Source organism: Salvia splendens, chromosome 15, assembly GCF_004379255.2.
Source record: "Salvia splendens isolate huo1 chromosome 15, SspV2, whole genome shotgun sequence".
NCBI classification, from domain to species: domain Eukaryota; kingdom Viridiplantae; phylum Streptophyta; class Magnoliopsida; order Lamiales; family Lamiaceae; genus Salvia; species Salvia splendens.
Window position 1 is genome coordinate 3,781,113 of NC_056046.1, and position 116,692 is coordinate 3,897,804.

Consider the following 116,692-nt stretch of genomic DNA (forward strand, 5'->3'; position numbering starts at 1 on the left):
TTGAGATTTAATTAGCGTCACTAATGACGCCGGTACAGCGGATGATCACGGTGATCAATCGTTTGCCACAAAATAGAATAATGGATTTAAGTTGACATGTATTTGTTTAAAATATGAGGAACGTGTAGCTAGTGTGCAAATAAATTCTGTGTTATGTGGAGAAGGCTGTATTAACATTATCTAGTGAAATTTGATAACAGGTTCTGATCACACCCTCGCCCGGCGTCGACACTAGTCGTTCCAACCGATGACGCGGGTGGAAGTTGAACTTGGAACCGAGAAGGAGTCGTTCGATTGGATAAAATATGGCAAAGCGTGAAGACAATGTTCATACAACAATTGATAAGTCGAAAGGGTGAATAATAGTAAAACTTTTCAAACTATACAATATGACTCAAATGAACGAGGAACAATTGGACTTGCATGCTAAACTTCTGAAATATTTTGATGTGTTTTAAGTTGGCTATAATTTTAGACTTTTAATTATGCAAACTTGGAATTTTAATTATAATTTTAAAAAAATGGTATTTATAATTATTTGTATAGAGATTTAACCAATATATATGAATATACACAAAACGTATAGTATGCTGCAATTATGTGAATTTAGTATTTACATGACGTATACTTAAAGGTTGTCAAAAATGGCAAAAAAATTCACGACCAAGAAAATCCCATAACCTTTATTACACTTTATAGTGCGTCAAAGGTGGGTAAAAAATGACAACTTTTTTACAGCGAAGAAAAACCCGTAACCTTACTATACACGATAACACGAATAAATTTAATACAGTAAACATTTTCGCTTTTACCTAAGGAGTACTAATTTGCAACAATATATGCACAAATAGTAATAAAAGAACAAACAAATACCAGTAATAATTTTCTCTTTTAGCTAAGGAGTACTATTTCGCAACAATATATACACAAATAGTAATAAAAGAACAAACAATATGGTAGAAGTACATCATCACTAAAAACTTTCAAGTGGTGATTTATAGTATAGTAGTAGTAGGAGTGATACATTAAGTAACAACATTAAGTTCTAATTTGAAAATAATAATAATTTATATAGTTATGATTCTCATATTGACGATATTAGTTAACAAGTAGTACCACTAATTAAATGGTATGCAATAATGTATAGTTGCAGATGTGACCATATGTTAAATGTTTCAAACATGAGGTGAAAGATGGTGCTACACTACTACACATTGTTCCCTCCATCCCACTTTATGAGTCTCATTTGAGTTTGTTACGGGTTTTAAGTGATATAAAGGAAAGTGGCTGAAATAAGATAGTGGAATGTGGATCCTACTTTTATATATTAGTTTTATAATAAAATGTGAGTGGAAAAAAGTAAGTAGAATATGAGACCTATTACCGTTATGGAATATTCCAATTGAGACTTCTAATGTGGGACACTAAAAAATAGGAGTAGTAAACTGAAACTTTTAAAGTGAGACCAAAGGAGTAATATCCAGTTTAAAGTCAATTTCATAAAAGTGTAGTAAAATGAATCTATATTTTGATTCATGTGTACAGAATTCCATAGGTACAGCCAAACTGAAATAGACTTGCATTTTAATTATACCAAATATTGTTTCATAATCTATAATATTACATCAGACTCTTTATTTTAATACAGATTCTTGTAAATCGATACATGTGTGTATTTACACATATGTTGACGCATAGAAAGTGCCAGATTACTCAACAGTTAGTTTAAGCCGACGTATTCTCTTACGTCATTTCTTACGGTGGACTTCGAGCTTATTTTAAATCTTTTATTTTATTTGATAAGTAATTTTAAATTAAATGTTTTAATAGTCAAAATAAGTTAACGGTGCAGAATTTGCATACTCAAGCTAAAACAGAAATTATTGCTTTGGGAAGGAACACTACCTTAAATTGGGTAACGGAAAACTAGGCTGCACCTCCGGTGGAGAGAATCTAGGACAAATGTAATTATATTATACTCCCTTCATTCCCAAATTTTATTACTGATCGGACACAGGTTTTAAAAATATAATTGGAAGTGGGTTGAAAAAGTTGATAGGATTTGAGTCATACTTTTAAAGTATTAGTTTTATAATAAAATGTGAGTGTGAATAAGTTAGTGGAATGTGGAGTCTACTATAAAAAATAGTAAAGAGTGAAATGTGACAAAATTTGTGGGACGGATGAAATGGAAAAATGTAACAAAATTTGGGGGACGAAGGGAGTACTCCTATTGCTTTTAATTGTGGAATTTTTTTAAACACGGAGATTAAGGAATGTAGTATTACTAATATTTGGGTAATTCTTCCGTCTCATTTATAGTTGTGGAATTTTTTTAGTCATGCAAATTAAGAAACGAATGTTTAAGACTAAATAGAAAGAGAATAAAGTGATAGAAAAAAAAGTAAAATATGAATACAAATAAAGTTCATATAAATAAAAAACGATTGAATCATGTTAGCTAGAGCAATCTAAAAATTAATACGATCCAATTATCATGGAACGGAGAAGTATGTATTTATAGATGCATGTTAGTTAGTTAGACAAAGAAAATAGGAAGATAATTTTAAATTATTTAAAATTATATTTATTTAGGTATGTAAAAATGTTAAAAGATAATTACAATATATTGTTATAGGCTGAAATTTTCAAAAAAATATAGCCAAATAAGGGATAAAAATAAACATGATTTATAAGCACATTAAATATGATAATTGGACGACCTTATAAAAGTATGAAAACTTTTCGTTTAACATTTAAAATTCCAAACCTTGTTACAAAACAATTATTTATCATTTATTAATTAATTATAAAAAATGAGTTAACATGGTTCAAAGATATAGTAATAGTAGTAGAAATCAAATGTTATTTAGCAACTTCATTTTAATATTCCCCCCTTCATAAATACCTTAATAATAACTTTTCCTCATTTTGTCGGTCCATATAAAATATTCCACTTTACTACTATTCTATCTATTTTGGTAAAAAAAAATCTAATTTTCCACGTTCATCACCCCTTCAGTTTCGTCAAAGAGTTGCTCTTTTATAATTGAATAATGAAATAAAATACGAATTGCATGTACTCTCGTAGAAAGAGATATTACTACTAACTTTCAACGTCATATAATTTTGAATTCAATTCGGACACATTTTTAACCAGGAAAATTATTTCTGTAAATCTTTTCAAATAAGAATTATTACATTTGGGTCAAAGTAAAGATCGATATAAAATAAACAAATAGCACACGAGGAGTGCCATTTCATGCATGCTGAGCAACAAAAATCAAACCAAATTATATGTCAATACTTCATTCTGCAATAAAAAGAATATCTTTTAATTAAGAGGACAATACGAAGGTGTTTACTTTTGATATATGATCGATAAAATAATTTTTAATTAAATATTTGGTTAATATAATTGCGTTGGTAATGAATAATTCGACTTGCGCGTACCCTTGTAATAAATACAATTGGATATTGTTATTTACTTATTTTTTCACCAAATACTGATACTTATATTATAAGCATAGTCGTTGATCGATAAAATAAATATATCTACATTAATCATTATATCGATGTTTGACTTGTAAGCATTCTGTTAAGGACCGTCTTCATTAACGTCGATCTCCACACAAAATCAAGAAACGAGATGTCGTCGTTGTCGAGCGCCCAACGTTGGGTCGTGACTTGGACGGCAAAAAGGGGCGGTTGAGCGCGAGATCAGTCTCGTCGGCAACCTTAGGAGATGTTTCTTGTTTGCTACTCAATTGAGCCAAAAGAATGATAATTTCATATATTGATTGAATGAATATTATGGAAGACTCCACACATATTTATAATATGTGTGGATACAAAAAGATATGCTAAATCCCTATAATATCTAAACAAGGAAGATATGCTAAATCCCTATAATATCTAAACAAAATAATAATAGTAGAAATACTTGTATCAACTCCCCCACGGTTAAAATCCACCTTGTCCTCAAGGTGGGAACCACGAAGCAAAAAGGAGAGTTGAAATCAGAAGCTTCGGCGTGGCAACTACTCCTGGATCAAACACACATCAAACAACTGAACGTCTCCCTTCTTCACCTCCATAAAAAATCAACAAAGGTAGACTAATGTGGTCGTCCAAATTCAACGCTAAAATGGAAAGTTCTGCCACACAGTCATGAATGCTCAAATACGACGTGTTATATCGCAGTGGAATCAACCTTGGATCGACGTCGAGCGATGTTGAACGTTGATTCAGACTTGTAATATCACCAACATTCAAATCCTTATAGACACAAGCAATTTCGTGGAAAACAGTGTAATCACCACCTCCTTCCTTACCCCAACAATGTTGAACATCATGAGGCGACTCTCGAGCAACATTAAATGATACTATGACCTTCACTTCACCAATAGAACCATTCTCCTCTTTATCTTCTAGCAATGTTTCCTCCTTTTCACCAATCTTCTCATCATATACCCCAACGAGCACTTGCGGTTACTCATTGTCGTTCTTGACAATCCCTTTGTTCTTGACGAACTCTCCAGGGGACTCGTTGTTTGGAACATCAAGAGGAGCGCCATCATTGTGAACATCGGTAATGTCATTGGGAACATCATCACCGAATACTATCGTGGGAGTATTATCAGTTTTCTCTTCGGCTAAATTCTCATCTTGAATGTTCTCCTCAAACTCCTCCCCATCATCCGCATAACAGAGAATGCGTTGTTTATACACATGTCCCCTCACCCATTTCTCGGGAGAGTGCCAGCAGAGACCCAACCTGGACCGTTCTGACTTCTCTGCCTGGGAGACCCGTATTAGCAGCAGGCGTGGCTGCTCCGGAGTTTGACTGGTCACACGTGCGGGCTGACTGTACAGGTCCTGCGTTGGCTTTTCGGTGAAGTAGCGGGGCTGGTGGGAGGCGGGTTGGACTCGCGCTCTTACCTCCTCCCGAGGGCGAGGTCGGTCCCAGCACGTCTCCGAGCGTCGGGCCCGGTCAACGGTCGGGTAGCCGCGGTCATGCTGTTGTGCTGGTAGGTCCCAGCACGTTGGGCGGTGCCGCTGCATTGCGGTTGTCGGGTAGCAATCAAACCCTAATTGGGTCTGATGATCTCCGCGATCAGATAGGTGGCCACCCCCCTCGACGTAGCCACCGCGGTGTCGGGGCCAAGCTTCTTGCACGCGATTGCGGCACCCGATGGCCTGGTATCTCGGCCGTGGGTGACGATCAGGTGGATCTAAGTGGTGTGAGACGTAGGGTGATTCTGGATCAGGCCACGACGACAGGCGGAGTACTTCCACCCGGCTGCTCGGAGGGTCCCAACTGGTTACACGGCGAGGTTGGGCCGGCTGGTAGGGACGGAATGGCTGTGTGGCCTGAGGGAAGTCGTATTAACGACAACGATAGCCGGCGTAGTCGTATGACATGTTGACGGACTGAATCGTGGTTGCGGTAGAAATGGTGGTGATTTATTTGGGGATATGGATGAACGCAGACGGAGGATGCATAGCTCTGGATGAAAGCACCAGTTGTTAAGGACCGTCCTCCTTAGCGCCCAACGTTGGGTCGTGACTTGGACGGCAAAAAGGGGTGGTTGAGCGCGAGATCAGCCTCGTCGGCAACCTTAGGAGATGTTTCTTGTTTGCTACTCAATTGAGCCAAAAGAATGATAATTTCATATATTGATTGAATGAATATTATGGAAGACTCCACACATATTTATAATATGTGTGGATACAAAAAGGTATGCTAAATCCCTATAATATCTAAACAAAGAAGATATGCTAAATCCCTATAATATCTAAACAAAATAATAATAGTAGAAATACTCGTATCACATTCACATTTAGTCTTTCATGCTTTAGATAAAAATAAATTCAGGTATGTCGAGCTCTAGACATGAGAATAATCAATACTCATGACTCAATTATATCAAGTTCTATATGAGATTCTATATGCTTTAAAAATTGAAGAGTAAAACCAAAACTGGTCCTGAAAATAAGTCCATTTTATGATTTTGGTCATATACTTTATTTTTTGAATTTTTGCATCATGAACATTTGAACTCGGATCACAATTGGTCATACACTAACAACTCCGTCAATTTTAAATGTTTTAAACCCAATTTTGACCGATTTTTAAACGGTTTTAACCCGAATGGGATTGTTAAAACCATCAAAATCGGTTAAAATCGTTTAAAAATTGACGGAATTGTTAGTGTAGGACCAATTGTGATCCGAGTTGAAATGTTCAGAATGTAAAAATTCAAAAGATAGAGTATATGACCAAATTCATAAAATGGGCATAAATGTTTATGACCAGTTTTGGTCTTTACTCATAATAGAAATGGTTACTCAAGCTTTATAACTCACTTCTGATGAGATAATGTTCACTAGTCTAATTATAGTCTTTTAGTCTCATTGTGAAATTATGCTTAGAACTTACTTCTACAAACTACATATAGAATAAGTATTTATAATTGAATTATGTTATTTTAAACTTCAAACTAGATGGTATTCAAAAGTTTATAGCTTATGTTAAATGCAGTATTTAAGATTTTAGACAGGATGATGTTCAGAAGTCTGGCAACCAAAAGTTAGTTAAATGTGGTCTTCCGAACACTAGTACTATAGGTTTACAAAGTAATGTGATATTAAATGGTTTATTAGGCTTTAATTTGAATATATTAATGTTAAAAAAAGTGAGGTAGTAATCAAATATTGTTTAAACATATTTATAGATGATTATATTTAATTGGTGAAAATGGTTGAAATTTTGTGATTGATATAATTTAAATTGTAGCAATTTAATTTTTTTATATTTAATTAATTTACAAATATAAATGATTTTATATGCTATAACCATAAAGGTATTATCATTCCCTTTCTGAATAAAGTACATATAACTATACTAGGAATACTATTTGTCTATTTAATTAGACACAGTCACACAGCAAACCGTAGGCATATCCGAGTCCGATACTATCATTATTCTAAATATCCAATCATGTCTTAATTCTTTAAATTTTAGGGGTATTGTCCTCAAATAACAAATTTTAACTGAAAAACGAAGTTAAAATTTGGTAGCAAATTTTTTTTAAAAAATACAGTGTAATAAATTTCCCACAATTTGGAATTTGAAAGAACATTTTAAATTAAAGTAACACACAAAACAAAAACGTGTCTTGTATTAATTGTATTATTCAACTACATAATACGAGTATTAAATTTATTGTAGGGAAGAATCAAATTTGTGAAAATTTTGCTATAAAACGCAAGTTTATAATATTAGAAACCAAATTTGAAATTCGAAGAAAATATTAAATTTAGAATAAATTTTATGATTTTAGGACCCTTAAGCCATTAATTTCAATGTTTCATATTTTGTTTAATTTTGTTTGACGTAAAAGAGCTCCATTATTGTCGATGGTCGTGGAATTGAAGCCGCATCGGGAAACAAAAAACGTGGGCTCTTATTGCAGCCCAATTTATGTGCTTTACTCGCAACACATAACATGACGACGCTTTAGTTTGGATATATCTACTTGTGAACAAGATGCCATGAATCAACTCTGTTTAATTGATAAGTATTTTTTTTATTACAATTAATATATTATGATTTCAGCTACAATAACTACAAGAAATGATAAGCCATTTTTTTGCTATCATTTTTAAAAATATATTTGTATAATATTCTTCTTTATAAAATGATGGCTTGTTGTAACCCATGAGATGAGATTAAAGGTGGCGATGTTCGACTCTGAAATCTCTATTTTTTCGATAAGCTAGAAACCTCAAACCACCAAAAATGGAGAGGTAGAGTACAACACCAACAAAAGCAAGTAGACTGCTAAACCGAAAAAAAAAAAAACAAATCCCAACAAACCAGGCACAAAACTGACAGCACAGCTAGCGCGAAAACTAACAAGGCTCGGAAAAAAGAAGAAGAAAAACAACACGCAAAAAGCACGACAAGCCACTAAACTTTTTGGCTTTAGTATTTTGAACTAGATCATAGTTCATTATGCGATATTTAATCTGTCCGATCATCTTATGCAATATATTCTATTTTTTATATCCTTAAAAACCTTAATCAAAGCTAGAAATGTTTTTGAACCTATAATTGTTTGAAGGGGTTTATCGTATACTTCCTCAGTCCCCAAAGAATATGCACTTTAGATTCGGTACAAGTTTTAATGTAAAATTGATGAAGTAAGAGAGAGGTAGAGACAAAAAGTAATTAAAGTATTGTTAGTGGAGAATGAGTCTCACCTCATTAGAGAGAAAAGACTTTCCAAAATTAGAAAATGCATATTCTTTTGGGACGGAAGGAATATTTTACATTGTTATATTTCATTTGATAGTTGTGATATATCATATAATAATACTATATAGGTGTGGTTCTTGAAAAAATCTGTCAATAATTGCGAGGGTTGGAAATTCAAGAAGTAACAGTTTAACATGAAGGCATGTATAAATAAATAATTTTACAAGTGTTGTTATAGCTAAATACACTGAATTACAAAGATTTCGAGGGTGGGAATAATGGAGATTTATTAGTTGGAATTAGCACGCTAATGAAATATACTTATAACTGGGGATTCCAGCTAAAGAGCACTAATAAATTCCTCCAACGACCTAATAGTTTTGCACTTTTGATTCATGCATCCAATATTTAGATTTCAAGATGCTACTCAATGCAGAATCACAACAGAAAGTTTTCATTAGGGTCTCTACAATTATTTTCAAGTTGAATTATTGAAATTGATTTTATTTGCTAGTTGATTGTTTTCTAAATTATTTTATTGGGAAGTTGATGATTTTTAAATTATTTTATTGGGAGGCTGATATTCATGTTGTAATTCAATTTCGAATATTAACATGCAATATATCAAGAACCGCTGATATTTAAAATTTACCTATATTATAAATTGTTTAAAAGCATGTACCACGTGTATTTCTTAGTTAAATCCCAACAATTTCACTCCAACATTGAGTCGTTATAGGATACTCAATGTTGGAAGATGATCACCTATTCCTTTATTCCAAACAATATTCATATTTATGTTTTTAAATAATCATCAAATATCGATTAATAAAACTGATAAATTCAATAATTGATATAGATTTGGTATATAATTTTTAAAAATTAGGTTAAATTCGATAAATAATCCTAGATAAAATTACAAAGACAAGTTTTTAAAAAGAAAGTTAACGGGCCCAATTAAAACAGAGCGATTCGACTTTATATTTTATTTTTTTTAAGCATATGGATGCAATTCACAAAACTCACAAGGAACTTACATATATGCATTTAATTATACTACTATTTTGGATCATTTTTAGCTCAGTGAATTGGCGCTATAAGTAGACAAATAGCTAGATTTAGATAGGTTGGCATATATTTTTGTATCTACTGTTGTTATGACCTACAAATATTAGAGGAGATAAAGAGAGTGGACAGCACTATTATTTTAGATGAGGAAACTGTTATTTACTCCCTACCACTCAAATATTCTTTTATTTTTTAGTAGTGTGTTCAGAATTAGCGTTTGAAGAATGGCGACTACATAAAGCACATTTTTTGACCCATTGCCACAAATTGCATATGTTATGTGGAATAATGATATTGGAATCTATTTGGTCGTGACAAATTAATTACTATAAAGGAAAAAAAAAATGCTACAGTATGTCGTCACATGCTTATGCTGCGCCTGATAAAATTTGTGGATTTTTAGTTTATCTAAGACAATTGATTTGTACGATATAAGTGTGTTAGTCCATATTTCCTTCATCCATAAGCAAAATCCCACTTTTCAAAACCTACAATAGATGGTGCTAATAATGGTACCTTACTTTTAAGTTTAAACTAATCAATTAATCATACTATTATCATAATTCTATTTCTAACACATAAATTAAATTATTTACATGAATATATTACTTTAAAAATAATATTATACAGTTTAAAATAATTAAATCGTTCAAAATATAGAAATAATAAAATTAAACATTAATAGTAAAAAATTAAGATTGCTACAATATGTAAAATCTAATTGAGGAATAGGAAAATGGAAACATAAAAACAAATATGAAAAGAGAGAAGGAAAAGGAAAATAGAAAAAGAAAAAAAGGAAAATGAAAATATAAAAAGTTTATAAATATGTGCATCAAGACGGATAGCGCGTCGCTTCAGTGCACGCACCAGAGTTACACGGGGGTGATGGTGCGTGCAACGGCGCGCTGCGGTGGGAATGTGGGATTATGGCGGGTCACTTGGTAGCAAGAAATGGGGAAGTAAACCACAAGTAGTGGATTCTGGCAACAAAATAGATTATGACATTTCATACCTTATTTTAAACATTGTCCAGTAACAATTTCCTGATTTTGTGCAAACTTTCTTGAGATTGATAATTGATATAATAGGACAAATATTGATTATCAAGAATTTAAAGATTTGTGAGGACAATAAAATAGTACTCACTCCATCCCAAGAAAGATGATCGTTACAAAATTTGTATACAATTTTATTTTATGTGTTAATGGAGAAAAAAAAGTAGTAGAAATAAAAATATTTCCAAGTTTCATTCAGGACAAGTCTCCTTGAGGCATCCACCGTAATACAATCCCCAAAAACTACTACTACTTGCATAGTTGTATGTAACTTATGTGTTGCATCAATAAAAACTTTCATTTGAAAAATCCTTAATTTTTCTTCACTATAGAAAATCCTTGATTTAAATCATTTTATTCATATAAAAGGAACTTATGTGTTACATCAATAAAAACTCTCATTTGAAAAATCCTTAATTCTTTCTTCAATGTAGAAAAATCCTCATATATAGTACACTATTTATGGACTCTGCATGACATAACTTTTCATAGTTTGACACTGAGTTGACATTTTTTGTTATTATTATTTTGTCATTTGTTGACATTTTCTAACGATCCAGATTATAGTTTGGAGTTTGTACAATATTTATGATTTGCATTTTATCACTACCTCTTTATTGGACTAGCACTATAGAAATATTATGTCATCGAGATACAATAATACTAGTATATTTTTCCTTAGTAGTATAATTATAGCAGTGAAGTCATGAATTCCAAAAACTATTATACAGTTACTATTAAGTTTATTATGTCTTCACAAAATATCTCATAAAGTGATGGATCCAAATTCCAATGACTATAGTAAGAAAATCCCCACAACTCCATTTGTGAAAGTTGTACTATATAGAAGATTTTGATGGACATTTCTATATTAGTTGAGAGCCCATTATTTGTCTCACACCATGGACACAATGGACCATGTGAAGCACTTTAACTGGAGTATATCATTTCTTACATTCTACATTTGCCTACTTCATAATTTTCTATATATACACAGTAGTACATTTTAAATTAGCATGTATAATATGGATATAAAATGTAAAAAATTATTGATAATATTTCAAAAAAATGCATATAAAAGTAAATTATTGATATATACTTAAAAAAATAAATTCACAGATGCGTCTTTTTAGCTGGTTTTGATATTTTAGTCTCTTTAACAAAAACAAGTCTGGGAATTTGAGGTTTTAAATGCGCTTTAATTTCCTTAGATGAATAATTGGTTGAAGAACAACTAATTATTGCATGTAAAGACTAAAGACAACACAAAGTTTGGTCTTCGATAGTGTGTGTGTCTCGTGGTTTTCGATTGTTCGTTAAATACTCGATGACATGATTCGGTAATTATTTTCACCTTATTATATAACTCAAGTGTTATCAATCACTTCGTGTAGATTTTTATTTCTTACCTAATTGTAATGTAAAACAATAAAGTTTACCTTTGATTGACTCACGCAAGGCATCACAGGAATTGAATATTTTTTTAGTAAAGTTTAATATTCTAAGTGATGAGCAACAGTCCTGAAAGAGAGTAAAAAAAATTAAAATCAAGTAACTGTTAATATAACATAGCTCAAAACAAATGACGAAGCAAATACTATTGTTTAAGGGTGACATTTTAAAATTACCTAATAAGGTTTTGAGTAATTTCCTTTTTATGGCAAAAATTAACACATCTAATAAATACTGTATGAAACATTTGGTTTCCGTCACGAGTTTTTATATAGTGTTATTTTGTTAGTTAATAAGGAGAAAGTAAAGTAAGAGATATGAAAAAAGTAAAGATTAAGTGTTTCTATTTTAGGAAAAACATTTTATTTTTAATAAAATAACTAAAAAAGGAAAGTGTTTTATTTTTAATGTGACAATAAGAGTATTATTTTACTCTCTTTTTAACTATCTAGTGTACTTTCTTTGTTCTCATATTTTATCGCTTTATTTTTCTATGTTTACCTAACCCACTAAACACACATTTCTTAATTTTCGTAAACAAAATAAAAGTTTTTATTCTGGTCCAATTTGTATAGAAATTTTAATAACTGGTAATTTATTCCATTAAAACTAATAATTATAGTTATAGTATAAAAAAACCCAAAAAACTTAAAATGTTTGGATGAGTGTACTAGCAATAAGAAAAAATAGTCGCATCTCATCATTGTCATCTACGAAATTAGACATAACAGATGGCAAAGCTCAAGAAGGAGTGGCCATTGTCGGGCGTCTTATTGCTATATACAAGTACATTTATTGCCCCACCTCACCAATAATAAAATACTAGAGTAGTAATGTTGCAAATAAATTAATTTGCCAAAATTGTAAATAACTGTAGTCTATAATTGAAACTGCATTCATACTTTGGGAACAAAATTTCCTATTTCACTTAATTATTGATTTTGTATCAATTATATCTGCGTTAACTTTTTTGGCATATGAATGCTGATATATATAGATTAATTAAAGAGTGATGATAAATTAACAAAGATTGTATATACTCCATTTTAGGTATTTACATTTACAATAAACTTATAATGATTAATTAATTTAAGATATTACATTATTACCCTTTTATGATCATTTAGGAAAATTAAGCATTCCATAATCAACTACTATACGTTTTAGGAAATGATTTATCACACCTCTTAATCAATGCATTATTTCTTCTTCCATTAACAAGAATGACTATTTCTTATACAAAATAAATTATCATTGAATGGTTCAATGAGCAATTGTAGTAAGATGTTATGAGAGCAGGATAGGGCACATGAAGTTTAATTTTTAAACTTATAACTTAAAAAAATGACTATAGTGTTACTTAATTTCCATTATCTAAAGAAATAATAATAGTATTTTGCATTCAATTAATTTGACTATTAAATAATTCTTCAAATTCTAATTTATAAAAACAACTACATGCATGTATTCTTAATTTCTTAGTGTTATCATCAAATGCATGTATTCTTAATTTCTTAGTGTTATCATCAAATGAAATCATCATAGTTATTCATATCCACGTGTTTTACTATTATAAAGTTCAAGTTATAAAAATGAGTACTTGCATATATACTTAAGTTCTTAATGTTATCATTCAAAGAAATAATATATGGAGCATCTAGTTATTTTGTTCTTAAATACTAGTAATTCATAAAATTTTACGTTATAAAATTGACCATATGCATACATACTTATCCTAGTATTATCAACCCACAATTTAATCATAGTCATCACATAGAATTATTTTATTATTAAATTATTTTTATATTTTTATAAAAATGTCTATATGCATATATACTTATTTTCTTAGTGTTACTATCAAACGAAATAATCATAGTCATTCACACAGAATTATTTATTAGTATTAGATAATTTTTAAAATACAAAGTTATAAAAACGAACGCATGCATGTATACTGTTATCATCAAACGAAATAATGTTAGTACTTCACATCTAATTATTTTGTTAATAAATAAGTAATTCTTAAAATTCCAAGTTATAAAAACAACTTCGTGCGTATATACTTAATTTTTTAGTGATTTTTCCAACGAAATAATAATAGTACTTCGCATCCAATTATATTTTTAATTTTTTAAGTTATAAAAATGATTGTATGCATATATACTTAATTTATTAATGTTATCATCAAACGAAATAACCATGGTCATTCACATCCTATTATTTTATTGTTAAATAATTTTTAAAATTTTAAATAATCGTAATTATTTGCATCTAATTATTTTATTATAAATTTCTAAATTCTAAGCTAAATCATTTTTAAAAAATTAATAATCATAATTATTCGAATCAATTTATAATTTTTGTATTAATCATAAATTTCTATAAGAAATAAACTTTAAATTTCTATAAGAAATTAATTTAAGATTATAAAATAATTATATTTGCAATCTATTTTATTGTTGTTTGAGTGCAAAGAACACAAAGCAGATGGAATAAAATGACTATGCTAACTATATAATGCAACACTATCAAAATCGGCTATCAAAATTTGGATTACCTCAATTTATGATATTTACCAAAATAAATTGGAGTACGTTTATTTTGTAGTGATCATCCATGTTTCTATAAATACTCCATGTAATATGATAGTAATTTGAATTTACAAATATAACAAAAGGGCAGTTTAGTGAAGATATAATGATTAATAAATTAAACCGGTTAAAAATATAGGGGTATATTGTATATACAATCTTTGTTAATATATTTTATTCTTAAAATACTATGATATATGTAACATAATTATTACTACAAAAGAAAATGATAAATGTCACTTTAAACTCCAAACGATTGCACTATAAGTTATAACATGATTTTTTTTAATGTGAACTATAAATTGTGTATGAACTGTACCATATTGTATATAAGATCATGATGTACTTAACAATTGTTTAAAAAAAATTTAAGTACCTGCAACAATGAGATTTTTTTGGCAACTTTGTTAAACATATCATGATAGTCCAACATGTCACTATAGTGTTCCTTTCGATTCGAAAAAATGATTTGTTGATACAAAATCGATAGTTTGTGGATTAAATTAGTACTCCTACTGTATAGTTAAGGATATAATTGCTATTTTTTGTAAAAATTACATGCCATGCACCGTCAAGTGATGATTACCCTATAAATATATAGTTTTCAATTCATACATATTGTAGACATAGATATGTTACATTTATTTGTCGGTTTGGAGTGGAAAACTTTGCAAAGTTTAGGTGGAAAACTTTGCAAAGTTTAGGCGCTCTATGCGAGTTATCTTTTTGTATATAACGCATGTAAATATATACTCTCCTCATCCCAAATCACTTAGAATTATTTCTTTTTATACTCATTTTAAAAAATTATAATAAATAGTTATAGTGGAGAGAGTATAAATTAAGAGATAAAATAATGTAGATGAGACCCGTCTAATTAGAATTAATTATACTACTACTATTAGTACTATTACTCTGAATTAGGAATCAATAAACTATAATGGATTTAATGAATTTTAATTAGGTGTTACTTATTTTTGTTTAGGTGAATTTGGTTTTCGATAGGGACGGTATGTAAGTTTTGTATGAATTGTTACATCAGATAAATAAAAAATTAATCTACCGTATAGTCCAAAGACAAGTACGTGAATAATTGATTGGGTTTTCAACTATTAAAAAAAACTACTCTATCTAGGAATCAGTTTATTTACTATGGGCCCAATTCGAGACCATAAATTTTAAATATTGTCTACATTCATAATTTTTCAGGCACCGCCTAGAGGAATTATACCTACATCTAAAAATAAATAAATATATTTACATATATATTTAACATTTCGATCTGTGCTAATGACTAATTATTGTTATAATCACACTAGTAACTTTTGTGTGGTCAATCGCTTCTTCACGTGACTATCTTCTCGTTGAACCCAAAATATCTACACCACTTTAAAGTGGTGAGTAATTAATTAAATATTCCAGTGTGATCATATATACTTAATTGTATAATATTAAATTCTCCTAAGTATATATACATGTCTTTGGTAATTACTACATTTTAGTAGTACTATATTTTGTGTGTGCATATGTTTTGAAAAAATTTATCTTAGACCTCTGTTTAAGAATAATCTCCATTGAGAAAATATTTTTTGCAGTCATAAAGATGTTCCTTTATATACAAATTTTGGCAGTATTTATATAATTTTTTATGATTGACGGCCTTATATATATGTATCCAATTAGAGAGGACAAAACTACTCGTAAAAAACATACTCATATTTTTGTGTTGCAAATTATACTTGAATTTAGTTCATATTTTTTCTTTAAAAACTCTTTTGTTTCTTTTAAATTTAATAATATGTAGCTATCAATGTTATAGCTGACCACTACTATTGTATATCTATTGTTATGGTAAATAGACATGTATGGTCCAAACATACAATGAATAGCTTATTATAAAGTGGGTTTTTTTCCACCATAAATGTCATCGAAGGGGATTAGAATTCGGCTTCACAAAGGGCGCATGCAGTCTGCAGCACAAAATTCAATAACCACATAATACCAAAACAAACTATTCGAAATAAATACTTCCCCTTCGTCCCATGTTACTTGAAGCATTTCTTTTCAGCACGAGATTTAAGAAAGTTGTGTTTGGTGAGTTAAATAAAATAGATGAGAGCATAAAGTAAGAGAAAGAAGAGAGAGTAAAGTGAGAGAAAGAATGAAGTAGGTATGATTAGATGTTTTGTTTTTAACCAAAAAGAGAAATGACTCAAGTAATTTGGGAAACCCAAAATGGAATATGACTCAAACTGAAGTAACTTGGGACAGAGAGAGTATAACTTTTAATAATTAGGTCTATCCGTTATTAATACTACCCTTGTCTTTTAAAAATAGAAACTATTTTCATTTTTGGGTCGTCTCTTTAAAATAGAAATTTTTGAAAATTTCTATTTTAGGAAATGGGCCCCACAATCCACTAACTCTATTTCCACTAGGGCTGGGGAAAAATACCGAAATGCCGAAATACCGGCCTTATCGTACCGAAAAAATACCGAATTTTCGGTACGATATGATACCTTACCGAAATATTTCGGTAAGGTAATTGTATGAATTTTTATATACCGCGACATTCCAAAATTCGGTATATACCGTAATTTAAGGTATATACCGTAAAATACGAATATAATAATATATAAAGTATTTTATATATTTTTAAATTATAAAATTTATTGTGAAATATAATGTAATATGAATAAAATATACTAGTATTTAATACCCCGAATATTATTTAAATTACTATAAAATATAAATAGTATTCTAAAAACTCAAATATTCAATTTTCATTGATATTGAAAGTAAGGTATACCGCAAAAGTATGGTATACCGAACTTTGGTTTGGCATACCAAAAATGAGGTACGATATCGGTATGAAAATTCTCCATACCGAAAATAAGGTATACCGAAAATTTTGGGAAGATAAAGGTACGATTTTTTCGCATATCTAATTTACGGTAAGGTATACGGTATGATGGTTTCGGTAAGGTATACCATACCTACCCACCCCTAATTTCCACTACCTTTTCTTTTCATCTATCTTACTTTACTCATTTTTCTCCCCCTATCTCTTACTTTATAAATTGCTCCCGTTTTTTCTGATTTTTTTTTTAATTTTTTCCCCCAAAATCATCTATAAATACACACATTCATCATCCATTTATCACATCAATTCATCTCCCATTCATCTCTCATTCTTAATTCTCATACAAACTATCAACACATTCATCCCTCATTCAAAACCTCAAATGGATTTCACCCATATTATGGCGGAAGCGGAACGCGAAGAACAAGAATACTACGAACAACATCATGCCGCTTACGAAGCATATGTCGCGGCGAATACCCCCGCTCCTCCTCCTCAACGAACCAGATCAAATCGGCGCTACATTCATCGTGACCGGGAGGGAGCCCACGAAAGGCTCGTTGCCGACTACTTTGCCGACCAGCCGCGGTTTCCGGCAGATTACTTCAGGCGCCGTTTTCGCATGTCAAAGCGCTTGTTCATGCGAATTGTCCAATATCGCCGATATCATTGTCCAATATCGCCGAGACGGGTTCTTTTTGCGCAACGTCAAGAGTCCGCACGGAAAGATATCGAAAGAGCTTTCGGGGTCCTTCAAGCCCGATTCAACATTGTGAAGTCTCCGGCTCGGCTATGGTACGTGAATAATATCGCCGACATCATGTTCACGTGTATTATCTTACACAACATGATTATAGCCGACGAAGGGCCGAGGGCGGCTAGCTTCTACGACGAGGACGAAGCCGGAAGCTCAACAGCGAGGTCTCCCCCATGCCGAGGCGAGCATACGACGGTCAGCCAAAGAATCGAGACAAGGCACACAATGTGCGATACCCGAATCCACAATCAACTACAAGAAGACCTAATCAAACACATGTGGGCGAAATTCGGCAACGCGTAGTGGTTTTTTTAATTTTTAGTATTTTAATTATGTAATTTTTAATTTTTTAGGATTTTAATTATGTCGTTTTTATTTTATTTGTCATTTGTAATATTATTTAAGTTTTTTTAATGAATTTTAGTATTATTGAAATGTTATTGTTTAATTGAATTTTAAATTAATTGTGCTCGTCCTTGCGGAAGAGCACAGCTGTGGGGTGTTGTGCTCTTGCCAGAGAGCAGGCAGAAAAAGTGAGGCCGGGCCCACAACCGTGACGCTGGCAAGAGCACGATTGTGGATGTTCTTAATGCTATCGGAGAGTAGTAAATGGATTTGGTAGATTTAGTTAGGTACAGGCATTCCAAAATATCTAGGAACATTTAATGCTATCACTGCCCAAAAATGGGCTTTTTGAACCGCCCATGGCCTGTATTTATATACTCCACACAGATGTAACCCACCACAATTTTTTAGAGGTGAATATCATATCTCCACAATTGGATTACAATTAAGTACAGTATTAATTAAATATTTCATAAAAAATAAATTTTCACGAGACATTAAAATTCAATAAAAAAAATATTCGACACAATATAACGGCCAGCTTTTATTCATGCGTGGAAAGTGAAAACATAATATATTGGGACATTTGTGGGGTAAGGAAATATAGCAAGAAAAATAATTATGTTATAAGTTTTGAGAGGTGACGAGACTGATGAACCTCCTTAGATTCAATATATCTCACTTCCAATTTAACAAAGTTGACGTTACTTAAAGTAGAATGGTGTTTGTTATGGTGGTGAGCACGCTTGATGTGTTCATATCAATATGCCACTGTCAGTGTCACCACCCTTCGTGCAACTCATGACTCATCTACCTCAGTACTCCCCACTGTAAGCCGACGACATGTGCTAAAATTAATCGAAAGTTGAATACTCGAGTATATGGTCTTGTTAGCTTTTTCTAGAAATACGAGAAAAACCCAAACGATGTGAGGCTTTAACGTCTGATTAGTACTCTCGGATTGTCGTATTGTCCCAGAAATAAAACCACTTTCTCCTAGTGTATAGAAGCACATCGATCAAACTCATTAGGAGTTCTAGGAATCTGACAAACAATGCTATTAAAGATGCTAAGTAATGCATGAAAGATGATAGATGAGCTATGGGGAATAGTGGATTTGAAAAATCTCGTCATCAAGTTACATCAGTACGTTGTGACCAATCGAAAAAACCAAAAGTCATATCATCAATTGCCATCAAATTCAAACAATTGATGATTATCTAATAAGTGAAGATGAGACTAATCAAATCTTGAAGTACAACTCATATGTGAATATCACAACACCTTCTTCGTTATCCGATTTCACAAGGAAATACTAGTTTGAATTTTGCCTCTTATTTCAAATGTCTATACTAGCTAGGTAGTTTGAATTTACTCTCTTTTATTTGTATTGCGATTTTCAATGGTATAAAATTACTAAATTTAATGTGTGATTTATTGCACGAGGAACTAACGTCCCCTCTGGCTAGTATTTAAATTTAGGTAAATTTCATTCTTTTGTGTGAGTATGATATTGGAGAATCCAAACTGATAATTAGGTGCGTTGGTATGACAAGAACATAAAGTTCTAATTCCATTTAGGTTGTGTGAAGGGGACAAGTCTTATCACTAGAGTGAAATCAATAATAAAATGAGATATGCATTTTGCGACTTATGTTTGATGCATATTTTAACTTTAATAGTGAAATCACTGAAATGGAATGAATTTTTCCAATGAATGGGAGCTCATAAAATTAACTTGGATTCGTACACACCTTCAATTAGTGCATAACTTTTTATTTGAAACCTCACATAATTAGTTTTAATTAGTAGTTGTGTTTCGTTTGATTTCAATATGATCAAACTCTAATTTTATCTTGATTAATTATGGACAACCATTAACACTTTGAACATTACGTGGCCAATTACTTATATCTTTACTATTCCAAAAACGAATTTAAATTATATCTTCCAACATTACCTTTTATCTTATCTAACTTTTAAGTGACTAATACTTTTATTTAAAGTGATGTGTTCTTAAAGAGCTGAGAAAATTGGTTAATTTAGATTCGTACACGCATCCAATTAATACATGACTATTCAATTAATTTGAAATTTCAAAGAACTACTACTTCTTTTATTCAGTTGTGTGATTTCAATTTGACTATAGTCGAACCTAATTTTGGGCTTGCCTTTTTAAAGTCTGATACTTTATGTATTACGTAGAAAATTGCTTGATTCAATCTTCTAACTGACCAATTCCTTTTATTCTAAGTGATACCCTCGATAAGAGCTCGTAAACGCATCCAATTAATGCACGAATATTCATTTTATTTGAAATGTCAAATTGTAAAAAAAAATAGTAAAAACAAACAATTTTAACATTTTTTTATTGTGTCTAATTTGAGTGAAATTGTATTCAATGTGGCATATGAATTACAAGGACGAGACCACCCATGAATTTTATAAATTATCTCAATACACTTAATAAATAATTTAATCACGTCATCAATCAGTTATATGTGTGTGCTAAATCAACAGCATATTACAAATATAAAATTAGAAATTTGTCCGGTTAAAATTCATGATTTTTCAGACAATTTGCCATGATAAATAGTATTGCTATATTTTTATAAATCAAACAATTACAAAAACATAAGGAGTAGTTATTTAACGCACGATTTTAAATAGCCATTAGGAAGAAATTACTCTGTTTGTATGTAAATTACGTTAGTTCTTTTTGAATGACTATTTAAGTCGTCACGCTTCTAAAGTAGTCATCTTTTCTTGAATGAATTTTTAATCTGATTGAATGTTAATGATACACTTATTGAACTCAAGCAAATATGATATTTTCAAAGAACGAACTTAATTATTTAAGTGAACTTTATCTGTCTATCAGCATCTCTTTATTCGGATAAAAAATATTTATTTAAATTGATCATACTAGCTATATCTTTTTGGTTAATCATGTTCTCAACTTTTAGCATTACAAAAAAAATACCTGAGTTTTGGGAAAAGATATGATTTGTGTATCGCCTTATCAAATACGATGACGCAGAATAATGAGAATTACTTTGTCATAATTTGCATTTTTCTACTTGAAAACCTTAAACCCTAAGATTCGAGCATGTGACTCATTGCAAGATTTTGATTACTTTATTTTTACGGGCAATTTGATTGGACTAAACCAAATCAATAAAGATTTGACAATTCATTATATGATAAAGCTAAGAACGCTCTTTAATCTTTATTACGCTAGTGACATAATGTCAGTTTCGTCTATTATTAGTGTGATTATTCACCCCATTTAAAATATCTAGAGTGATTAATAAAAAGTTAGAACTCTTTTTTTTTGGTTGATTGCTAATTAACAATATGATACATAAAAAGTTAGAACTCTTTTTTTTGGTTGATTGCTAATTAACAATATGATACGTAGAACATAGATCCCTTAACAAGAACGTAGAATAAAGAAAGGAAGTCGCGGAAGCAAAGTCCATCGATCAACTGAGAACTGATATTGAAATAAAGTGCGAAAAAGTGTAAAAGGAAAAAATAGATAATTTGATTTCTTAAATGAATGAAAAGAAATTAATGTCCCATTAAATACCCTACCTTGAGGAATAAAAAATTATTAATTAATTATATAGGAAAGATATGCTAACTTAATAATAGAATAATGATAAGATATGATGTAGATATGATGGATTAACCCATTACACAATAACACATGCTTGTGATAAAATGGAAGTAAACCGACTGATCAGTGTTGTATGCAAGCGAAAAGCAGGGGATTATTATGATTAATTTATAATTAATTCGTATAATTACTTTTGGACTTTTGGCTGCTATAATTAATTAAATTTGATTATCACATGACATCAATCTTATCTTAGCCGTTTGAAATTATAAGCATAAGATTGATATTTGATCTTAGTTACATTATGATATTGTTCATATTTGAAAATAAAGTTGATACAATTTTATCACTATTTTAATAAATGTAAAATGCAAAAAAATCTTTTCAAATATCCATTTCTATTTATGCATATGATGCGTGTACAACTAAACTATTCTTAAAAGTTAAAATAAATAGATTATATTTATAAAAAGAAATTCTAATTATTTATAGACAAGGCCGTTCAAAAGAGATAAGTAATGAATACTGGGCCGGGCCAAGGTAAATGGGCTTTTCTCCATTTAACATTCCGACGTCTTTTACATAATCCAGCCAAATGGGCCATTTAATACTAGTACTATTAGTCAGTTATTCGTAAAATACAACTATTAAAAATACTATTGGGCTCCTTAATAGTTTTATTTTATAGTATTTCGGATCATCAATAAAAATTAGTCATCGTTCATTTTTAATAAATTTTTCCATATCTAAGATAAACCTTATTCACTGCAAAAAATATTTTAATCATTTCTTATCTTTCTTATACTACTACAATTTATTAAATTTACAAATTAATCTAAGCATTATTAAGAGTGGATACCACTTCTCGATTGGCATAAACTAATTAAAAATGCTAATAAATATCTAATTTACTAAGTTTTTCATACTTATTCACTACTAAATTATTTCAATCAAGATATGATCAATTGCTAACTAATTAAGAGATTCAATGGTTAAAATAATGACAAGTGTATTATATTTTAAATTTAAATAATTAGTAAATAAATTTAAAGAGTATTAATGTCAATTCTCTCTTATCAAAATCTATCTCAAAATTTTAAATTTGCATAATTCTCTCGATTTAAATTAATTTTTCATAAAAATATCAAATTAAAGATAATTTTATAAGGATTCCAATGAGATCTCAATTACATATATTCCAACCATGTTCGGGTGATGAAATTTGATAATTTATATTTCAATGCAAATTTTATCAACAAAGGCAAAAATGAATCTCAATAGAGTGTACGTAACTTTGTGTGAATTTGGTCTATATTTAGCGAAATTATTTGACTCCTTTCTGTTAGACCGTTCGAAATTTTCTAAAGGCTGTCGAGAACTTCATGGCGGGAAGCGATTCACAGAAGCCTCTCCTAACTTTGATTCGCGATTTCACCTCAGAAAAATCTCAAGGAGGTAGAACTCGAAGGATTTCACTTTCTGCATTTACATTTGTTTGCCTTTTACTATTCTCGTTTTGCTGATTTTCTCACGATTTTGGGGAACAATTTTCCAGAGCGAAGAATTGTGAATCAGAAGAAACGAATCGAAGAACTAAGATCTGAGCTGGATGCAGCAAACGCGGAGCTGGTAGAGGCGAAGCGTGACAGAGAGAACACGGATCAAGAGCTCAAAGGCCATGAAGTAGAACTATCCATGAACGAGGCTTCGCTTCAAGCGTTAGAGGTATAGATTATCCCATTTTTTTAGTGATTTTTATACTATGTTTTTCCCCAGTCTTTAGGTATGTTATTGTCATATTTAGGTGGAGATGTCATTGTAGATGAATATTTTTGTATCTTCTATATAGTTCTCATGTTTTCCCCTCAATCTGATTGCTAGACTGGAAAATGAATTTACTGGAACTCATTTCTGCAGCCGCGATGATCTGTATTTTTTTTATTTGACCTAAGTATAATTGTTGCAATCTGTTTTAGTCGAGGAATGCTCTCGTTAACTCTGATGTATCAGCACTTGGTGGAAAATTGGCGGAACTCAAGGTGTATTTTACTTTTTTTGCTTGTGTGCCAACGTTAGTTCATTTCATATGCATTTCATACATCGCCTGATATTTCCTGTTCCATGTGTTGATTAAATCTGGTGTTATGAATTGCGCTATTGCTTCAATGACGTGAAGAGTGAAGAGAACTCCCTGTGGTACGATATGTATATGTTTTAGTTACATACTATTGTTTACTCACATCCTTGCAAAGGTTTATTTACATATTTTTTGTAGCTTATAGTACCATGTATAAGAGCTGTTTCATTACAATTATATTACCTATATACTTGATTTACTGTTGAACATGTACCTCTTCTTTTGACAGGGATGGTTTTATTGCAAGAATGCTTGAGCTAAATGCAGCGATAAGGTATCCCTATGTCACTTTGTTAATCCATATTTTGAATTAATTTCTTTCATGAATGATTTTTAAACTACTATGTATCTTCACCCATTGATTAACTTTTCATCTTAAAATGGATGATTGTGTGGGATTTTGCTTCTTGTGGCCAGTTTTATTCTGCAATGCATGTCATGCAACATGCTATTAGGACACAAATCAATCGGTTGGTGTTACATATTATCAAAATGAGGCAGCAGGAAACCTTGTTTCTGATTTCTACCCTTGATCCACAGTAGGCTATTCTTGCACTTATTGCTATTTCTAATATGTGTCATAGGAAATTTCAAGAGTTTATAGTTTCCTCTTCTAATGTGGATAAATCTGCTCAGGCTACTCCTACCGGAGGTATGTGTCATATATACTGGAAATTATATTTATATGAAGTGAAATTCCATTATATATGATTTGTTGAATAAAAAGTTTAGAAGAATATTAAATCAAATTTACTAAAGTTAGTAATTGATGAATGGATGATGGTGACTCCTGGATATTGATTGCATCAGTAATAGAGTTGATTCCTATTTTCAGAGCTTCAAACACTTGTTTATCATCATCGTTTTAGTGGTATTATGTAATTATGGTATCACTCAGAAGCAGGACCCTTAATCACACACAAGCAAGATGGCGAACAAGCCAGATTGGCTCTTAAGAATGAACTTGCGCAAATGGTGTTGCATACTGACCAGGAGGAACAACAGTACAAAACTGAAAAAGAGATTTGCAGCATGGTAGATCTTTTGATATCACCAATTCTGATGCCTAATTAGAAATTGAGAAATATCCCTCTGAACAAAATAATGGTGTTTGTGCAGCTCCAAGAAGAGCTTAGTAATTTGAAAAGAAAAGCAATGCTTCTGGAGTCAGTTATGAAAGAAAGCATGGAGCTGCAGGAGTTGAGCAAATATCCTTTAAGTTGTCTGTTGTTTATTGACATGGTTGGTGATCACCGAATCAGAATACGGAACCAGACCCTGTGGCCTATGTCCTGCGTTAATCAAAGCCTTTTAACACATTAACAGAGTCAACTAATGGGGTTAGTAGATTCAACCAACTCAGGTTTAATCTAGTCAAGTTTGGAAATTCTTACAGAGGAAACAAAGATTAATCTCTTCGCTTCTAGAAATACAACGCAAAAATTGATGCATAATTTGTAGTCTGTGATTTTAAGTCACTGGTATTTTGTTCAAGATAGCGTATATAAGTTGTTGCTGTCATTTTAGTTTAATAAATGGATTCCTAAGGTGTATCAAACCGTACATAGCGTGTCTTATCCCAGCACTTTTTTACACTGTAGTCCAATCTTCTGGCTTGTTGCTCTACCTGAAACATTGTTTAGTCGACACTCGTAAGAAAGATTTAGTTCCTTCTATCTTGAAAAATTACATAGCCTGTTATTAGTTACTGATTGCTCTAATATTTTAACTCATCGTAATTATAATCTTCTGGGTAATTTTGCAAAAGGATAGGACACGTTTATCCATTTACCCTTGTTCTTCCTTGACCGGAAACAAGCAGACTTCAGAACTGGAAGAAAACTGTGCTGCTTTTGGGGATGAGCTACAAAAGAGATTTTTATGCCCACGATGTAATGAAGATAATTCAGCGGAACTTGGTGCAATTATTCAGCCCAGTGAGGAAACATAACATCTTGTAAGTACTTTGAAACTTCACAAACTTAGTTTTCTTAATATACTCCAGTTATGTAATTGCAAAGAGTCAAATCAATTGCGTGAGGGCATAGACACCTAAAATTATATGGAATAATGTAAATTGCACTGTTGATGATCAGTATTCTTGCATGCATCTGAACTGAGTTTTGATATGAATGCTTTGATTGAGGTGGCTCCCCACATAATGAATATATCAACTGTATAAAAGTATCAGTTATGTTTCCTATCTTAACTTTGACATCAGACAATATCTAGAGATTTCTTTCAAAACTGCACATAGTTTTTGCTATTTTTTCTCAACCACGTGCTCTGATTTGAGTTTGTGTTTTGTGGGGTGGTCTGGGTGTAAATGAGGCTTTTCAGTATAAACACATCCAAAAAAAAGAAATAAAAAAATCACTGCATCTTAGTGAATCAAATAGTAGTAGTCTGTCTACTTGCTTTCAAAGCTTTCACGTCCTTCTCAATTAATGAGAGCAATGTGGGTGCTGTTGCCTCTTCACTGTCCATTTCATTTACCTGTAGCAACACATAAAAAGGTTCAGGACAGATCTCTTTTTTTTTTTAATTAGGATTTGTAAGTAAATTTATATTTTTCGGGTGCATGCAAATGGTTGGATTAGGAGACTTAACAGTTGTGCTTGGAGTTTTGGCACGGAAGGTTGTGGGAACTGGGACTGCAGGAGACCTTGTCTTTGTGTTTGCAGATTTCATGATCTGAGTAGTGAAAAGAGCTGATACAGGCCGATGGTCGGAAAACTTAATTTCACTGCGGAAATAGGAAAGTTGCTTCACTCCTTTACCATACCACAGAATCCTGTCACACCTGCATTTAGCAACCACACTGCCTTTTAGGAATTTAGGATCATATGTAAAATAATTTGTTTCTATGACCTGGTAATTGTCTACAAGACTACAGCTATCATCTAACAATTGATGTGATAAAAGTTTACCATGCTGGAGTTCTTTGCTTTTCTCCTGCTCTACTTGGAAGTCCACCCGAATACCTGTTGCAATTGTAGGAAGAGTACTTGTAAGTGGGAGCAAACTCTATGTTTCCCTCTCTCCAACCTTGGAATACGCCGCCACGTTCTAACTCCCTCCTCAACTGATCAAACTGCTGCAGTGATCTCCAGTCTTGCTCTTTTATTAGCTGCCTTGCTAGGTTATCTTCTAAATATAATCTGTAGTTGAGATCTCCAAACCAGAATATCCTACTGCTCTACGAAAGTAAAATCCTATTAAACATACAATCAAATCCCGTCTCTGGATAAACTGAAACAGTTGAGGTTATTAATTTTCCACTTTCAATATTCTATTGAAGGTATACTTACTCATGTCCTAAAATGGTTAAAGGGTGAAGCTTGTCTCCATCCTCGGGTAGGCGCTGGAAGCAAGTTCGCTTGAAGATCTCTGCCACCTGGTAATTCCTTCTCCCTTCATCACCTTTCTTCTCTCCAGAGGCCAAATGTGCAGTTATGAAGCAAAAACTAGCCCCCCCTATAGACATGCTGACCGAAACTGACCCTTTGTTTCCCATAAAGCCCATTATACCACACGCAACGGAACAGACTTTAACGCCTGAGACATCGCAGCGGTTGAGCAGTTCCCTTGTCATCCACACACTAATAAAGACTCCAACCATCTTCTTGCTGGCCATCAATCTATACCTATCACCGTCTTTAGCAGGAAACGGTGTTGTTTGTGGGCTGTCTCTGTTAGAGATGGGGGGTACATCATCACTGGTAGTGATGGGATGCACCATTGGTTGTAGCCATGGACATGAACCTCCATATTTGTTATTGAGCGTGTCTCCTATTAGTTGATTCCAGTTCGTAGCCTCCGTTGGATCCTCCGCTCCGATCACTGTCGCCGCCTTCAACGGCACAATTTCTTGGAGTCTGCTAGTGATCAAACAGTTTAGCTTTGGGGAAATAGAAAAATGAAACTTAGGCTACATTTTTTGGACAGTTAAGACTCTAGACATACCCTAGAACATAGATGTCAACTGCATCATTTCTGATATTCAGCCATTCATCCAAATGCACAGCCAAACTCCCCACCGGTGACCTTCCCGCCACATTCCAAGTACCCACAAAAACTCTGAAAATAAATAAGACCCCAAATTTTAAATAGATAAAAAAAATCATATCTTGATCAAGATTTGTGTTGGTTCAAGAACCAACCTCAGTTCATCGTTTGCAGGGCATGGATCTGCCTCGGTTGAATAAACCGCAGAGTTGTCAGTAGAATCTTCCTCGTCTTCACCACCATCTGCAGCTAATTAGTTAGACATATGCCATAGAAGAACTATTGCATTCATAGATATGTAAATATATATACTATGCCTGAAAATTCGTCAAGCCGAAATTGATCGGTTTTCTTCTGTTTCCTCAAAAACCAACGGCGAAACCTTTTAGACTTCCAGCTTCGACGCTTTCTTTCCATGTAGGCGAGAAGAATAAACTGCCCATGCCCCGGTCACAAAGCAATGATGTGGTCAAAATTGGTTACGAAATTTCTCATGATTTTCATGATAGAAAGTACTAGTACATTTGCCCACGAAATTCTGGATTTTGGTTGGAGTTATTATTGTATTTATCGCCGGCAGCATGAGGCTACTGATGAGACAAAAAGAATCCTTCTTCGAGTTGGGGTTGTATCGGTAGTCACAAGGGGAGAGAGAGAGAGAGAGAGAGAGAGAGAGGTCAAATGTGCTTGTTTGATGAATGGAGTCTATAGCCAAATTAGGACCTCACATGGCTCAATCAGAGTTTGATTATTGGGGGTGCTCATCACGTACTACCCGTGTAATGTGCTTTGAGGGAGATATACCGTTGATCATATATCTAGGTGTTTGGGTTACACGCTTTTGAAAATCTAATACTAATAATTTATACTCGTAGAAATTAACTTTGTAGGCCATTTGGTTTAAATAGCAATTGTTTTATTAGGAAGAGCTTTAGATAGGGATATGCTATTCGAACCGTTCAATCTTCTAGGTTTTATTATATTTTTTGATAGTGAGGACATACATCCCACGACCAAGACCAAACATTTTTAGTAAACCTTGATATCTGACTCTTTCTTACCAATGCCAAGTTCAAAAAATGAATGGATTGGAATTTTAACTTAGTTATTATGGTATGAAAGGGAAATTCGCATGTGATAGCCAACAACGCAATACACATCACTTTCAAAAGATTGGTGAATTTTGAATTCATGAAGCTTATATATTATATTGTACTCCTAATTAAAGCGTGCACACATACACTACATAGGATAAGAGCAATCAATTACTTTTATTCGAGCACACCCTATATAACTAATCTTAGTCAGAGGGAAATAGATTAGTCATCGTAGATTCGTAGCATTTTATGATGGTAAAAACAAAATGAACTAGGTTTTAAGTTTTTAACCTATAAATTTTGTGTGTATGATAGCATGTATTAATGCGCCATTAATTATTTGAAGTCACTATGAAGAATTTTTCAGAATTCGATGACTTATCTATGTGCTGGCGTTTTAATCTAGTGGCGAGATTATTCGCATCTTTGATAGAATAATTTGGACATAAATTTTAAAGTTCACGCTATCAACCCAACTACCAAATGACGAAATTAAGATTTAAGCATCTGTTTCATCTGAAAAATTGTGATATTTCGAATTCAAATTAGTCTCAATTGTCAAAAGTGGGTGATGTGATTCTAAAAATAGAAGTGCGCTAGACGTAAATCCAATAATAGAACTACATTATGAATAAAGCTTAAAAGTCAAATGATTAGCCATGGTTGAGACATGTCTCGTGTATTTTTCGTAATTTCGATGGACCACCTTTTCTAAATAGACTCAATTTAATATTCAAATTTATTGTGTATGTACACATAATTAGAGTTTTTTCATAACATCGTTATACAATACTTATATTCGAATGTTTGTTTTTAATATGAACTTGAAATGACCCAGCAGATCCATTTGGATCGCGTGTGTGAAGAAAGCTCCATTTTAAGACTAAAGTACTTATTAAAATATCTGAGATCCGAGATATGCGTCGGATATCATGGCTAGGGCAGATAAATTAAAACCTACTAGTTTATTTATTAATCGATTAAGAACAATTAACACCCCCACCCCCAAAAAAACACCTACTTCCTTTTTGTTCTCCTCGTCAAAATAAACCAACTATTCAATTGCTTGGCCATGTAGAATCTGGCGGTTTTAAGAATAGAATGAAAATGAATCTGGTAGGAACGAGATGACTTTTTTTTAGGCGAAAAGATTTGGCTGTTGAATTATTCAGCCTGGTTTCCAAGCAGTTGACTTTTGGATTAATAATGATTAGCCGTAAGTGTTAAATACGTGTTTCAATTAATATGATTTTTGGTTGACACACTAATTATCCAATTCCATCACAAATTATTGCTAGCGTTGTAATGCAGTCGTGCACAAGTTGGCTCATTTACTAATTCATCTTTCAGTGTGTGTATACATATGTCCATAGTATAGGGCGTATAGGCGTAAGCATTACCTTATACTATTTGATTAGTACTCCCTCTGTCCGCGAATATGAGTCCCGTTTTTCCATTTTAGTCCGTCTGCGAATAGGAGTCCCGGTTTACTTTTACCATAAATGGTAATAGGGTCTCACCTTCCACTAACTCATTCCACTCACATTTCATTTAAAATTAATATATACAAGTGGGACCCCTATTCCACTAATTTTTTTTCATTCACTTTTCTTAACATTTCTTAAAACCCGTGCCGCCCATAAATGGGACTCCTAATGGCGGACGGAGGGAGTATTTGCTATTTCCAGAACCCATTTTATTTAAGCCAAATTGTGGATAAAAGAACTAAAATAGGTTTGTACATGTGCTATTTACTGAACCCATTCTAATTAACCCAAACTATAGACAAATGGACTCAAATAGGTATGTACACATGTATGTAGGCATGGACTGAAATAGGTACCTCTGTTTGTGTTTATCTGGTGGTAGAATAGTTAATGATCGATAACAAATGTTTCGAGTCCAAGTTTACTATGACTCAATTTTTATATGTTTTTTATTAAGAGAAGAAGAAAGAAATAGCCAGGTGTATACATTTTTAAAAAAACAACCACCAGTTTAACCTCACTAGATTCAGGTCAGCTCTAAAAGGTTTCTTGACCTTTTCCTATATCAGCAGATATTTAGTACAAAGATTAATACTCTTTATCTTAATGAAATATTTAATTAGCTCTTCAACGAAAAATATCTCTATTGAGAATATACTTTACTTGTGGGTTGCGAAGGCTAGTAACCTTTTTAGGACCAAATATATACGCATCCATGATTCCATGAATCTGATAGAACGTATAAAGCTGCAACCAGATTTATATACAACTTTTCCATTTCATTCTATTAGGAGTAATATGTTATGTACAAATAGTAGTAATACTATTATGGTTATGGAACATATATACGAAAAACCAAATAATAGGGGAACGATAACAATTTGCCTATTTCACAGTTGTTATGCTTCAAATGATGCACATCTTGTTAGTTTTGATAGTCTAATTGGTAGATGGGGCTACATGAGATATTTATGTTGCAGAAATTCCACGACCTCATTTTTGTTAGTTAAAATAGGAGTATTATTAATGAGAAAGTGAAAGAAAATGAAAATCAGCTGGTGGCATTAAGTTTTAGCAGTATATGTCATACATCTTATTTGAGCATATTATAATTTGCAGCTATTGCATGGACATATACCTTATTCTTTATCTATTTGCTTTGTGTCGAATCAAAATTAGAACATGCCGACTCAAAATTGCTTTTGAGTTAAATTTATTATCTTACAAATGAAACATAACAAAAAAACATTCAGAAACATTGAAACCACTTTGAGTTAAAAGCGATTTTGATTCGGCATTTGATGCACGATCTGTTCGTCTACACTTGAATAGTGGAGGATAAAATTCTATTCAGAAATAAAGATAAAAATCTTTTCTAATCTTCGAAAAGAAAGTCCTGATATAAAGTGGGTTAATTGATATTAGTATGTATGTATATAGTTCAAGCTTTTATAGCAAGCTATGTTTTGAGATTATACCCTAGGTTCCCACCTAAGATTTCAACTAACCAAATATATTGATCTTTTGGATGGAGTTTTTTTACCCTGAAAAAGTAAAAATCAAAATCTCTCGAGCAAGTTCAAACCATTTTTTTATCTCTTACCTTTTTAAATATTTAACTTGTGAGAAATTTGCAGGCTACACGACGTACTTTTCATAATTACAACTAGGGAAATGGAAATTACAACGAAAATAAAAAACAAATAAAAATATAAGTAGAGTTGAAAGAATGTTCTTTTTATAAGACAAAATGCCTCAGCAAGTGCTTTTAGATTGCCGTATCATCCCCAAAGATAAAATAATTTCGGTGGGCATAGTAGCTTTGTATTCTTCCACTCCAAAGTCCAAAACTAAACCTTATTTATAGACTCCGGGGAAGACTTCAAAAACTTACAACTAAGGCACCAAGTGATTGATTTCTAATAAAAGTAAGGCCAAATACCTCAATAATAAGAAAGTCCAAAGACCTTGGTCTTAATTCACGGCTGTTTCCAAAAGCTCACAAACACTCAAATCTAAGCTCATTCAAAACTCTAACAATTGTCCATTTTGAGACCTTACTCCAGAAAGAATAATAAGCATGAGCTCGAAAAAAAGCTCTATTCTAAAAAAAATATGTTCATTACTACTTTCAAAATATGATGAATCAATATACACGAGAAGCAATAACATTAGCACATCCCACAATTTGGGTACCCTTAGCATCACATATCAAATGCTGCCTAAACATAGCAATGAAATTCTCCACTCTCTGCTTCAATTCCTCCTCCGATAGCTCATCATATTCATCCAACTTTCCTTCAATCTCATTCTCAACTTCAACTTCCGGCGGTGGCGGTGGCGGCGCCTCCTCTGTCTCCGCCACAACGCATTTCTCAGTCGGAAGCAACAGTTGCTTGCGCTGCCTATGCCTAGTCTTCTTACTCCTCTTGACCTCCGCTTCATCACCTCCATTTTTGCATTGGATTTGGCTGGATTCTGTGTTTTGCGATTTGGAAGTGAAGAGAATGGCTAAGAGCAAGAGATTCAAGGCAAGAAACGCCCACACTCGCCAATGCATGAACACAGACACCATAAATGCTCGCTCAATGCAAGCCATGAACGCCGCTGTCCCGGCCGCGAAGCTCACCGCCCTCAGCCGATCTTCGCCGCCGTCCCCCGCCGCCATTTTTTCACACTTAGACATAGCTTGGTGTGTCATGTTGAAAAAAGAGAGGGGTGAAGAGGGGGTTTTATAGAGAAAGGGAGACATCAAATGGAATGATAATGTGATTGTTTTTTTGCTTGTGTTTTATGGAGTAGTTTTTTGGCCTGAAGGAGCTGTAATGATCAGATGAGAGAGAGAGAGAGAGAGAGAGAGGGACAAGAAGACATTGTTTGTAGTGAAGTTGAAGCACAAGTGACACAACCTTATGATTATTGCTTTTCAATTTCAAACAAAGATTTTTCGAAAAGTTTGTAGTTGAGGCGTGCACCGACTATTTAAATGTGTTGAAGTACTAGAATTCTTGTGTGACACTCTGAAATCCTTCTAGTTTAATGATAGTACACTGCAATTCTTTGTTTAGTCATTTGTTGAAATTTTTATATAAAAGGAAAAAAAAGTAATACTGAAGAAAGAAATGTTTGGCAATGACACAGTGTTGAGTGTTGCTATATTGTTTCAAGACAAGAATGAATTTTGGGTGAATTAAAAAGCTGCCTTATCTGAAAATATAAAACAAAAAGTGAAATTCTTGGCTTGGTGGAGGACATGAATGCACGCCGATGCTACTAATCGACCCCACATTTCAACCCAATTCTTATCAGTATTTTTTCATTAGCTTTACTTTTCCCCTTTTTTATCTTTTTAGACAACTTTATGCATGTGTTTGTATATATGTATGATGCCAATTTCAAGTCAAGCATCTTCAACCCCTCGTCAAGATGCATATTAACATATTACATGGTTAACATGTGATGATGAAAATAAAAATCATTTAGACAAATTTCAATAATGACTCAAATCTCCTGATTAATAGTAGCAGTTTTAGCTCTATACTAAAAAAAACTATCCATCAAAAAACACCATTTCACTATTGAACTCACTTTGATGCTGAAAAATTTGAAACATAACAAATATTTGACAGTTTTTCATATATACTGTACAGGTTATACAGCACTACTATGAAACTGTTTTGAGTTTTTATAGTGCTCAAGATTACGGTTTAGAAGGAGAATAAACATTACTGCTCAAGAGTGAAAAAACTACATACGATTTGTTCGACCATTAGAAAAAGGCCAAGAACATAATGAATTGGTAACAGCATCATCGAATCAGAAAGATCTGACTACAATAAACAGAAATCACAACTATATGAGTTATATATAGCAAAACAGATCATAAATATGGATATATCTCATACCTGCATCTCTCTTGAGTTGAAGCTTGTGTGACTGTCATGAACACACAAATGTAAAACCACTTAACTTTATCCTTCATGGCTTAGTTGCTTCGGAGTTCTTCAAAATTCAACGATCCTAAAACTGTTCCCAGACTAAGGGTAAGCTGCACAATATGGAAACTACTTCAGAATAAGTTCATCTAAAGTGAAAAACATGACAGATCAGCAAGAGGTTTTGCTCAGGAGTTCTAATCAATTTAACTGATTTATGATAGGAAATCTTACTAGTTCAATACAAGAGATAATCTATTAGTAGGCGTCTATGTCCTAAAATTTTTACAACCTAAAATTCTCCTATTTCAACAATGGGAATGGGCTCTTATTATCAGTTGAATTCATACCTTTTAGTTAATCAAATCTCAAACTAATCAACACATTGCGTGAGCTAAAACGCTATTACTTAAAACAATTACTAACCTGATGAGGCCTGCACCAGTTGCCAGATTTTTACAAGATCCAGTCATGACAAGCTTGATCTATCAAGAACTTTCTCAGGGTGAATCGTGGATTTCTTCCGCCATCTCCTGTTGAATGTATATATGCATGGTTTATTGCCATCACCATAGCTAAGATTCGATGCTCTTTCTGCAGCACCATCTTCCACATCACATTCAATTCTTGATGCACTAGACAACTCGGAAGTTGCAGCAAGGTCATCCGGTTTCACTAGCACATCAACCAACTCTGTGTTTTCTGAAAGAGCTTCATTGTTAATAATTTCTTTTGAGACCTCTGAAACATCAACACTCTCAATTTTAGCATCACCTTCTGGCAGGTCTTCGCCAGATTTCGCACACTTTTTCATCTTGCGTGTACCCAGACAAGAAAATTCTGCAGATCCTGAACGAGGTTTCTTGACCTGCAATCCACATGCAGCAATAACGTCATCCCAGAACTTGAGTTTTCTTTTCCTAACACTTCGACGGACTATAGACGCAGCTTCACCATTTCCATATCGGTTGTTTTCATCTAATACAGAAGTACGCTCGACAGCATTTACACTCTCTACATTGGTGCCATTTTCACTTTGATTCAGTTTCTCTACATCAGGAAAGGTTTCTTCCACTAAGTTTGTTTCATTTGCACAAGTTCTCTCTGAACCACCATTCCCGAATTGATCAGACTCCGTTATCTGGTCCAAACAAGCAATTACATTCTGTTTAGCAGAACCCCGACTCCCTTGGGCGAGTGCACTCCAGTCAGACAATAAATTATTTTTACCAATGGTGCTAATAAATTCTGGTTCAGGGTTCAAGGTAGAAGTCAAGAGCTCATAACCTTCACTTCTGACCCTTGTTGTTAAACTGTACTCTTCTGCATTTTCTTGACTCCCTCTCTTAAGAACCACTTTTTTCTTCTTCAACTTATCTAGTTGATCCTGTCCCTGGTTCAGTTCCTCTCTAAGGTCCAAAATGATGCCTTCTGCTTCATTTAGCTGACACTCAAGCTCCTCGAATCTGTTCTTTTGTTTCAGTGATGTGATCTCTGCTTCTTTGGTCTGTAACAAAATTCAAGCTGATTCCTATTATGCTACATCACAACTCAGAATCTTCAAACAAAACTCAACAACATGGTCCTTATGCATATCAATAATCATTTCAATCAGCAAGAAGCCATCATGTAATGTGTTCTCAAGCTGAAATCAACAGATTTTGGAACAAAATGAATGTGTCTCACAACCTTACAATTTTTGTGTTATGTAAATGCATACACGAAACAAATCTATTCCACAAGCTAGATGCATGTTATATTAGATTGCTTTTGTCATAATCTAAAGTAGTTTTCGATCTTGACGCAATAGCAATAATGAACACAAGTAAAACCATTAAATATCAGAAATCCTATAAAATCCTAAATTTTCAATAACTCAAAGTCTGCGATTTAAGTTAGATTATTAGGAATTTTCACACGTCCAGAAAAAAGGAATTTCTAGAAGAAGATTATTGACTAAAATTACGAACACATACATTCGCACATCGCTATATCAAATTCTCAATCACACACCAAAATCATTTCCAGCTTAGGGAATTCAGATCAACCTATTCCTCAAGTATATATGAAATGCAACAAAATGCACAATCGATGTGCGTGTGTTTTTCTATAACTACCTTTGTGTCTATCATTTGCTTCAATCGGAGGAGCATGTTCGCAGCCTCTTCCTTAACTGACACCATTTCCTGCTCCGTCCGCCGCGCTCTCAGCTCCGCCGCCATCACGCGCGCTGCCGCCTCCTTCGCCGTGTTGAGTATCATTTCTGCATACGCTTTTTTAATCGCTTCCATTTCCTGCATCAAAACAAGCGAATAAAACAGCTGGTAGCGCTAAAGCCGCGAAGAAGCTCGTTGATATCAGGCGCTCACCTCCATTTCCGCCATCGTTTGAGATCGGCGAACTTCTGCGAAGAGGAATTTTGGCGTCAACAGCAAGTGTACTCGTTGGCGTGGTTGTTGACGATAATACCCCTCTCGCGATTGATTTATTATGCATAGGGGTTTCCCGATGTACTCCACGCGATGTCGTTTTCACTATTAGGCGCGAATAATTTAGGCGGAAAGGCGCGAATGGCATTTCTGGTATTTTGAAATTTGGAATTGGGCTTTGGCCCGCTTTCATTAAATAGGCTTGATCATTATACGGCCTCAATGGAATTAATCACGCAAAATTATTTAAACTATCAAATAGTAAACATTATATTTATGAGTATAAATAAGTAAATCATAGTAGATTTCATTATTTCAAGTATTTCCTGTATTATATACTACTAAACTCGGCTCGATGATGGGAATGTTAATATAATATTAGATTAATATATACTATTTGTCACATTCTATTTGTCTGATGAGGGTCTATTATTATTAAGTCTTTGTCGTGAATATTCAAATACGGAAGCAGAAACTAAAATAATTGTTGGAAGAGAGTGGTTGGCTTTTGATTAGTATTATAGCATCCTCATCCTCTCTTACTAAAGAGCACGGATGTAGGTCCGGACCCACTTTTATTACTTTTTCACTCTCTCCTCTTAGGTAATAGCACAACACCCACATCCATGCTCTTCCACAAGGACATGTTTAATGGTCCTACCATTCTATTATTCAATTTAAATAAAAACATTTCCACAATATTAAAATGCATTAAAAATATCCGGAATACTATTCCAAATTACAAAAAAAATAAAAATTACATAATTAAAATACTAAAAATTTAAAATTACATAATTAAAATCCTAAAAAATAAAAAATACATAATTAAAGGCTAAAAAATACCCCGTGGAAGGCTATTCCTCTGGCCGCTGCCGCCGCTCCCTCCCGATCTGGGTTCGGGTGCCCACCCGTATCGCCTATCGGAGGCATCTTGGTCGTCCACCGGGTAAGGCCAGTAGTCACCCGAAAATTGTGAACCTTGGGTTTAAGGAGGGGCCGAAAATTGCATTTCCGGACTAAGAAATGGTTGTGAGCCGAACCACTCGTGGTTCCAACCGCGGGAGTCGGAGGGGTGATCGCCGGAGCCGAACATTTTTTTTTTGTAAGTAAGAGTGAAAGACTGAGAATTGATAAGAGAAGATGAGAGAATTTAGATGAGAATTGTGTAGTGCAGTGTGAAATCTTTTGTGTGGAAGTGGGGGTATTTATAGATGAAAATGTGAATTTTGGGGGGGAAAATTTAAAAATAAATTAAAAGGGGTGAGAAAACGGATATAATTTTTTGGGAAGTGGGAAAATATTTTTTTATTTAAAATTGATTTTTGAAATTAAATTCAATTTTTTTTAAAAAAAATAAGAAAAATCAAAAATGCCAACGGCTTTGCCATTGGTCAATCAGAACGCGCCACGTCAGCCTGCTCAGCGGCACGGACGTGCTCGATGCATCGAACAGCGCCGTGCCAGTGGCTGGGGCGCGGCACGGGCGCCGCTGCTGATGCTGATGCCGTTATATTCAAGAGCAAAATATTAATATATCAGCCATCATTTATTAATAATTATGATGACCTACTATATTCCCGGAAATTAGGTGGGTTGACTCAATGAACCAAAAAAATCCTCATAAATAGGTTTTCAAACTTTATTTATTGTACAAAATTTTGTTTAAAATAGTTATAGGAAAAGATAATCATCAAGAAAAAATATGAATGACATAATTTATTGACTTAATAAATTACTGATAAATCACTTATAAACATGTGTTAAACCATACATTAGCATCAGTCCTAGGTATATGTCTGGCATGCTTGCCACATAATATAAAATTTACGCTAAAGTTTGTATGTTGAATATCATAACTCAATACGGAAAGAAAAAAAGTAGCTCTATTAGTTATAGTTTCACATGTCACACACGTTTATAAAGTGTATTTATAAGAAAAAGTTCATTATTACCATAATTTTAAAAAGGCGTCTACCAAAAATATCAACCACTACAAAGCCATTTCGTAGCCAACCATTTTGCTACTACATGTCACAATTTAATTGGTAAAATATTAAAAATAATGAACAACAAATGTAGTCGGCGCTGGTAATTTTTAGGGCTGGCAAATCGTGCGGATTGGGTCGTTATCGGGTCAACCTGATAATGACCCAACCCAATAAGGCCTAACCTGAACCCGACCTGTTAAGGAAACTGTAAATCCGAACACGAACCCGACCTGCTACCTTCAAATCCGAACACGACCCGCACCCGACACGAACCCGTTATCGACACGATATAATATGGGTTGACACGACACGATAACAACCTGAACATGATATTACACGATTAAAACCTAATATTACACGATTAAACTTTAATTTTTAACCTAATTTACACAATTAAAATTCGTTTTATACTATTTAAACCTAATTTATAAGAAATTAAAACATTAAAGTAATATATATTTTTTTAAATAATAATAAAAATAATAATATTATTTCTTAATGGGTTACCCGTATCCGACCCGCATCCGACCCGAACCCAACCCGAAATTATCGGGTTCTTAATGGGTCAACCCGATAAGTACACGGATCCAATAAGACTTGACCACAACCCAATAATTTCGTGCGGATTCGTGTCGGATTATCGTGTCGTGTCGAAAATTGCCAGCCCTAGTAATTTTATCATGACTCACTGCTAATAGTTTAGTAATAAGAGCAATGTGCTACTAACATTATAACAAAGGATTTGCAACACACAAATCTGCGTCTAAAATATTACTCCCTCCGTAAGTAAACAATAGTGTATTTACTCCATTTTTGTATGCTCAAAAAAATTAATCTACTTTTATTTTGAGTAAGTTTTCATCTCTTATGAGATGACTTTCATTTTTCACTAATAACCAATTTTTTTTTACTTTATTGATTTCGTAGTATTAAAATTCGTGTCGTCCCTAAAATTCATATTTTTACGAGACGATGAGAGAAATATCAAAGAATGGACAAAAGCTAATCAAGTTTAGGGATGGATGCATGTGATAGATACTATAATAAATTAGCATCGCATCCTAATTTCTAGGAATTTCAGTTTCATGCGTGCCATCATCTGTCACTAATTTTCTTTTCGGGTTGTCTATTAATATCTTCACACTTAAGTACTTAATAGTAATTTTTTTTAATTAACTCCACATTCTAGTAACTAACTTAACTCATACTCTCTTCGTTCCATTCAAGATGATCACATTTTTGAGTGGAACGAGATTTTAAGAATTGTTGTTAGGTGGAATAAAGTAAAAAGGAAAAAAAAGTAGTTGAATATTTTAATGAGAAAAGATGAAATATGAGGTTATTTCTAAAATTGGAAAGTGGTCATCTTAACTGAGACCAAGTTAGTATGGAAGTGGTAGAGAGTAAATTAGACGATAAAGTTTGAATAAAGTTCGTATGGAAGTGGTAGAGAGTAAATTAGACGATAAAGTTTGAATAACAGCTGTCGTAGGGTTTGACCTGCGGGCATCCCAGTCAAAGACGAATATTTTCGTTGAAAATTCAACACAGGCACCCGAAAAGATCTTAAAAGTAAAAAACACTTAATTATCCCTTCCAGCAAACCCAGAAGAAACCACACACACAAAACACACACTATCTTTCTAGAGAGAGAAACTATGCCTCCCCATTAGCCGCGCCATTTCCCCCCTTTCTCTCTCTCAGACATGAATATTCATCTCCTCCGAATCGGATCGCAGCTCCTCTCCCTCTCGCTGCTACTGGCCTCTCTCTCCTCCGCCGAAGATGACTTCAACTGCCTGCGCGAAGTCCGCAGCTCGTTGACTGACCCCGACGACAGACTGTCCTGGAATTTCTCCAACACCACCGCCGGCGCCGTCTGCAGCTTCGCTGGCGTCAAGTGCTGGAACGACCAGGAGAACAGGGTGATAAGTTTGGAGCTCGCGGATTTCAATCTCGCCGGAAATATTCCCGATTCGTTTCGCCTCTGCCACAACCTTCAAACCCTGAATCTCGCTGGTAATTCGCTCTCCGGCTCGATCCCTGGCCAAATCTGCACTTGGCTGCCTTATTTGACTACTCTCGATTTGTCGCGTAATAATTTGACCGGTGAGATACCGAGTGATCTCTCTAAATGCTCGTATTTGAACAATTTGGTGTTGGATGATAACCATCTGTACGGTGCTATTCCTTACCAATTGTCTAGTTTGGGGCGATTGCAGAAGTTCTCTGTTGTCAATAATCAATTAACTGGACCTGTGCCGTCGTTCAACTATAAATTTGAGCTTGATTATGACGGAAATAAGGGGCTCTGCGGCGGGCCGTTGGGGAAATGCGGCGGATTGAGCAAGAGGAATTTGGCGATTATCATTGCTGCAGGGGTTTTTGGGGCGGCAGCGTCGTTGGTGCTGGGATTTGGGCTGTGGTGGTGGTATTTTGTGAGATCGAGTAAGAGGAGTAAGAAAGGGTATGGTGTTGGTAGAAGGGATGATGATTGGGCTGAGGTTTTGAGGGCTCATAAGCTTACACAAGTGACATTGTTTCAAAAGCCTCTAGTTAAGGTTAAGCTGGTGGATTTGTTGGCTGCAACGAACAATTTTAGCAGGGAGAGCGTTATAGTTTCGAGTAGGACTGGCACGACGTATAAGGCTGTGTTGCCGGATGGTTCAGCTCTTGCGATCAAGCGGCTGATTGAGTGTAAGATTGGGGAGAGGCAGTTTGGGATGGAGATGAATAGGTTGGGGCAGTTGAGGCATCCGAATTTGGTGCCCCTTTTGGGGTTTTGCACGGTGGAGGATGAGAAGCTCTTGGTGTACAAGCATTTGTCCAACGGGACTCTTGGATCGATGCTGACTGGCAATGCGAGCAACTTGGATTGGACGACTAGATTTAGGATTGCCTTGGGTGCTGCAAGAGGGCTTGCTTGGCTTCACCATGGCTGCCACCCTCCGATCCTCCACCAGAACATCAGCTCAAATGTGGTTATGCTTGATGAGGATTTTGATGCTCGGATAATGGACTTTGGGCTGGCAAGACTCCTGAACTCAACCGAGCCTCATGAGAGTAGCTTTGTGTATGGGGATTTAGGAGAGATTGGATATGTTGCTCCGGAGTATTCAACAACAATGGTTGCTTCCCTTAAAGGAGACACATACAGTTTTGGAGTTGTGCTTCTGGAATTGGCAACTGGAAGGAAGCCTCTTGATGATGGTACCCTTGAGGATGCGCCTAAGGGCAGTGTAGTCGACTGGGTGAAGCATCTTGCTAGTTCTGGCCGGATTAAAGATGCCATAGATAAGCAGTTATGTGGGAAGGGCCATGACGAGGAGATAGTGCGTTTCTTGAATATCGCTTATAACTGTGTTGTTTCTCAGCCCAAGAACCGGTCGTCTATGTTCCAAGTTTATGAGTCGTTGAAGGGCATGGCGGAGGAACATGGTTTCTCAGAGCATTTCGATGAATTTCCTCTGTTGTTCACGAAGCAAGAGCCAACTAGTCCCCTTTGAATCAAGGGTTCTGATGCAGGTTCCTGCAAATTATGAGAAGCAAATTGTTTGATATTATCCATCATGAATTGCTTTTCATATCTATGTATCTATATTATATATAGCTCATCTGCATATATTTGAAGCTTTGCATTTTGAAATATGTTATATCTAGAGCTTCTATTTATGGCTCAGTGTGTGTGTTTGTAGATATAGATTTGGCCTTCTGCTTCTGCTACGAAGTCTTTTGAAAATTTGATACAGTTCTTATGCATTTTTCATGTATTTAGTATGGAAATGGGAGATTAATCATGTTACAATTTATGTAGCTGATTGGGAGAATCTATAATGTCATTACCTTACATGCAGGAACTAAGATCGTATTTTATTTTATATTATCTCGTATTATACTATTATTTAGTATGTACAATTAATTCTGCTGTCGATTTCTATTGCTTTCTTCTCATTATGATATTTGATTTGATCATTTTCTTGTATTCCATCTGCTAGTTTTTGTTTTTAGCGATTTATGTTAGATTCTGGTGACATTTATTGTATTCCAAAAAATATCTCATAACTACTGTATTCGTAATCTATTAATGTTTTTATAAAATGGTTAATTACTCGAACTTATACTTATACTCCTTGTATTTTCTGATTTTTTCCACTAAAACAAAAACTCAATACCGATATGGTAATTTAAAAACTTGCCAAACAAAATGACGTCATTTTAGTTGCATTTATTAGTCAATCCCAACAGATTTTCGTAGATTTTGATTTATTGAATCAAATCACAATAATCTATAGTCTCATTTTTTTATGGGTCCCTGCAACAGCAACATTATTACTGTAAAGAAAAATAAAAATAAAATTTCATTTTCCTTTTCTTTTTCATTTACCCTTTTCCTAGTATCCAAGTTTATCTCTTGCATTTCCTAAAAAAAAAGTCACTCCTACTATATCTCTCACATTCCGAAATTCTGATAATTGTAATTAAAAAGTTTTAGGTTAAGGAGAATTTCACGTCCGCCTCTATAGCCATCTTTTGGTAATAGTCTAGATATAGTAATTTTCATCAGTGAAAAAATGATTTTACATAGTCATCATTTTTTACTCCACTTTTTACTAAGAGAGGCAGAGGAAATATTAAATTAAAATAATGGAGTAAAAGAAACTGATTCCTCCCATGCAAGACAAATGAGGAGCCCACCGCAGTTTGAATCTCATTCACTTTGGACTTCTTAAAATAACCAAAAATCAAACCTAAAAATAAAGAAGATAAAAAAAGGAATTAAACAAAAAAGTATAGCTGTGAAGAAAAAGAGAATATGCAGCTACCTCTTTTTATTTTGCATTTTGAGTGTTGCAGATATTCATATCAAAGTACAAAAAGTTTGAACTTAATACATCATTAATATTATTTTATGGAGTACATTTCATATGTAATTCTCAAAACAACCAAACTAGATGTAGGTACTGGAATATATAACTCGTTACCACAATAATTGTCATACAAATAACATGACCACCAGAACTGAATGGATGTTTGGAGAATGTAAATCCAATAGCATATGTTAGTTTTATTAGTATTTGAGTCACAAAAGTATTATTGGATGTGAGTTTGAATTCAAATAATTCACATGTTTCACTGAAACATAGTCTCACAAAGTATTATTGGATGTGAGTTGAATTCAAATAATTCACATGTTTAACTGAAACATAGTCTCACACTATTAAGAGACTCCATATACTATGAATCATGATTTCATAATATATAAAAAAACAATTTTGCAATTGAAATGTAAAAAATAATACTTCATCTATTCACAATCAATAGTTTTGCATTTTCACTTTGGTCCATTCATAAAAATTAGTTTTCTTATATTCTTGGTAAGTTTTTTTCTCTATTGAGCTTTGCTTCATTCTTCACTAATAATATTTTAATTATTTTTTCTCTCTATTGCGCATATTTTACCAGTTTTGCATTAAAATTCGTGAAATTCAATATTAAAATTATTAATAGCGAACTGATGGTACGGAGTAGAATGAAATAGAATGGTTACCTAAATTTCAGGCACTAAAAAACATATTAGCAACATTTGAGGGGCAAATATTTAGAAAGAAGGGCCCCTTTAATTGAGCCCGTGGCGACAACCTTTATTAGGGGACACTACCAAATATCTCAAAACAAATGTTATAGACAATACCATCATTATCTGCATGAGCATGCTACCTCAAAACATGTCCAAAAGAAAATTTTAACTATTATTCTATTTTAATTGTCCCAACACACGTTCTAGAACAATTAATTGTACAAACGAGCCCTTAATTCTCATGACATAAATTCACAAACAAATTGGATTTCCTCGACTCGACTGCTTAGGCCTGTGTTGAGCATAACTAATACGAGATTGAAACACGACACAGAACGCCTTGCCCCGCGTGATCTTTTGACATGCAAAGTAAGTATCAAGAATCTCTGTCTGAGGAGATAAGCAAAATATAGTGATTGAGACAGCCTGCAAAAAGCTATGCCCTCTTTTTACCAGAAATAGAAGCCATCATCATCATCATACATGGATCCAACATTTCTCATCACAACAAATATGTATGAACTTATGTAACATTTTCATCCCACTTCATAATTCACAGAAATGGAACTCCAAATTCACCTTTCTTCTTCATGTTGGAGGTAGTCTAGTAGTCCCAACTCTTCTGCAAAAGAAACAAGAACACCAACATAAATATTTGAGATTCTTGAAAAAAATATCTATGCCTTGATAGAATGAACATATATACCTGTTGTGAATGGGATCAGGGCCATTGGGGACTCTTCTCTTGCTGACAAAATTGAGGTGGAGACTTGTCTTTTTTGGAGTTTGCATTGGGATACTAATAATAGTCCTAAAACTGAAGTGGGATAAGCTCACAACAAGAAGCAGAAGAAAGCAGAGAAAGCAAACTGACAAAGCTAATTTTCTTGCACAACCCATGTCCTAACTAGAAAATCTGCAAATCTCTACACGTTTAGGGCATGGCTGTGGCCGAGGACGAGGATGAGGACGTAGACCGGGTTTTAAAGGAATGGGAGAGTGTGGAAAATGGTTATGTTTTGTTGGGAGGGGAAGAGAGTTTTGGGTTTTGTGTAGGTTTGGAGAGTGAGATTTTCTTACAAGAAGAAGATCAAGTTAAGAGGGAATTTGTGTTTTTTGGTTACTAAGGTTAATAGATGTGCACTGTTAAAAGTTGGGGTTGCTTTGTGGTGATTGGTCCACACATAACTTGCCCTTTATTTTTGGCGTGTTCAAATTTTTATGGGACCTCTCTCTCTCTTGCATCTATTTCTAATTTCTTGATCAACCTCACTCTAAGAATGGGAACTTTGAGTTTTGTGCCACATCTCTTGGTTAATTTGTTAATTAATTAGGACGAATTAGTAAACTATGTGTTTCTCTTTTAAGTATTGGTAGTGGTATGATGAAATCCTGGAATTATTTATTGGCATTGAGATGTAATTAATATATATGTGTGGGAGTGGATAAATAGAATTTCCCCTTTTATGTAACACGGTTCAATGTAACGTGTATCTAGGTCTAGGAACGATATCATATTAGATTATAATTGTATAATTTTTTTTAATACAATTTACAATAAAAGTGCATACAAACAAAGTAGCAATTCCTAATCCTAGTCATAATAGGAATCAGGTCGAGTCTCAATATATATTGTACGAAAACTCAAATTGTTGTCACCGTGATCTTATTCAATTTTCTTTCAGACACCATGCTCCTACATATGATTGCAAAAAGCAAATTAGTATGTTTAAAACATTAATATTTTGAGTTGAAAACTAACATCATCAAAAGCATTAAGATGTATCAGTTTAAATTTAGATAACATATTTTTGTATCAAACTCAAGGTGAATAAAGCAATGAATGCAGAATCTAGTTTGCTGGATTATGATGGGACTTATTTAAGCATTCAACTTACTAAATAAAGAAGTGTCATATCTAATCAACATATATTCTTCGCTAAATTTCATGAGAATTGTTCTACATTCAGTAGGGACAAAATTCACCCCAGCCATAAATTCATCAAAAATAAAATAAGGCATCTAGTACAACAGATATGTAAGTATTTTATTAACTAAAATGATGAAGAACTCACATGCAGAGGTGAATACAAATCGAGTCGTGAAACAGAAGTTTGAATTGAAATTTGAACCAGCTTTTTCTATGTTATTCCTGTCACACTGTCTCCTTCCATGTTACAAACTTAGCCGAATAAATGCAGGTAGAAATATGTCACATTCATAATGTTTATACAACAAAATATTTATGCATACCGTTATTTTACAAGCCTTCAATTTCGAAATAGGAGAAATGCAAGAGTCAATATTCGCTACAAGACATCATAGAATTCGACATGAAGATCCGTTAATCACACTGGAAACCCTAATTAAACGGTTGAGGATCTACCCAAAAACGAAAACTGAATCATGTGTAAGAACTAGTAAGGGGGACTAAACAAATTATAACAAAGAAGTTTGTAATTTCTAGGCACGACGATTGGCTAGCGTATGCAATGCTAGAGGTTGGCGTTCACTACTTGATTAACACCGATTTTAGGTTAAAATATAGTGTAGCTGAAACCAGACCGGTTAACTCGATATGCCGGTTTTGATTTAGCCCATCGTGGTTGATTATGGTTCAAAAGCTAGAAACGTTGGCCCAATTCCAAACCGAACATGCATGTCCAAAAACAAGGGTCGCTCTCTGTGGTCCTAAAAAAGCAAAATCTACAACTTCAATCTTTCCTTTTGATTCAAAAGATCCAAAAGCAATTTGGAACATTGTTTGGAGCAAAGATTTTGGAATCAAGGATCATCAAATTTTAGATATGGATTGATTTTGAGTAAATATTAGTACTTCTTTTTAGTCTCATTATTTTTGACATATTTCTTTCGGACACAATATTTAAGAAGTTAAAAAATTATGCAGGAAACCTTAAAAAGAATGTGTGACATGAATAATGAAACAGGTAGAGATACTCATTACAGCAATATGATGTAACTTACTGAGTTAAGATGTGAATAGTCACTCACATCCAATAAACAAATTTGCTTTTCTTTTCTTACAACAAATATTTTCTTTTCCTTTTTAACTAAAAGAGGTAACTGTACCTACACTCTGTGTGGTCCTTAAAAGCAACATCTAAAACTTCAAGTGTTGATTCTTATTCAAATGAAAGATCCAAAAGCAAGTGCAAATGAACGGTGTTTCGAGCAAATATATTCATCGTATTTAGCCATATTATTCATCACATATTAACAGATTAGGGTGCAGTACCAATTCAAATATATCCTTTTACAAAGATGAGAGGAAAAAGAGAGAATCGAGTCAAGCATGATACGATGAAATAAGAGATCAAGAATATGCACCTTTCGACCGTGGTGGTTGCATATTCGACACATCTTCAGGCATCATAAACCTGCTTTCTTTTGTTCACTTAGAGTTAAGGAGTCCCTGTGATCACACTCAAAGTATCATACAGTTACTAACAACAAAAAGTAGCCAAGGGGGGTAAGGATGGCACGAAGTTTTATCAGAAATATGGTCCAAATCCGCGTTCAAACAAAATAGATGTCCCTCTTTTCTACTCTTGCTTTACGACATTTGTCCTAAGCTCTGGAACCTCGGATCATGACTTGAGCATGCATCCAAGAATAGTGTACCGTCTCAACAAAATAACACAGTTTCAACACCAAAAGGAATCGTCAGAATTCAAGGCAAAAACTACATGAAGCTTTGCTCTATGCAACTCACATAGTTGGCTCAAAACATCTTGTCGACATGTAAAAACTCAAATTACAAGACGAGCATAGATAGTGCCAACGTACGTAACTTCATCCCATGAAGTGTAACAGCTGGATTTCGGCCATATTTGATCTACGAGTTTAGAATGGATACACAAACTTCAACAGCCAAACAGGAAATTCTATATGAAAGCATCAAAAGCACAAAATGGAAAATGAAGACAAAGGGTACGAACTATAGTTGAGAACTCAGTAAATTTTGCACAAACTAGAACATAGAATGACCAACAAAATGCTACTACAATATTTTTAATAGATGCCGAATTCAGGAATATATACAAGCACAATGGCACCAAAGGCAAGTAACTATACCTAGATTTCAGCCAATGAAACGTGCTTAACTGGTTACAACCATTGACAATGTCAAGATTAAAGAACCATCATATCTTCAGCTAAACTTGCCTAGATCCGAGCGCATTGATCTCTTCACATTTTGTTACAAAGATGAAAAAGAGTTCTGACAGACAAGTCCAACTATAAATGACATGAATAGTTGGCCAAGCAGAGGCAGCTTATTATTGGTGATTTACCTGGAAGCATAAGCTGCACTTGCATTGCAAGTTGACTAATCAGGTGTAACGTGATCGAGCTCATCAGAAAACATACAAATTTCTAATCAAGCAACCGTTTCCATTTCAGACCGTTTGTGTGATATATGACAGTCACTTCTCTGATTTACTCTTCTTTTGTGCCCACTGTGGTCCGTATATTGCTAAATGTGTCCGGCCAAACCGCCGATCAGCTATCTGCATTCATTAAACAAAAAAACTAAACTTGCTATAACATAGAACTTTGAAATTAGAGGTAGGGTTTGATGAAGTATAGTTTTGAATCTAGGTATATAAGTTTAAGTTACCTTTACCAAGCTCGCACATGAATCCAGCATGTCAGTTCTCAATGGATACTCAACTACCTGGAGAAATGACGCGAAACAGATCATGCTTTAGGAGATAAGAATGAAGTCTAGCAAAAGATTCACGTGCACTTACTACAAATGTATTCTCCCCAACAACTGAGGAATTAGAAATCTGGTCCATCAGAACTGCGTAATCAACAAGCATGTATGGAGGAGTAACACTTATATAATCAAATTCCGCTTCCTTCCCTACAGCAATCAGATACCGATATATAAGAATCCTCTACAAGAATGACGGTAGAAAAATCAAGCAAAATATATGAATCTGCAACTTGATTATGAAGTATAATTTGATGATGCTTGATGAGTATACCATATACGACATAGATCCTTTATACTGTTATAAAGGAGATTCAAAGAAACAGACAGTACTCCAGAGAACCAACATTCTTCAATCAAGTCTTACTTACATCACACATAGATCACTTGATACGTTTTGGATATTTTATAAACCTCTCTCAACAATTGTCTTGCTGAACATTGTATGACCATATTTTAAGATGTTGGTCATTAGTTATATGTATAAACTTGAAGACACATAGTTATATTAAGACTTTAAAAAGTGCAAGGATTAAAAAAGTGAAAGGATATGGGATATAGTCACCAAGATATCGTTGTGCATTTTCCAAGAATGTTTCAACACGGGCAGTATGTATAACTGAAGCCTCGAGAAATCCAGTTGATTCTAAGTTAGGCTGCAGTACATCTGAGATAACCCAAGGATCCATCTCCACAAAGTGGGCCTAAAAATCATGAATCGGGCCAGGAAGTATTTAAGGGAATATGAGCAAGGAGTGTATGAAACTCAAGCTGTATCCCGAGCACTAAAAAAGTTCCAAATAGAAACAAAAATTGTACTATATAAGTAATGTACCTCAGAGCATCCTCTGCTGATTGCTTCAATGCCAACAGATCCCGTGCCACTGTACAAGTCTAACCAACGCCCGGGCCTCAGAGATTGAGGCGAGCCACCTGCTGCCTATTTTATAACAGTTTGATGAGTAGTTTCATAATTTCATTGCAACAACATACTATGTTAAGCAATTCAAAAATCAGTCACATACGTCAAACTAGATTAAAAACTAAGAAAAACATTCCACCTGTAAAATCGAAAAAGCTGCTCCCTTTACAACTTCCATCATAGGCCGCACATCCATACTCTTTGGTGAGAGCAACTTTTTCCTCCGAGCCGTTCCCCCGAGTACCTAAACAACCGTTTATATGAAATTCTTCTTCTTATTTGTATCCAGCAACTACTCCAACCTTGTAGTCAGATAATTAAATAGTCCGGGTTGCAAGAAGTTGGAACATTTGAATTTATGTTGGAAATTTACATAAGTAACTACACTAGTAAAAATCGACTCATTGTCAGCCTAGAAATCGAACCTGTGATACTGTGTCTGCAGAACTAGATATAAGTTCAAATTTGTCTAATTAAATGAAACTAGCTATAATTCCAATTCAAAATCCATAGTTTGACACTTTTTTTTATCTTGGTAAATTTAGTGATAATTTTACAATGAGATTGAACCTGGAAAAGAGTCCTAAACCTGAAGCAATTTGTGAGTCTCTCGTGGTGGCTTTGGCTCCTGCACCGGTGTATTGCTTTTCTTTTCCAAATTCCCTTGCTCTCCTCTCCTCTTCATCTGTAACACAAAAGTAACAAATCTAAGAATACAACTTTCTCTCAAAGAAAATCCTTCTTATCACACACATATACAACTAAGAAACACAGTGCATCCTTTATCATTATCATTATCAATTTATCATTCTCCTTCTCCTCTCTCTCTCTCTCTCTCTCTCTCACACACACACACACAGTCAAGAACTCAAGATAATGATAATCCTACTTATCACGCACACAGCTAAGAAACACAATTCATCCATCATCACACCACCACACACACGCGCGCGCACTCTCTCTCTCACGTACACACGCAACTAAGGAACAAAATCCATCCATGACAATTCTACTAGTCTCCTTCCAGTTCTTTCTCCCACACACACACGCAACTAGGGAAACACAATTCTACCCAAATCAATTCTCCTTATCACGCACACACACGCACAAACACAAAGATAATCAAGAAAAAAATTGTAACCTTTCGAGATTGTTTAGGCAAGAACTCATCTGGATTAAGCCCGTACTTCTCAAGGAACTCCCTTTTCTTGTCATTACAAACAATTTCGCTCCTGGGTTCTGAAATATAACCAAATGGGACTTTAAATATCTGCTTGTTTTTCATTTCCTTTCATAAAACCGAAACATAAGCAGAAAAACCGAGTGTTGCGGGAATTTGCTGCGACTTACTGTTAGAAAAGGTAATAACAAACGGATGGCGGGCGCAGCGGCGTGTGGGATTTGAAGGCATGCTGAAGGAATAGGGATTGCTTTGGAGAAAATCACTTCTTGTTAGTTGCAATGATGTTGGCAAAATCGCCATTTTCGTCTGTGTGCTATTTGCTTCGCAGCTTCTGATGACTGATGAAGTGATAATAATTAAGCAAGATTTTTCCTCAAAATAATTAACAAAATGTTTGAACGTTGGAAGTAATGAAACGCATTTGGGCCTTTTCCATTCGAGTTTTTCAGGTTTGGGCTTTTTCATTCAGGTCATTTTTTTGGGCTTTGATCAAACTTCATATATCTATGTTCCTTATGCGTAATATGTACTTCTACGTTTGCATAGATTTGGAATTATGATTTTTTAATGCGAAAATAGGCTTTTTTTTTCTATCACGGAGAGGTGGGGTTGCACAGGGCAAACCGATCTCCTTTTTGACTACGACCATCAAAAAAATCTACTATTACTACTACTTATCTTCCTCCGTCCCAATTTAGGAGTGCAAATTCTTAATAAATTATTGGAGTGTTTAATAATTGAAGTGGGGTAGTGGTTGTTGGAGTGTGTAATAATTGAAGTGAGGTAGTGGAAAGTGGGACCCTTTTGACTTTTTGTATTTTTATGATTTTGTTTTGCTTTATTTTATGAAAGTAATGACATTTGAGTGTAAATTTCATCAACAATGAGGTTATAGTTTATGTCCAAATATGGTACTCCCTCCGTTACACGGTAATAGAGTCATTTCATTTTCTGCACTCGTTTTGGAAAAATGATAATAAATAGTTAAAGTGAAGAGAGAGTAAAGTAAGAGAAATAATAATGTACAGAAGATTCTTATCTATAATATTCTCTCTCTTACTTTACTTTTTCTCCACTTTAACTATTTATAATTATTTTTTCCAAACGAGTGCGCAAAATGAAATGTCTCTATTATTATGGAACGGAGGGAGTAAATTCTAAATGAAACTCTTAAATTGGGACGGACGGAAATGACAAAACATGACTCTTAAACTGAGACGGATGGAGTAGTTTTTTGAGCTGTCATCAACCATGACTTACTACCTTTAGTAGTTCTGATCTAGTAGTAAGTTTTGTTTTCTGGATCGATCACTACACAAAGAGTTTCATCGTAAAGGAAAAACAAAAACAAGATAACAAATACTCCATCCGTCCCACTATAGGAGTCCCGGTTGAGTTCGACACTGGTTTTAAGAAATGTAAAGGAAAGTAGGTAAAAAAAGATAGTGGAATGTGAGTCATACTTTTTTATATTAGTTTTATAATAAAATGTTAAGTGGAAAAATGTTAGTGGAATGTGTGGCCTAATATCATTTATGAAATATTTCAACTGGGACTCCTAAAGTGAGACACCCAAAAATAGCAAACCGGGACTCCTAAAGTGGGACGAAGGGAGTACTCTGGATGATACTAATCAAGTCCATAATCCAATATGATATTGAGGAATGCTTGATCAATCATGTAATTGTGTATCGCAACAGCCATATGTATGGGTTTGGATTAGTTTAGTTACAATGACTTAATGATCCTATTATATCTTAGATGTATACTACTCCAATATGTAAAATAAATTCACCCGCTTTGCTAGACATATTGTTTAGGTAATAACATATCAATACAATAAGATAATGAAATGTCACACATCAAAGATAATGAATACGAGATTAGAATAGTAGCTACTCATCATGTCAATGACTTGGGTTAGTTTAGAACTATTCAAAACAACATACAAATGGAATCAACTTGCTACATAGTTATGAAATCATTTAACCCACATTTACCTTTATGTACCTTTAGTTCATATTAGATCTTATCTTCAAATTATTTATCTCTATTACTCCTATCTCTCGCAGCCACCTACCACTTATACCATAACTACTTCCAACAACACAAACACCGACGCAAAAATAAATTGTTAACAATATTTAGAATCCAACATTAAAATCCTAGCTATGTCATCAATTAAAATCACACACACATCCCATCTCTAATCAACTACACCGTTTAATGTTTGGATCCAAACATTAAAATCCTAGCTCTACCATCAGTTAAAATTCCACGTACATCCCCATCTTTAATCAACACAAGAAATGCTACCTAATTCTAATTTCTTAAATATATAAAAAAAGTTCTCATTCCATCCAAAGAACACTGCTCAATTCGTCATTTTTTAGTCCCATAATAATGTGCTAATTTCTTCTTATAGAAACTGACATTTAAAAATAAATCACACTCTTTTTCATTTAAAAGGTTGATTTTCTTATAGATCTAAAATGAGAAAAAATATAACCCTAAATGTAGATGAAAAATTGTAAATACAAAAAGACACGTGCAGACACATAGAGTGCCATCTATCTCTGTATATTTAACAAATAATTCAAACATCGTGGAAGCCCATCTCACCACTTAAACGCGTTTACATTAGTCAATTTCTTCATTATTTTATTTAGTCCCAAACTTTATTTTACACCTAAAATATCAACTCTTTATTTTAACAAAGTAGTAGTAGTATATTTCTGTTTTACAATTGTGGATTGCTACTGAATCATATATTATACTACTACTAAAATTTGAAATTGAAATATTGATGAGTATATCAAATCATATTACGGTTGCAATATCAACCATTCGTGTTGCCAAAATTTGAAAGTTGTGGCTATTATTATTATTACTATTATTTTTATTATTATTACTATTGTTTTTATTACTATTATTATTGTTGTTGTTGTGGTTGTTTGTTCTCAATTTTTATGTCGAAGTGTTATTTCTAATACATTAGTAAATTACAATTATGGTAGCATTTATTGAATATGTGAGACATTAATAATACGTGGGCAACATTCCAATGCTTTGAAGTTTGGTGACCGAATACATAAATACTAGAATAATGACAAACGAGATGCAAAAATAACTACATTTTGATTGTTAATATTTGAAGTAGTGAGAACAATAAACAAACTATGCTAAAAAATATATAACGAAACTATACAGCTAGTACATTATGGTTGTCCACACAATTATTTAAAATAAACTTAATTACATGAATTAATAAGTAAAATTAATGCTCAATTTATTATATTTAGAATAATTTATTAATAGTTTAAATTTTTTTTTAAAACTAAAAAAGCTTATGAACGAAACAATACTAATGTAATTATTGAGCATCACTTCATAAATATCAACATAATCATCCTAACATGTTGACAATTATCATAGTTCAAACATCATTTTCAAATATGATCATCTTACCCAACAAATTATCATTTCGAAATACCTACGCCATCTTTTAAAATCGTTGAAAGATGATTAATTAATAAAAACAGATCCAGACAGCTGATACTTAACAACATCAACATTGCTTTAATTTTCTCATTAGTCAAGATGAAACTTCAAATATATATATACTAAACCTATATAATAATACCAAATTAAAATTCCGGAGAAGCCCTAGAAAAATTACCAAAACTAGGGTCTATTTTCTAAGTTATTTCATCATATTTTTGTGTTATATATGATAATCATAAGGATATATTGTAATGTGAAAATATGTAATATCACTGTATTTATACGCTTGTCATAGGTAGTCAAAAAGTAAATATACGTTCATACTAATACTTTTGGAAAGTGCTTTTTTTGAGGCGTTTGAATTCAGTGTGACTTTTTTATAACTTGTGCTACTCCATAAAAAATATTCTTGAACGCAGTTTCTAATACATTCAGATTTATTCGAATATACTAACATTTATATACTGAATATGATTTCAAAAATCCCACGCCAAAAAAAAAGAATGAAAAATGTCGAAATTATAATTTGGTTTAATCTCATATCTATACATGGTATATCTATATTTCCTAACACGATTTACATGAAAAATTATTCACCCCATTCGATTGTTAATTTGTTATCCCTTTGTCCTTATTTAAACATTAATAATTACCATTTGAATCATAATTCGTTTTGTCAATTTATTAACTTTTAAAATTATAATAGTACAATTAATAAAATCTGACGTGAAACAAAACTATAGTAGGATAAATAAAATTTTATATAAGCACTATAATGACAATATTTTATTGTCAAATTATATTTGACTCTACCATCTTAATTTCAATTTTAAACACTATAAGATAATTTCATTGAAAATTTAGCTTCTACAGTCAAATTTTGGAATTGACCAAAACTTAACAAAAAATTATGATTCGAAAATTATCTATTTTTAAATAATCTAGAAATTGGATTTCGCATTATTACCATATAAGTATAACCCATTATACAACCATAGATTTCGAATTTAAACATAAATAAAATCTTATTGAGACAATTCCATCATCCTATAATATTCGTATAAGCTATTACTATATACGATCAAAATCTTGATTCACAGTCCAAATATAAGTTGAAATCCCACCAAAAAAAAGCAAATCTTGCTGCGTTCCAACCATCACCAGACCGAATCACTGCGTATTATTTTACAAGTCAACAGAGACAACTCTCCTACGCTTTCATTGACTAATATCTAGTCCGTTTATACACAGTATTTTAATCTCTATTTATCTCTGAGTAATTCTGATTAATGGAACAACGGCGGTGTTAACTGCTAATCCACGCTACTAATTTTTTTGTTTGGTGAGTTTTTTCCTAAATCGGCTATGAACTGTAGCTAATCACCCCCAAATACCCTATATATACACCAAAATACTCCAATTTTGAGCTTTGAAGAAGAGCAGTATTCAGGTTTATTCGCGATCCGTTTGTGAAATCGAGAGGATGGGCGTGTGTGGGTCGAAGCCGAAAGGATGTGTGGGGATGAAGGGGAAGTTGAATTTGCAGAAGAAGCGGAAGAAGCAGAGAGCGGGAAGAGTTAAGAAGGCGCATTCTGCGAATAATCGGCATCGCGTCGAGCCCTCAAATCAGAAGGATGTTTCTTTCACCAATCCCTCTTTTCAAGGTGCCGATTTGATTACCTAATTTGTGTTTGATTTGTTTCTGCTTGGGGCATTGGGAAATCCCAAATTTTGAATTTTGTTGAATACTTGCTGTTTTTGTGTGTAAATTTCTATTTTGTTCTTTTTTTCCAGCTGAGAAGTGATTAATTTTGAGATTTAGTTGTTTTGGAATTGATGCTACTAGGATTGATTTTTTTTTTCATGGTTGTTTAATTTTGTGATTAATGTGATTTAATAGGAAGTAGTGAGGCATGGTTCGATCCTGATGGATTGATTGATTCGGATGGAGAAGATGAATTTTATAGCGTTCAAGACGGTTAGTTTTTAAGTTTTTAACCATTTTTGCCTTTGATTTTATAAATTTGGGCCAAATGCAGTTATGTTTTAGCTGATGTTTATGACTTGAGATGTTGCAGATGCATCCCAAGCTGGATCGCTGTCTAATGTGGTTACTCCGAGGATATCCAACCAAGTGATTGATTCGCAGCTTACTTCCGATGATGTGAGGAATCCGGAGGATGAGAGTGGTGGGAGGGGTGAGGCCGGGGGGATGCATAGCTGTGGGTTCCTATCGAATGCCTTGCTCCCTTGTCTCGCTTGTGATGAGTCCTTGGACGGGAAGAAGAAGGTAGACGAGTCTGTGGAAGGGAAGAAGAAACTGCAGAGTGTGGTAGGATCGAGCACGAAGAAGAAGATGTCTTTCACCCAATCTTTTAAATGGAAAGAAGGGCATGAAAACGCGGTTTTATGTAAGTGCCTTATCGTTTTCTTATTATCTGTTGAGAGATTACTGTTTTGAGAGCTAGAGCATGACCATTGTCACTATGTTAAATGTCTACTTTCTAGCTTCGTTTGGCCCGAGAGTATGATTGTTTTTGGTGTGTATGTTGTAATCTATGAATTGACTTAATAGTTAGTGTAAGACTTGATAGTGTTTGTCTATCGTGATCAATCATTTCCGATCTCTATCTCAGCGATGGGAAAGCCCGTTATACAAAGACCAATAGCTGGCTCACAGATTATGTGTTCGCCATTAGAGAAGAAAATAGCAGAGTCTTGGTCAAGAATTGAGCCAAATACCTTTAAAGTCCGTGGACGAAACTACATCAGGTGGAATGCTTTTTCCTTTACCCCATTTTCATTCTGTGTTGGAAATCAACTGATTAGGTAATCTGAATCACCATTTTTTCGTGTTTGGCAGGGACAAAAAGAAAGAACCTGCTGCAAATTATGCTGCATATATTCCTTTTGGAGTGGATGTCTTTTTATCTTCTCAGAAAATTGATCATGTCGCTCGATTTGTAGAACTCCCTTCTGTTGACTCGCACGGAGAAGTCCCCACTCTTCTCGTTGTTAACCTTCAGGTATATATATCTATCATTTGTCACTGTAACTATATATAAACAGCTTGATAATTCATGTTTTCCTAACTTTGTGCATCCTATTACTCGATCAGATTCCACTTTACCCTGCAACGCTTTTCCAAAACGAATACGACGGGGCAGGGATGAATTTTGTTATCTATTGCAAACTTGCAGACAAGTACGCAGAAGATCTCCCACTTCATTTTCGAGAAAATCTCAAGGTAAGGAGGAGGCATCTCTTACTCTCATGCCTGCAACTATGACTTTGCATGCTGCCAACCTTAATTTTTACGGGCCACAAACTTACGTTATGCAAGCAAAAGACTGAATCTGCTTTCCATTCTTGAAACTTACGTTATGCAAGCAAAAGACTGAATCTGCTTTCCATTCTTGTTGAGCAGAAAATAATCGCCAATGAGACCGAGAGGATTAAGGGTTTTGCATTAGACACGAAAGCACCATACAGGGAAAGATTAAAGATTCTGGGCCGAGTGATGAATGTTGATGACCTTCAGTTAAACTCAGCGGAGAGAAAACTTATGCATGCTTACAACGAGAAGCCAGTCCTTTCGCGTCCTCAACACGAGTTTTACTTGGTAAAGTCTTTATCTTTTTGCGTTCTTTCATACCTCAATGCATATGTATAACTACAAGAATCAGGAGGTTTTGTACTAGTATAAACCTCATCACAGCAACAGATATCAATTTTAAGGATAGCTTGTTAAGTTACTCGACTCGAGTTGAAGATCCTAATTTCTAATTTTTATTTGAATTCCCCACGATTTTCCATTGGTCAAAGTATGTGTTGGATCAAGTCCTATCTCTAATTCTAATAGTATATCGTAGGACTTGATTAACGATTCAAATATAATTTCAGACTACTCAAGGGGTTCAATTCAAGCTACATGTGTGTTCTAGTGTTTCTCTAGCCACGAGAGATCTGACCATGTTCAATCTTTGCAGGGAGAAAACTACTTAGAGATCGATTTGGATATCCACAGATTCAGCTACATTGCTCGGAGAGGATTTGAAACGTTTCAGGACAGACTCAAGCACTGTGTATTCGACTTTGGTCTGACAATTCAGGTTAGACACTAGAATGAATCCATCCTAAACAGACCTAAACCCTAAAAAAACGTGCAGTTTCTCACCTTTACGTGCAACATGTGATGCAGGGAAACAAACCAGAGGATCTACCGGAGTGCATGCTGTGCTGTCTACGGTTGAAGGAAATTGACTACGCAAACTACTGCCAACTTAGCTTCTGACGAGGTAACATGTACCTCAGTACATGGATATCTAACCTACGAGGCCTGGAAATCTATTCTTCGACGTGTTCTGCTGATGTCTGCATTTCAAGATGTTGGTGGTGCTGATACATGAGCAAGTGTACAGATATATATTGTATTGTATTGAATTACAATATAATTTTGTTCAAATTACACCCTCCTGAATTCTAGGGTTGGGTATTCATGTTGTAATTCTAGTAATCTCATTCATATTCATATGTTGAGCTTTTTATCACATTGTCTTGTTGTAATTCCCATAAATAAGAAAGACAAAGGACCGTCGGTCCTATATTTTTTTGTCGTTCTATCTCGTATTTTATTTCATCAATGTACACTTCGATCCAATTTATCATTGGATCGAGGTAACAATTCCATTTATTTACAAATATTTACATTGTGCATTGATGAACACAATGTACCATTCTTACATCAAAATCCACAACCTAGATGTCTACCGGTATGTTCATATCAACAACAAATCGCCAAAATAAATCAAAATAAAAGGGGAAAAATGCATCTATGTCATGGATGTGTAGACCCAAAATGACAATAGGCGTCTAGGAGGTCGAGGAGCGAACGCACCGGCCAAAAATCGACAGAAAACCGCAGGTGTGGTGCTTACGTTTCGACTTAGAAGGCGGTAGTGGGGTCGACATCATAGAGTCGTGCTTGTAAGCACCAAAATTGTTACTTCGATCTGATTTATCCTTGGATCGAAGAAACATTTCCAGCGGTTGCGCCGCAGGCTTTATTTCAACGTCGTAATCCCATATTCTGCTACCTGAAGATCCTTGTCTTCGGAACGAATATGAAGATCTGGGTAACGTGTTCATGACAATGCGTGTATTGTTGTAATTTTTTTTAGAAGTTTTTTGTATCCATACTTATTATTGATTCTCATTACCATCCCTCTTTCGTAACGAACATAACGGCCATCTATCTTGGTTGGGTTGATCTTATCCTTATTTTGTTTCAAATGCTTCTCTTTCATACTTGTGTTTAGTTACATTTAGTATTTTTTTTATTATGATTTTTTTTTCCCTCAAACACCATCACGGCGGGGGGTTAAGGCGGACCCCCAACCTGTATATATCAAAAATCACCAAAAGAACATACATCAGACGAGCCCAAAAGTGACTCGGTCCGCACGAGAGATACAAAACACAAGAGCTAACAAAGCTACTATGATATCCCCACAGACCGGGTACTAACCATCTAACTAAAGAGAGAATAAACATAACAAAGCTATACATCATAAAAAGGACAAGGATGATGGCCAAAAGCGGGCCAAATCCAAAGGAAATCAAAAAACCATAAATCAAAATCACGAACCAAGTGAAGTAGTCATCCATCTCGATATCTGAATCTGAAGTTCGGATAGCCCAACTGGTCCATCCTGACGAGCGACTTCAAATACCGAGGCGCTGAATCCGCATCAAAGAAGGTGATGGCAGGGGTCTGGACCCCCTACCTGCCAAAAAGTCTGCTGGTTGGTTGCCCTCTCGAAAGATGTGAGAGAACATGAACTGTATCTGTGCGAGCAAAGTACGAATGCGAGCCATGTGGTGTCTCACATCCGCTGCTCCTCCGCGTCCTGAAGTGAACACCGCGACCACTGCTGCCGCATCCATCTCGACCCAGACATGCGAGGAGAACTGCATAGCCAGTGTCAGCCCGTGAAGAAGAGCTAAAAGCTCCACCTCGAAGGCCGACCCAGCTGCGAGAGGCGTACAAAAGGCCCCCAAGAGAGAACCGTCTGAGCCCCGAACCACTCCCCCACCGCCTGCCTGTCCCGTCGAGCTAGTAAAGGCCCCGTCGGTGTTCAGCTTCACCCAAGGATCGTCGGGTGGATGCCAAAGCACTTGCAGGGACCTCAGAACTCGCCGACGAGGAGGAGCCAAAGGCATGAAGTCAACGGCCGGGTGTATTATGATAGTGTCATATTAGTTTAGTGAATTATTGAATATAGGTTGATGGTATTGAATGGTTTAAAATCGGATTGGTAATGAACCTACGAAACTATTAGTTCATGGTTCAATCGATTTGACCGGTCAGACCACTACTTAAGTTGGAAAAACCTAGGAAATGGTTACCTGAATTGAGCCGAACAATGCACCTATTACGACCGAACCAATTGGCCATCTGGTCCGATCCGTACAGTCTTTAAAACACCGGATTTATTGAAATGAGACATAAATAATGATTGTATATTTTGTGTGTACTTTTTATTCTTTAGTTTAACATTATATATGTGTGCACTTCTATTCTTTATTTTGGTTGGTTGGTTCTGACTTGAACTTGGAAATAAATCATGTTTGCCTATAAGAGCATCCACAACCGTGCTCTTGCCAGCGGCACGGTTGTGGGCCCGGGCGGTACTATTCATGCCTGCTCTCTGGCAAGAGCACAACACCCACAACTGTGCTCTTCCGCAAGGACGAGCACAATTAATATAAAATTCAATTACACAAAAACATTTTCATAATACTAAAATTCATTAAAAAAACCACAATAAAAATAACAAATTACAAATAAAATAAAAAGACATAATTAAAATCCTAAAAATTAAAAATTACATAATTAAAATACTAAAAATTAAAAATTACATAATTAAACTCCTAAAAATTAAAAATTACATAATTATTGGCTAATATAACCCGAGGAAGACTACGCATCCGGCGGCACCAACCCCAATTGTTTTTGGAGACCCAATATCATGGACTCGTGCGTTTGAAGTTGCGTGGGGGTCATAGTTGACCTATCGGCCATATTGAGTTGGGCCAAAAGGGCCCACAACGAGTTGTTCGGGGGTGGAGGTGGAACATAGGGTGCGGGTTCGGGAGCAGGGGCAGATGGAGTCGCGGCGCGACGTCGTTCGGCCGCCGCCTTCTTCCTACCTTGCGGTCGGCGTCGGGAACCGCTTGGTTGGCCATCGGGCTACCCAAGTTAGCTTCGGCGAGTTGGCTAGCCACTTCTTCGCCGGCGTCGGATAGGGATGCCGACCGTGAGCGTTTGGAGGAGCCGCTAGAGGAGGATGTTATGCCTCCCTTATACTTCGGGTGCGTCCGCGTCTCCTGCCAAACGTTAAGATATTTGAACGACTTACCGTTCATGGATTGGTAGGTGCTCAGCGAGGCGGTGATGATGTTGACCTCGCTTCGGCCGCTCCCGGCATTCCGGGACTCCTGGATGAAATAGCCGTTGAACTTGTCAATTTCTTCGTTGGCTCGGCCGATGCAGTTGCGCACCATACTCTCGTTGCGCTCGATCGTTCCCGGCGGCCGGTGTGCATTGTACCGGCTAGAGACGCGCCACCAAAAGTGATCGCCGGATTGGTTCGTTCCAACCACCGCATCTTCGGAGATTTCCAAGTACGCCTTGAACAATCTTTCCATCTCCGCCGGTGATACGGTGTGCGGACACCGGCGCGAGATGGAGGATTCGGCATTTGGGAAGGGGCGCGAGGCCTAGGCTCCGGTGTCCACCCGTAGCGCCCATCGGAGGCACCTTGATCGTCGATTGGGTATGGCCGGTAGCCACTCGGAACGCCCGAATCTTGGGTGAGAGGAGGGGCCGAATATTCCGTTTCCGGACTATGAAACGGTTGCGAACCGAACCATTCGGGGTTCCAACCGTGAGAGCCGCTTGGGTTGTCGTCGTTACCGGACATAGTGGTGTTGTAGGGTGTGAGAGGAAGATGAAAATGGATATGAGAGATTGATGATGAGAATTGTGTAGTGAAAGTGTGAATTTTTTGGAGTGAAATTGGGGGTATTTATAGATGAAAGTGTGTATTTTTGGGGTAAAAAAAATAAAAAAAAAATTAAAAAGTGGGGAAAAACGGTTATAAATGGATATAATTTTTTGGGGAAGTGAAATTTTTTTTTTTTTTTTTATCGATTTTTTTAATAAAAATCCGATTTTTTTTTAAAAAAAAAATAAAAAAATGTTTGAAACCAACGGCTATGCCGTTGGCGAATGGGGGACCGCCACGTGTGCGTCCGCTGGCACGGACGTGCTCGATACATCGAGCAGCGCCGTGCCAGCGGCGCGGTTGCAGCGGTGGCGGTCCTTCGCCTTGCCGCTGGCACGGACGGCGGTGGCGCCAACCGCCACCGCTGCGGATGCTCTAAAACTATTAGAATCTCGTTTCCCGCTATTAAAATTATTATTTTAATATAAAAATAATACTATAATATAATGAATTTTGACGTATATAACTAAAAGGTAAAGTTGAAAAAAATATAAAACTGATTGAGACTTTATCAACCATAATAATTAATTATTAAATAATAAAACTAAAATTAAATGTTAAACAATGATTACATAACCTAAAAATCAATTTAAAACGGACAAAATTGAAGTTGAAGGAAAAATTTGGAATTAAAATTTATATACATCTTTAATTAAATATTATTAACTAGTGATTCATTAGCCGATATTAACCGGTGATTTTAGGTAACATATACCAATGTGTAAGATATAGATATGATTTTCTTTATGGAAATAAAAATTGTATGGAACCTTAGCATACTAACTAACTATAACGACTCTTATTCATTATGAAATTTAGGCATATGACATAATGGAGTTATAACTAAATGTTTAAAATATAGATTTAAATAAGTATTTAGAAAACTTGAACAAGATCATAAAACATGAATTAAGAGTGTAATATCTTACAATTAGTATAATTCTTTCGATGCAAATTGTGTTTCTCTCCACACCATTCATTTGTTCACAATATCATCTTATACACATGACATGTAACCATATACTCAAATAAATGAGAAATGTAAAACATTTGTGAATAATCATGAAGATTTCACACCAAACCATTTTTGAACAATGATCAATAATCATAGTTTTCATCAAAAATCTCAGGAAACTGCAGCCTAATCTCCATGTCACGTGCCAACATGTCTTCCACAAATGTATCTGCAGCAGCAGCAGCAGAGCCACTCTTCTCAACACAAATCTCATTTTCACTAACAACATTCCCATCTTCTTGCACCTCATTACCTGATTCCACCATCTCCATATTCTTGCACTCCAATATGTATTCCTCGTTGCACGAAAACGGAGAGGTGGGCAGCGTTGGAGCCTCACACGAGCGCGATGATCCGCCCCCAAAACGTGTGACACTCGCTGCAGAGGCAGATGCAGAGGAGGAGGCCTCACTGAGCATACAAGGGTGGGCGTTTTCTTGACTAAACGCGTTGCTATAGGTGGTGAAGTGATCGATCTTCTGAGGCTCGTTGGGTTGGATCCAACGGCCAGTTTGGGTCTGGAGGAAAGGGTTCCTATTCCGCATGATTGGGGAGCCACTGATCCTCCCATACTCACTAAAAAGCTGGGAGAAAGGCTTGTGTGTGATGGGATCGATCCCCATCTTCGTCAGCTTCTTCTTCAGCTTCGTGTTCCAGTAGTTCTTCACGTCGTTGTCTGTTCTCCCCGGAAGCCTCCTAGCTATCAGAGACCACCTAAGTAACAAACAACAACACCACACTTAAAATCTTGATGGACTATAAAACCAACACTTAAAATCAAATCAAATCAAAACAAAACAAAACAAGATTCATTTGAAGTATAGCAGATCTACCTGCTGCCAATGGTCTTGTGCATTTCAAGAATGCACTCTTCTTCTTCGGGTGTGAAGCCATCGTGTTTGAGGTCGGGGCGTAGATAGTTAGTCCATCTAAGTCTGCAGCTCTTGCCACATCTGTTTAGGCCTAATACCAAACATCATAAAAAACATCATCAAAAAAGAAAAGAAAGAATTGTGTAAGAAAAAGGGAAGATATGAACCTGCTTTCTGAGGGACTAAGGTCCAGTTGCCAATGCCGTGGCTGGCGACATAGGCGAGGATCTTGGCGTCTTCCTCGGGCGTCCACGGCCCTCGTTTGACGTTGGCCTTGTCGCAGCAAGGAGGCCTCCCCATCTGTGCAGTGAGCAAAATGGGAGAGGGACTGATGTGAATTCAAGAATGAAGTTTGTTTTTAAGGGAATATTAAAACTGCAAATTAACAAGGTGGAGAAGCATCAACTGCATGAAACTCTCTCCAATTAACAACAATTGCATGAGCTTTGTCGATTAATAAGAGTACTATTTGACATGACATGAAAATTAAACATGCAATCCCACCCTTCTCTCTCTTTCTCTCTCCCCTTTTGTGCGTGTGTCTGTGTGACTATAGATACTGAATATTGAGAATAACTTTGTACCAGATTATGGAAGATTTCCTGCATTTAACATCTTTTGGTTCAAATTGTGTCAATCAATTAATCTTCTCAAGAAATTCAATTAGTACATCATTCAATATATTGCATGATAAAAATTGCTTGTCACTACAAAAGTTTTGATGGTATTCCTTCATATATATAAGTCTAGTACATTAGTTTCTTTCTCATGTATACAAATCGCAAACTGCTTCAATTTTTTGTCTGAAAATCAGCTCAAGAACCCATTTTTACTAAGAGGAGCAGGCCTTGCAGCTCTTCCTGCAATAACCGGGGTCGTTCTTGTTTCCAACCATGTACAGCGGGTTCTTCTCGCACTCCCCTCTGAGAGCCCATGATGTGCAGTTGGGATCCTCATCAACGCACTCACTCGTTGACCTGGCCTGTGGAGTTTCAAAGGACCGGACGTGGATCCACTTGGTTGCGGACCATTTCTCACCCTCAATGACGGGGCAGCTCCCATGCAGGCTCGTGTTGTCAGTGGTGGCGTCTGGGTGGAGACTGAAGAATAACAGCGCGTCGCCTTTCCTGGGTTTCACTGTCCAGAGGAGCAACAGAAGAAAACCGAGTTACACAATGCGTACAATGGATCAACAGAGACTGACGTCAAAACTCGATCACTGCTGAAGTGGAATGAAAACAAGAAAAATCAAAGCGTTATATTCAGTTTTTCATTTCATTAGGCATGTTCTTGAGGCTCATATTCACCGGCAAGAATGTTTATTTCATAATTTTTCCGACAACGAGGTCACTGTTTATATAGAGTTTACCTGAGTAGCCTTGTTTGGCGCAATCAGACAAGTCTTCGCCCTTTTGTTGTTTATCTTTAAACTGCGTTTACAGTATATAAATGAAAAAGGCTAAGACTTAAAAAAGGGAGAAAATATGGACAAGCAACAAATTGTAGAAGTATTACTCACTTCAGAGTGAGGAAAAACTGTTTCTCCGCCCTTCGCCACATCCGATAAATACATGAGCACAGTAGCGACCCGGTGACCACCCAATTCTAGATTTGCCTTGTCGTGGAAAAAGTCGAAATGTGGCTCGTACTTTTGGCCATGCTCATAATGCAAAATCTGCATAGCCTCCCCATTTTCTGCATTACAGATTTGTGATGGCAAAGATCAAGTCTCAACGGAATGGAGAAATACAAAAAGTAAACTAAGAAAGCTGTTAAGACATTACCTACAGGGAGGAAAGTCCATGCAGCAATTTTCTCCTCAACACCGGCTATTATTGCATCCTGCACGAATCACACACAGCTTAGGAGATATTAAAACCTATATTATGCTCGAATAATTTCATCTTCCAAAGAGTGGAACTTCTGAATATAAGGAACTCTAACTAAGCTGTGATCAAATTGTTAAATGAGAAATTGACATGAATTGCTAGGCCCATGTGTGCTAGCCAGAGGACCCACAGGACATGAAGGCTGATCAAATACAAATGCAATTTACAGAAGACATCTTTTACATATGTTCAAGTTGAATCAAGGATATGAAAAATGCTGAATTTCATCATATCATGAATATGTCTATATATTATGACAGCATGAAATTAATCAGTATACATGGATTGGAAAGTCCACAAAAATGGAGATAGCATCTGCTTAAGCTAGAAGTTTCGAACTTAACAAATCATGACAACGTAGCCCAAACAGTTTCAAAGACGTGACGGGAAAGGTTTTCAAGCAACAAGTCTCTAAAACATCGATTGTCTGTCTAAGATCATGGCCCACACTAGATAATGAATGTTGAACGGTCTCATGGAGTTCATCTAAAGCATAACATGTAACAATATTTTATAGTAATACTCTCATCTAAAGGACTGGATAGCAACACAACCATTGGAACAGAGTGATTAAGGGCTTAGATTTTCATAATCAAGTAGATAATTCAACTCAATATTGCTGGTATGTGATAAAGCTGTTCAAGACTTCATCAAAGAGAAAACAATAAACGGTTTCACTCCACTAACCTGGCCCTTTTTCAAGAACATGCCAGAACTCGTCCGGACTTTGCTCTCTATACTCTTGCCAGAATCATTGTCAGCTACCATAGATTTCTCCAGCTTGTCTTTAGCCTACTCAAACAACATCCCACAAATCAATCAAAATTTTCCACCCCAAATAGTAATACTGAAAACAATTGTATCCATTCCTAAAAGTAATGGCAACATTCAATAGACAAAGATAGTAATATCTAAAGAAATATCATTCCTACATATATAGAAAAGGGTCGAATGGCTAACAAACCAGAGTAATGAAATGATCACACTCCTCATCAGTCAAAAACCCTCTGTACAAAAAAGCCCTGAGAAATACAAAATAAGACCAAATCCCATATTATCAATCATAAAAAAAACACAATTTCACACACAATCATTCGTATAAAATTATACTAGTATAAATTAAAAAGAGAACCTTGGATTCCACGAGATTTGGGTGACCCGGGTCGGATCAAAAGGCGCCGTGGAACGACCGGTTGTCATTTTCAACAATGACTCTTTTCTGATTATAAATCAATCGCAAAATTGGGGGAAACGAGTGAGAGCAAGAAAATGAAAGAAAAAAAAAAGAGGCTAAATCAGCCATGATCTACATTATGAGCAATCAAGAATTGCATACACTCTACAGAGAGATGAACATACCCATGAGAGAATTGAACAAGGAAACAGAGGGAAATTACTAGAAATAATCTTGGGTCCATCAAAAGGTTGAAGCTTGAAACGTTTCTCTAAATTTCTGAAAATTCTCAGTTAATTTGGGGCAATTTGGCAGATTCGACTTGGACTGGGGATGAGTTTCCAGTTCCAAAATGAGGCAGTGGTATTAATTGGAATTCAATAAATCTTTCATAGGGGTTCACATTTCCACCCACCGGATTACTACCCGGTATACTTTTTTTAAGTCTTTTTCTCGAAATTTCATTTTTTTTATGAATAAATAAATTAAGTAAAAATGAAACCATTGTTTACATCATACACTCGGGCAAACCCGAGAAAAATACAAGTGAAAAGCCACAATTCGGCTAGAATGAAAAAACATGGTAGAGACCAAGTGAAATTTCATTATTTATACCTCGTACTGCTGAGGAAAGAAAATAGAGTGTAAACAATTAATAAAAATTAATAAGGGTTCTAGTCCCTCCATTGCCAAACACATTTGCAGCTAACATTCTATTATAAAATTACTATTATTCACGTTTCACTAACTTTTTTTACTTTTTTTTATATAAAATCAATTTCTTAAAATCCATGCCGAATCAAAATGTATCTTGGAGTACTACATTACAAAGTTTTAAAAAAAAATAATTACTCTCAACAATTTTTTACCGGTTATCATTTTGTACTAGGCAACATTGTTCCGGTCCTCGCCCCATGGCCATGAGGTACTTATCAATTTTAGTCGCACCTAAATGCTGGTATGAGCTATGATGATATGAGTTGCTGGTATATAAGAGATGGGATCCCCTGCTGTGCAAAATGCCACAGCAAGGGATGCTATGGTGATCCAAACCATTCATTTGTAAAATGAAAAAAAATAATACAAGTAAATGAAATTAATCTATGGTGTAGATTACCACAACATCCCCTGTTGTGGCATTTTGCACAATAGGGGATCCCAGCCCGGTATATAATTGGTCCTTTATAAAAAAAATTATTTTTATTTTATCTATGTTACATTATAGGAGATCACGTTGAAGTCATACTCGAACAGGCTTTCTCTCACCGGCCTGATGTGCATGCTCGGAGCGTTGCAAGGGACCATGATCACTCATGGCCTAGAGGGTCAATGCTTGGATCTGGTCTATTGGATTCAGCAACAGATTTATCTAAAGTAATCCAAATATTATTTGAGGTTATGACACAAGTATCGGGATAGGATGATAACCAGCTTAATGTAATAACTCGTTAACTCAGTATATAAAAAATGTCAATAAATAACATAGTTGACAGTTGAGTTATCAAAGTTAACAAGTTATCATCACAGTAAACTAATTATCATTTGACTAAACCCTGTGACAGAATACGGAAAGAAATGGGAAGAAATGTGATTCAAGACGTAAGAATGGGCACAAAATTTGTAAAAGCTAAATGAGCTTATAGCAGAAAAATAAGAATTTATTGATCACTGAGAAGATCTCCCATGAAAAAGATATGTAGTTTATAGAACTGAAAAGTACTGTCAAAAACAAGTTTCACACCCAAAATAGAAAACAGATCGACTATCGACATCGACTATCGACAAATCTAATGTTCCAGAGTTGATTGATTCCTACTGTCATTTTCACAAGCTAGGTGGACAACAGTTATCAACAGGCCTTGATGACCTCAGAGGTGACATATTAGGATGGCGCGACCAAGTCATCCCTTCCGTAAATGCGTTTAAGCTCTTTGGTTGCAGCTTGATATGATGCTGAAATGAAATTTTACAGCTCAATGAGGTCAGAGGCGAAAAACCAATGCTCATCATATGTAAAAATTAAAACAGCGTTATATCCTTATCTAATTCTTGGATGAGTAAACAGATGATTCTCACCTTTCCATATATCGAAGTTTTTCTGATTGACTGCGGATCCTGTTATGTTTAGCATCACGTCAAAGAGCATTTCCTGAGGGGTGTTCTTCAGTTCTTGGACAGCTGCGTAAATTGTCTTCCCGTTCTCAAAGTAAATATGGTTGTTAGGGTGTTTGGTTTTGCAACCAGCATGACGCTCAAACTCATAAGCATTGACAGCCTGCACATCGTAAGTTGGGATACAAAGTTAGCAGAAGAGCACATTCAGCATATGACAAAGGAAAGTAAATAAAAGCATAAAAGACGTTAACCTTTGTAAGCTTGCAATCCTTGCAGCTACACATGTAACCAGTCCCTTTCACCACTCCTCTGAGATTTTTCTGCAAGGACAGATGCTCATGGTTAGTATAAAGTAACCTAGAATGGAATGGAAAAAAGAAAGATAATCTCCCTTTACCTCTCGCGACCATGAAACATATTTCACTGGAACCCCGTCAAGAATGCCAGTGGACAACAAGCTTTTAACATTTGTAGGAAAGTTATTTGACGATCCATTTTTTGTCTTCACAACCTTATTCTTGGCAGCACCATCTGGCCTGGAAGAAGATGGCGGGATATCATTTTCACTTAGCTGATCTGTATTATCTTTTTGCCCCAATCCCTCAGAAGAGTGAGCAGAGGATTGATTTAGTAAACCACCATAGCTAGTTATGAGCCTGCCAGAGCGCTCCATCTCCTCAACAATATTCTGAAAGCCTCCGTATACTATGGTAGTTTCATCACCCTTCCTAGAGTGCTCAGCCATTGATAGGATGCTCGAATTTTCTTTATGGTAGAGAGCTCCCAACGAAGAAACAGCAGCATCCTGCCGACCTTGAACAGTTATATGTGTATCCCCCTTATTAGGACCTGCAGACATGAAAGTCTCATTTAGTTTGCTGTAGAAAGGGTCCAGTGCAAATGGGTTCCCCTGGCACCTAATGTATGGAGGACAAACTGATGAATAATTGCCGTTTTCCTTTTCATAGTGCTCTCCTAGGGCATTAACATTGTAATTCCCTCTGTTTAAGGCCTGACCAATAGACAGTACATTGTTATCTATACCGTTATAGTACTGATTGAAGAGCATAAAATTTCCATCTATCTTGCTGGAGGAGCTTCCAAGTGAAACAAAGCTTTTGTCTAGCTTACTGTAAGCAGGGTTCACTGAAATAGTCCCCGCTGCAGTATTATAAGTAGGTCCAGTAAACATATTATTGTTACTCCTTTGAAATGCGCTCATCATAACATCATTCTTCTCCCCATGGATAGAGGTACTTCGCCCTAACTCAGGCCAGCAATTCTCTGGTATCCGCGCCTCATTGACTTTTACTTTCCTAGGTCCGGAGTTCATACGCAAAGAGTCATTGCCTGCATGAGACATGGTTAAATAAACCGATGAGTCATTTCCAAATAGGTTCCCTGGTTCCTTCCTTTCCATATTCAAGGAAGCAGCATTGGATGGGTTATTCTTATCAGCCACATTAGAACTCTGCACAGGCTTGGGGTTGAACAGGTTCTGGGTTAGACTTTCAGATTGAAAGTTGGAATCATCATGCCACAAAGAACTTTCCATAGCTACAGGCCCTGAAGTTCCTTTAAAAGGCTGTACTGTTTGCTTCTTTCTAGCACTTAACTCCTGCTCAAAAGAATCCATAAACCACTGATGAGGACGTTTCTGATCAAGTCTTGTTGAAGTGTCATAACAAGTCTCCCCATTAGCCACAGAACCAGAGCTATTCGGCAACCAAATGATGTTGTTCTGAAAAGAATGCCAACACCAAGTGAGACTTTTATTTACTAAACGGCAAAAAATAATAATACCAACCAACTAAGAAGAGAATATTGAATGCCAGACTTTGAAGTTTGGAAAATATTGCTCATATGGGAAAAGAAGTTTCTAATATTGTGCGGGATAATGAGTCATCAATTAAAGTAGGAGTAATAAATATTGTGCGGGCACACTATAAATATTAAAAGTCTAATCTCTAAATATGGCACACACTCCTAATCTGAAACAAATTACTAATACGCGCCAACTCCAATAAACCCTAACTCCTAACTGAAACAAATAACTCATACATAGTAATTTATCATGCATCCGCAGCAATCGCTTAAGTTGTGTGTCTTTTATGTTGGTGAGTTCTGGACGGATTTTTCCGTAGGCCTCATTAGAGTATTCCTTTTCAGTTTTATTAAATTTTTCGGGTTTATTTTTATTCTCGTCGCCTTTACTCTATCAAATTGCGGCACTGAATGGTGATTACACAAACCAATTTGAGGTAAAGGCAGCGACAACATAAAGAAACTCAAATAATTGAACATAACTGAAAAGGAATCCTTTAATGAGGCATCGAGGCCAGTGGAAAAATCCATCCAGAACTCACCAAGGCAAAAGGCACACTATAAATATTAAAACTCTAATCTCTAAAGGTGACCCACATTCCTAATCTAAAACAAATTACTAATACACGCCAACTCTAATAAACCCTAACTCCTAACTGATACGAATAACTCATAATTAATAATTCATCACCGTAGCAATCGCTATCTTAAAGGTTCGAATATTATTCATAAATGTCCAAATGGAAAGTAAACTGTGATATACTCAAAAGTCAAAAGTACATATAACTACAAAGAAATTTAATGCAAACAGGTCTTCTTGACATGAAACTGAATTAAACACAAAGGAAGAGAATTTATGATAACAGTGATTAAAGACAACACAATATCAATGTGGAATAGACACCAAAGTTATGAGGCTTATATATAATGCAGCTAATTATATATCTGTAAGTGACTAAGAAGTAAAGAAAGAAAATATCCTGAATAAAGTTCTGAAGCACATGGTAATCATTCTACAATCTTCGGGACAACATATTTGGCAGCAACATTTAGTTACATACATACATTACTTATCAGGGATATTTTCTTCAACTGAACTACATGGTTAAATATGTTAATGATAAACCTGACATATGGATCAGTTTAGGAAATTTCCCTGACGACAGACAGTATACTCAAGCTGAACACAAAATATCCTACAATGTGAATTATAAAAGGATATGCACTTGTATATACATGAAGGAAACTAAATGCATATGATACACAATTCATGATTTTTTAACATGCACATGTACTGGGTAAAGTGTAGACCCCTAAATAGACCCCTAACAGAGTGCACAACATAACTTCAAATAATAGTTCGTGCTTTTGTAGATTGATTTTCTTGATGTGGGAGATTACATCAAGGACACTTGCTTCCTCAAAGAATATTTGCTTATTTTGTAGAGTATTATGTAAAATTAAGATATGTGAAAATGATGGCATCGAGGAGCCATTATGTAAAGGCAATGAATTTCATTAAAAATTTCCAATAGAGATCGTACCTACGTATGGGGGGGAGGGGGTAAGAGATCTAATAATATAGAAAAATTCAAAATTCAGATGTAAGTAGTTTATATCTACGTAAGTAATTGTTATTCAAACCCTCAGACGCCACAGAACATTAAGCAATGTGAGAAACCCATACACTTTGTGTTCACTTTTTGAGGATACCATGCATCTATCTACTTTCATTACTTTTGTGTACACACAACATGAAAACACATGCAAAAAAATGACTTGTGCTTATTGAAGACAAGGAGATATTGGTACTCAAAGGATTCATTGTGGTTCCTTCTCTTTTAGAGTTTAGCATTTAATAACAAGTTTGTTTTATTTCAGGCAATAGCTGGAATTGTCGTCACTCAGCAGAAATGTTTCTAGGTAAGGGTAATTAAATCCCGCATTAATAGTAGTTATTTCTGATATCTATGCCTATATGCCACGTGGTGGTAATCGAGTTTGACAGCAAATTTTTGTTATGAAATTAATATGGAGACAATGCAATATGAAAAATCTTAAACCATATCTTTCTGCGTTACAGTGCAAAAAATTCCTGATAACTAATGCAATCTGATCATGTTCGTTAATCATAATCGTTGATCAATCATTCACGTATCAGTTCATTAACGCTTGCCTGACCTAATAGGCACAATGATATAATCTCTACTGGATACCAATAATCTTGGTAACCGGCATGTTGATTCGCGCCAATTAAATCTGGACACTATGAAAGGAAGTAATATAAAAGTGATGATCATGGAATCTCCCTACAACTATAACCGTTAGATTTTACTTTTTGTAGTCCTGTTACATTGCATGAAACTTCATCTCTAGGTATTATTATCACTTTTCGACACAAAAGACAGATCTACTTGTTGTTCCAATGTTAAAGTGGCAAACCTAGTTCTCATATATGAGAAGGGGCTATGCTCTGCCAACATTTCTAGATGCCAACCTCTATGAATAAGCAGAAAAAAAAAACTTATATGCTGGACTTTAAGCAGATCTACATCCATGTAAGGATATATCCACACATACACACCGGGAAGTAGATTTTATCAGTATATCAAACTACTCAAGAAGATTTCATCATCATATCAAAGCCAATCAATCGACCAAGAAACATGTTACAAAAACAAACTCTTTTAAGCATTTTCAAACTCACTTATCCGAAAATCAAGCGCACATTGATAGGTTGCATTAGCAGAGGTTCATATATCACGATTAACAACATTTAAGACAATGAATCATCTCAAACAGTACTAGAGAACAAATATTCATACAGCACAAGAACAGCCAGCAACTAACTAAAATAAACTCTACAACAATTGAACCAAATCTGAGTCAAATGAGTGAGTTTTACCATCTTGAAACCTTTTGTTTGAAATCGCAAAATCTCAGCTCACAGCAACTCCTGATCTCTTCTGTGGCTGGCTAGCAGTCCATGCAACAAAAAGACCAATGTCAACACCACATAAAAACAATTGAATGAATTAAAGATCAAAGCATTCCAGCATTCCATCAAATTAACATCTACTTAACCTAAAAAAACAAATAGAAAAACTCAGTCATAACCAACACAGTTTTCTTAAACCCTTAAAATCATCAAACATTTCACACACAGAAAAACAAAGCACACCAATAACCATTGTAACGATTCACGTGCAATGAATGAATAAAATGAGCCTGAGAATCACACAAATTTGATCAGAAATGGAGTTCATAACCCTAAAAAATGGACTAGCAGCCACAAGCAACAAGAGTATTAATGATCAATTCATTTCTGCTCTGGCGAATGTTTTACCTTCTTCTGAAACTAATGCACACTGATCGACGGCAAGATTCTCCGGCCACGCCAAGCCGGAGAAGGAAAGGAATCGTTTTTGGGATTTTTAAAACAGTATTTAATTATTAAATTAAAATTTTACAAAAAAATGCGAGAAACAAGTACACTGAATTCAGAGAAATTGAGCGAGGCTTTTAAACTGAGACGATGGATTCTCTGCGACGCGGACCACCGTGGTCACCCCCATTTTTTCCACCACGTGGCGCAAGGGCGAAATCGCGCTCACAAATTAGAAGCTGGGGAAATAATCAGCTGCGGGCGCAGCATTAATATTTCTAACCTAATTGGCCACAGATTTCGTGTAGCAAATTGTCATTAACATAAATATTTATCTATATAAGTTGATTCGATTTTTTTTCAACTCGAAAATTTGAATTTTCTCAAAGTTAAATTAGAATTAAATTGAATTATTTGAAAATTTATTAATCGACCAAAATTTAAAATAATGTGTTTTTTACCAATAAAATAAAGTGTTTCAAAAACAAAAATTTGAATAGTATTACAAATCGTGAATTAAAGACAGCTAGCCCTTTTAAATATGAGTATGAATAACGTAATATGTTCAAAATTGTGATTCACATGAGACACAAAAATATGAAAAAAAAAATTAGAAGCATAAATTTATAATTGTTGAATGTTCTGTCAAAATGGTGCGAGATGTAAGAAAATTCAACAGTTTCGAGGTTAATTTAAAAATTATTTATTGGGTTTTTTAGGAAAATAGCTATGCAATTAATATAATAAATATTTAATCTATTGATCCTGATCCTTATCTGTCCAAATTATCTCAAGAGTCAAAGCTTATCTCGAGTTATCTAGAGTCATCCCAAGTAATTTGAATCTTTTTCATTTATACTGGGAAAATATATTTTAACTCTCCTAATTTATTCTCTTCTTTTTCTATTCTTTCTATCCATAAAAAAATATCCCATCTTTTTATTCTTTTCCATCCCTTAAAAGTAGTCTTGTATTCTAAAATGGGAAGAACTCTCAATTTATTCCGCACTTTTTTTTTTTACTTTTTTTTATCTCTTGTACTTTATTCTACTTATTTTATTTTTTTATCAATTTTATTTTTATACTTAACCATTAAATACCATTTTCTTAATATTCATGTGTAAAAGAAATTACTCAAATAAAATAAGACATAGGAAAAATATACGATCGATAAATTCTCAATGGTTAGACTGCACATCAAAATTCTATAAATTTGAATTATTGAGCAACAAAATTAGCATTTCTACAAAATCTTAAAAAGTTATGGCTTTTACAAAAAATAAAATAATAAATACAAGATAAAATTATATATATTTATAGGCAATTAACACAATAATATTGTGATAACTGTATATAGTTGGGATAAGAATGTTAGTCAATCTCTAATAATCTTACTTTTATGATTACAAAAAAGATTATATAATACAAACTGCGGATAAGATCGACTTAATGAGTTCAAAACCAGACAAGGTATAGATAATATTATGCATCAAGACTTACAAAATTTTACGTATTTTTCAAATTAGTCTTTATTAGCATTATTAGTATTACTTTTGGTGTCGCTTTTTGGCTACGCAATTTTTGTGTAATAAAAGGAAATAAATACTCAACAAAAACTAAGTTTGTGATTTGTTAGCTTCTCAAATTTGTTTATCTTTCAAAAAAAAATTCCCCGATTAGTTCTTTTTAAAATTCTTTATCTTTTAGAAAAATGTATTATACAAAATATTTGATAGAGGACATAATTCACAACGGTCAAAGATAGGTGATATAGCAATTTGAGATTAATGCAATTTGAGGATTCTATAAGAGGAGTGTGATAAAATGAGCTGTATTAGTAGTAATATATATACCTAATTGAGCATTTAGAGATGTGTATGCGAGTCATGTGACATAATTTGACTTGATTCAAAGTACAATATTTGCTAGGTTATATGGTAAATGTAGGACTATTATTTTCATCTAAAAAAATAGTTATATACAATCAATCAAATACACTGCCATAAATAGGGGTGGGTAGGTACGGTATACCTTACCGAAACCACCATGCCGTATACCTTACCATAAATTCGGTATGCGAAAAAATCATACCTTTATCTTACCAAAATTTTCGGTATACCGAACTTCGGTATACCTTATTTTCGGTATGGAGAATTTTCATACCGATATCGTACCTCATTTTTGGTATGCCGTACCAAAGTTCGGTATACCATACTTTTGCTGTATACCTTACTTTCAATATCAATGAAAATTGAATATTTGAGTTTTTAGAATACTATTTTTATTTTATAGAAATTTAAATAATATACAGGTATTAAATACTAGTATATTTTATTCATATTATATTATATTTCACAATAAATTTTATAATTTAAAAATATATAAAATACTTTATATATTATTATATTCATATTTTACGGTATATACCTTAAATTACGGTATATACCGAATTTCGGTATGCCGCGGTATACCGCGGTATATAAAAATTCATACATTTACCTTACCGAAATATTTCGGTAAGGTATCATACCGTACCGAAAATCACGGTATACCGAAAATTCGATATTTTCGGTATTTTTTCGGTACGATAAGACCGGTATTTCGGCATTTCAGTATTTTTCCCCAGCCCTAGCCATAAACCAATTGGTGATGAAAAAAACCCTGCAAAATTAAGATGACTTCAACTCTCTTTTATTGGCATTTACAAATATAATCGGCTTATTTTATGTCGAATTGAAACATGCAAATATACTAGTCCAATTTTGCAAGAATTACATGTTTCCAAATCCATAAAGGAAAAAATCTTTTTGGCAGCCCAACAACCCAAGCTTGTTTTATCAGCTATAATTGAAAACTAATATAGCATTTTCATTTAAAGCCCATCTCAGCTCGGGCTGAATAGTGCAAGAGAAACCATTATTTATTTCTTACACTTTCTTAACTTCGGCCCGAAAGCTCCATCTAATTATAGCTATCTTGTTATATCCAACTCGTAAAACAAATGGGTCCCTCGGCCCGAAAGCTCTAATTATACTTGTAGGATTATCAATTTGGAGGATAGTTTGGTCATTTTGCTTTCGAGTCATGCTTTCTCACTATCTTTCTGTACAAACATTGCTTTAAACTTCACGTAGTCTTATTATGTAGTCGATAGGCTTTATAAAAACACACATGTATTATGTAAAGACAAAAAGGGCCAAAAAATAGTAGTATTTGGCATTTCTGTAAAGTTGAAAAAGATGACTCCATTCATCCTGGAAAAAGGAAATTTAAGTAGAGCAACAAAACCATCTCTCTCTCTCTCTCTAAAGATAAAAGCATGTGGAGAGAAGAATAAAAACATCTCCAGAATGATTCAGGTGAAAGAGCAGAATCCCAAAGATTAAAGCACTGCCACAAAAATTCTATTTCTAAATTGACATTGACACTTGTTCAACTCAGTTTTTAAACGGTTTCATCACCTGTCCCTTTCAATTTGTTCTTTTTATTGGAATCCACACATAAAGCAACCATCATTCCACCTCACATCACCACTACACCAATTAAATAGTGCCAAAAAAATTGCAATGAAACTAAAAGAGAGAAAAAAGTGACCAAGAATTGTGAGATGCAGACAAATTTCCCCCTTTCTCAGAAAAAAATATGCTTTGAGCTGCCTCTGTCATTCCCTGAAGCTCATCATCATCATCATCTTACCAACAGCATGCTTTCTTTAAACACAGAGAGATTATGAAAAAAGAATTGCTAAAATTAGACTAGAAATCAAGCACAAAGTTACATAATACTACAACAATTTGGAGTGTTTTTCAGAAGAATTCAAAGTCTAAGTAAGGGCCAGATGACCTTTCTGAATCAGTAGCACTCTTGTTAGACGACAGCAACGACGACTTCAACGTCTGGTTGAGCGAGGCGAGATCCAACGGCTTGGGGATCTGAGGAGGCGTCGTGCCACGGATAAGCGCCCAATTCACACTCTCGAAGAAAGGGTGCTGCTTTATCTCTGTGGCTCCTCTTTTGGACCCTAGTCTCTTTTGCGGGTCCTTTGCAAGCAGGCCTCGGATCAGATCCTTCGCAGCAAAGCTGATCGCTGAGCCTTCCGGGAACTTCAACGGCTGCCCCACGACGTTGAACAGCGTCTCCCTGTTGCCATTCCCTTTGAATGGAGTCTTCCCGTGGAGGAGCTCGTATAAGAAAATTCCAAACGTCCACCAGTCAACAGCGCTGCCATGGCCGTCTCCTCTGACGATCTCAGGGGCTAGGTACTCGTGTGTCCCGACAAAGGACATGGAACGGGCCCCAGTTGGCTCTGCCACGAGCACTGGGAGGGAGTCCGAGCTCACTGGAGGCGTTCTTGTTCGTGCTGCTTTTCCTTCACCTCTTGGTTTTGTTGATTTTGAGGTGAAAAGGCGGGGCTTGAAGCAAGACGGCTGGAAGCAAGAGGGCTCGACACAAACGGGCAGTTTGCAGGCCGGGTCAATGCAGGACGGCTGGATGCAATACGAGGAGATCATACAAGATGCGCCATCCCCAGACGTGAGAAGAGTCGGGTTCACATAGCATCTCAACGACAGATCAAAATCGGATAACATGATGTGGCCATCGTCCCGGACTAGAACGTTTTCGGGCTTCAAGTCTCGATAGACGACTCCCATCATATGAAGATACTCAAGCGCAAGCAACACTTCCGAAGCATAGAATCTATCAACAACACCAACCACATAACATAAGATAAAGCAAACAGCAACCAATAACCAGTAAACTCTACTTCAGTAATTCAATAGCATAAAGTAGCAACAGACAAACATCAAAACATCAACAAATTATGAATCTAATTCATCTTAATTGAGCTAATTAAGTGATTATCAATTCAACCAATGAGAACTGAACAGAGAGGGGCTTAAAAATCAAACCTTGCAGCTTGCTCGTCGAAATGCTTCCCCGGCTGTCGCTGGCGGAGCAAATGCAGGTCGCCGCCGCTGCAGAACTCCATGAGCAAGCACGAGAACTTGTCCGTTTCAAAATGGGAATACAGAGTAGGAAGAAAAGGGTGATCCAACAAACCAAGAATGTCCCTCTCCGTTTGAGCCCTCGCCACTTTCTTCCTACTCACAAGCATCCCTTTATCCATCACTTTCATAGCAAAGAGACACCCAGCGCTCCTCAGCTCGGCCAGATAAACGCTCCCAATATCCCCAAATCCCAATTTCTTCATCAGCCTAAAATGCCCTAATCCCAGCTCGCCATCTTTAGCCTGCACATACTGAATCGCATCCCACCTCCTGTCATTAGCCATGTGCGGCTTCGAAGGGCAGAGGCTCCTGGAGCTGGCCTCGTTGGCGTCGCCGCCGTTGACGGAGCTCAAGCTGCTGCTCATCTCGCTCTCATCGGCATTGACCAATGAATCGTTCTTGACGTCAATCTGCTTGTCGACGAAGCATACACCGTCGCTGATTTTGCTGGAGCTGGTCTCGTCGGTGCTGCTGCAGAAGTCAATGCTGGGGCTGTTGAGGATGGTTAGGTCGTGAAAACTGACCTTGAGGGAAATGGGGTCGTGCGTGGAGGTGGTCATGATTTGGGGGAAACGGAAAGTGTTTGATGAAATGAGTGAGAGACGGAGAGGGAAAGGGGCTGTATAAAGGAGAGAGAGAGAGAGAGATGGTCAAATGAGGTTTTTGGGAAATTGGGGACGCCGAGGCAGTCAAAGAGAGAGAGATGCGGGCGCCAAGAGAGAGTTAAGAGGGCATTCAAATTTGAAAAATGTGGGTTTTGGGAGTTGAGAGGCCCAATGAATTTTTGTGGGTGGATTTTTCTTGGCTGCAGAAATGGGAAATCCTCTCTCTCTCTATCTGCAGTGATACGTTGTTTAAGGAAGGAATGGAACAGCATGGAGACAAATTATATAGGGTTTGCAAACATGTGCTTACATTATACATACAAAACGGGGGTACAGTCGGAGTTGGCTACAAAGAGGAGAGAGAGAGATGGAGAGGGAGACTTAGAGCATCCGCAACGCGTCTCGTTGCTGTCTCTATCTCGTCTCGGAGCCACGAGACGTCAGCGAGACGGCGTTGCAGGGATACGTCTCTGTCTCGTCTCGACGGGTGTCTCGTCCCGGAGGGACGGCTGGCGCAACAACTCGCCACGCGCCAGCGCCACGTGGCGCGGGCTGGCGCTAGGCGTGCCAGCGAGTGGGCGTCCTCGTTGACGCAATAAATCTTTTTTTAAAAAAAATTGATTTAATTATAAAAAAATAAATAAATAATTTAAACGGTAATGTTACTGTTTTTTTACCGTTTTCAATGGTAGTTTTTTTATTTTTCTTTTTTACTCTATAAATACTCCTCTTTCATCCTTATTATACACAGAAACACACATCTATTCTTCTCAAATCATCTCTCTTTCCTCTCCAATTTTCATGTCAAAATGTCCGGCGACGGAAACGAGTGCGGCTCCGGCGGATATGACTTGAACACGTTTGGCGACTGGGGGGCATGTACAATGTCTTGGGTGTTGTCGGTTCCGGTGCGTCGACGCCGGGCACCCAAGGCTCGTCGACGTCGGCGGCGTACCAACCACCCTATTTTGTTGTTGATGCATACTCTCCTCCCTCCGCCCCGAGGTATGGGCAATCACAGGGATTATTCCAAATTAGGGAGGATTTTCCGGATGAACCCAATCCGGAAGGAGGACGAGGCGGTGGAAGCTCCAGGGGTCACGCATGGAGGAAGAGGAGGAGGCGACCGAGGAGGAAGAGGATATAAGTCGTCATCCATACAGCCGCAAGGACACGATGACTGTGTTCAACGCTTGGGTCAGCGTCTCGTACGATCCCATCATCGGGAATCAACAAACCCGCAAGTGTTTTTGGGAAAAGGTCACCGATGCCTACAATGAGAACAAGTCGTCTCGGTGCTGCCGTCGCACCATGAAGATGCTCAGCAGTCATTTTGACCGAGACGACAGAGATGTCAAAAAATTTTGCGGCATCTACAAGAATGAAGCGGCTCAATACCAAAGCGGAGCCAGTGGAGCCGACATTATGAGAGCGGCTATGCGAGTTTTTTTTTCGACAACGGCAAAGAATTCAAACTTGTCGATGTTTGGGAGGCCGTCAAAGACGTTGAAAGGTGGGTCGGCGGTGTCCAGTCCAGCACGGGCTCGAGCTCGAAACGCACGAAGCACACGGCGGGTGGCCAATACTCGTCTAGTGAGGGCGGGTCAGGCAACGCCTCACAAGAGGTTGAGGGCACGAGCACCGATGCAGGGGCTCCTCTCGTGGGCATCGTCGGCCGCAAGGGACCAAGGCGGCGAATGCGGCTAGATGGAGGAGGGGCCAAGGCTTATCAAGCCAGGCGGGCTCGAACACCCTATTGTCCATGTACTTGACCGCCATGATGGCTGACACTTCCCGCATGACGCCTCCCCAATATCAAGCCCATCTTGTCGGGATTGAGTATATGACAAGACAAATTGGTATTCCGCCTCCAGGTAGCTTGAGTGCACCGCCACAGCCTTCGAGGGATGATTCGCCGGCGGAGTAGTTCTACTCAATTTCTATAAAATTGTATTTTAAATTATGTAATTTTTATTTTTTTAGGTTTTTAATTATGTATTTTTTTTATTTTTTGAATTTTAAGTTGTAATTTTATTTCATTTTATTTAATGGAGTGTGTTTTTATTAATTGAATTTGTTGGAAATAAAAATAAAAAATGAAATTGAATGAATAGTTAAGGGATAAGATGATTAAGAGATGGATGATTGCAGGTGTTGTCTCTTAGTTAAGAGATGTGATGAAAAGTACATTGGGACCCATGAATAGTGAAGAGATGAGACGGATAAGAGACAGCGTTGCGGATGGCCTAAATAGATTTTCAATTATTAAAATTTTTGTTTTTATTTTATGATTTTGAAAGCTATTTTATTTTTGATTTTATGTGTATTTGTTTATGTGTACGTGATTGGGGTTGGATCGGTTTGGGAAATTAAATTGTCGAATGTCGAAAGAAAAATGTTGTGAATGTGCATCGATTGGTCACTTTGTTGCGATTTGTAGTATGTATTTTTTTTGTTTTTCCATGTGCCTTTCGATTCTTGTAGTCACTGTTAATTGGTCGTAAACATTGTATTGTAGTGATGCTAGCATACAAGTGATTTGTCGTATCTTAATTCGAGTATCACAGTTGTGCTACATTCATTGTTTTTTGGAGTTATGTCTCTATGCTACTCCCTTCATTTCACAAAGATGATATCACTTTGACCCGATACGGGTTTTAAAAAATGTATTGAAAAATGAGTTGAAAAAGTTAGTGGGATGTGGATCCTACTTCTATATATTAGTTTTATAATAAAATGTAAGGTATGAATGAGTTAGTGGAATATGAGGTCCGCTACAAAAAATGATAAAAAGTCAAATGAGACAAATTTTGTGGGACAGATGAAAATGGAAAAATGGGATAATATTTGTGGGACGGAGGGAGTATTTCCAATAATGTCCGCACAAATGACATATGTCTGATCTCAATATAGAATCCATTTGTAAAATTTTATTTTTTATTTTAAAAATTAAATACTATTAATAAGGTAGGAGCAAATTAAGCTACTCAAGAAAAAAAAAACGGTAAATAATATGTTTGATGATACTCAGATTTTTAATTTTAATTTAATTTCTTTAAATTAATTCTTAAAAGTTAGTTAGATGCAAGCCAAAGTTTCTAAATGTAGCAAATATATAGGTTTGTAGCTACTATGCTTAGTGAAGCATTCGTAATTATATTTAAATGCCCCTCAGAAAAGTTATACTACTACTCCTTAAACGATATTTTTAATGAAATAATAGTAGTACTCCGTATATAAAACAAGTTTTTACTGGAAAAAGTTACAGTCAAATGTACCATACCAGTATTTCAATACTAAATCTACTAATATATGGAGTATTTATTATTTTAGTAAACTACAATTAAAATAGTTGGTAAATTCAAAAACAAAAAATTCAAAATTTGATTTTCGGAATATTTATCTGGAGTATGATAAATGGCCCATCTATATATTTATTCATGTGGGACAGGCTTATAAATATCACAATTAATAGTCAACCAAATTCTATCTATATAGACATAAAACAAATTTCGGCCATTTATAGTTTGAACCAACATTTTTAAAAAAAACTCGCAAAATAATTAAAATAAATAAAAAAAAGATGCAGATGTTATATTTTCAAAAAATAATTGAATAGTTGCCTGTGCTAACAGTAACAGCTCACATATATTGATTTCATTTCATACATGAAAACGATTGATGGAGTTGTCAACAGTGTAATTCCTGTGAATCAAATTAAATTGAAAAATTAAATATTACAATGTGATCATTTCTTCAAAAAAAAAATCTACAAATACAATTTAAATTAAGGTGATATGGCTATTAAACTAAATATACTAAAACATGGAAAATCAATTTAGACGTGATTTAGAGACAAGTTAAGCAAAAAAAAAACAATCGAGACGTGTTTTACCCAGCTTCCACAAATAAATGTCATTAATGATGGCTTAAATTGGTTGTTATAGATTTAATTTTGCAGCCATTCTAAATGCAGCCATGTTAAATAAAGTGTGTAAACATAAATTTCCCTTTTTTGCTTATTTTTTATTATTAATATTTTAATTTAAATATATTATGTGGTCCCATTACTTTTATGTTAGAATTTTTATGATAGGACATCATGTATAAAATGAAAGAAGAAATGTGTATATAAAGATGCAACAATGCAGAATACTAGTAATATTTATGAATATGTTTTTAGATTAAATATATTATCTATTTTTGTTTAATGTGTTAATTATTTGTTATAAAATATAGAGTGCTAGTAAAATAATTAAAATTGCTCCGGCTATGAACTTTTTTATGATAAGCTAATCAATCAAAATAAATTAATTTAATTGTTATAGTAATAAGATTTCAACATTGCACACCGCACTAATGTTTTATGGCTGGTATTTAAATTTTCAGCCTTTCAGGGATACGATTAACAACTGTAAGATTTATAATTATTGTTGTATCAAGAATTAATACATTTATTAAACTTACTAAAGTTTCTTTATACTATATGTTGTTATAATTTGTAATCTTATAATTCCAATTTCCATGGATACGAGTACGATTAACAACTCATGTTAGGTTTTTATGGATTATTGTTTCAAGAATGGATACATTTTTCAAACTTACTAAAATTTCTTTGTACATATTGTTATAATACCAATTTCCATGGATACGATTAACAAGTTTAAGAATTTTAAGTATTGTTCTTTCAATAATGGTTACATTTATTAAGTTTACTAAATTTTCTTTATCTATATATTGCTATTTTTATATTCAATTATGTGCAATTACTATAATACGGAATTTTTTTATTTTATTTTATTTTTTCAACACACGTTAGAACATTTAAATGAAGAAAAACTAAACCCATTATAAAAATTCCATTTTTAAAATTCAAATGTTAAAGGAAGACATGAATATAATTTCACAGTGCACACTGATAAACTTATAGCCCCAATTCCATTTTGTTTAATGTATTTATTTATTTGATACATATAAAAACAAATCATAAAAGTTTAAAACAATAAAATTAAGTAAAATATTAATATTATTAGATTAGATTAATGACTATACGGGTGCGTTTCACATGAAAATTGGTGGAAAAATTATAATCTCGCTCATTTCCACCTTTTTTTTCACTTGATTGTACGATACTAGTATAACTTTCATTGGATATTTTTCTTATTTAATTTCGTAAATCTTATCATGAGGTATTGGTATGTTAATATTTTTCTTATTAAAAAATGAAATGTATGGATTTATTTAGATGATTTCAAACTTGGATATCGCAACCAGTAACCGATAGTAACATTAATAAAATCAAAACCATGCTTCACTGACACAAATATTAAAGTATGCACTTAAATATTTTTATTATAATCCTTCAACTAAACGTATAATCTTGATAATAATCGCCTTGTTACTTCATGAAGAGCTCACTAAGTTAGTAAAATTTGATATTGTCAACTTATTACAACTCATTTGGATGCACAATGAGAGTACTAAATGACCCAATTGCTTTTCTTTCTTTCTTTTTTCTCTTGATTTACTAAATCATGCACAACTGAATTAATTTTTCTTGATATATTTGGATAAAGATTACTTTTTTTTTCTTTTGTTTATGCTTATGCACAATTAAGAGTACTAAATGAGCCAATTGATGTAGCAGTAATAAATATTTATGGGCCGCGGCCCATAAATGTCCAATTTAAATAGATAGTGCAGAGGTTCAATCATTGCTGATATTCCACAATTCTCAAGAGAATTCAACGAGTTGTTAGAAATTCTGTTGTTTATGTGTATTTAAATTACCAAACTACCCTCATAATTTGCCTACGATTCTAAGCTATTGTGCTGTAGATTCATAAACTCATAAATCACCATGTTTTCACTTAAACAAGACTTCATTTGAAAGAAATGAGTGCAAGAAGTGGATAGATTTTGATAATTTAGAATGTTATCAAAGCTACACGTATTTTGATTATTCAAAATGTGATCATAGTTAAACACAAATCCTGGTCTTATTTGAGTAGTCATATCGTATATATATAGCTTTAAAAACTACTAACTACTACTCAACAAAAGCAAAATCATACGAAGATACTGCCCGAACAGAACAATCCTCATCGTTGATGGTCTCGATGCTGTAAACAACGTATACTCCACAAAATACAATCATGTTCAGGTTGGGCAAGTTATGTTATACATTTAGTGCTGTTATAGGTGGCTGTCCTAACATTACTCTTTCACCAACACCACAAACTTATAGGTAAACAATATGTCTGCTAATTTGGGATTTATTTATCAGAACACTAACCACTAGTTGTAAGATCATGACAAGGGAGAACTAATCTCTAGATTATCTGCATTTCCAAATAACCAATTCTTGAATGATACTAAAGTATATAAATGGTTCATAGCAACTTACGCACACAGATATAGAAAAGATGTTTATGGGATATGAAGATATATAGGATAATATGGCGCGAGTTAAGTTACTGTTCTATCACAACCTGATCGGCAAAAAATGATAGTATTACGTATTCTGGCATTCAGAGCTCTCCTTTTCTTCCACAGAGAAAGGCATTGGCATCCTTGACTCATGCTCACTTGCTAAAAATAACACCATAAGACTGAAATTTTGGTAGCTATGATCCAAAACTAAATGATGGGAAAAAGCGAAGCCCATAAAATACAGTGATGACGAAAGACATTGTTGTTACCTGTCACTCACTCAAACTGGTTAACTTCATAACCAAGTGACATACTTTAGCATCTTGCAGTATGCTCATTTCTGAATAAACCAAGTAGCAAGAAGAAATCAACCGAAATATGGACAAATAATTAATACAAAGAATGTTGATTTTCTCAATTTCATTACCCATGTTCTTTTTTCATTACCTGAACTTAGCCTGCCTGAGTCTTGATGATGGGGAAAGGAGGGTGTAGTGGGAGGATTTTCATTGCCCGCAAAAAGTACTACAGGACAACTAAGAATCGCACCATGGTGTGAGCTCCCATTATTCAGCATATCCACACCTTCCACTAGGACATGGCAGGTTAAGATGGCCTATTTCATGTAGCCTAGATAGAGATCAACCATAATCTTCGGTGTATGCATAGGTGGACTATGTTTACCAATAGTCAGCACATGAACAGAAACCATCTCTGAAACGATGAAACCGGTTTGCATCTCTAACAATTATTGTTCTGTTTGTGAGCTTCGAGATGTATTTTGCTGCAGAGTGGCAATCATCGCACATTCTAAGGTTCTTCATGACACGGATGGTTGCCCCTTGAGGTGTTTTCATGAGCGCATACGCTATGGATAACTTCTCGCTGTGATAACCGAGCCAATCCTCTTTCTGTTCCTCCTCCACATCGTGCAGCTCCGTAGCAATATCTGGAACATAACCCAGAGTTCTAATCTCAGCCAAAAGTTTTTTCACCTTGTCACGAATTTGAACAGACTCCACATGATTCATGTCACCAGAGACAAAGACGTGTGTATCATTTCTAATTTCTATCCAGCTCAACCCAGGCTCTTTTTTTATGTTCCTTTCTCTCATCAATTTTCTCACAGCGGAGGCTTTATCCCATCTCTTGGCTTTGGCGTGCATATTTGACATTAGGATACACGTGCCAGCATCATCTGGGCCGATCTCCAGCAGTATGTCTGCAACTTTCTTTCCTAGACCATAATTCTGATGGACGAGGCAAGCGTTGAGCAAGTTTCTCCAGGCAATGGCATCCCATCTTAGTGGACTCGATCTAATGAAATTCTCCGCCTCATCTAGCCTACGTGCCCTACCTAGGAGCCCAACAATGCAGGTATAGTGCTCTAACCCGGGTTCAATGCCATATTCTCTCATCATATGATCCAGATAATAGAAACCTTCATCAACTCGCCCCGACAAGCTACAAGCAGAGAGCACCCCGACAAAAGTTACATAACTCGGTTGTTTCCATTCACTCAACATATGTTGAAACACATCAAGGGCTTCCATGCCAAGCCCATGATACGAGTAACCATTTATCATCAAATTCCATGATATGACATCACGATCTAACAAACTCTCGAACAGCGTGCGTGCATCATCAATGAGGCCACATTTTGAAGCCATGTATATCAAAGCATTACCAACAACAATATCGTGCTTTAACCCCACCTTCTCAACGCGTGCATGTATCGAGCTGCCATACCCAAGAGCTGACAAACCAGCACACGAGTTCAAAAGCACTGCAAATGTGTATTCATTTGGTACAATGTTTTCGCGGTCCATTTCTAGAAACAGCTTAAGTGCTTCTTCAAAGCATTCATTCTGTGTATAGGCAGTTAGAGCAGCTGTCCAAGTCACCTCATTTCTTGCTCTCAATGAATCAAAAACTTTTCTCATCTGTGAAACATCACCACATTTTCCATACATATCAATTGTGGCGCTACCCACGAACAAATCATGATCCAAACCAATCTTCAACAGTCGTCCATGAACTTGCCTTCCCAATATCAAATCTTTAAGATGGCCACAAACACTGAAAACATTAACACAAGTAACACCATCCCACCTACTCCACTCCAATTCCTCAATCATCATACGCAAAACATAACACGCCTCGGTCAAGTACCCATGTGCCAAGAGTCCTTTCAACACCGAATTATAAGTGCAAAGATCCGATCTTGGTGGTGAATCAAGAACCTGCATGGCCTCTTTCAGATGAGTTGACATCGTATACAGGTAAACAAGTGCATTCTTAACATATTGATGAAATATCAATCCAGACTTCAATGCATACCCGTGACACTGCTGGCCTTCATCCAGCAATCCACAATTCGAGCACGACGAAAGAACCATCGGAAGCACATGCCTGTTTGGGTTTAGTTTATCCACATTAACCATTTTTCTCCACAGCTGCACAACTTCTTGAGCGTAGCCGTGCTGTGAATACCCGGACATCATGCTGCCCCAAGAAACGACATTCCTCTTCCGCATTTTGTCGAACAGTATGCGCGCACTCGATAAATCACCACACTTTGCATAGTGATTGATCAACGAGTTCTTCTCAATTACGTGGTTCCGTGTAATTTGATTGATAACAATGAGATGTGCGTGGATGGCTTTACCGAATTTGAGGTTTCTAGCTTCTGCCGATGCTTTTAGAAGCTTTCTCACGTCCATTGCGTATGGCGCGAAAATTGAGTTGCGGAGGAGGCAGACAACGAGAAAGAAAATGAGAAGGGGATGTGGCAGTAAGAGAGCTGAAAAACGATGTTATAACGAAGGATACGGCGGCTGCTCGGCGTCGGCGAAAGACGACTAATTTTTCCAACACAGCAGAGAGAGCTGCGAGAGAGAGATGCTATATACGTGCGTTTCAGAGTAAGTGGGTGTTGAGAAAAGAGGGAAGAAAGGGAACATCGGTGAGGGCGTAGTCAGCCCGGCGGCGGAGAACACAGTCGCGGCTGAGAAAGGGCCGAGAATGCGACGGAGAAGAGGAAAAAAAAAAGACAACAAATTTAATTTATTTTTCTTTTACTTTTATGTACTTGGTCGAATTGGACTTGGTATAATAGTTGGGCTCCACTTTTATGTATTTTGTATTTAAAAATTTATGTAATGATATTTTTTTCTTATTTTATTTAATTAATTGACCATATAAATTAATTATAATAAATTTTCAAAGTTGCGCATAATGGGGAGTTAACACTTATTCGTAATCACAATGAATAATTGAATATAGCTAAAAATGAAAATTAAGCAACTACAGCATTACATAAAACACTTTAGGGTGAAAATTTGTGGTTGGAAAAAAGTAATGAAGAAAGACACCTGCCTTAATGAGGTATAATTTCCAACCCTAAAAGCGAAGTCAATTTCCAGTCACCTAAAAGCAAAGTCGAGTTAATTATTGTGATTAGAATTGGTACAAACCAGGGCAAATCATTAAAAAACAATTTTTGTTTCTCTGTCGTAAAAGTTTTCAAACCTCAAAACTTGGCTTAGAATCAAATAATTAACTATTAAAAAAATGTTGCATAATGGATATATATATTTGAGTTCAGCATTCAGCCAAATCTACCGCTACCTTTGCAAGCAAAATGAAATCCCCAACCTTCTTTATTTCCCTTGTTTGGCTCCTCATTTCATCAGGTAATCATGCAATATAATCACTTGCTCCTTTATAGTATATTGTTATTTTGGTATTTGTGTGTAATTTATACCCTTCATTTTAATACCCCATCTCCCAAAGAAAAAAAGATTGAGCACTATTTACCTTTTTTTATTTGGACACATTGCATTAAAAACCATGAATTTCGGTGGTCGATCCCAAAACTTTAAAAATAGTCAATTATATCATAAATTTTCCATTTTATACAATTGCCACATTCATTAGATTTGGGAATGAAATTATGTATGATTCAAAAGCAAAATACTTTATTCTAGTCTTACATTATACAGTATATTTTAATATTATTAAAATCAATGACTTTTTTTGGTGATAAAAAATTATGAATTTCAATTTCCATATCCATATCATACACAATCTCCTTCAAATACAAATAAATGAGACAATTAAGAAAATGTCAATATATACTAATTAAATATTTTAGAAAGTGAGATTGACCCAAAATTTTGTTACCACTTACTTGTCCACCTGCTCAAAATTAAAACACTATAGTATGTAATATACCAAATATTAGACAATAACACCACATAATTACTTCTAATTGTTACATATATTAAAGAAAAATATTTGTTGCAGGGCATGTAAGTGCATGCACATTCTACATTAGCAACAAATGCCCATTCCCCATATGGCCCGCCACGGCCCCAAACACGGGCCACCCCGTCATCGCGGGAGGCGGCTTCCACCTCCCGCCCGCCCGGCCGAACCCACAAATTCCCCGCCCCAGGCGACTGGTCGGGCCGGATCTGGGCCCGAACCGGATGCAATTTCGACGCCGTCAACAACCAACCCGCCTGCGAAACCGGCGACTGCGCCGGCAAACTCGAGTGCGGCGGCGCCATCGGTCTCCCGCCGGCCACTCTTGTCGAGTTCACACTGCAGGCCGACAAGCGGAAGCCGATTTTCTACGACGTCAGCGTGGTGGACGGCTACAACCTCCCCGTGGCCGTCTCGACGCGGCCCTCCGACGCGAAGTGCAGCATCGGAGGGTGCGTGAGGGATGTGAAGGAGGCGTGCCCGGAGGAACTGCAGGTGAGGAACCGGAGAGGGGAGGTGGTGGCGTGCAAGAGCGCCTGCTTGGCTTTCGACGTCGACGCGTTTTGTTGCCGGAATGAGTATGGGAGTCCGGCCAAATGCAGGCCTAATGAGTATTCCAAGATATTCAAGCGCGCGTGCCCGGCGTATGTTAGCTACGCTTTCGACACGCCGTCGCCGCTCGTCAACTGCCCCTCGGATGTTTATGTTGTCACTTTTTGTCCCGGCGGTGTCGGCGCCGCCGCGGAATAGAGGGTATTGCATACATTGTTGTGGTCGAAGTTACTAATAAACTCGAACAAATAGATGTATTATGGAGTATGTAATAGGAGTATAAGACTGTATGATTTAAATTAATTTAATATTTGGAGATTATAGCTTATTAGTAAGGATAAGCGTCCTGTGCTCTTGCAATAAGATTAAAAAATCAATCAAGTAATAGCCAAATGCATTCTTACTGTCAATGGGAAAATATATATCAAATTATGCATAGAAAACGAGCATTTGAGGTCTAGTTTGAGGATGTTTTGAGAAATCTGAGAAAATTTGACATTGAGAAAATGAGATTTGGTACTTATATTAATAGTTTTAAGGCATCGCATCCAAAGGCTGAACTGATCTTATACGAAATTCAAAATCATAACAACTGACTGCACGATAAGAACATCTCTCCAATTCGAACTTTGAAGTCTTACAATACACGACAAGACAAGTCGTAAACACCGGCCAATGGAACATGTTAATTAATACTCGAGTTCTTTTCCATACTTGGCATCAGTGTAAATCAAACAATGAATATTCACTTCAATTGTTGTTTTCAAGCTTATTTTGGACTGTAATAAAATAAGCATGGAGAGTTGGAGAGATTATAGAAGAACAAAAGTGATCTATCGATCTAAAGTAAAGATTTATTAGAAGTACCTGATGGAACTGGAGAAAATAGATTTTGACGTGATTTATTGATGACAAATTATAGGAGCATTCGGTTCTATTTATAACTAGTTGTACATATTTTTTTTTTCAATTTTGAGTAAAATATAGTAGTAATAAATAGAGAACATTTTCAGTATATAATAATCTTATGTATATTATATATGGATGATACAATTAAAGTAGTGAAGAAATTACTAAGGTATTTGACAAATTTGAAAATAAATCCAATACACATGCAAATTTATGATAATATACCTACAATTCAAATTAAATATGTGTTTATTGATGGATGTACATAATATAAAATTAATAATTGCGATAAAATTTTTAATCTTCTGAAGCAAAAATATCCAAAATTAAAATTAAAATGTGTACTCTTCGTGCATTCGGTAACAACAAATTAATTAAAGATTTAAGGAGTAAGGAGTAAGGGAGAGAAAATTTATCAACATATAAATTAAATAAAAGATAAAGAAATTAAGTATACAAATATTATTTTTATTTATTCATTCCATCATATAATTAATTTATTCTCAATAATCAAGACTGATCGTTTGTGATGGTATACTGGATAAGATTCAAATATCAGGCTCGACAACATATTACTGATATTATGATTAGAGGTGGCAAAATTGTGCTACTCAGGTCATTATCAGATTGCGAACCAACCATTTAACCCAAAATCAACCGGTTAAGGAACTCCTGAATCAAACACAAACCTGACACATGTTATCTTAAAACACAAACACATTCTACATTAGCAACAAATGCCCATTCCCCATATGGCGAGCCACAGCCCCCAACACGAGTCACCCTGTCATCATGGGAGGTAGTTTCCACCTCCCTCGGCTGAACCCACAAATTCCCAACTCCCAGCGACTGGTCTGGCTGGATTTGGGTTTGAATCAACCGATTTAGGAACTAAAATCTGGACCATTAGATTTTCAAATTTGATTTTTTTTTTTGCAGTTTGCCCATTGTTATTGGCTCAAGTGTTGAGGTTTATAATTTATTATTGGGACCGTAACCTCCCATTAAAAACTTATAATCAAAGCCCACTATTCAAATGTTTCCAAATTAAATAAATGTCATTGGGCTCAGCTGCCTATATCCACCCACCCCTACTTGCAATACACAGATGCTATACTAGGAATTAGTTAAATAAACATGTAACAGTGTTTCACATATATTAGTATGTGGCTAGTTTACAAAGTTTCTTTAACCAGGAGATTCTTAATCAAATGTCACAAGATCGGTTGATGCCTAGATGTTGAACCTAATAAAAATTAGTACTATAACAAAATTTCCTACTATAGTATTTCCCAATTAAAATAGTTCAACTACTTATTTTAGGAGAAATGATCCCTAACAAATTGGGCCTAGGCCTAGCCCACTAAACAAAACCCTTTTTAAATCCCACACCACAAATTTCTCAACGCCCACCACTACTCTCGCTTGCGGCGCTCCGCCTCTCGATCTAGGGTTTTAAAACCACTCTCCTCCCTATATATTCAGCTGAGTTATCACTGCAAATCTCATCTTCTTCACATTAGGCTACAGCTCTCGATTTACGTTTCTTTTTATTTTCTCGATTTCTTAGGTTGTTTCAGGTTTTTTGATTGAATTCTACACTGGAAACCATGTGATGAGAAAATTAACTGCAACAATATGATCGGAATATTTCCCATGATTCCTAGTATTTAAGTCTCTGATGATTTCCCCCCTATTTTTCTACTACTATGTTTTTATTTTTCGAGGAGATATGATGATTACCTTATTTGGTCCGTGTTTCTGAACTAACCCTGACTGATAAACCTTTCCAAACCTCTGATCTCCTCATTTTCAATATTCTTACCGATTTATTAATTTTTGAATTTGTGTTTTATACAAAATCGTTTTTTGTGGCTCTGTGATTATCTGCCTAATTATTAGGCCATATACGCTATTCTGATAATTATCATGTGGAAGAACTTTTCTAGTATGAGAGCTGCTTGTTTCTAAAATAAAATTGATTCTTCGTTTTTATGAATCTCTTTTATTTTGCTGTGATGATTAATGAAATAAATTCACATGTCAGACTTCAGAGATTATTTATAATCAATGAGAAGACTATTTCATGATTCCTGAGCATATCTTTGTATTGTTTTTATAGTAATGGTATTTAATATTTATAATGTTTTTTCTTATCTAACTAACTATCTCTCTTTAATTGGGTTTCTGGTTCTGCTTGGTTTTGAAGAAAAGAAAAAGAGTTTGGCTCATTTGATAACAGTGGACTTTGATGACTCATTATAATATGTTAATGCTTGGACCTAATTATTCTATATGGACTTTTAATGATAAATTAGAATTTTATTCGAATTTGTAAAAGTGCAAGTAGTCTGAATCCAGGATTTTATGATCAACTTGATGCTCCTGTTTTGTTGTAAATTGTAAATGCCATCAACTTCAATTGAATTTTGAATATCCCACGTGGTCTAGAATTTTGAACTGCAATATTAAAGTTTGATTTTAAGTTTACATACTATCGAATTTATGACATTTTCCCTATAAAATTGAGTATAAAATTCAATTTAGCATATCAATCCTGAACATGAGAAATGTTAAAGCAGTGTATCAAACCTTAACATGAATAAATGTCATAATTAGCCAAGCTTGGGTTTCCACTGCTGTCATATATGTAGTTGCTTCCATCTCTCAGGCACAAGTTTGAGGCCTTGGGAGATAGCTTTTGGCAGCCAGTGGTTTAAGGCCTCCGGAGTGTGAGTAGTTGCTTTCATCTCTCAGGCACAAGTTTGAGGCCTCGGGAGATGGGCTTCTGGCAGCCAGTGGTTTAAGGCCTCCGGAGTGTGAGGGCTGCCAAGGCGACGGAATTGCTTTTTTGCTGCGATAAACGTCATAATTAATTTCTATAAATAAACAACGTTGGAACTTGGAAGCATAAATTACCTTCGTTGTTGATTTTTTCAAAAAATCGACAGGATTTATATTTTAACATTTTTTAATCATGAGTAAATTGGAGCCAAAAAATACTAACTTTATTAAATTCAACGTATTAAGAAATTTAGGTTCTTGTATAAATTATGCTCATATTGTTTACTTTATTTCAAGAGAAGATAATTAAAAAATTGAAATAAAAACACCCTTAATAGGTTTGATTGTATGTAAGTCATAAATAAAGTGAAATAGAACCTGATAAATGATTATACCATGAATTTTGGGACTAATGGTGATATTTTATTTTTCAAAGGATCGCGCTTATGCAAATTCAATAGTTTAGGAAATAATTCTGTTCACTCTTCTTTTTTCCAATTATCCTTTTATAAATGTTATTAATAATTTTAAATTGTCATATTGTTTCTTCTTATTATTTTTAGTAGGCATTTTATAATAGTATATTATTAGATGATAAAATATGAAATAAAAAACATTTTTTAAAGAATAAAAAGAAAAATCTGAAATTAATTTTACATGATTAATTCATAAGATATATTCGTATATCCTAAAATTATTTCATTTTCCCCATTTATTTATTTTTGTTGTGTTTGCATTCTACACTGAGATCATGTGATAAGAAAATTAACTGCAACAATATGATCGGAATATTTCCTATGATTCCTAGTATTTAAGTCTGGTGATTTCTCTTTACCTCATTCATTTTGTTTTATAGACTGTTTTCACTCTAAATTTTAGCCATTTTCAACTTTACAGTAATTATAATTTTAATTTTGTGTCCTTATAAAATGAATTTATTGTAATGTTTTATAATATTTTAAACAATTAGACATTTGGAAATCTCCATTTGATGAATTGGTACGAGGATTAGTTATGGATAGCTGTTTAAAAGTATTTGTACTGTTGATATATTATATTAGATAATTTGGCCCCCATATTTAAATTTGGTTATAAGTTTAATTGTCCAAACTAAGAAATTTATTTGTTTCTTAGAAATCCGCACGAAACTATATTACTATATTCGAAGAAAGTCTTGCAACTTGTCAAAGAAACACAAACATAGTGTGAACTAAGAAATGAAATTCTAAAACTTGAAACTAGTAATCAACGCATTTTCTTACATGTACACAAAGCAGGTCATTAAAAGTAGTACATATTTTAACATACTAAAAAATAAATCTATGTATAAGGAGTATAAGTCTTGAAAATTTGAAATTGTCAAGGTCGTTTTAATATTGCTCATTGCTCAACCCTCTATAAATACAATTCATGTAAATAGAAACATACAATTCATTTTAAAAGATGCATGTGTTATAGTGTGATTTATTAGAGCGGCAAGAGTCACTTCGTAGGAGAGATGACACTTGTTCATATCTGATATAGGTTTGAGCGAGTGTTTCACTTCTGCGACGTGACTTTTGTTCGCTCTCTATTATTATGCAACAATTTATTTTTCGAAGGTATTACTAGGAGTAATACTCATACATTGTTCTATGCATGTCATAATTGCTTGTGATAATGCATACAACAATTTATTTTATTATTCATAGAAAAAAGGCGAGTTGGCCAAGGCTACTAATGTTCTAATGTAAGCTATAAAATATAGTAACGTACGAATTTATGAGGTTATTACATCACTGTGGTTCCAATTGAATGTGTAAAATTAATTAAGAATACAACTGAAATTGACATCATTAATATATACAAGTAGCAATGAAGGAGATATTAACGAGGATGAGACGATATAACAAATACAGCCAGCTGTATATTCAAGTAATTTAATAAGTCAAGTGGCTTACTAAGTAGAAATCAAATAACACCTTCCCCTAATGCTGCCTTGTTTAGACTTAAGTAGATTCCTTTAAATGACACTCTTAGGCAGCCTTCTTCATCACTTACAAATGTGGGATTCATTCATCATCATGCTCTGCCCCATCCGCGCACGAGGCTCGGTCGAGTGGTTGGACGGATCGTCCCACTCGGCTAAGTGGCACATCCTCCCCCATAGTCGCCTGGTCGGGACACATTTTGGTGGAAGGAAGTGAAAGGGAGTTTTGTCGCAAGAGAGATGAGGCTCGCTATATTAATTTGATACGAAGCCCTCCTCTCTCCTCGACAAAACTCCCTCCATTTTCTTGATCTCTCTTTCTCTCATCTAAAGAGCACTCACTTGAACGTGCCTGTTTTCTCTCTGGTTAGGTATGCATGACTCTCTCCCACTCTCCATTAATTTATAATGTGAATGAATCTTTGCTTGCAATCTTGTAGAGTTTTTTTTGGTGTGGGAGTGATTTTAGTGATGATTCGATCCAGATGGTTGACTGTGACAAACAATTTTAATACCATGTATAGCATATAATGTTTCAAAAGTAGATTGAGTAGATCAGACATATTTGGTTTGTTGCCAACAAAATCTGTTATTTTTATTCCATTTCTTGTGCATTTTGAGTAGCCTTTTTTTCCCACTTATGTTAGTTGAAATTGAAATTGAGATATGTAATAAAATTTGTATCACTAAATTTTATATTAGGACTATCAACCTTATTGTACACATCATGTTTAAAAACTGAGAAAAAAAAATAGTGGACCTTGTTATCAAAAATGAAAAAAGACTAATTTTGGTGGACAGACTAAAATGGATAAACAAGGCTATTGGTAGTGAATGGAATGAGTATACTTTATTTTTCTGCGGGTATCCCTGCTCGTAAGTTGAATGTTAATACGAGCAGACTGCAATCTGCTCGGACTGACATTAGCTAGGAAGCGACTCAAGCATCATCAATCATGCCGAATTCAGTTCGACCAAAGCATCAATTACTACTACATAAACACATGTGCAGACCAGAAAATTCAAAGTTAAGTGTACAACTCTGAGTTCATGTCCAGAAAAACAGTCGAATCATAATTTCATAAATCACACTACATTAAGAAAAATGCAGCCAACATATGTTCAAGCTAAATCAAACTACAAACTGAAAGAAACAATGGCTGCAAGAGGTAAATGATTTTGATCATTGAGAATGTTATCAAACGGTATGCACATACAGACAACATACGAATAAACAAAGATGCGTACCTCTCGTTTACTCTTATATATATAGCGTACTAGTGTTTAAATGAAAGCAAAATGGTACCAGGATAATGCAATGCACGACAAGAGAAGTTCCGTACGCATCCCCTTCTTGCCACGACATCCCGTTGCTGATACAGAGACTGCAAGGACCTCAAAACTACAAGTTATCATCAAGATCAAGAATCGAGGGTCATGACAACGTGTACTATCATAAAAAGAACGGTCCCATTCTCTATTTCTTCGTGATGAATACTAATTAGAACTTAAATTTGAGCTCTGAGTAATTTTTTCCTCCTAACTGAAATATAATATGTATCCCATCTTGCCATCTACTTTTCATGACACCATAAACAAAATGGCCATCGAGAAGATTTGCTTTTTGCTATTTGCACTGCCTTGGTCGGAAATTATTATCCGACAAGAGGAAACTAGTAAGCTTTTCCAATCTCTGTGCACCGGATGTTGGTCTCAGAACTGTGACATTACCCACAACAGAACAAGGGTCCGTCCCGTTTTCGCCACTACCTGCACACCAGCCACCAGGGACAAGCATGTCTTTGCCCCGGAGCAAAAGTTCAGAGTCAATCCTGTCCAGAACCGGGTCGTCATGATGGAACTTCCTAGCAAATGGAGCGTTACTATCGATCATTCTTTGCATGTCATCGACAGTTAGGTAGTGTGGGTGCTGCTTGGGAGGGTTGTCCCAAGATATGAAGTGAAGGTCGCTGTTCACGGTTGTATTTTTGAATTGGGGCGCATTACAAACGACAGTGTGGAAGTAGCCTTCTGGTGAAGATATGAAGTTTGCGTAGTACATGAGGACCGTTCGGGGTAAGTTATCCCATCCCCATATGCAGTAGTCGATGAAAGGTCGAGAGAGTGCCATCCAAGCAGAGCCTGTAAGAAAAAAACTTCAGTCCTATACAAGAATCATTTGGAAATGAAAACATTTAAATTACAGGAAAAATCAAGATCCAGCAATGTGCCATGCTCAAATTCAATCTTATAATAACCCAATGTGTTCATTGAAATCATATTTACAGATGAATGTAGGCTGCTGATGACTAATATCTGTCAAAAATTATATGAATACTTCATTCCAATTAGTTCGCTCCATTCTTATAACCGCGGGTCTAAGAAGGCCCAGCGTGGGAATTTATGTTTAGGGGAATTTGGAGAAAACCTGTAAATCAACCTCACATTACTTCACCTCTCCAGGTACACCCCTCGTCTTTAAATTATATCAAAGCCATTCATCATAAAACTCTGAGAAGTAGCTTAAAACTTGTGCCCAACATAATGGATGACAATAGCAAGCAAGGAAAGTATGAATAAAAACAGATACAAATTAATTGTACCTTGCTGAACTCATGCTAGATATTACTTACAGAGGTCGGTCGATCCAAATTTAATTGGTAATGCAATTTGAGTAAGAGATCACTTAAGATAGTAACATTCAAAACTCAGTTACAATTTCCATATCCATATAATATTTCCTTAGTGTAATGGGCATGGAAGTAAAACATAACCTGCATCAAACTGGGAATTCAAGAAAACTGCATTTTTGGAAAGAATACTAATTCAGGCTCTTTACTTAAAGAAATACATAGCAAAACCAGAAAATGAATATCAACAGTGATCTCAAAAATCATAAATACTCAGAATCCCAACACAGAAAGATGCCTAACCTCTATATTTGGGTTTTCATGAAAAAGTAAATACACATGGCAAGACAAAAAGGTGAAGCATCTTCACCAGATCCCAAAACAAGCAAAACTTGCACACACAAAGAACAATTCAAGGACAAAATCACATAATAAAAATTAGGATTGAATGATTGCAACACACCTGTAAAGAGCTTGAAAGCAGTAGGCACACTTCTCCTCTGTGTGATCCAAAACACATCAGTCTTCTTTGTCATATAAAGCCCAGGATCAATGATCACAGGCTTCGCCCTCTGAAACCTAAATCCAACCAGAATTGTCAATAACCAACACGAAAACGAAACAAATAGATCGCGTTAGGAAGGCCACTCACTCTTTCCAGCCAATGTTACTTGTGTGATCAATGAAATTGAGATCCCTTGGCAAGAACGAAAACGTATGCAGCAGATCTAATCAACAAAACACCAGAAACAATTAAACTCCAAAACTAGCCTAATACATCCAAATTAAGCACAGTAACAGCATCTCAGCTACGGAGATTCCAACTTTATCAAACAACAAAACCTAATTAAACAAAAATCATTACCATCCTGAGTAACCAGTGGATAATCCGAGGCACTGAGATTGATAAACCAGTCCCACTCCCCACCCTTCCTCAGCAAAATCGCAGCCGCGTGCAGCGTGTTCGCCACCATCGTCGGCCCGCGGTAAGTCACCAAATTAGCCTTGGTAATCATCCGCACATTCCCAAATCTGTTGAAAATCGGGTGCGCAGAGACGTGATTGAGCAGATCAAGCCTCTCGTCAGCGGAGCTCTCGCCGTCGAGGTGCACCACATACTGATTCGTCGGGTGGTACAGCGCCTCGAGCGTCCGGCGCAGCATCGCGCCGTCGCCGGCGGAGCCGGAGATCAAGTAGGCGAAGCGCGGCGGCGGGGGAGGGAGGTCGGGGACGGGGAGGGGCTTGAGGCGCGACTCGACGAAGATGGAGGCGGCGGAGGAAGAGGAGGAGGCGGAGGAGTAGTAGCGGCGGAGGGGGAAGAAGGGGAGGCCGTCGGGGGAGGCGAGGGTGGTGAGGAAGAGGAGGAAGAGGAGGAAGAGGGAGCCGATGGCGAGGGGGAAGATCCATTTGCGCTCCATTTTGTGGGGGTGTTTGAGCTGGAGGTAGTATTTCTTGAGCTTCTTCATCTTCTTCTTCTACTGCTTCATCTTCTTCTTCTTCTTCCCATCAATTTGGGGGATGGGAAGTGTGGAGCAGATATTGGGGGGGGGGAGGGGGTTAGTGTTGGGGGAGATTGAGATTTTGAGTTGGGTGGAAGGTGGGAGGTTTGCTGTTGTGATGCTGCTTCATTTTGGTTCAACCTCCTTCACCTTTTTTTTATTTAAATATAATTAGAGATGTTTTGGAATCAAGATTAGTCGTCACCATATGTTAATGGCTATTTATTACTACACCGTCCGTAGTAATTGTCTCATATATTCTTATCCATTTGAATTAACTATCCTATTTACTTTTTTACAAATTTTAGTAAATAGATCCATATTCATTAAGGATGAAACATTGGTGGACAAACAACCTTTATTTGTCCACAGCAAAAAAAAAGTATTTTTAGACATTTTTTTTATTTTAATTGATTGTATATTTTAATTCAACTATAATTAAAATTATCGGACTGAAAATAATTAAAAATAACTACTAAATAAAAATAAAAATATTAAACTAAATAAATAAAATAATTAGTAAATTGATCTATATTCATTAAGTCTTCACTCATATTCTATAATAAGAATATTATTCTATTCATTTTTTCATTTCTTTAGTCAAAAGACTCAAAAGAAGACAATTAATCAGGTATGAAGAAAGTAATTCTTTATATTTAAAGATAGATTAGTTTTTATAGCTATTGAATTATGCAACTAAATACAAGCATATACTAAAATATAATTAGGGTCAGCATTGGGATTTCGGATCGGATTTTGTCCAATCAGATTCGAAAATCCGAAACTGCATAAAAATTTATTAAAAAATTCAAAAGTCGAATATAAAAACACTGAAAATTTGAAAATCTAATTACCGAATACCATTAGAATAGTCCAACACAAAAGTTTTGTATTTGTTGAGTTTATAGTTATAATATATTATTATATATACTACTACTATTTTTTAGATTACTTCGGATTATAAAATATCTGATTTGATCATTTGAACATTTAATCAAATTTTAAATTTCGATTTCTTCTGATTGAATATTCGGTTTGTAGTAGATATTTTGCTCACACTACTATTAATTGAAAGTTGATTGTACACTAAAAAGGGTATATATAAATTATTTGATCATATATGAAAAGGAATCTAAAATAAGCTGATTGTACATTAAGAAGGGTAAAAGTAAAATATTTGATCACTATAAGAAAACGAATCTAAAATTTGTTTACATTTATTCGACATTAGTGATTTTAACGAATCTAAAATTTGTTTACATTTATTTGACATTAGTGATTTTTCAGAGCTGCGATCTCTATATGTGAGTTGTGACTGTCAGAAATTAATAATTTAGGCTGAGTTTTGTAGTCTTTTGAAATGTATAAATAATTAAATTCTAATGCTTATCTTATTGTTTGGTTGGTACGTACCAACTACACTCTCTCTATTAAATGCCTATCTGTTTTTTGGGTTTATCTTGTAAAGAAAAATTGGGTTCACTACATATATGTGACACAAGATTCAGTTAGTAATTTTTTGTATTTTAAAGAGAATGAATTACATTCTAGAAGGTAATATCCCTTACATTGCAATAGAGTTATGTGAATGAGCTAAATTAAGATTAGTATTATTTAAATATCAAAATAAAAATTCATCAGTCTCAATAGTACTTACTACGTGTTCTGTTATTTTGGAGTGTCCTATTAATTTTTGAATATTTTCTTTTATACTCTTTTCTTAATTTTGAACACCTGAACATAAAAAAAAAAACAAAAACGTTAATTCACTATATTCGGATCAATCTTATGGGTCTTTGACTATTAACAGATTGATCCTATCGAAATGGGAGTTATTAAATTTAACTAAATTAGGGTCATGCGAATTGAATTTTTTTCAGTTTATATATTTTCAATTTTGTCTCTCTCAAATTAAATTAAGATTCCGAAATAGGTGTATTCAACTTTAGAGCATAAATATTGTCATATTAATACTATCAAATAATAGAATAGCATTATCTAATTATAGGTTTTAAATAATTGAATCACAGTCGCATGTTCATTATTAATAACACATATCCACACCCACATCCATGGCTAGTGGCTACTTCCTTTTAGCAAATTGTTTTCAAGAGGATAAATTTATAAGACCAATTAATTAAAGTAATACAATGACATATTGTGGTTTTTGGAAACTTCATTTAAAGTATACGTAATTGGAAGTAAAATTACTCAAACCCTCACACAATATAGTCTATAGTATATAGATCATAAAATTGACTTTCAATAGTACTATAATATATGATAGTTACATAAAATACTATGTCTTTCAATGTATAGTATGATAGTTTCGAATTTCATAAGTTCTATGTAATTGATGCATTACAAATGAAAATTAATAGTACCATATACTATAATGTTTATTTTAAATGGTTACTTGTCATTATAATGCTAATTCTCGACGTATTATAAACTACAACTGCCGTCAATTTATGGGAAATGTTGAATCGTGCTTGGTCAAACGACTTTGACTAATAATAAATGTTACAAGACATTTAATTTTGTGAAATTAAATGCAATGCGACGAGCTACGTTCTGAGTAGATGACCGTAGTATATTCATTTTCTCAAATCCGATTCCCGGTGAGTGAGAAATAATATATTAAAGTTGGTCACAATAAAGCCAAATTTGATGAAGTAATTTACTAAGATGAATTATTATGTGTAATAAATATCGTGAAACAAGACGGGTGACAGAGCCCAAACGCGCGCGCCGCCGCCCGCCCGCGAGCCGTGAGTCGTGCACCGTGCGCCGGGTGTCGGGTGTCGTGTGTCTTGTGTAGCATGTCCAGGTGTGTCGTGTCTCTTCAGCTCCCAATGGCTAGTGCACCAGTCAATAACCCCCGGCGGTTACAGCCAAGCCATCATGACACACATAATGATTGTTGACTCAATCAATGCCCCAGAGGGTGGACTTTGCCTATAAATAGGCATGCATCCATTGCATTCCATACAGAACATACACAAGCATTCTTGCATACACGCTCTCTCCCTCTCTGCATAATCTTCCCGTCGAAGCTCTGCCCCCGCCTTACTCCCGTTCGTCAGAGCTCTGCTGCTAGCGGCCTCCCGGTGGCAAATCTGACAAGTGGCGTCCAAATTCTCTAAAAAATGAAGGCCATCCCGTGTAGAAAGGCGTCCTCAAATTGCGAGCCAAGTAATGAACGAGTACTTAGGAGGGACAAAGTCCTTCCAAACATACTTACCCAATAAACGTCTCTCACCTCTCGGCCTAAACCAGTCATAAGCCTCATGAACGAACCCCTTTTCCCGCAAACCATGTGCTCAATCAGTGGATCATCTTTTCTTCAAGTGCTCGAAGACTTGGGCAGTTTGGGGGAAGATCATGCTTTGGCTTGGCATAGCGAGGAGATCAACGACGATTAGGAGTGTCATCAAATGGGCAGGACGACAGATTCGCGGTTCACAGATTGTCCAGATGGCGAAAAGGATTGCACTCATGGCTACAGTGGCGATCATTTGGAGGACCCGGAACAAGATTATCTTTGATGGGAAAACTTGGGACGCAACTAGGGTCATCTTTGAGATCAAAGAAGCTACCTATAGCATCTTGTACTCACACTTTCCACATGAGCAGGTTCATCTCCACCTTCCAGACAGATGATGGAATTCACAGGTTTTGGATGTTTTGGTTTTCGACGCACTTTGAGTCACTCATCAGGGTACTCTTTTTCCCCTTGGGGAGTTTTATCACATGGGTTTTTTTTGCAAGGGGTTTTAATGAGGCCCGCCCACTCTGGGTTTAGATGGGTGACTTGAACTGTGATCGCCCTTTTGGGGGGCTTGCCCCGTGTTGTTTGTTTATTGGTCTTTACCATGTTGCTTTGTATTAGCCAACTTGTGGCTATATCTCTTGTAATTCCTCGGATATGCCCAAGTATATGATGTAAATGTTTGGTTTTGGTTCTATTTGATTTATTTACTAAAAAAAACTAAATACTCCATGTCTTATAGCCAAAAATGTTTCTTACCAAAATTCGAATTTTTTCATGGTCAATACGTGTACTAAGTTCAAAAAATTAGGCAATTTTGATAGTTGCATCTCACGGTATTTGCATAATTTATGCCATAACGTAAGATTCTATTATTTCGCAAAGTTAATTTAATTTCCACCAACTAAATTCTAAGTCAATGCCTTATTAATTACCGGTCACAACACGTTAGACCGACCATGATAATTCTCATTTGTTTCTAAAGAATAGTTCTTTCATATATAAGTACTTTACATTTCAGAAGCTCTGAAAAATGGGCAAAGAAATGTATCACGAATTTCCTCTTGGAAAAATTGAGATACAAACTTACCGAGCGAAAAATTACACAGAAAATAAAGGAAAATTACATGAAAAATTACTGAACAAATTACACGGAAAACTTGTAGAAAGTGGTAAGCCGAGTCGAGGAGTCCTCTTTCCGCAAGACGAGATACGCCCCAGTAGTGCCTCTCGGTTTGACATGTCGTCCCAGATAGTTTATCCCATTTTTCTATTTCGGTTTTGTCCCATTTTAGGTAGTGAATCTCACGTTCCATCAACTCATTCATACTCATATTTTATTATAAAACTAATATATATAAAAGTAGGACGCACGTTCCACCAACTTTTTCAACTCACTTTTCATTACATTTATTAAAACACTTGTCCGGTCAAAGTGAGACAAAGTATCTGTGACGGAGGGAGTAATTGACTATTTTAATACTCTACTAGTCTGTCGCTAAAAAGTACTCCATCCGTCCCACTTTAGCAGTCCCATTGAGTTTTGCGCGAGTTTTAAGAATTGTAAAGAAAAAATCAGTGAAAAAAGATAGTGGGATGTGGAATCCATTTTTAATTGAGACTCCTAATGCGAGACGGACTAAACTAACTAGACTGTTAAAGTGGGACGAAGGGAGTAGTACATATACTTTCTAATTTTGGAATATTTAAAAAGTACATTTTCTCTATACTTCATTTTATTACAACTTATACCATTAAAATATACTCCCTCCGTCCCAGATAATTTGTCTCGCTTTTCCATAGTTTGTCCCACATAATTTACCCCATTTCACTTTTTACCATTTTTGGTAGTGGACCTCATATTCCACTAATTCATTCGTACTCGCATTTTATTATAAAACTAAGTATATAAAAGTAGGACCAACATTCCACTAACTTTTTCAACCCATTTTTTTATTACATTTCTTAAAATCCGTGTCCGATCAAAGTGAGACGAATTATCCGGGACGGAGGGAGGGAGTATGTACTACTAATAACATGGAGCTCACTTTTTTCTTTTTCAATTTACAGCACTAATTTATTTAAATTTTTGGTTACGCTGCTTTGTTTGGTGTGCCTATCAGCCTATGTGAGAATTAAAAGAGAAACGATTATTGCTGGAGAGAAAAAAATCTTCTGAAAATAGGAATTGAAAATTTGAAATACTCTCAGAAATAATTCTAAAAAGATGTAATAATTCTAAAAAGATGTAAAATAGATAATATGAATATCCACCTCGGAGTAGGATCCTCTGCAGTGGAGGAAATGCACACCATGGTGCTATGGCATAAAACGACGCCGCATTGCCTTTTGTTTACTTGGCTAATTACTAAAACTTAATTTAGTTAATAGATGCAGCTTCATTATCATATGGAGGAATTAATTATTAATTTACAACTTTGGTTTCTTTGGCTAATTATTAACACTGGATTTTTTTATTCCCTTTATTTTCTCACTCTTAATAAATTATGAGAATCATACCGTAACTATTTTTGTTAAACATTTAATTTATTTTTTCCATTATACTTTAGCCAACAATCAAGTTTGTCAAATAATAAATGTTTAATAGGTTCCGAAGAGTAAAATAAAAACATACTAATATTGTTCTTTTAATTTATTAAATTTTTAATTCAATATCTACTTTGTGAAATCTTTTCAAATAAAAAACTCTTGAGAGATTTTATGACATACTCCCTTCGTTCCAACTAAAACGAGTCAAAAATTTTAGGTACAAAGATTAAAAAATTGTATTGAAAAGTAGGAGAAGAATAAAGTAGGAAATATAAGGAGAGAGTAAAGTAGGTGACGGAATAAAGTACGAAGGACTGAATGTTTGTTTTTTGTTAAAAAAGAAAATGACTCAACTTAGTTAAGACATTCTAAAAAAGAGTACGACTCAAATTAGTTGATATATATATTATTAAGCTTCCACTTCTCTATTACAAAAAAATAGTATTGTAAAATGAATAATTGATTACCAAGTACTAGGACTACCTAAAGTACTCGCTCCGTCCACCAATAGGAATCACATTTTTCTATTTTAGTCCGTCCACGAATAAGAGACTCGGTTAACATTTATCATAAATGGTAATAAGGTCTCACATTCAAATAACTCATTCAACTCACATTTAATTTAAAACTCACATTTCATTTAAAATTAATATATACAAGTAACATTCCAACTTTATTTTCAAACTCAATTTTCTTATTATCTCTTATCATTTCCACCCACTAACATTTCCCGCTCATCCTCCGCCTCCACAACCCCGCCGCGCCGCCACCATCCTCCTCCCCTCCCACCATGTCAACAAACACCACCCCCACTTCCCAATCCTCGCATCCCCCTCCTCCTCCGCCAACCACACCAGGCGCCCCGCCGCCGCCGCCCCTCACCGGCCACGCCACAGCCCCGCCTTCCTCGACCACAGCGTGGACATGGAAGACCTCCTCCCCTCCATCCACAGCACCTCCGACGACCGCCTGCTCTTCGCCCTAATGTCCCCTTACAAGAACCGCCCCCTCTCCATCCGCTTCCTCGTCTCCCTCCTCTCCCGCGAGCCCGACTGGCGCCGCTCCCTCGCCCTCCTCGACTGGATGCACGACGAGGCCAGCTACACCCCCTCCGTCTTCGCCTACAACGTCGCCCTCCGCAACGTCCTCCGCGCCAAGCAGTGGGAGGTCGCCCACGGCCTGTTCGACGAAATGCGCCACAGAGCCCTCTCCCCCGATAGGTACACTTATTCCACCCTCATCACTCAATTCGGCAAGGAGGGCCTCTTCAACGACGCATTATCCTGGCTTCAGAAGATGGAGCACGATCGAATCACAGGGGACTTGTCCTTGTACCTCAATTTGATTGAGTTGTCTCGTATGCTCTGTGATTACTCCAAGGCGATTGCAATTTTTTCTAGGTTGAAGAAGTCAGGCATCACTCCTGATCTTGTTGCGTATAATTCAATGATCAATGTGTATGGAAATGAAAGGCGAAGCTTTTCCGTGAGGCGAGGTCTTTGATCGATGAAATGAAAGATGCGGAGGTGATGCCGGATACAGTGAGTTACTCGACGCTCTTAACAATGTACGTTGAGAATCACAAGTTTCTCGACGCTCTGTCTCTGTTCTCTGAGATGAGGGAGACGAATTGCTCGCTTGATCTCACGTCGTGTAACATAATGATCGAAGTCTATGGGCAGCTTGACATGGCGAAGGAGGCGGATATGCTGTTCTGGAGCATGAGGAAGCTCGGGATTGAGCTGAATGTGGTTAGCTACAATACTCTCTTGAGAGTGTATGGCGATGCCAAGCTTTTTGGTGAGGCGATACATTTGTTTAGGTTGATGCAGAGGAAGAGCATTGATCAGAACGTTGTGACATACAATACTATGATAACGATATATGGAAAAACAATGGAGCATGGAAAGGCTAATAATCTGATTCAAGAGATGCAGAGCAGAGGGATTGAGCCGAACACCATAACTTATTCGACCATAATCTCGATTTGGGGGAAGGCAGGGAAGCTAGACCGTGCTGCTATGCTGTTTCAGAAGCTCTGTAGCTCTGGCATCGTGGTTGATCAGGTTTTATACCAGACTATGATTGTGGCATATGAGAGGGCCGGTTTGGTCGGCCACGCTAAGCGCCTTCTCCACGAGCTGAGGCACCCAAGCAACATCCCTAGAGAGACCGCCATTCTCATCCTGGCTGGAGCCGGGCGGGTCGAGGAGGCCACTTGGGTGTTCAGGCAGGCAGCCGAGGCAGGGGAGATCAAGGATATAGCGGTGTTTGAGCGGATGATGAGCCTGTTCTCGAAATACAAGAAAGCGGATGATGAGCCTGTTCTCGAAATACAAGGAGTATGGGAATGTGGTTGAGGTGTTTGAGAGGATGAGGGAAGTTGGCTACTTCCCGGATTCCACTATGATAGCACTCGTGCTGAACGCGTATGGGAAGATGCAGGAGGTGGAGAGGGCGGAGGAGGTGTACGCAGAGATGCAGGAGGAGGGGTGCGTGTTCTCGGGTGAGGTGCATTTTCAGATGATGAGCCTGTACGGGGCGGGGAGGGAGTTCGGGAAGGTGGAGGCGTTGTTCGAGTGGCTGCTGGAGGATCCCAATGTTAACAAGAAGGACCTGCATCTTTGTGTTGCTTCCATTTATGACAGAGCGAATAGGTTGAACGATGCTGCTAGGATTATGAACCAGATGAGTGATAGGGGGATTGATTGTGTAGTGAGCTCTTGGAGGTGTTTGTAGATTTGGTTGCAGTTTTGTGATGTTTTTTGTGTTTGTAGATATTGTTTTTTACATCTACTACTTAGATTTTTGTCAATCCACATTGTCATCAATTCATTTATTAGTTTAATTAATCAATTAATTAATAAGGTATTTTTTCGGAAATAAATTCTACTATGTAAATTCGAGAATAAAAGGTAATCCACTTGACGGCAATAATTGAATGCGAATGCAATTTCTGGTATCCACTTGCAATTGCGAATTGATCCACATTCCACACTGTCCAAAATTATTCTGAAGTTTTGAACATTCTACTATACAATGTTAATTATTATAATTAGTATTTTTATTTTGAGTTCGTCGAAATCTGTAGATGCTATTATCGGTATTTAGAGGACAAAATTCACATTTTTAATAATACTAATATATACAAATTACACTTAAAAATTTTGATCTGACAAGCTCGATTCTGAAATACAATACTCGTGATTTATCATTAATTAATTAATCAGAGCATATGTATATTATTAATTAATTAGTTCCGCGAACGAGCAAACCAACTCGTGATTTAGTGCCGACACCACCGTTCATAATTCAACGGTCATTTGCTGCTCTCACATTCACAAATAATTAAAATTAAAATTAAACTCCCAAAGACTATCATTGTTGTATTCTATTATGTGAGTGTATTTTTCAACATTTATTGTCTTAATTGTTATTTATAATTACCTATGTGAGCACCGCCCACATGTTTAATAGTACTATTTTTTACTTATATAATTTTATTTTAATACATTAAAAATTAGAATGTTTTTGTAAAATAATTATGAATAGAGTTAATTAATGAAATTCGAAATTTATTCACTAAACATATTAAAAATGAAATAATCAAATAAGATACGTATTTATTAATAGAGTTAAGCTGAGAGTCAAAGTAGTAGACTGCCCCCGGTTAACTGTTAACGAGATTAATAAAAAATGTGTTAAAAAATTTAAAAATATCTATTTCCAATTCCCTTTGCTGGATATTTCCGCCATTTACATTCAATCAAAATACAGGTAAGAAACTGATCACTGCTCCTCTAAATTAAAATAAATCGAATCAAATCCGATCAATCGGTTCTGCCATGGATTTCTTCAGCAAAGCCAAATCCGTGAAGCTGAAGAGCCGCCACGAGAAATACCTAACCGCCGACCGCGACGGCGCCTCCGTCTTCCAGGATCGGTCGGATTCCGCGGCCGCGATTTGGGCGGTGGAGTTCGTGGAGGGCGCTGAGGGCGTGGTGCGGCTGCGGAGCTGCTCCAGCAAGTACCTGACGGCGAAGGACGAGGAGTTCCTCCTCGGCGTCACCGGCAGGAAGGTCGTGCAGTCGGTGCCGCCGAAGCTGGACTCGTCGGTGGAGTGGGAGCCGGTGAGGGAGGGGATGCAGGTCAGGCTCAAAACCAGGTACGGAAACTACCTCCGCGCCAACGGAAGATTGCCGCCGTGGCGGAATTCGGTGACGCACGATATTCCGCACCGGCACCACGACTGGATCCTGTGGGACGTTGAGGCTGTGGAGATGAGGTCCGACGCGGATTTGTCAGAGGATGACGTCAGGTGCTCCAATTTCAGTCTCCGGCTGCCTAGTAATCTGGTCAGTGTTTTTTCTTTGTTAAATAAACCAATTGAATACGTATATTAGTACTATCATTAGTATCTTTGATCAAATGCTTTTCCATCTCGCAACTGTAAAAAATAAAAATCAGCTGAAAAAATTATGAAATTGGATTTGTTTGCAATTTTCCTATCGCGTAATGAATTTGTATATGATTTGGTAGTTGAACGTCAGACATGAGTACTACCGTGGATTAGTTAAACAATGTCGTGTATTCGTAAAGAAAACGACGCCGCTTGATTAAAACCATTTACAATATATTATGTGTAGGAGATCTGATTTGTTTGCAATGGGATATTTGTTGAAAAATCCAAATTTTATGATTTTTCCGACTAATTTAAGTTGCGAGATAGACTTGATTTTGACTAAATTTCATGATTTTTCCGAGAATATGCTCTTGGTAGTAGTTAGGGAATGAGTTGGGCTCAGGTGAAGGGATCTAAAATATTCAGCTATAACTATGGTTAAGTGTGCTGAAATCGAAAAAAAATCGATATAAATGAAAAGGCTAAGAAATAGTAAAACAAAAGTCTACCACTCATCTTATTGAACATTTTCGTGTATTATTTGGACAATTAGCCAAATTGTTCCAACAACAAATAAGATCAAACTTTAATCTTCTAAATTTGTTTAAGAGCCTATTTTAAGAGTATATTCATGAAGCTTGAACATGAATTGATTGATTAGAGTTGCACAAGTAGAGTTTGTCTGAGTAGGGGATTAATTGTTGTGATGATCAGTCTAGTTCTTCGGAGGATTCATCAAAGAAATACGAAGGCCGCCTCATATACTACTATGTTGTGGACGATGATGGAAACGCTGATGATTCAGTTGAAGGGCTGAGCTTTCAGCTCAAGGGGAGTAGGCTAGAGGACTTGATCCAGAGGTTGGAGGAAGAGACTGGACTCGAGGATATCATTGTGTGCTCCCGTAGTCGTCTCAATGGCAAGCTCTATCCCCTTCGCCTGGCTCTGCCTCCAGACAACGCGCCTATGCACGTCTTCATAGTCCCCTCCACCTCTACAGGTATGCACTTCTCTTCAAATATTTGTTGAGGGGATCTTTGGTTTCTTGATTATCATACATCATGAAACATGAGTTATCTTTGCAATTTGCAAACACAGTTTCTCTGTTTTCTTGTCTGAAATCTAACTTATGAAACTCTTCATATATACATTTGGGGGTTGATCTGTTTTCTTTGTCCAAACTTTACTAGTTATGAATCCTTGTTTACTTTTTTCTTTTTCTCTTTGCAGCGGCAAATGAGTTCATGCCAGCAGCTTCACGTTCGCCTTCTCTTGCTCCTCATCCTTAGAATTTCTGCTCTCAAGTACGACGTTGTCTATCTATCTATCTGTCTGTCTGTTTATCTATGTGCTCATCTTCAATGAAGTTTTATGGTCGTCGTCTAAAAAGCCATGGGAGTACTATTGTTTCTACAAAGGAAACCTAAGAGAGATTGTTCATTTGTTTGTCTGAAAAATGATACTACTACTGAACAAGTATTTTCTATGTTTTTCTTGAGTTAAAACTTTTCTATTTGAAATATGAACAGATAATAAAAAGGCATCTTATTCTATCTTGGCATTAGACATTACACATATATTAGTAGGGAATATATGTCTATAGATATTAGACATATATAGTCGAGGAGACTTTTATATGTGTCAGCTTTGATAGAATGGATGTTAAAAACTTAAAATAGCAAAAAATATAATTTTATATATTCCTTTTTTTGGCATTATATACTTTTAGTATTTGTTTGAAATTATAATTCTTTCCCTTCACTATCATCATCCGTTGTCAGTTCATTTCAGATAATTCGTTTAAGCAAAACTTTTCCTCCTATAGACAGAAAGACACAAAGAAAGTAGATTTCATTTCTATCTAATTAAACAAAATTGGTAGTAGTTTATACTCTTAACTAATGTAAAGGAATAATGTATAAAGCATGTTATTAATGAAAAGAGATGCTACTAATTGTTTCCAACACTTTAGCTAAAGATGTGAAACGAGTTTCCCCGTTTGAACACAAGGAATCTACTACTACAATTTAAGCTTAGCATTAAAAGTTAAACAATTACATTAAAAGAGTGATTAGGTTTGTGTTTTTATTAGCTATTTGTCTAACATCCTGGTTTTTGTAATAGTTCAGTTACAACCTACATTATATTAGTGAATAGCGGAACTAATATGTAATCGAAATTGATGAATTACACGTGGAAAACTATGCTACAAATGCACTCAAGTTAAATAAATGATTCATCAAATTTTCTTTTAAGCCAACACAAAACTTTACATAGAATGTTGAAGAAGTATATCTATCATTTCATTTGTCATCAAAACCACCTTGAGTTAAGAGAGAAAAAGAAAATTAAGCAAACATTTTATTTCTCCAATTTTGTAATTGTTGTTGATGGTGTATATAACACCACATTGAAGAAGGGAGTTTTTATGTGTAAAAGTAAAACCATATTCATATGCGGATGAAAAATTGTTAGATGAATCGAATTTTGGATCTAACTATAGTAAACACTGTATAACTGTATAAGGGAAATGTTATATTGTTAACTCAATACTTAATTATTAACTATAATTAAATAATAGCCATTAGATATTTAAATCAAGGGCCTAGATCATCAGCTCCGGAATGTCAATACGATAAAAAAACGTGAATAAGGTATTAAGGTCAAGTTATAACAAATTAGTTGTAACTAATTTTTGAAAAATATCCAATAACTTTAAAACGCATATAACTTTCTCGATTTAAATTATTTTTTCACACAACATATATCAAATTAAAGATAATTTCATAAGGACTCTAACGAGATCTCACTTGCATATGTTCCGATGTCAAAATTTGAAAAAATTTCAAAATTTTTTAATTTTTTCGTATATGTCAATATAATACATGTAGAATGTCATTCTTAAAGCAATATGTTGACATTATCAAAGTATTGTGTTATATTTTCAAAACACTATATTGACATTTTCATCCAAAACCCTAATTTGGTAATTTTTTTTTATCTTTTTCAATTTAATTAATAAAAATGAAAATTACACATGACAAATTTTAGAACACTAGATTTCTAAAATGCTATGGTCTTAAATTAGTTGTAGTTATCAATTAAACGATGAGTTAGCAATTGATCACTCCCCACTACTAAAATTACAAACAAGAACTTAAGTATGACATCCTAATCTAATATGCAGTTTTTTATTACCCTTTGAAGTAGGGGTGAGCATTCGGGTTTCGGTTCGGTTTTTTGCCCAAACCGAATTTAGGCTAAAATCCAAACCGAACCGAAACCGAATAACCAAAAAACAGAAAACTGAACTAAAAACCGAACTAAACCGAAATATTATGAGAATTTCAAAAAACTTTCAACATAAAACCGAAAAATAAAAAAAAAATCAGAAAACATGATTAATATCCATCTACCTACAAAATTAAATATTTAGGCCATGACATTAATGTGAACCAAAATAAAGATTCATGACATCTAATAAATCCACGACAAATTATAACAAAGTAAATCCATTCTAACTAATGGAGATTTCACTACAAGTGTTCACTCTTCAGTATCTTCCTTGTTCTATCTTTTCAAGGTTATGAGCAAGATCCATAGCATCTCTTTTTTGCATCTCCTTTGTCATCTAGTATCTCCAACTGTTTCTCTTTCATTATTCAAGATCTACAAGAATAAAGATTTAGAAAATTACAACATTGAATGGTAAATTGGAGAAAATGCTAATGAGTTCACTAAATTGGAGAAAATTACTGTTAGTGAGTATGCTGTTGTGATGTTGTCCCATTACCAATTCTGTAAACCATAAACTATACTCCTATTTTCAGTTAGAGCATTCCCACTTCTCTAAACCATATTATTGTACTCCTTTTAACCTACAGCACCAAAAGATCCAAGTTCACGTTTCTTAATAGAAAAGATTTTTACAACTATTTTACATTTGATGAAACAAGTATTCAAATTGTGACCACAAACATTTTACATTTGCTGAAAAACTTAACTATCGTGGACATATTCAAACATTTGTAAGCCTTCTAAATTCAAATAAAACATTACAGTTTTATCACTCAAAACAACTCCAATCCAGAAACAATGCTTTCTATCTAGCCATCCTAGGTAAATTTAAGCAGCTCAAATTAACCCAACAAACATAAAATTTCAGAACGAAATCAACACAAAAGCACAAGCACAAGTTAAATGAATTATCTAGATTTTAAAAGAGATAAGGGCATCAGTGCATATGCACCGCCACGTCAGCATTTTATCCTCCTACCCTTTCACCTGTAGTGGGGCGCCCTAAGCATTTTCTTTTATTTGAATATTTAAATAACTACAAAAATTGGAAAAAACCTTCATTTCGTTTACTACATTACAATACGAATTAAAAAAATACGCAAACTCAGTGACGGCGGTTACGGGCTCACACTTCTTCAATCATGT

At 35.4% G+C, this 116,692-nt stretch overlaps 15 protein-coding genes, 5 non-coding genes and 1 pseudogene across 33 annotated transcripts; 11 read left to right on the plus strand and 10 right to left on the minus strand.

Moving 5' to 3' along the window:
* Nucleotides 1–23,380: 23,380 nt before the first annotated feature.
* On the plus strand, nt 23,381–26,266 carry LOC121767323 (protein NETWORKED 1D-like). 3 transcript variants are annotated; one of them, XM_042163567.1, is made up of 9 exons: nt 23,381–23,474; nt 23,575–23,744; nt 23,996–24,058; nt 24,196–24,215; nt 24,386–24,430; nt 24,741–24,808; nt 25,055–25,191; nt 25,276–25,364; nt 25,975–26,266. In XM_042163567.1, the coding sequence occupies exons 1-9, from the start codon at nt 23,402–23,404 to the stop codon at nt 26,105–26,107; spliced, it is 798 nt and encodes a 265-aa protein (XP_042019501.1). In that variant the 5' UTR covers nt 23,381–23,401; the 3' UTR covers nt 26,108–26,266. The 3 variants fall into 3 exon arrangements, with proteins under 3 accessions (XP_042019501.1, XP_042019502.1, XP_042019503.1); XM_042163568.1 differs by having other exon boundaries at nt 25,058–25,191; XM_042163569.1 differs by having other exon boundaries at nt 25,061–25,191.
* Nucleotides 26,267–26,315: 49 nt separating this feature from the next.
* LOC121767322 (type I inositol polyphosphate 5-phosphatase 4-like) lies at nt 26,316–28,924 on the minus strand. The gene is made up of 7 exons (XM_042163566.1): nt 28,482–28,924; nt 28,320–28,407; nt 28,123–28,236; nt 27,468–28,034; nt 27,087–27,350; nt 26,767–26,959; nt 26,316–26,652 (listed from the first exon to the last, which is right to left on the minus strand). Exons 1-7 carry the CDS (start codon nt 28,579–28,581, stop codon nt 26,548–26,550), a joined length of 1,431 nt encoding a protein of 476 aa, XP_042019500.1. The 5' UTR covers nt 28,582–28,924; the 3' UTR covers nt 26,316–26,547.
* Nucleotides 28,925–32,848: 3,924 nt separating this feature from the next.
* On the minus strand, nt 32,849–37,185 carry LOC121766553. 3 transcript variants are annotated; one of them, XR_006043029.1, is made up of 5 exons: nt 37,053–37,185; nt 36,801–36,977; nt 35,110–36,190; nt 34,654–34,796; nt 32,849–33,436 (listed from the first exon to the last, which is right to left on the minus strand). XR_006043029.1 is itself a non-coding variant. In XM_042162813.1 (5 exons), the coding sequence occupies exons 1-4, from the start codon at nt 37,065–37,067 to the stop codon at nt 35,153–35,155; spliced, it is 1,158 nt and encodes a 385-aa protein (XP_042018747.1). In that variant the 5' UTR covers nt 37,068–37,185; the 3' UTR covers nt 34,449–34,796; nt 35,110–35,152. The 3 variants fall into 3 exon arrangements, 2 of the variants coding, with proteins under 2 accessions (XP_042018747.1, XP_042018746.1); XM_042162813.1 differs by lacking the exon at nt 32,849–33,436 and having other exon boundaries at nt 34,449–34,796; nt 35,110–35,385; nt 35,458–36,190; XM_042162812.1 differs by lacking the exon at nt 32,849–33,436 and having other exon boundaries at nt 34,449–34,796.
* On the minus strand, nt 32,895–33,416 carry LOC121768677. The gene has a single exon (XM_042165220.1). The coding sequence runs from the start codon at nt 33,414–33,416 to the stop codon at nt 32,895–32,897; it is 522 nt and encodes a 173-aa protein (XP_042021154.1).
* A 3,505-nt stretch (nt 37,186–40,690) lies between the features above and the next one.
* Nucleotides 40,691–42,947, plus strand: LOC121769122 (probable inactive receptor kinase At1g27190). Its single transcript, XM_042165821.1, has one exon. The coding sequence runs from the start codon at nt 40,807–40,809 to the stop codon at nt 42,604–42,606; it is 1,800 nt and encodes a 599-aa protein (XP_042021755.1). The 5' UTR covers nt 40,691–40,806; the 3' UTR covers nt 42,607–42,947.
* A 3,177-nt stretch (nt 42,948–46,124) lies between these two features.
* LOC121768755 (putative rRNA methyltransferase YlbH) lies at nt 46,125–51,883 on the minus strand. 7 transcript variants are annotated; one of them, XR_006043408.1, is made up of 12 exons: nt 51,689–51,883; nt 51,480–51,577; nt 50,928–51,023; nt 50,478–50,582; nt 50,252–50,356; nt 49,982–50,120; nt 49,451–49,566; nt 49,318–49,374; nt 48,992–49,207; nt 48,027–48,111; nt 46,754–46,838; nt 46,125–46,374 (listed from the first exon to the last, which is right to left on the minus strand). XR_006043408.1 is itself a non-coding variant. In XM_042165298.1 (9 exons), the coding sequence occupies exons 1-9, from the start codon at nt 51,819–51,821 to the stop codon at nt 49,124–49,126; spliced, it is 933 nt and encodes a 310-aa protein (XP_042021232.1). In that variant the 5' UTR covers nt 51,822–51,883; the 3' UTR covers nt 46,591–49,123. The 7 variants fall into 7 exon arrangements, 1 of the variants encoding a protein (XP_042021232.1); XR_006043407.1 differs by having other exon boundaries at nt 46,754–46,987; XR_006043406.1 differs by having other exon boundaries at nt 46,754–47,369.
* Nucleotides 51,884–56,212: 4,329 nt separating this feature from the next.
* On the plus strand, nt 56,213–59,647 carry LOC121769279. The gene is made up of 9 exons (XM_042166024.1): nt 56,213–56,689; nt 56,926–57,003; nt 57,104–57,436; nt 57,662–57,797; nt 57,889–58,051; nt 58,144–58,272; nt 58,453–58,647; nt 59,015–59,137; nt 59,227–59,647. The coding sequence occupies exons 1-9, from the start codon at nt 56,509–56,511 to the stop codon at nt 59,317–59,319; spliced, it is 1,431 nt and encodes a 476-aa protein (XP_042021958.1). The 5' UTR covers nt 56,213–56,508; the 3' UTR covers nt 59,320–59,647.
* A 4,458-nt stretch (nt 59,648–64,105) lies between these two features.
* LOC121767827 (transcription factor MYB35) lies at nt 64,106–65,422 on the minus strand. Its single transcript, XM_042164151.1, is given in 3 exon segments — nt 64,106–64,823; nt 64,943–65,072; nt 65,149–65,422. Coding segments are annotated over 3 exon segments (1,035 nt in total). The 3' UTR covers nt 64,106–64,192.
* Nucleotides 65,423–65,644: 222 nt separating this feature from the next.
* Nucleotides 65,645–68,451, minus strand: LOC121768631 (probable prolyl 4-hydroxylase 7). The gene is made up of 8 exons (XM_042165163.1): nt 68,230–68,451; nt 68,003–68,089; nt 67,835–67,892; nt 67,558–67,662; nt 66,766–66,823; nt 66,501–66,676; nt 66,351–66,411; nt 65,645–66,118 (listed from the first exon to the last, which is right to left on the minus strand). Exons 1-8 carry the CDS (start codon nt 68,286–68,288, stop codon nt 65,814–65,816), a joined length of 909 nt encoding a protein of 302 aa, XP_042021097.1. The 5' UTR covers nt 68,289–68,451; the 3' UTR covers nt 65,645–65,813.
* Nucleotides 68,452–69,681: 1,230 nt separating this feature from the next.
* Nucleotides 69,682–75,534, minus strand: LOC121768630. 3 transcript variants are annotated; one of them, XM_042165161.1, is made up of 7 exons: nt 75,330–75,534; nt 74,889–74,959; nt 71,204–71,900; nt 70,557–71,008; nt 70,411–70,479; nt 70,121–70,319; nt 69,682–69,997 (listed from the first exon to the last, which is right to left on the minus strand). In XM_042165161.1, the coding sequence occupies exons 2-7, from the start codon at nt 74,889–74,891 to the stop codon at nt 69,927–69,929; spliced, it is 1,491 nt and encodes a 496-aa protein (XP_042021095.1). In that variant the 5' UTR covers nt 74,892–74,959; nt 75,330–75,534; the 3' UTR covers nt 69,682–69,926. The 3 variants fall into 3 exon arrangements, with proteins under 3 accessions (XP_042021095.1, XP_042021094.1, XP_042021093.1); XM_042165160.1 differs by having other exon boundaries at nt 70,557–71,900; nt 74,889–74,955; nt 75,330–75,533; XM_042165159.1 differs by having other exon boundaries at nt 70,557–71,900; nt 75,330–75,532.
* Nucleotides 75,535–78,865: 3,331 nt separating this feature from the next.
* LOC121766398 (serine/threonine-protein kinase D6PKL2-like) lies at nt 78,866–81,214 on the minus strand. Its single transcript, XM_042162690.1, has 2 exons — nt 80,279–81,214; nt 78,866–80,066 (listed from the first exon to the last, which is right to left on the minus strand). The coding sequence occupies exons 1-2, from the start codon at nt 80,935–80,937 to the stop codon at nt 79,175–79,177; spliced, it is 1,551 nt and encodes a 516-aa protein (XP_042018624.1). The 5' UTR covers nt 80,938–81,214; the 3' UTR covers nt 78,866–79,174.
* Nucleotides 81,215–86,947: 5,733 nt separating this feature from the next.
* On the minus strand, nt 86,948–90,462 carry LOC121767344 (pentatricopeptide repeat-containing protein At5g39680-like). 2 transcript variants are annotated; one of them, XM_042163596.1, is made up of 3 exons: nt 87,862–90,462; nt 87,684–87,754; nt 86,948–87,573 (listed from the first exon to the last, which is right to left on the minus strand). In XM_042163596.1, exon 1 carries the CDS (start codon nt 90,135–90,137, stop codon nt 88,095–88,097), a length of 2,043 nt encoding a protein of 680 aa, XP_042019530.1. In that variant the 5' UTR covers nt 90,138–90,462; the 3' UTR covers nt 86,948–87,573; nt 87,684–87,754; nt 87,862–88,094. The 2 variants fall into 2 exon arrangements, with proteins under 2 accessions (XP_042019530.1, XP_042019529.1); XM_042163595.1 differs by lacking the exon at nt 86,948–87,573 and having other exon boundaries at nt 87,662–87,754.
* A 595-nt stretch (nt 90,463–91,057) lies between these two features.
* On the plus strand, nt 91,058–92,570 carry LOC121768678 (annotated as a pseudogene).
* Nucleotides 92,571–94,749: 2,179 nt separating this feature from the next.
* LOC121769645 lies at nt 94,750–94,831 on the plus strand. The gene has a single exon (XR_006043664.1). It is a non-coding gene; the product is annotated as a small nucleolar RNA Z199 (small nucleolar RNA).
* Nucleotides 94,832–94,871: 40 nt separating this feature from the next.
* LOC121769626 lies at nt 94,872–94,949 on the plus strand. The gene has a single exon (XR_006043647.1). It is a non-coding gene; the product is annotated as a small nucleolar RNA SNORD18 (small nucleolar RNA).
* A 68-nt stretch (nt 94,950–95,017) lies between these two features.
* On the plus strand, nt 95,018–95,103 carry LOC121769650. Its single transcript, XR_006043668.1, has one exon. It is a non-coding gene; the product is annotated as a small nucleolar RNA U54 (small nucleolar RNA).
* Nucleotides 95,104–95,151: 48 nt separating this feature from the next.
* Nucleotides 95,152–95,248, plus strand: LOC121769653. The gene has a single exon (XR_006043671.1). It is a non-coding gene; the product is annotated as a small nucleolar RNA R64/Z200 family (small nucleolar RNA).
* Nucleotides 95,249–96,674: 1,426 nt separating this feature from the next.
* Nucleotides 96,675–96,754, plus strand: LOC121769646. Its single transcript, XR_006043665.1, has one exon. It is a non-coding gene; the product is annotated as a small nucleolar RNA Z199 (small nucleolar RNA).
* A 2,112-nt stretch (nt 96,755–98,866) lies between these two features.
* On the minus strand, nt 98,867–102,091 carry LOC121769167 (beta-glucuronosyltransferase GlcAT14B-like). Its single transcript, XM_042165883.1, has 4 exons — nt 101,393–102,091; nt 101,180–101,255; nt 100,991–101,106; nt 98,867–100,039 (listed from the first exon to the last, which is right to left on the minus strand). The coding sequence occupies exons 1-4, from the start codon at nt 101,991–101,993 to the stop codon at nt 99,525–99,527; spliced, it is 1,308 nt and encodes a 435-aa protein (XP_042021817.1). The 5' UTR covers nt 101,994–102,091; the 3' UTR covers nt 98,867–99,524.
* Nucleotides 102,092–108,558: 6,467 nt separating this feature from the next.
* LOC121768679 (pentatricopeptide repeat-containing protein At5g39980, chloroplastic-like) lies at nt 108,559–110,207 on the plus strand (the record flags this gene model as incomplete). The annotated part of the gene is given in 2 exon segments (XM_042165221.1): nt 108,559–109,311; nt 109,314–110,207. Coding segments are annotated over 2 exon segments (1,647 nt in total), but the record flags the coding sequence as incomplete, so codon positions are not given.
* A 1,380-nt stretch (nt 110,208–111,587) lies between these two features.
* LOC121766303 lies at nt 111,588–113,802 on the plus strand. Its single transcript, XM_042162549.1, has 3 exons — nt 111,588–112,202; nt 112,964–113,249; nt 113,480–113,802. The coding sequence occupies exons 1-3, from the start codon at nt 111,693–111,695 to the stop codon at nt 113,536–113,538; spliced, it is 855 nt and encodes a 284-aa protein (XP_042018483.1). The 5' UTR covers nt 111,588–111,692; the 3' UTR covers nt 113,539–113,802.
* The last annotated feature ends 2,890 nt before the right edge of the window (nt 113,803–116,692 follow it).

What these genes read in the sequence shown, in the direction of transcription:
- LOC121768755 (XM_042165298.1), bottom strand. Translation starts at nt 51,821, where the DNA reads ATGGCGATTTTGCCAACATCATTGCAACTAACAAGAAGTGATTTTCTC. An exon ending in AAATGCACAACGATATCTTG is followed by an intron (nt 49,567 to 49,981) that starts GTGACTATATCC and finishes TGATTGCTGTAG; the next exon opens with GGAAGGAAGCGGAATTTGAT. An exon ending in TTGGGGAGAATACATTTGTA is followed by an intron (nt 49,375 to 49,450) that starts GTAAGTGCACGT and finishes TCATTTCTCCAG; the next exon opens with GTAGTTGAGTATCCATTGAG.
- LOC121766398 (XM_042162690.1), bottom strand. Translation starts at nt 80,937, where the DNA reads ATGACCACCTCCACGCACGACCCCATTTCCCTCAAGGTCAGTTTTCAC. An exon ending in TTCGACGAGCAAGCTGCAAG is followed by an intron (nt 80,067 to 80,278) that starts GTTTGATTTTTA and finishes TGTTGTTGATAG; the next exon opens with ATTCTATGCTTCGGAAGTGT.
- LOC121769167 (XM_042165883.1), bottom strand. Translation starts at nt 101,993, where the DNA reads ATGAAGAAGCTCAAGAAATACTACCTCCAGCTCAAACACCCCCACAAA. An exon ending in TCCACTGGTTACTCAGGATG is followed by an intron (nt 101,256 to 101,392) that starts GTAATGATTTTT and finishes TTTGTTGATTAG; the next exon opens with ATCTGCTGCATACGTTTTCG. An exon ending in TGCTTTCAAGCTCTTTACAG is followed by an intron (nt 100,040 to 100,990) that starts GTGTGTTGCAAT and finishes TTTTTCTTACAG; the next exon opens with GCTCTGCTTGGATGGCACTC.
- LOC121766303 (XM_042162549.1), top strand. Translation starts at nt 111,693, where the DNA reads ATGGATTTCTTCAGCAAAGCCAAATCCGTGAAGCTGAAGAGCCGCCAC. An exon ending in TCCGGCTGCCTAGTAATCTG is followed by an intron (nt 112,203 to 112,963) that starts GTCAGTGTTTTT and finishes TGTGATGATCAG; the next exon opens with TCTAGTTCTTCGGAGGATTC. An exon ending in AGTCCCCTCCACCTCTACAG is followed by an intron (nt 113,250 to 113,479) that starts GTATGCACTTCT and finishes TTCTCTTTGCAG; the next exon opens with CGGCAAATGAGTTCATGCCA.
- LOC121767323 (XM_042163567.1), top strand. Translation starts at nt 23,402, where the DNA reads ATGGCGGGAAGCGATTCACAGAAGCCTCTCCTAACTTTGATTCGCGAT. An exon ending in CTTCGCTTCAAGCGTTAGAG is followed by an intron (nt 23,745 to 23,995) that starts GTATAGATTATC and finishes AATCTGTTTTAG; the next exon opens with TCGAGGAATGCTCTCGTTAA. An exon ending in GAGCTAAATGCAGCGATAAG is followed by an intron (nt 24,431 to 24,740) that starts GTATCCCTATGT and finishes TATGTGTCATAG; the next exon opens with GAAATTTCAAGAGTTTATAG.
- LOC121767344 (XM_042163596.1), bottom strand. Translation starts at nt 90,137, where the DNA reads ATGGACGTGAGAAAGCTTCTAAAAGCATCGGCAGAAGCTAGAAACCTC.
- LOC121768630 (XM_042165160.1), bottom strand. An exon ending in AGGATTGCAAGCTTACAAAG is followed by an intron (nt 70,320 to 70,410) that starts GTTAACGTCTTT and finishes TACGATGTGCAG; the next exon opens with GCTGTCAATGCTTATGAGTT. An exon ending in AAACTTCGATATATGGAAAG is followed by an intron (nt 69,998 to 70,120) that starts GTGAGAATCATC and finishes ATTTCATTTCAG; the next exon opens with CATCATATCAAGCTGCAACC.
- LOC121769279 (XM_042166024.1), top strand. Translation starts at nt 56,509, where the DNA reads ATGGGCGTGTGTGGGTCGAAGCCGAAAGGATGTGTGGGGATGAAGGGG. An exon ending in GCATGAAAACGCGGTTTTAT is followed by an intron (nt 57,437 to 57,661) that starts GTAAGTGCCTTA and finishes TCTCTATCTCAG; the next exon opens with CGATGGGAAAGCCCGTTATA. An exon ending in TTCTCGTTGTTAACCTTCAG is followed by an intron (nt 58,052 to 58,143) that starts GTATATATATCT and finishes TTACTCGATCAG; the next exon opens with ATTCCACTTTACCCTGCAAC.
- LOC121766553 (XM_042162812.1), bottom strand. An exon ending in AGCAAATGATAGACACAAAG is followed by an intron (nt 36,191 to 36,800) that starts GTAGTTATAGAA and finishes ATTTTGTTACAG; the next exon opens with ACCAAAGAAGCAGAGATCAC.
- LOC121767322 (XM_042163566.1), bottom strand. Translation starts at nt 28,581, where the DNA reads ATGGAAAGAAAGCGTCGAAGCTGGAAGTCTAAAAGGTTTCGCCGTTGG. An exon ending in GTTGACATCTATGTTCTAGG is followed by an intron (nt 28,035 to 28,122) that starts GTATGTCTAGAG and finishes GATCACTAGCAG; the next exon opens with ACTCCAAGAAATTGTGCCGT. An exon ending in TTAACCATTTTAGGACATGA is followed by an intron (nt 27,351 to 27,467) that starts GTAAGTATACCT and finishes TTCGTAGAGCAG; the next exon opens with TAGGATATTCTGGTTTGGAG.
- LOC121769122 (XM_042165821.1), top strand. Translation starts at nt 40,807, where the DNA reads ATGAATATTCATCTCCTCCGAATCGGATCGCAGCTCCTCTCCCTCTCG.
- LOC121768631 (XM_042165163.1), bottom strand. Translation starts at nt 68,288, where the DNA reads ATGGACCCAAGATTATTTCTAGTAATTTCCCTCTGTTTCCTTGTTCAA. An exon ending in CTTGTTCAATTCTCTCATGG is followed by an intron (nt 68,090 to 68,229) that starts GTATGTTCATCT and finishes ATTTATAATCAG; the next exon opens with AAAAGAGTCATTGTTGAAAA. An exon ending in GTGATCATTTCATTACTCTG is followed by an intron (nt 67,663 to 67,834) that starts GTTTGTTAGCCA and finishes TTGTTTGAGTAG; the next exon opens with GCTAAAGACAAGCTGGAGAA.
- LOC121768677 (XM_042165220.1), bottom strand. Translation starts at nt 33,416, where the DNA reads ATGGCGGCGGGGGACGGCGGCGAAGATCGGCTGAGGGCGGTGAGCTTC.